The sequence below is a fragment of the Sturnira hondurensis genome, unplaced genomic scaffold, assembly GCF_014824575.4.
Source record: "Sturnira hondurensis isolate 20B ecotype Veracruz unplaced genomic scaffold, ASM1482457v3 Scaffold0004322, whole genome shotgun sequence".
NCBI classification, from domain to species: Eukaryota; Metazoa; Chordata; class Mammalia; order Chiroptera; family Phyllostomidae; genus Sturnira; species Sturnira hondurensis.
In genome coordinates, this window is record NW_028076953.1 from 35,716 (window position 1) to 179,894 (window position 144,179).

At 39.1% G+C, this 144,179-nt stretch overlaps 3 protein-coding genes across 6 annotated transcripts; all 3 read right to left on the bottom strand.

Annotated features, from left to right (window-relative positions):
• Positions 1–19,267: 19,267 nt before the first annotated feature.
• On the bottom strand, positions 19,268–49,618 carry LOC118986509 (guanylate-binding protein 6-like). Its single transcript, XM_037045452.1, has 11 exons — positions 49,300–49,618; positions 39,784–39,979; positions 36,286–36,413; positions 34,998–35,107; positions 34,626–34,822; positions 31,586–31,831; positions 23,272–23,552; positions 22,385–22,597; positions 21,256–21,358; positions 20,720–20,913; positions 19,268–19,759 (listed from the first exon to the last, which is right to left on the bottom strand). Exons 2-11 carry the CDS (start codon positions 39,971–39,973, stop codon positions 19,538–19,540), a joined length of 1,884 nt encoding a protein of 627 aa, XP_036901347.1. The 5' UTR covers positions 39,974–39,979; positions 49,300–49,618; the 3' UTR covers positions 19,268–19,537.
• Positions 49,619–57,574: 7,956 nt separating this feature from the next.
• Positions 57,575–94,759, bottom strand: LOC118986510 (guanylate-binding protein 6-like). 3 transcript variants are annotated; one of them, XM_037045454.1, is made up of 12 exons: positions 94,628–94,757; positions 92,383–92,586; positions 90,833–90,960; positions 88,935–89,044; positions 88,538–88,734; positions 82,393–82,638; positions 81,395–81,675; positions 80,455–80,667; positions 79,397–79,499; positions 78,905–79,098; positions 72,522–72,600; positions 57,575–58,005 (listed from the first exon to the last, which is right to left on the bottom strand). In XM_037045454.1, exons 2-11 carry the CDS (start codon positions 92,570–92,572, stop codon positions 72,565–72,567), a joined length of 1,698 nt encoding a protein of 565 aa, XP_036901349.1. In that variant the 5' UTR covers positions 92,573–92,586; positions 94,628–94,757; the 3' UTR covers positions 57,575–58,005; positions 72,522–72,564. The 3 variants fall into 3 exon arrangements, with proteins under 3 accessions (XP_036901349.1, XP_036901350.1, XP_036901348.1); XM_037045455.1 differs by lacking the exon at positions 72,522–72,600; XM_037045453.1 differs by lacking the exons at positions 57,575–58,005; positions 72,522–72,600 and adding an exon at positions 77,643–77,947 and having other exon boundaries at positions 94,628–94,759.
• Positions 94,760–108,538: 13,779 nt separating this feature from the next.
• On the bottom strand, positions 108,539–129,193 carry LOC118986508 (guanylate-binding protein 6-like). 2 transcript variants are annotated; one of them, XM_037045451.1, is made up of 11 exons: positions 128,921–129,193; positions 123,777–123,980; positions 122,843–122,970; positions 119,565–119,674; positions 119,168–119,364; positions 115,841–116,086; positions 113,945–114,225; positions 113,424–113,636; positions 112,526–112,628; positions 112,031–112,227; positions 108,539–108,794 (listed from the first exon to the last, which is right to left on the bottom strand). In XM_037045451.1, exons 2-11 carry the CDS (start codon positions 123,964–123,966, stop codon positions 108,573–108,575), a joined length of 1,887 nt encoding a protein of 628 aa, XP_036901346.1. In that variant the 5' UTR covers positions 123,967–123,980; positions 128,921–129,193; the 3' UTR covers positions 108,539–108,572. The 2 variants fall into 2 exon arrangements, with proteins under 2 accessions (XP_036901346.1, XP_036901345.1); XM_037045450.1 differs by having other exon boundaries at positions 108,539–108,797; positions 112,034–112,227; positions 128,921–129,189.
• Positions 129,194–144,179: the final 14,986 nt, after the last annotated feature.

A 144,179-nucleotide genomic window follows, 5' to 3' on the forward strand; every position in this document is an offset into this window, starting at 1 on the left:
TTTGCAAATATCGAACTATCCTTGCATCCCTGGGATGAATCCCACTTGGTCATGGTGTATGATCTTTTTAATGTATTGTTGGATGCGGGTTGCCAATATTTTGTTGAGGATTTTTAGCATCTAGGCTCATCAGCGATATTGGCCTGAAGTTTTCTTTCTTTGTTGTGTCTTTATTTGGTTTTGGAATTGAGATGATGCTGGCTTCATAAGAAGAGTTTGGAAGTCTTTCATCATTTTGGGTTTTTTGGAATAGTCTGTGAAAGACAGGAGTTAGTTCTTCCTTAAATGTTTGTAGAATTCTCCTGTGAAACCATCCAGTTCAGGGCTTTTGTGTGACGGGAGTTTTTTGATTACTGCTTCAATTTCATCTGCTGTTATTGGTCTGTGCAGGCCTTCTGTTTCTTCTTCATTGAGTTTTGGAAGATCATATTTTTCTAGAAATTTGTCCATCTCACCTAGGTTTTCAAATTTTTTTGGCATACAATTTTTCATAGTAATTTCTTACAATGCTTTGTATTTCTGTGGTGTCAGCTGTAATCTCTCCTCTTTCATTTCTGATTGTGTTTATTTGATTCCTCTCTCTTTTTTTCTTGATGAGCCTGCATAAAGGCTTGTCAATTTTGTTTATCTTTTCAAAGAACCAGCTCCTGGATTCATTGATCCTTAGAATTGTGCTTTTAGTCTCTATGTCATTTAATTCTGCTCTGATCTTGGTTATTTCTTTCCTTCTACTTGCTCTGGACTGTCTTTTTTGTTGTTCCTCCAGTTCTTGTAGGTGTAGGGTTAGGTTGTTTGAAATGTTTCTATCTTTTTTAGGTAGGCCTGTATTGCTATGAACTTCCCTCTCAGGACTGCCTTTGCTGTGTCCCATAAGTTTTGGGTTGTTGTGAGTTCATTTTCATTTGTTTCCAGAAACTTTTTGATTTCTTCTCTAATTTCATTCAGGACCCATTCATTGTTTAGTAGCATGCTATTCAACCTTCATGATTTTGAGTGTTTTGGGTTTTTCTCCCTGGGCTTGGTTTCTAGTTTCAGTCTCTTGTGGTCCAAAATGCTTGATATGACTTCAATTTTCTTGAGTTTGTTGAGGCTTGTTTTGTATCCTATCATGTGGTCTATGAAAATGTTCCATGTGCCTTTGAAAAGAATATGTATTTAGCTTCTTTGGGATGAAGGGCTCCATATGTATCAGTTAAGTCCAAATTACCTAGGGCTTTTGTTCAATGCTGTAATATCTTTGTTGATATTTTGTTTGGAAGATCTGTTCATTTTTGACAGTGTGTTGTTAAAATCCCCTTCTATAATTGTGTCACTGTCAATATCTTTCTTGAAGTCCTTTAAGATTTTCTTTATGTATTTGGGTGCTCCTATGTTGGGTGCATATATGTTTTACAATGTTTATGTCTTCTTGGTGGATTCTTCCCTTGAGTATTATGAAGTAACCTTCAGGGTCTCTCTTTATGGCTTTTTTTTGGAAGTCTATTTTGTTTGATATGAGTATTGCTATCCTGGCTTGTTTTCCCTGTCCATTTGCTTGGAAAATTTGTTTGCAGTCCTTCACTTTAGTCTGTGTAGGTCTTTTGTCCTGAGGTGTGTCTCTCTGTAGGCAGCATATGTGTGGGTCATGCCTTCTTATCCATTCAGCTCTCCTATGTCTTTTGATTGGAGAATTTAATCCATTTATGTTCAAGGTTATTATTGATAGGTACTTATTCATTGCCATTTTTGAACCCGTGTTCCTCTCTGTCTCTCTCTTTTTTTCCCTTTCCTTAGAGCAGTCTCTTTAGCATCTCTTGCAGAGCTGGTTTGGTGGAGGTGTATTCTTTTAGACTTCTTTTGTCTTGGAAGCTCTTTATTTGGTTTTGTATCTTGATTGAGAACCTTGCTGAGTAAAGTAGCCTTGGTTGCAGGCCTCTGGTCTCATTACTTGGAATATTTCTTGCCATTCTCTTCTCGCTCAGAGCATTTTTATTGAAAAGTCAGCAGCTAACCTTTATTGGGGCTCCTTTGTATGTTACTTCTTTTTTTCTCCCTTGCTGCCTTTAAGATTCTCTCTTTGTCTTGGAATTTTGCCATTTTAATGATGATGTGTCTTGAAGTGGGCCTCTTTGGGTTCCTCTTGATTGGAGCTCTCTGTGTTTCCTGGATTTGTGTGACTTTTTCACTCATCAAATTAGGGAAGTTTTCCCTCATTACTTTATCAAATACATTTTCGATCCCTTGTTTTTCTCCTTCTCCTTCTGGTATTCCCATTATACAGATATTGTTATGTTTCATATTGTCTTGCATTTCTCCATCTTCATTCTTTCTGAGCCTCTTCTTCTTTTATTGCTCTTTTTGGGTGTTTTCTTCTACTTTGTCCTCTAGCTCACTGACCCAATCTTCTGCTTCATCAATCCTGCTTTTGATTCCTTCCACTGTGTTCTTCAGTTCAGAAATTGTATTCTTTATTTCCTCTTGGCCCTTGTTGATAGTTTCTATTTCCTTTTCCATGTTGATATAGTTTGCAGTGAGTTCATTGTAGTTTCCCCGTAGTTTCTTTTAGCTCACTGTGAGCTCATTGCATTTCCTGATAACCATTGCTTTGAACTCAATATCTGATAGTTGACTTGCCTCTATTTCATTTAGCATTCTTTCTGAGGCTTTCTCCTTTCCTTTCACTTGGGCATTGTTTCTTTGTCTTCCCACTGTTTGTGAGAGTCTTCTTGTTTGCCTCAGCTTCTTAAATTGATCTGTTCTGGCTCCATGGGTTTATGGTGGTAGAATACCTGTGGTAGAATACCTGTTAGATTCAGTGGTGCAGTCTGCTTGATCTTTCAAGCTCACTGGTCTTGGGCTGTCATTTAAGTTGGCTCTGTGTTTGTCTTTGTGTTTTGACTGTTGTTGGGTCTTTCTTTGGTGGGTCCTTCCCACCAGCTGGTTAACTGATGGTCCCTCTGTCCACCACCTCTTGTATTTTGTTGTGTTGGTGTGGGCAGGTTGTGTTGAAGCTGGTTCTTCCACGTGTATAAGGTTTTGAGGATTCTCTCTTGCTTTTATTCAGTTTTTTGTTCTGGGTAATTTCTCCACTATTCAGTTGTATTTCCAGGTAGGTCATAGATTGAAGTTAGTGTGGCTTCCACTCCCTCTTTCACCTTCTTCTCCCACTTTCACCTATCTGTCGGTGGTTCCTCAGTTGTTGGGTTTCCTCTTCCAGCAGGTGTACTGGTGTTCACAGCTTCCACCTACTCTTTTTTTGTGATCAGTTGGAGGGAGAAGGCAAAATGGTTTAAGACAACAAGAGAGTATTTTATGAAGTTTACAGTATCAGTCAGTAGAAAAGAGATAGGACATCTTTTGGGTATGTATAGTGTTAACTATGATATTCCACCCACTGGCCACTTTTTAGAAAGGGTGAAAAGAAGACAAGACTCTTGTTGAGGAGGGAAGGATTTTGAGTTGGATCTAGAAAGCAGCGAGGTTGTAGGAGATCAGACTCTGAGGTAAGGTGAGAGTAAAGGATAGTAAATAGGTGTAGTGTGTGAGAGAATAGAGTTAACCACTACAGTGATAGAGTTCAGGAAGCCGTGAAGTGGGCTAAGATCTGGGAGGGGTGTTGTGTAGTATTTATAATTATATGGCACATCTACTATTTACAGTAATAACAGAGCAAAACTATATGACAGAATCTATGTAATCTGGATAACATCAATAGGGAGTATAGGACCTTGAGTAGTGTGCTAATGGAACACAAGTGAAGTGAAGGACAGCGCATTAGCAATACACTATGAAAGAGAGAACAGGGAAAATCTGTTAAACAATGTAATATTACCAGCCAAGCAAAGAAGATGATACAGAAAGAAGAGGAATACAAAAATACTATTAAAATAAAAGATGTCAGAATAACGAAAAAATAATAATACAAATATGCAGTAACTTGTAGTTTCTCTGCTATAGCAAAGTGAAATTTGTCTCACTGTCTCAGCTGTTGGGATGTCCCCTGTTTGGGTCCAACTCTGATCTTTTCACAATTCCAGGTTTTTTGTCTCATTTGTGGGTATTTAAAAAAAAAGTCAGGAGAAGGGAGGAAGAAGAGATAAGTTTGGAAAGAAAAGAAGAAGGAATAAAAGAAGAAAGAAGGAAAGAAAGGAAAAAGGAATTGAAGATAAAAAATAATGATAATTAAAAAATCACTTAAAATGAAAAGCCTCAGTTAGCCTTTGGCCAATGGGCCAAACTGGATTTTCTGGTCTTGCTGGCTGCAGCAGGCTGAGGGGCGATTGGTAAGGCTTTTCTCCCTTCTGGGAGTTTGTACTCAGTCAGCCTGACACTTTCCCCAGAGCTAGCCTGGGGCCTCTCCCCCTGTGCCTTAGGCCTGGGATCCAGGCCTTCCTCAGAGCGCACTTTCCCCAGGGTTACCCCTGTGGGCTGGAGTGCGAGTGTGCACGCACTCCGCCTGGCAGCCTCCATCCCACGTGTTGGGGCGTGCACCCTTCCCAGTGCTATGGGGATGCACAGGGCCTTCTGCGCAACCTTCCACACAACCTTCCACGCAACCTCAGGATCACTGCCTGGCTGGGTGGGGAGGAGGCTGGAGTGATTGCTGCAGGAGAATTCCCCAGTGTCTCTCTTTTCACTTTTTCTTTTTGAGAAATTTCTCCTACTCAAGCCTGCTGCTCCATACAGTGGCCTGGCCTCTTGCACAGCCCAATTCTCCAGCCAGACTGGTGACTACCGGGGTCAGGGCCCATCACTGCATGACTCACAACTCTCCTGAGCATGTCCACAGACTCCGTGGGTGATCACAGGCCCTGTGTGTTTGCTTGCCACTTAGTCCCTATTCCCCTCTCCGCGACTTTAAGCAACCAGGTCTCTCCCCGTGCTGCTCAGACCTTGTTTCCTGGGGAGGGAGCAGTTTCCCTGGCTCTCTTCCTGGGACCCTGTGGCAGACCCAGTGGACTCCAGGCTTGGGGCTGCAGCTGCCCTGGTCCCTGTGCTGGTCCCTGGGACCTTATTGCCCTGAACCACTCTCCTTACTGTCTGGTTTTTCAGTGTCCACTACAATTTTCAGTCTCTTATTTTCATATATGCTGGGGTACTGTTGGCTGTTTGCTCTGTTCCTCTGCAGATCAAGTAGGTTTTTCTCCCGTGTGTGGGAGGAAGTAGAATCCGCTCCCTCCTACCTCGCCATCATCTTCCTTCTCTGAAAATCTAGAAGTCATTTTTTTGTTGCTTAGGTTTGTGATAGAATTACATCTCCTGTTTCAACAGGCGTATCAATTAAATTCTTTAAACACATGCACATTTTCTCTATAAGAGAAAACAGCAAAATAGAGTTGTTATTATTATCAGTAGAACCATGTAAAAACAAGCGAGGAGGCCTCCAGGAAGCTGAGGTAACACACCTCTTGCATGTGAAACTGAACTTTTGAACTGGGCTAAACCAAATTACCTCCTGCTGATACAGTTTTTGGAACTGGCCTAGACCACAGAACTCTCTAACGAAAAATAAAATATTCACCTCGCAATAGACATAAGCAGCTAATTATGTACAGCACAGTATAAGTCTGCTTGTGAGCACCAAACACAGCTCTTTCAAAACAACCTGTGTACTTCCCTTTGGACTTTTCCCTTTTCCTGTGTTCACAAACTCTGTTTCCTTCTCTCCCTCTTTGATTCCTATCCGAATCTTTGTCTCTTGGGTTGCAATTTAAAAAATAAAATAAAATAAAGCTTTTGCTTGCCTTGCAGTTCTTAGTCAAAGTTGATTGACACCACTGTATCAAGAATTTTGGAGTAAGGTGTTAAAATAATAAGCATTATATTTTACCTTTTAATAATGTACTGTCTAGCTGCTCTACTACTTCAAGAAAGAAGAGGTTTGAATTAAAGAATGATAAAAGTTGTGACTTGTGCACAGACGTCCTTGCTGTGGAAACTCTGTGGGAAATGTGCTGTGTGAGGACAGGGGCATGCAGCTTAAGTAGATGTACGTATTCTGAGAGCTCTGGGTCTTTGGTGAAGTTCCCAACCAAGCAGCAGCTGCACATGCCATCAAATTTTCCTTGGCAGTGAGACGCAGGGGCCACCAATGGAAGAAGGAGGTGTCTGCACAGTCTACAAAGGCATCCTCAGGACAGTGAGTTGTCCTTGAATATTTTTCGTGTAGTTTGCTATGAGTTGCTTTTTAAAAAAATTATGTTCATGTTTTGCTACAACAGAAAAGCAACTGACTCCCTAAACTTCAGTTTCAATCTGAATTATATTTTACAAAATTCCAGTTCAAGTAGCTTTGAATTGACCTATGGAATTGTTTGTCTAACTGAAAAACCTTAGATTCGGCCATTTTTAAAGCAATATCCTGAAGGGAATTTGGAGGGAATACAGAAAGAGTTCCAATGCTTCCCTTCTTGTTGTTTCTCAAGAGCAAGGATGTGACTGATTTCTTTTACATCTTTCTAAAACTGTCTGGTCTATGTACGGAGCTGTAGGTGGACCTCTTACCAGGGCTGATGTTATGACTTTCAATCATTACTTTGTCTCCAATATATTCTCTATGCAGTAGGAAGTGATCTTTTAAAAACACACATTAAATCTTGTCATTTTTTCTAGCCAATAAATCTTTAAAGCCTCATTGCGATTACTGTGAAGTTCCGCCTCCTCTGAGACCTGTAAGATAATACACACTTGGGCTCCTGCCTGCCCCCCTCTAATCCTAGGCTGTCACTGCTTCACCACATGGACCTTCATTCAAGATCAAACACACCACGCTGTTCCCCAACCAACAGTTTTGCTCAAACTGTCCTTCTGCCTGGAACTCACTTCCCCCATTTTTTCCTCACTCAACTGCACTCTTATGAAGATTTCATTTTAAATTCTTATTTTCTCAAGGAGGTGTCTGACTGACTAGTCTAGATTAGGGATCCCTTCTATACTTAACTATGTACCCTGTACTTGTCCTTCACAATGCCTAGCAGAAATTGAAACATTATACTTTTCAGTAGGACAGTTTGTTAGTGTCTTACTTCTGGACTAATAATATGTAAGAGCATGGGACCATGGTATTTTGGAACCACAGTATCTCCATTGCCTTTCCCAATCTTGGTACAGTGTCACATGGTCAATGATTGGCATATATTCATAGAATAACTAAGTGCAATCGTGTTTGAAACTGCATGCCCTGTGTCAGATTGCTCCACCTTTGAATCTGGCAGAACAAAATGTGGACAGTCCGTCATTCAGTGCTCAGACAGGTCTTCTTTGTTACTGTTACTGTTGTCATCTTATCATCATCTTATCACCCTGGAGAGAAATTCCTCTCCAACTGTGAACCTTGGAAACCAGACCAATTGCCTGTTTCCAATATACAATGATGGGACAGACATAAGGTCGGCATTCGTATTCCAAGAGAAAGAAATTGGAAGAAATAAAGGAATTTGGGTTCCAAGCAAGCCAGGAACCTAGTACAACAAATTCCATTAGATTCTTAAGTTTTGAGAAGAATCTCTCTGGCTCTATCCTCTGTCATTCTGGCCCCATTGGAGTGGTGGGCCTTTCCTCCAAGACCTGGGCAGCACACCTGTGTCCTCGCTCCGGGTGGAGGCTCTGCCTTCTAGAACCAAGCAGGAGATGTACCTGACACCTGGGCCTGTGTCTTCTGGGTTTGTTGTGGCAGTGACATCCCCACTGGCTTTTACATCTGTGACTTTCCCCTCAAAGACCTTCTCCCTCCCTTAGGTTATACCTCCGTCACTTTTGGTATAGGCTATCATTGTTTCTGCCAGTGTAAATTCTCAAAAAAAAAAAAATGTTGGCTTCCTGGGAGTCCAAGCCATCAGACATGGTCTTCCATGGATCTTTCCCGTATAACTGCATCTGGATTCCTGGCTTTGCCAAGTTGGCTGAGTGGATCTACGAGCCAAATCCCTAATCTCTTTAGCAAATAGTTGTCCAGCCTCACCCTTAGCCCTGTTTACTATCTGGATAGGCTGAGAGTCATCCAAATCAAGTGCTTGTTTCTTTTTCTGTAGCTATTTCTTCTTCATTTTATCTGTCTCCTCTTGCATTTGAATATAAGTAGCAAGGAGAAAACAGGCTATACCTTCAAAGATTTTCTTGGAAATCTCCTCAGTCAAACATCTAAGTTAATTACTTATAAGTCCTAATTCCACAAAACACTAGAATGCCATTTTGCCAATTTCTTTATCACTTTGTAACAGAGCTCACTGTTCTCCCAGTTCCAATAATAAGTTCCTCATTTCACTTGGGACCTCATCAGAAGCAACTTCAACATTCACATTTCTAGCAACATTCTGTTCATGGTTATCTACATATTCTCTAAGATGACAGACAGAAGCTTTCTCTTAGCTCTCATTTTATTCCTGAGCCTTCATAAGAATCACCTTTAGTAGCCATATTTCTAGCAATAGTCTCCTTAAGACAATCTGGAATTTTTCTTTTATTCACCCCAAAACTCTTCTAGTCTACCCCGTTATCCAATTGCAAAACCTCCGCATTTTAAATTATTTGTTACGACTTCCAGTTACCCAAATCTATATTATTCTGCAAAGACTTCCACAATACAGTACCACAAACGAGGTGACTTACATAACAAAAACTTACTGTTTTACAGTCCTGGAAGCTGGAAGTCCAAAAGCCAGGTGTTGGGAGAGTCGGTTTCTCCTGAGGGCTGTGTGGAAAAGGTATGTTGCGGGCCTCTCTTCTTGGCTGTATGGAAGTGGCCAGTTCCTTTCCATGTGTCTCTTCCTGCTCCTCTGCCTCCTCTTTCTTCTTCATTTATTTCTCCCCTGCAGATATGAACTTTATACTTATTCTTGAAATTTATTTTATTTTTGGATATATCAAGATGGATGATCACACTTTTCTCAGTACCTTAACAATATTATTTCATTATGGTCTGACTTCCATTGATACTGCCAAGAAATCAGTTTTCAATTTTTTTTTAATTTGTCCTTTCTCTGTAAAACTTTTAGACATTCACATTTGTATCCTATAATTTGGCTCTGACCTATCCAGGTGTGAATTTACTATATTTTCCACTTTGATTCAATGTGTTTCTTGCATCCACTGATGGGTAATTTTATTATTTCTAGAAAATTTTGGCCATTATACTTTCAAATATGACCTCTGTCCCATTTCTTTGTTTCCTCACCTATATGTACAGATTAGTTACACAGTGAATACTCTTGTTTTATCCTCTCTATTAATGTATCTCTCCTTCCCCCTGCATTATTTTCCCAGCTTTTTATTCCAGGTCATTAAATCTCTCTTCAATTAAGTCTAACCTGATGTGAAATTGGTCTTTTGATTTTTTTACATTACTTATGCTAACTTTTACCATTAGTACTTCTATAGCATTATTTTAAAATACATTATGCCATTTTTGTGGATTACTAATTTCTCCAGATATTTTCAAGCTTATCTTTTGCTTTCTAAAAAATATATTTTATTGATTATACCATTACAGTTGTTCTATTCCCCCCTTCAGTCCCCTCCACCTTGCATACCCCCTCCCCCACCATTCCCCCCTTTAGTTTATGACCACGTGTCTCAAGTTCTTTAGATTCTATATTTGCCCTACTATTCTTGCCCTCCTCCCTATCTATTTTCTACCTACTGTCTATGCTACTTATTTTCTGTACCTTCTCCCCTCTTCTCCTCCTCCCTGTTGCTAACCCTCCATGTGTTCTTCATTTCTATGGTTCCACTCCTGATCTAGCTGTCCTCTTGGCTTGCTTTTGTTTTAGGTGTGATTGTTAATAACTGTGAGTTTGCTGTCCTTTCACTGTTCATATTTGTCATCTTCTTTTTCTTAGATAAGTCCCTTTAACATTTCATATAATAAGGGCCTGGTGATGATGAACTCCTTGAATTTGATCTTATCTGAGAAGCACTTTATCTGCCCTTCCATTCTAAATGAAAGCTTTGCTGGATAGAGCAGTCTTGGATGTAGGTCTTTGGATTTCATGACTTGGAATACTTCTTTCCAGCCCCTTCTTGCCTGTAAGGTCTCTTTTGAGAAATCTGCTGACAGTCTGATGGGAACTCCTTTGTAGGTGACTGTCCCCTTATCTCTTGCTGCTTCCAGGATTCTCTCCTTCATTTTAATCTTGGCTAATGTAATTATGATGTACCTTGGTGTATTCCTTCTTGGGTCCAACTTCTTTGGGACTCTCTGAGCTTCCTGGATTTCCTGGAAGTCTATTTCCTTTGCCAGACTGGGGAAGTTCTCCTTTATTATTTGTTCAAATAAGTTTTCCACTCATGGCTGTTCCTTTCCCCTTCTGGTACCCTATAATTTGGATGTTGGAACGTTTAAAGATGTCCTGGAGGTTCCTAAGCCTCTCCTCATTTTTTTTTGAATTCTTGTAATTTTACTTTTTTCTGTTTGGTCATTTCTTCCTTTCTTCTGGTCCACCCCCTTGATTTGAGTCCCAGTTTCCTTCCCATCACTATTGGTTTCCTGTGCATTTCCCTTCATTTCAATTAGTTTAGCCTTCATATGTTCCTCTAATTTGTGACTAAAATCAACCAGTTCTGTGAGCATCCTGATCACCAGTATTTTGAACTGTGCATCTGAGAGGTTGGCTATTTCTTTTTCACTTAGAGTTATCGACTCCGGGGCTTTGGGTTCTTCTTGAGCCATATTTTGGTCTGTTCATGCCTGTTATGTATGAGGAGCAGAACCTTAGGTGTTCACCAGGGCAGGGCAACTCAGTTGCTGGGTTGTGGCGCTGTATGTGGGGCCGGGGTCAAAGGAAAGCAATGGAGGTTCCCTCTGCTGCCTCCCAGCACCTGGGCCCAGCGCGGGCCGTCCCACTGCACACGAATGTGTGACCATGGCCAGCCCACCGCCCTGCGCCCTCACTGGGTCCACCCGATGCTACCCTGGCTGCCTGGGAGCCTGGGATCCAGGGACCCTTCCTACCCAACCCTGCTCCTCTGCTGGCTCCGCCCCTCTTACCAGTCCAGTTGAATGGTTCATTGTTGTCAGACTTCCATATAGTTCAATTTTCTGTTCTTTGGCTGCGTCTTTGTTCACTAAACCTTTGTTGTATTCAAACTTGATTGTGGGAGAAGGCACAGTGTTTCTACCTACGCCTCCATCTTGGCAGAAGTCCATCTTTTGCTTTTATAAGCCTAGAAAATCCTCCAAATTGCTTCTTATTTCACAACACAGTTGTCTGAGTTTTTCAGTAATTATAGTGTATCAATCAGTGTTTTCCAGAGTTATGTATGTGTTTCTATGTATAGACTACACACACCTCCCCCCAATATAGGAATAAAAAAAAAGAGAGGGGAAAGAAAGACGGAGACAGAGAGAGATTTATTTTAAGGAGTTGGATCAATTGTAGTGCTGGCAATTTCCTGCAGGTTGCAAATTCAGATAAGAGTTTATACTTCACTTTTTACTTCAAAATGTATAAGGCACCACGTAGGAAACCCAGGCAGGACTTCTATATTGCAATTTTGAGGATATTTCTTCCTTAGGAAATCTCAATTTTTGCTTCTGAAGTCTTCAGCTGTTGAATTGAGGCCCATCCATAGTCTGGAAGGCAATCTACTTTACCCGAAGTTCACTGGCTTAAATGTTAATTACATAAAAAAGTTGTTACATCTAGGCTAATATGTGACCATGCAACTAGGTACCAGAGCCTACCTAGGTTGATACAAAATTAATGTCAAGAATGTGATACCTGTGACACCTGTTACATTGCACCTAGTGGGAGTAGTCTCACTGTCTAGAGGACAACAAAAAGTACACCTACCACAGACAGCAGCAGTCCCAGATGTGAACACACTACATGGTCATCAGGTGTCAGAGTCTTAAAGAAAGATACAATTGGCAAGAGAAAAAATCACTTTCAGTAGTGGGCATCAGTCTCCCATGGCCAGCGGGTTCTTGCTCTGCAGCGAACGCAGGCAGACAGTCTCCATACACCCCTCCTGTGCCACAAGTAAAGGACCCCTTTCCCTCTCCTACAGGCACAGAGGTAGTTGTGGGGTTGGCAAGGTTCCATATGACGCATTCTTTAAGCAGAATAAAAAAACACTTATCAAGCCCAAGCAGGGAGAGATATTCCCAAAGAAGGCAACAAGCTCACCATGAGCTGTGAGAGCTCCTTATCTTCAGGTAAAGGAATGTTCCAGGCCAAAAACAGCTCTTATACAGCTGTGCAGGGGTAAAAAGACTGTATGCATTAGAGTGCCTTTACCAGTACTTCAACCCTCAACCTCTGTTCAGCTGCTAAAATAGTAAATAAAGCAGATCAAATGGCAAGTGGTGAGACCACTGGCCATCCCAAATTTGGAGGCAGGGCTGATTCCGATGTGGCCTTCTGGACAGCCCATATGCACACAGTTTGCTCACAGTGTCTGCTTATCATTTTGAGTCAGCACTTCTTCTGGATTACTAAGAGACCCAGACCCAGCAGCATGCAAGATCAGGCCTTCCTGGGGGATGGTACTCAACTAAAAACTTCACATGTCTGGACTAAGACAACTAAAGAGGTTTAAAAGAAGACTCTAGGGGGCCTGTTGGTATACAGCTGATAATCATCCCACCCAAACAGGAATCTTTTTCAGTTCAGTTTCTATGTTCTCTGAGTTGATGTATACACAGCAAAGCTGTAGGCAAAGACACACCTGTTCTGCAAGTGTGTAATTGAGAGCGATTACTTATCTATCACCACCCTGACTACTGAGGTTAGCAGTCCTGTTAGACATGAAGTTGAGGAAAGTCAGAGTCATTGTGTGCTAGCCAGGACATTACAATGGCAGTGTAGAAGGAGAAAAGTGTCAGTCTGTGGTGACAATTCCAGCATTGTTTGAGTTAGCCTCCTCTCACCACAGCCATGCTGATGTGTTTCAGGGTATTCTTTTGCCACCTATGGCACAGGCTTCTGTAGGAATGAGAATTTCCTCCTGCTTTGAGAATCTCCTAAGGCAGCAGATGCTCTTATCCAAAGACCAGGGGTGAAGATTCCCCAGCTATAGACACAGTTCCCTGTCCAAGTTCTGAGGCTACACCTTCCACAGGGACCCACTGACCCTGTTACATGACCCAATATTGTCCACCTGTACTGAGGGGTTAGGAGTTCCAAGTGTGGCTGTTGATATTCTGTTGGCCTTTCCCCACCCATGTTGGATCCCACAGGAAGGAGACATTTGTAGGTAACATTCCCTTGAAGTTTGAATCACGAGGCCCTTTGGGCAGTGCCAGTTGAACCTGGACCACCCCTGAGTATTATGTTCCACTTGAAAAAAAGAAAAGAGTGGTTGAGTGTATTGAGACAGAGATTTTGCAGGCATAGGCTAATCAGGTCGCTATCTGGTCCTCTACACCCTTCAAGCTCATATGTCCCAACATGCACTGCAGCATCTTATCTTTACTCAAGGATACCAACTAGTGACTGGTCCTTCTTGTTGACCTTTTTCATAGTTGTTGTTTGGGTTTTCCATTTTATCATTTTATCACCTCATTTGCCTGAAGATAATAGGATCATGAAAAGCCCATCTTATGCCAGAGAGTATGACTGTTGCTAGGTATATTGTGCAGGGAATGCAGTGCCTTGACTGGATTGGAATCTGCTGGATATTTGAACACATAACAGAGGTGTTTTTCTAAACCCACAATGATGGTCTACATAATTCACCAGAATGGCAGTCACATGTCCAGAATGTGTTCGTGGCCGTTAGGTAGCATGAATCTGTGATTGGCAACTAGTGGCCCAAGGCTGTCAATTTGCCACATTCGTGTGGGGCTAGTGTGTGGTTGATATGACCTAGTGTGTCACACTGTGAAGTCCAGGCTCACTGGCAGCAGTCACACAACTGTGCTGCATCTTTGTCTTCTGTTTCTTCTGGGTATGGTCCTTGTGGTCTTGCCCATCCCTGATCTGGCCCATTACTGGGAAGTCATGGCAGTTTATTGAGTGTGCAATTAGCTCAGCTTGGGAGTTCTGCTGCCACAGTGCCTCTGCCCACACAGGGAACCCTTAATGGTCCCATCATTAATCTGCCAGTCGCTGCACCACATGGCTACTTCATTTTCCCATGAGTCTGTAAATGTACAGCAGCGAGTTGCTGTTGGAATGGCCTGTTTGTCATTACTACATTATAATGTTCACTCCATTGGGCAAAGCATCTTTGTCCAGTCTGAGTTGAAACATGGTCACCTTGGGGTAAATTACTGTGGTCCAGGGGACACCATCAGCTTTGAGTTTAATGCATCCATCCATGATCCAAGCCATACTATCTGCTGAACCCCTCTTTGGACCCTCTTTGGCTAAGGGAGAAGCAGAAGTCCCCCCATAGGTTATCCAGCCCCCTCTACCAAAGCATCTACTTACTTTTATTCCAGTTCTTGTACTCTTCCACTCTAGAATTTCTATTTTGCCCCTTTTAATATTTTTATCTTCTTTTTAATATTTTGACTTTAAATAATTATTTTACTTTCCAATTACAGTTGACCTACAATATTATATTAGTTTCAGGTACACAACCAGTATTTTAATATAACTCAGTAAGTGATAATCCTGATAAATATTATATCCATCTGATGCCATGCATAGTTATTGCAATATTACTGACTATATTCTCTATGCTATACTTTAGGTCCCCATGACTATTCTGTAAGTACAAACTTGTACTTCTTAACCCCTTCACTTTGTCACTTTTCCCAGGTGTGCTCCTGGATATGTGCTGTGTATACCCTCCTGTTGTACTTGAGCCTTGATTGTTCTTGGCATGTCAATGGGTAGAATTTATTCCCAGTCTGCAGGGCTTCGAGGACTGGCTGTGCCCACCGTGGAGCATCAGCTATGCAGAAACCCATTCCACTGAGCAGGACTTATTTCAGCAGGGCTCTGGTGCCTCTCAGTCCACTCTTTGGGTGTGTCACTTGTGGGAATAGTTGAGTGGTGCTTCACCATGGTCTGACGCTGTTCACCAAGTGTGCTGGTTCTGGGGCCTCCTGGCGGGGGGTGGGGGTGCAGGCCAAGGTCAGTCACCCCTGAGTTCTGCCTGGGGCCACCTGGTATGAGTCACAGAGTGATTAGCAGATGACCACCAGAGATAGTTCAGAGTTTATGCTTAAACACCTTGAGCCAGTAAACATCTTTTGTCAATTGATCTGAGTATGGCTTCAGAGGGGACATCCAGCAGGTAGGTGTCTGAGTTGTGACCTTACAATCTTCTCAAGGAACAGGACTGAGCCCTCACTCCGTGGCTCAGTTGTCTTTGAACACTTGTTATGCAGTCTGCTATGAGTTTGCAGCTCTAAAGAATCAGTTCTTATTTTTTTAGGACTCAAAAGCAACATATTTCCAAGAATTGACCTTATTATATGAATAAATCTTTGTTGTTTTCAGGTTCAGTCTGAATAACAATTATGGGAAATACCATTTCATGTGGACTTCAATGGCCTAGGAGATTGTTTTTCTGGCTTCAAAGTCTTTATAGAGGTCATTTCAAAAACTTAATGACTAGTCAAGTTATTAAAAAAGAAACTAGAATGGTAGTTATCTGACCTTGGAGAGAGGAGGAAATGGGGGGGGGCTGTTTAATGGTATAGTGTGTCTGTGTTGCAAGATGAAAAGAGTTTTGAATATCTGTTGTACGATGAGGGTATTCTCAACACTACTGAACTGTAAGCTTGAAAATGTTTAAGATAATAAAAAACAATGACTGGAAGTGTGTGCAGTTTGGAGAGTAAAAAGAGAAACCTTATTTTGGGGAATTACAGTTACAGTAACTTCCTTTGTCATTTTTCAAAAGAAAATATAATATATAGCACTTGGCATCTTAAATCTTTGTACATTCTGGTCAATTCTACTATGTGTATGATGTTTCTACTAAACTCTGTATTACAAATCTTCCCATTAAAAATGATGCTACAGTGGATCTCATTTGTGTGTGTACCTGTGTGTGAAATCATTCACATGCCTGTCCTAAAAGTGAACATACTATATCAAGATAAAAATACATTAAAATGTAAGAAATATGAGGACAATTTTGCAACAGAAATTATGCAATTAACAGTTGCGTATGAAACTTTTTTGTCTCTAACACAATTTGTTAACAAATTTATTGATCCATGTCAATCTGAAGAGTGAAAGATTATATCCGGTAGTTTCAGTTCCATTGTCTAAATATGAGTAAGAATGCATATGTTTTCTTTTCTGTGAATTATCTAATCACATATATGGAGTTTTATATCTTTCATATTACTTATATAAGTTAGCTCTTTTTCTTTGATAGTGGTTGATAATATATATTCAGAGCGCTATTTGTCTTTGACTCCATTTTTGGCAAAAAAAAAAAAGATCCACAAAACTTCTTTCAGTTTTATGCACTTTCATATATATTTTATGTTTTCTGGGTTTTATATCATGTTTAGTAAGGACTTCCAAGATTTTTTTGAGATTTCCAAATTGTGTGATTTTAATCTTTTTTTGAATCTCTAGTCAGTCTGGAGTTTGCATATATATATATATATATATATATATATATATATATATATATATATATATGTGAGATCTAACCTCTGATCTCTGTAGGTGTCTATGAAGTTGTTTTAGATAATTTAGATAATTTATTCAACAGGTCATTATTTTCTACTGACTTGAAATAATACCTTTAAGGAGTTCTGGCCAAGATGGAGGCATAGGTAGAAACCCTTTGCTTCCTCACACAACCAAAAGGAAGATAACAACCAATCTAAAATCAATAAACAATCAGAAGTGCCAGAAAATCAAACTGCATGGAACTAACAACCAAGGAATTAAAGAAAAAGTCAACCAGAATAACCAGACCAGTAAGAACCCGTGGTGATGCGGGGCCAGCTCAGAAAAACTGCGGCTAGGCAGCAGACCGTGCGGGCAGGGCTGGCTGAAGACAAAACTGAGCCTCAGGGCTGACTGTGGACTACAACTGGGGTTGCCATGGTGGGAGAAATTCCCAGTCTCACAGGATAGTTTGTCGGAAAGTGGGCTAGAGCTGAGCAGGTGAGCTGCATTGTTCCCTCTCTGGCCCCTCCCTCACAGGCAGCGCAGCAAGGAGGGTGGCCCTGCCTGGGTGAACACCTAAGGCCCCAGCCCCTTACAACTTATCAGGTGTGCTGAGACTTAGAAATAGGACCTAAATGAAAGAACAGAGCAAAGCTTCAGAAAAAGAGCTAAATGATGAGAAGATAGCCAACCTATCTGATGGAGAATTTAAAGCCTTGGTAATCAAAATCCTTCCAGATCTGATTGAGCTTGGTCGAAAAATGAAAGAACAAATAAAAGATACCCAAAATGAAATAAAGCAAAATATTCAGGGAACCAACAGTGACAGGAAGGAAACCAGGACTCAAAACAATGATTTGGAACAAAAGGAAGAAATAAACATCTAACTGGAACAGAATGAAGAAACAAAAATCTAAAAAAGTTAAGAAGCTGAGGAATCTCTGGGACAACCCGAAACGTTCCAATATCTGAATTATAGGGGCGCCAGAAGGAGAAGAACAACAGCAAGAAATTGAAAACTTATTTGAACAAATAACGAAGGAAAACTTCCCCAATCTGGCAAAGGAAATAGACTTCCAGAAAGTCCAGGAAGCCCAGAGAGTCCCAAAGAAGTTGGACCCAAAGAAAAACACACCAAGGCACATCATCATTAAGTTACCCAAGATTAAAAATAAAGAGAGAATCCTAAAAGCAGCAAGAGGAAAGGAGAGAACTACCTACAAAGGAGTTCCCATAAAGCTATCAGCTGATTTCTCAAAAGAAACCTTGCAGGCAAGAAGGGGCTGGAAAGAAGTATTTGAAGTCATGAAAGGCAAGGACCTACATCCAAAATTACTCTATCCAGCAAAGCTAGCATTTAGAATGGAAGGGCAGATAAAGTGCTTCTCAGATAAGCTCAAGTTAAAGGAATTCATCATCACCAAGCCCCTATTATATGAAATGGTAAAGGGACTTAAGAAAAAGAAGAAGACAAAAAACTATGGACAGTAAAATGACAACAAACTCACAACTATCAACAAATGGAACTAAAAGAAAAGAAAAACAATGAAAACAAAAACTAAGCAAGCAACCAGAACAGGAACAGAATCAGAGAATGGACATCCCATGGAGGGATTTCAGTGGGGAGAGGGAAGGGAGGAATTGGGCAGAGAAGGTACAGGGAAGAAGAAGCATAATTAGTAGGCATTAGAATACATGGGGAGAGGTCAAATATGGTATGGGAAACAGAGAACTCAAAGAACTTATATGTGTAGACATGAACTAAGGTGGCGTAATGCTGGGGGGTTGGGGGTACAGGGCAGAGGGGGGATAAAAAAAGAGAAAATTGGGAAAACTGTAATAGCATAATCAAAGAATACTTTTAAAAATAAATAATACCTTTAAGATAAATAGTTCCTAAAAGTATCTATTTCTGTCTCTAGATGATGTGAACTGTTCTATAGCTCTGTCCATATTGTCGGGACTCAGTGCTGCACTGGTCTAAGTAATGCAGGTGTAGAACAGTTTCTCATGTGGCGTAGACAGGATTCTCTTCTTTACTCTTCTGTATTACCCTGACAATTCTTAAAGCATTTGAAGCATTTTCATTTACAGTTATATAAATGAAAACTTGTACCTATCTTTTTAAATTGAGATATGATCGATATATGGTTTTGTGTTAGTTTCGTGCACACAACACAGTTATTCAATATTTGTTTACATTGTGAAATTATCACCAAAATGCATCTAGTTAACATCTGCCACCCTACATAGTTACAGAATTTTTTTGTAATGAGAATTTTTAAAGATCTACTCGCGTGGCAATGTTCAAGAATGCAATATAGTATTGCTAACTATAGTCACATATGGCAAGTAGTGCTGCACATTACATCCCGATGACATATTTATTTTGCAAATGGAAGTTTGTTTCTGCTGACTCCCTTCACCCATTTCAACCACGTTATCTTGATAACAACATCCTTTTATTTTTTTGTACCTCAGAATATATTCAATTTATAAATGAATTAGGGAAGAATCAACTTGAATATATACTTCTTCTTTTTTGATTTTCGGTAGTGTTCTTGATAAGTTTTTTCAAAAGTAATTGTTGCCTCTACTTCAAATTTGGTCTCTTTCTATCTCCTAAACAAGTGAGTGTCTACCTTTTTCTATAAAGTGCCCCAAACAAAACATTTTAGGTTTGGTGGGGTTTACAGTGATTGTTGCAACTACTTCGCTCTGCTGTTGTAGCACGAAAGCAGCCATAGACAATAAGTAAGTAAATGGGTGTGGTATTGCAATAAAACTTTATTTGTAATAATGTACAGCAGGACAGGATTAGCCTGTAGGCCAAAGTTTGCCAACTTCAATTACAAATAGTTGCTTGTTTTTCTATTTAAATGAATAAAACTAACTCTTACTCTAGCCAATGTATGTCAGGCACTTTTTATTTTTAAAACTCTTGTGAGTGAAACTAAAAAATGTGTACGCCAAAAATAGAGCAGAGCACATATGCACATTCTACAATCTCATTTTATAAAAAGCTAATCCTATTTAAACAGTGAGCCCAGCGCTTTCACACCCATACCAACGAGTTTAGCAGGAACAGATAGGATTGCGGTGGCTTCATCACCAAGTTTGTCCAGGGCCTGTGAAATCCAGGGAGTTTTATCCTTTCTAGTACTCTCAATAAAATCTCTCAGACGATTTATCTCTGCTTCCATCTCATCAGACTTCTTCTTAAATCCTTCCTTAAGCCAAGTTTCTTGCAACTAAAACAAAGGGTGTGGAAAGAGGAAAAGGTAAACTTTAGAAAATCCTCATTTCTCAAGAGTAAAATTACATATGCAAGAATGTCATTACATTTTCTTTATTTTATCCACAAAAGTATTCTCATTAGATCATCAGAGAATAATATTGGAAGCAGACCATATCTTCTAGGTTAGACCTGAACAGTGAGAGGAAGGATGGTGCTCAATGGGACTGAGGCAGGTACAAAGAAAAATGCAATAATACGATCCAACCAAAAGTATAAATTAGGAGGGAGCCCTTAGTTCACTTGCACAAGTTTTCAGACTTAATTAGGATGGCATGGTCTCCCATAGTGTAGAAATAATTGGAGCATATAAGCTGATCAAGGAATCTGATGTAAACACTTCTAGATGGGGAAAAAAAGAGAATCCCCCTAGTGCTATGTGGTAACTTACACAAACTGTCCAGACATGTAGACAACTCAGCAGGTTTATAAGGTGTCAGTTCCCCACATTTCTAAGTCTGGACATATCTGATAGTTTTAGGCCAGTGTGGATCCAAATCCCTGTCTTTGCTGGTAATGGGTTTCCAGATCATTGAGTGTGATCTTGGTGAAGTACCCCTTTGTTGCTTATATTAAAAACACCTGGTTGGAATAGCCACTTGATGATCTCTGTTTAATTAGGTCTCTACGAGATCACACAGGAATCATAGTAACATAGAAACTCAAACTTTGGAGAGGTTATTTATGTTCTCCAAGGACCTGGAGGAGCGAAGGTCATCTTGGACTCTCCAGAGACTCAGTGTGGAGCAAAACTCAAAGGCCTCTTGGAAAGCCAGGATTCAGTAGTTTTGGTGAACTGAATGTAGTAGATAGCAGTAGTGGCTCTCTTTTTAATTTTGCTTTAATTTCATCCTTTCCTTCCTCATTTACCAGGGCAATCGCCATCAGCAACTACTGAAGCTGTGGCCAGACTTACCCTCATTTTGTGTTCCAGTACGTTGGTCTGTTCTCTCAGAGCCTCATCTCTCTCTTGCTCCAGCTTCTTCTTCAGTTGGGCTAAGTTTTCCTCAAGACTCTTCCTCTGGGCCTCCATCTGCTGCTCCTGCTCCTGCAGCATCTGTTTCATCAGCTCCTGCTCCTTCCCAGCGACCTCATTCTTGGCCCGCTCCACTGCCCAGGGAAGGTTTTACAAAGAGAAGAAATTAAAAATCAGGACTGAACTTTACCCTCTTGAGATGAAAGAATAAGTGAAATTTGAAAGAGAAGATGGAGAATCTCAGATTTCATTGGATGGCTACCCAGTCAAGAGCAGGTCTGAGAATGTAATGGAAAAGACCTTGACTGTCTGGCTGACATCCAACCACAACTCTGCTTATGACTTCGAGATTTGGCAGAATGCGCATTCTACAGAAGAAGGGGAAATCTGTTGTTCTGGGCAGACTGTCACATGCTCTGTCAGAGAGCACTGCAGGAACCTACCCATTGCACTAAGAATTGCGTCAGGCCCCATACCTGCTATGTCCTTCTCCCCTTGTGTCAGGGCTCTGTCTGCCTGCAGGATGAATTTCTCTATTGATGCCTGTGACTGCAGGAAGTGTTGGAAGACCTCTGTTGCCTGAGGAATCAAGAAAGAATGAAGAACTCAGAGTACCACTGAGGAGATTTCTTCTGTGAAAACAAGTTCATTCACGCCATTTTACTTTCTGTGTGAAATGCTCCAGGACCCCCTATAGAGACCCCCTAACTGTAGCCAGAGACTCTCCATATCTTCCTCCAGTCCCCCTTCCAGCTCTACTTCTCTCCGTATTCTCTGGGTTCCAACCAGTCAGAATTATGTGCAGTTGCACATACTCATAATCTCTTGGTGCTTTCATGTTTCCATGTTTACTTGGAGCTCTTCCCTTCGGATACCATCTCAACCTACACAACCTGTACAAGGTTGTACAGGTTGAAATTAAACCCCCAGTACTTTGAAATTTAAACTCCCCTCCTCTTCTGGGAGGTTTTATAGACTATATGCCCAATGTGAAATGGAGTCTTGAATATGCTGCTATTCTCCCTAGCCACTCTCTCGAGGGGTAACTTTAAGCAAATTACACAATCTGGTTGTGCCTCCTAATTCACATCTATTATATAAAATGTGGGTAATAAAAGTAAATGTTCCATAACATTTTTTGTAAGATGAAGTTAAAATGTTAAGAGAAAGAATTTAACACTCTGGTGTAGGTAATAACAGTTCAACATGTTAATTGTACTATTATTATCACATTTATTAGTATCACCAGTGCATCCCGGGGTCATAGGTTCATAAGTGTTACCACTCCATGTAATTGTCTATTTGACACTCTCTCTCACTTTAATTAGCTTTGGCTACAAATATTCTGACTTTGTACCATAAATCCTTAACACTTAGTACGCTAAATATCGTGTTGTTAGACAAAGGCATAATTCCTGTTATGTCTCTCACAGATTTCAGAAATTTATACTCATCTTTGGGAGTGGACGTTTCTACTCAGGAAGAAAGAGCAAATAGCGGACCTTAAAAGCTAACAGTCATGCTATACCCATGGTGCTCCGCACTCTGATTTTCAGGAGACCCTCTTGACTTTAATCTGCAGGATCTCCATGCACCCTTATTCACCTTCACTCCTTTTCTGGGAACTTCGCAATAGCGCTGCTCGATCTTTTGTTTTGCTTTCGTGTACTCCGTGTGCCCTCCAGGAACAGAGAAATTTCCTTCTGAAATATTTTCCATTAGGTCCTTCGAAAGCTGATCAACTATATACTGGCAGTATTTCACAGAAGCCTCTTCATTTCTCAGCAAAAAACTCTCCTTCTTATTTTTTATGATTTCCTACAAGAGAAATATAGACAGATGTCACCAGAAGAAAGGAACAGAAAAGATAAAAATTCCAAAGAATTTATTAGCTGGGTACTCTGTGGTCCTCTTAAGAAAAACATTCTGGTAGAGCAGCACAAACAATGTAGCAAGAATCAGGAGATTTATTTCCAACTCTGAAAAGTCTCTGCAAGATTCTGCTAAAGCTTCTTAACCTCTCCAGGCCTCATCTTTATCTGTAACATGTTGAAACTGCATTATATAGTCTTTGTACTTCCTTGTAGCTGGAGCATCCTGTGATTCTATCTTCAATAAACATGATACAAGTAAAAATAATATAAATAATGATCTGTTAAAAGAATCTGTCTAAGGAAATCAAGTGTCTAGAAATAGGAGTGCATATACCTAGAGAGCGACCAGCTCAGAAATGACTTTGAGGAGTTCTGGAATCATGCCACAGTTTGTTAAAGGAGAAATCAACACTGATTTTGCTCAACAGATCAGACAGATCCTGAATAACTTTCCTAAGTTAGAGAAAAAGATAACTATAGTCCTCTAGATTTCTCCCTCAGTGTAGTCCAGACTACTGTACCATGAATAGGAGATGAGCTTTGAGATGAATATATAAAACTGCAGGCATTGTTCCAGAAAAGCAAGAATTAAGAAAGACAAATGCTAAGACAAAATACCATGAGTTTCTTCTGAAATTCCCTCTGGTCATCCCTGAAGGACTTCTCCATGAAGATAGCAATGGCTTCCCTCTCACAGGCCGCGTGCAGGTCCAGCAGCTCCTGGAGCGTGTCTGTGGGGAACGTCACTCGCTGGGCCATCTGCTCGCTGTAGTGGTCGGCTGCCTTCTGCACGGCCGCTGAGTTCTCATGCTCAGCCAGAGTTGTCACCGCATTCTCCAAACAAGGCACTGTTCCACTGTTGATGGCATCCACGTAAGTCACCACCAGAGTTCCCAACCCTGGACAAAGCAGAAAATGGGGATTAATATAAATTTATCACTCAATGAAATCCAAGATTCTGAGATCAAAATTTAAAAACTGCACACACACACACTCATACACACCTACTTAGTCCTACCATCAACTTCATTTTCACATTTAGTCATTATCCTAGTGTTCTGTAGGCCATCACAAAAAATGTTAAGTACCTACCTTCATCCAACATAATCAAAGGTGTCTGAATAATTATTACACATTACACAAGCAAAAGAAAAATAAACTACACAGGTAAAGAGATAAGAAGGACAATTCAGATAATAATTATTCCTAATTTTTAAGCTCTCAGTAGATTTTCAGGTACTCAGAAACGAATATTTATTTTGGACTGGTTCCAACTCCCAAGAAGTCTCTCTGGGAAAAAAAAAAAACACCTGGAGGAGAGAAGATGATGGCCAAGTAGGTAGAATCTGAGCCCACTTGCTCTTGTCCCCAACTCAAAGTTTTGATTGATCTTTTAACAATTAACCTGAACAATCAACAGAATCTTAGCTGATATGAAGTTTTAAAGCCAAGAAGAGTACAAGAGATGCTTTGTATCATCTGGTGAGGAGATGTTGTAAGTTGTAGGGGAAATACCCTGTGCATGTCACCTTACCAGGGGAGAGGCTAGACAGAAAGCAGATTTGGAACTCCTTCCCATTGGAAAGCATGGAGCCCTAGTCCCACACAAGGATGCCCAACACGTATGGGGAGTGACTTGGGAGGATATATGGAATCTGGGAAACCCAGGCTACACACCACAGTGAGCAGCAAGTCCATAATGGGAACACCAACCTGGAGGGTTCCAGATAGGGACTCCTAAAACAATCAGGTTGTTGCACCTGTGTCTGTCAAAGGAACCAGCAGACTGCAGCCAGGCAAGACTGGGAGAGACATTTTGCTTTTTGGAGAGAGGGTATGTGCTGAGAGTCAGGCAGTGAGTGACTCAGTACTGCAATGTGGGTACAGCATAGGAACTTTTTTAAGAGAAGCTGAAACATGCCTGGACAAGGACCCCTCATGCAGCTGCTCTTCTGGAAAAGAGACCAAACTGAAAGTGCAATTTATTTCCACAGAATCCAGCTGGGCAGGAAGTTGTGCAAGAAGGTGTTTGCTAGGCCCCCTCAGCTCCGCTAGCAAGCAGGGTGCTGTGCAGACCACAGAGGTTTGGACTGCATCTCCTGCAAAGGCAAGAATTGAGCACCAGAGATTCTTTGCAGCCAGACAGACTCCACTCACCCCTACACCCACAGAGTAAAAACCTCTGGGAAGGGAAAGCCTTGCCCACCCTCCTCCTGCAGCCCTGCCAGGCTCAGGAGCAACCTGCTCAGTGCATATCTGCAGGAGAAAGAAAGGGAGACATCAAAGGAGGCCTTTCTGAAATTTACAGCCACTACAAGCCAAGCTGGTTCCTGTGGCCCTATTTTACTGAAACCAGCTGTGCAGGGAATGCAGAAATTGGCACAGCAAGGGGTATTCAGGGCCCCACCTAGCCTTGGCCCTTAGACAGAGTTTCCATTAACACCAAGCTAATGGAAAGAGCTGACCCTGTTACAGATTGGCAGTTCACATGAAACAGACAGCTAACTCATCAGAAGCTACACATTATTGAAAATAACCTGGGATAGACCAAGACGTGTGGCACAGGGGCAGTAGAACATACCCCCTGTCTTACCAAAGTCTGAACAGCAGCTCCTGGGGGAGATCCAAGGGTCCCAACCTCCCGATCACATCAGAAAGTCCTCTAAGAAACAGACAGGTCAGCATTGAGGCTAAGACTAATTAATGGCAGGAGCACAGATAGAGGCCAATGGCGGTGATACCTGTGGAGCTTTCAGATGTTGGATGACCCACCCCTCGACCTTGTGCTGATGAAAAGTCAGCAGGGAAGAGCAGCAAGGACCATCCTGGACACAGCCAAACCTGAAGGAGATAGCCACAGACTGTGGATCACTTGCAGCCTCAAGCTGGCTGCCTAGAGCTAGACGGGGACAACATCTGACATTGCCAGAGTCATATCCAGAAGGAAGGTCCACCAGACAAGCACTGGACTCTGCTGAGATCCACCTAGCTCTTTTTCATTGTTTGCATTGTTCTTTCTTTCACAGAACTTTTTAACATTTTTTCTCTTTTTTCCTCAATTTTGTTCCTGTCAGTTCACGGTCTTTCAGTTCAAATCGCATCTTTTACTCTTCCCTTTTTTTACTCAATTTTGCCTTCTTTCTTCCCTCTCTTGTTTTCCAATTCTCATTTTAAAATTTATTTTTCATTTCTTCACCCCTTTTCTTTCATTGCTCTTATTATTTCTCCTCCCTCTAGCCTACAAAATCATTTTTCTTTCCTCTAGTCATCTCATATTATTTTTCTCTTTCTTATAATAATTATATTCTCTTTCCACCTTTACTAATCTTTTCTCACTCATCATTGATATCACTGTTGTAATTGATTTTCTTTCAATTTTGTTCCTATTTGTTCAGTATTTTTAAATTTATTTTGAATCTCATATTTTACTCTTATTTTACTCTGTTTTGCCTTCTTCCTTCCCTTTCTTACTTTCAGTTTAAATTTTATTTTTCCCTTTCTTCACCTTGTTGCTATTCCTTACTCTTGTTGTTTCTCCTTCCTCTACCCTCTCAAAATCACTTTTCTTTTTTCTTTGATCATCTCATATTCTTTTCTTCTGTCTTATAATAGTCTCACTCTTTCCACATTTGCTGATCTTTGCTCATTTGTCATTGATATTTCTGTGGCTGTGGTTTTCCCTCAATTTTGTTCCTAATTTTTCCACAAATTTCAAACCTCATATTCTCGCTTCCCCTTTCTTGCCCCATTTTGCCTTCTTATTTATCTTTCTTATTTACACTTTAGCTTTTATTTTTTCCTTCTTCATCGTATTCTATTCCCTACGCTTATTATATCTCCTCTCTCTACCCTCCCAAAATAATTTTTCTTTCCTTTATCATCTCATATTCTTTTTTAACTTTCTTATAATAAACTTATTCTCTTTCCACCTTTATTATATCTGATCATTTATTGTTGATGTTGCTATTGTTGCAGGGGTGGGGCATTTTTATTGACATGAGTTTTATTTTCTGTGCTGTTTTGTTTTGTTTTGTTCTGTCAGCACCTGTGCAAGAGCATAAGAGATCAAGGAGACTGCACCACTGAGTCCCACAGGTCTCCTACCACAGAAGGCCACCTCACAAAAACAGGAAGTTAAAGCAAATCAACCTGATATGTAGAAAGAAACCAAAAGAGTCACCTAAAATGGGAAGACAAGGAAACAATTCCCAATCAAAAGGAAAGAAGGAATTCCCAGAAAAGGAACTAAATGAAATTGAGCAAGCAATTTATCAGACATAGAGTTCAAAGTCATGGTGATAAGGAGGCTTGAGGAGTTTAGAACTACAAAGAACTTTATGGGATCTACAAGGAACTTAGTGGGGACTATATCAACATGAAAATGCACATAGAAACTATGAATAAGAACCAGGTAGAAGTAAAAAAATCACAATATCTAAAATGAAGAATACACTGCAAAGAATTAAAAGTAAGCCGGACGAGGCAGATATCAAATTAGAGAGGTGGAAGACAAGGTAGAAAAAAACCACCCAGTCAGAAGCACAAAACAAAAAAGACTCAAAAAGAATGAAGATGGTTAAGGGAGCTCGGGGACAGTATGAAACATACCAATATTTTCATCATTGGGATATCAGGAGAAGAAAATAAACAAAAGATAAAAACCCATTTGAAAAACTAATGACATAAAACTTCCTGAACTTAATGAGCAAAAATGACATGCAAGTTCAGGAAGCACATACAGTATCAATCAAGATGAACCCAAAGAGGCCCACTGCAGGACACAACACAATTAAAATGGCGAAATTTAAAGACAGAGAAAAAATCTTAAAGGCAGCAAGGGAGAAAGAGATAGTAACATACAAATAACATACAAGTTCCCATAAGGCTATCAGCTGATTCTCAGCAGAAACACTACAAGCCAGAAGGCACCAGCATTGAATATTGCAAGGACCTGACCAAGACTACTCTATCCAGCAAGGCTGTCATTTAATATGGAAGGTAAAATACAGAGGTACCAGACCCCCCAAAAAGGCTAAAAGAGTATATCTCCCCCAAACCAGCATTGCAGGAGATGCTAGAGGGACTGGCTAGAAGAAAAAAAGATGAGGATCAGGAGAAGAAGGAGGAGGAGGAGGAGAGGAAGAAGAGAAAAAGGTAAGACAAGGAAAAAAAGGAAGGAACACAGGTATAAAGGAAGAAAAATGGCCATGAATACTCTTATCAATAATAACCTTAAATGTAAATGGATTAAATGCTCCAATCAAAGGATACAGGGTAGCTGAATGGATAAGAAAACATGACCCACATATATGCTGTCTACAAGAGACCCACCTCAGAACGAAAGATTCACACAGCTGAAAGTGAAGGTATGAAAAAAATACTCCATGCAAATGGACATGAAAAATAGCTGTTATTTCTTTTAAGCATTTAATAAAATGCTTAGACAAAATAGACTTCAAAACAAAAGCTGCCACAAGAGACAAAAAAGGTCACTACATAATACTTAAGGGAATATTCCAAGAGTATGTAACCCTTATAAACATACATGTACCAAATATAGGAACACCTAAATATATAAAGAAAATCCTGGAGGACTTTAAGAAAGAGATTGATAATAAAATAGCCATTAGAGGCGATTTTAACATCACACGGTCAAAAATAGGTCTTCCAAATAAAAAATCAGAAAGAGTATTGTGGTAATAGATGATACTCTAGATCAAATGAACTTAATTGATATTTACAGAATATTTCACCTCAAAAAAGCAAATATGTATCCTTTTTAAATGCACATGATCATTTTAAACAATAGACCACATGATAGGACCAATCCTAAAATCCTAGCAAAATATTGGTAAACCAGATCCAGTAATACATTAAAAGAAATCATACACCATGATCAAGTGGGATTTACTCCAGGGATGCAACAGTGGTGCAATATTTGCAAATCAACAAACGTGATATATTGCATAAACATAATGGACAAAATCACATAATCATATTGATAGGTGCCAAAAAGCATTTAATAAAATTCATCACCCATTTATGAGACAAACACTCGGCAAAGTGGGAATAGAGGGAGTATACATCAACATAAGAAAGGTATATATTAAAAACCTACCGCCAACATCATACTCAATGAGCAAAAAACAAAACTGTTTCTTTTAAGATCAGGAAAAAAACAAGGTGTCTGCTTTCACCACTGTTATTGAATATAGTACTGAAAGTTCAAACAACAGTGATCAGACGGGAAGAAGAGATAAAAGTCATCCAAATTCAAAAGAACGAAGCAAAATTATTATTATTTGCAGATGACATGATGGTGTATATAGTAAACCCCACAGACTCTATCAAAAATCCATTTGTCCTAGTAAGCGAATTCAGCAAAGTAGTGGGATACAAAGTCAATATTCAGAAATCAATAACATTTTTGTACACCAGCAATGAAATACCAGAAAGAGAAACTAAGGAAAAAAAACGTATTTACTATAGCAATGACAACAACAAAAATAAAATACCTAGGAATAAATTTAATCAAGGAGGTAGAAGACTTGTATTCAGAAAGCTATAGAACACTGACAAAAAGGAACTGAGAAAGATACAAATAAAAGAAAGCATATACACAAATAAAAGGAAGCACATACTAAGTTCATGAGTTAGAAAAATTAATGTCATTAAAATGTCCATACTACCCAAAGCAATCTATAGTTTCAATGCAATTACTACAAAAACAACAATAGCATATTTCACAGATCTAGAATAAATACTCCAAAAATTCATATGGACCCAAAAAAGACCCCAAATAGCTTCAGCAATCTTCAGAAAGAAGAACAAAGTTGGAGGGATCACAATATCTCATATCAAACTATACCTCAAGCCCATTATAATCAAAACAGTCTGGTACTCACATATGAACAGACACATAAATCAATGGAACATAATAGAGAATCCAGAAATAAACCCATGACTCCATGGTCAATTAATATTGACAAAGGGAACATACATTCAATGGAGTAATAATAGTCTTTTTAATAAGTGGTGGTGGGAGAACTAGACTGGTACAAGCAAAAAAAAAAGAAAGGGAGAAAGAAAAGAAAGAAAGAAAGAAAGAAAGACAGGAAGGAAGGAAGAAAGGAAGGAAGGAAGGAAGGAAGGAAGGAAGAAAGAGAGAGAGAGAAAGAGAGAAAGGGAGAGAGAAAGAGAGAAAGGGAGAAAGAAAGAAAGAAAGAAAGAAAGAAAGAAAGAAAGAAAGAAAGAGAAAGAAAGAAGACCACCAACTTGCACCATACACCAGAATAAACTCAAAAAGGATGAAAGAGTTAAATATAAGTCATGATATCATAAAAATCCTAGCAGAAACATGGGAAGTAAAATTTCAGATATCTCACATAACGATATTTTTGCTGATATATCTCCAAGGCAAAGGAAATAAAGAAAAAAAGGATTATATCAAATTTAAAAACTTCTGTATGTCTAAAGAAACCATTATCAAAATGGAAAGAGAACTGACTGTATGGGAGAACGTACTTGCCAATGATACATTGGACATGTACGTTGGACATTGGATACAAAGAACTCTTATGACTCATACCTGGAAGACAAACAATCCAATGAAAAAAATGGACAAAGGACCTTCTCCAAGGAGGACATACAAAGAGTCCATAGACATATGAAAAAAATGCCCAACCAACACCACTATCCATCAGAGAAGTGCAAATTAAAACCACAATAAATACTACTTCACACCTGCCAAAATGGCAATCATTAATAAATCAACAAACAAGTGCCGGTGAGGATATGGAGAGAGGGATACCCTAGTGACTGTTGGTAAGAATGAAGACTGGTGCAGTCACTGTGGAAAACGGTATAGAATTTCTTCAAAAAACTAAAAATGGAACTATCTTGTGACCCAGCAATTCCACTGCTGGGAATATACCCTAAGAATCCTGGAACCCAGGATGACAGCTGGTTGTGGGAGTGTTAGGGAGTGGAGGGATTAAGCAAAAATGAAAAAGGACTCATAGACATGGACTATGTGTGGTTATTTCCAGGGGTAGAGATGTATAAGGGGACTACATGCTAATGGAAAAAATACAATTTAAAAAACTTATGCACCCCTATGTTCATAGCAGCACTATTTACAATAGCCAAGAGTTGCAAACAGCCTAAGTGCCCATCAGTAGATGAGTAGATTTAAAAACTGTGGTACATTTACACAGTGAAATGCTGTGCAGCAGAAAAAAAGAGTAATTCCTCCTACTTTTTGTGATAGCATGGATGGAACTGGAGACTATCCTGCTAAGTGAAATAAGTCCTTCAGTGAAAGACAAATAGCATGTGATCTCACATATAAGAGGAATCTAATGAATAAAATAAACTAATGAGCAAAATAGAACTAGAGACATAGAAGCATGGAACAGACTGACAGTGGTAAGAGGGGAAGAGGGAGGAGGGACTGACTGAAAGAGGGTGAAGAGATTAGTCAAAGAACATATGTGAAGGACCCATGGACATGAACAACAGTGTGGGATTGACTATGGAAGTGGTAGGAAGCATGGGCAGTGGGGCCAAAGGGGCAAATAATTGGAATAACAGCAATAGCATAAATAGTAAAACAAAAAAAGAAAGAAAAAACTTAATATGTAGGACTTCCCCTGCAAATACAATGTACCCATTTTTATATCCAATTAGTGATTTTATTATCAGTAGTGGGGTTCTTAAATGTGGGACTTCAAGACATCAGTGATAATATTTGGGGTTTTGGAAAGGAATTTATAAATCCCATAACAGGAGATAATTACAAAAATACATATTTCCTACAGAGTGTAGAGTATGCATTTTTACATAAAATAAAACTACTTAAGAGCACATTATAATTACATAGTTAGTCCATATTACACCACTCAGAAATAAGGTTTTGAAAAAGGAGACTCACGATTCCCAGTGACCTCAACACCTTCCTTGAGGGTCTTGGTCTTTCCATGAGTGAAAATATAATGACAGAACTTAACCGATTGTTCCCGGAATTTAGGATCCAGTTCGCTTTCCAAAATGGTCTCAATATGGGGTAGGAGCTCTGTTTCTTTCGTTGGCCGGTCAAAGACAAAACACTTCCGTTTTGGAAAAAAGTGCCTGATACACTCCCTGGGTACATTGGAAATTTCAGCTTTGGGATTTAGACCTGGGAAAAATGAAAAACATAGTTATAATCAGCACAGTCTGAGACAAGACAGCTAAAGATTTTTAAGACTGGGGATTTTGAACTATGGAGATTTCTATACTCATAGAACTCCTTTAACGTATTGACACAAATTACAAATTAAACTCATAGAAATGACATATTACTGGAAAGAATTTTTTAACCCTCATCCAAGGACTATGTTTACTGATTTTAGAGAGAGAGGAAATGAAAGGAGAGAGAAAGAAAGAGAAACATCGATGTGAGAGAGAAATATCCATCAGCTGACTCCCATATGCTCCCTGACCAAGGATCCAACTCTCAACCGAGGTATGTGCCCCCTGACCAGGAATCAAACGCACAATCTTTTTGATGTGTGGGAATGATGCTCCAATCAACTGAGCCACCTGGCTAGGGCATTAGGAAATATCTGCCCAAGAAAAAGAAATTTATGGCTGGTATCCACAAAACCAAATGGTGACTGATTTATTAAATATTTATCTAATTAGTGATTTAATGAGTGATGGTCAAATATCAATTTCTGGTCTATTCCAACTCATGTTGGAAATAAACTGTGAGAACAAAATGAAGAGGAGCTATAAAGATCATGGAGTAATGATTAGCATAGGGCATCCTTACTAAAGTGTCCTTAAAAGAAATGTTAAAGAAAATTCTTTAAGCTGAAAATAAAGTGTACAATTAGTAAGAAGAAAACACATGAAAGTGTAACTATTACTGGTAAATGTAACTATAAAGTAAAGGTAGTGGATTAATCACTTATAAAGCAGGTACAAAAGTTAAAAAACAAGCATAATAATTCCTGTAATTATAATAATTAATTAATGAATACCCAAGATTAAAAGATATAAAATGTGATATCAAAAAAAAACATAATGGGGGGACTAAAAATGTTTAGAATGTGTTCAAATGTAAATATTTATGAGCTTAAAATAGACTATTAAATATGCTCTTATATGTCAACCTCATGGTAACCACAAAGCAAAAACTTATAATAGATAACATGAAAGATACTGAGAAATGAATCTAACCATACTACTGAATACAGCCATCAAACCACAAAGAGAGCGAAGAAGAAAAGAAGAAAGAAAGAGAGGAACTCCAAGATAGCCAGAAAACAATAAACAATATTGCAATAAGTACATATCTATCAATAACTACTTTAAATGTAAATAGACTACTTCTTGAATCCAAAGACATAGACTGACTAAATAAGTAAAAATACAAGACCTATCTATATGCTGCCTACAAGAGACTCACTTTAAATGTAAGGATATCACTGACTAAAAGTGAAGGGATGATAAAAGATGTTCCATGAAGCTGGAAACCAAAGGAAATCTGAAGTAGCAATACTTATATCAGACAAAATAGAATTTAAGACACAGAATGTAGTAAGAGACCAAAAAAGGCAGGCATCATGAACAGTCCTAAAGAGAGAAATAGGCAGCAATACAATGAGAGTGAAGGATGTTAATGCCCCACTTATATCAATAGATAGTTCATGGAGAAAATTAATAAACAAACAAGCACCTTCCATGACACATTAGATCAGATGGACCTAACAGGTATATACAGAATACTTTATTCAAAAGCATCAGAATGCATGCTCTCAAGCACACATGATTGTGATCTATTGTAGGTCAGGTCATAAAGCAAGCCTTAAATTTAGAAAGATTGAGTCATATCAAGCATCTCTTCTGACCACAGTGGTAGAAAAAAAATCAACTACAAGAAGAAAACTGAAAATATAACAAGTATGTGGAGATTAAATAACATGCTACTGAACAACCTATGGGTCAATGAAAAAAATCAAAAGAGAAATAAAAAAATACCTTGAGACAAATGAAAATGTAAATACAACATTCCAAAATATGGGATTCCTTAAATGCAGTTCTAAGAAAGAAGTTCATAATAATAAATGTCTGCCACAAGAAACAAGAAAAATCTCAAATAAATAACCTAAAGTTACACCTCAAAAAAATAGAAAAAGATGCAGGCCCATGAACACATGAGTGTGCACCTATATTTAGAGCAATTCCTTTTGGGAGACATCTGAACAGCTCCTGCACAACAAGGAAAAGAGAGCGACCAGGCAGAGAAGAGAAGGGAATTGTATGAGCCTCCCAAAATCTGAAGGAGCTGATCAGTGAGTCATGGAGGGGCCGGTGAACAACATTGCTTATCTTCCCCTTGCACTTGGATAACTGCAGGCACAAGTTCTACCCAGGCTGTATGTCAGTTCTACTCCAATGTACAAAATAATAATAACTAATTAAAATATATGCACTGATAGTAGATCATCAGGTCTATTTAGGGTGTAAATTAACTTTTTGTAGAGGATCCAACTAAGCACGCACTAGAAATGTATATACCTCCTTGCGAAGAGTAAGAACTGAGGGAAATGTATACATCATTGTGATTCTATGCCTAACAATTATATAGTTCATTGTTTTCATCAACACAAAAAAGGAGAAACGTAATAAAGAACAAGTGTCTGGTCCTTGGAACATTTTAGCATCCATTGTATTTGCATGGTAAGGCATAAATTATCTTAAGTGAAATTTAGTTTTGAATAATTTCACTCTACATGAAGCCCCAGTCTTCTTGCGTGAGCTTAATTATAGTCACTGGAACTTAACAACAAATAACAACCTAGGTCCCAGTAACCATGCCTATGGGGCTTGATCAAAAACACAAGCACAAATCCAGAGATGACAGACAGTGTGTAGCACCTCCCACCCTGTACTGGACCATCCACTGCCCAGTCATGCCCTGTTACCTGGAATCAGCTTCAAGGCATTCTCCAGGTACTCATCTTCTGTAATAGGGCAACCATTCAACTTCAGCTCCAGGGTGAAATCCCGTACAGTCCAGATAAAGTCTGGAAAGAAACTCACAAACTCTGTAGAATCTTCTACTCCATCTGGTGTAGGGGAGGACTTTGCCCTGATGAGTTCTGTGAGCTCGGTCACATAACTAGGACCTGGTTAAGGAAAAGGAACTTCCTACCCCTACAATTTCTACATTTTCTTTAAAAACATTATTATACACATTGTTCCTCTGTTCCACCAAAGGCCACTCAATCACATGGAAGGGAAACCCAATTTGGTCTCCACTTCCATCACTTTCTCAAGAAAACTGGGAAGGATACTGCAGTTTCTCCAAGGCATCATTGTTGATGGTGCTCATGCTGTTGTAGACTAAAGCGCTGCTCAGAAGCACGGCCAAGGCAAAGATCCACGAGTCGTTCTTAGAATCACCCTAGCAAACACATTACAAAACACTTTTCAGTCTTCTTTCCAGAAACTCAATCATTATTCATTATTTCACATCATAGTATGTTTGGTATAAAGAAATAACCTTGAAATCAGAACTAAAGGCAGATCTCAGCTTTGATGATTACATTTCTGATGACCTCAGATTTCTCATGGAATTCTAATAATAACCTCCTCAAAGTGTTCTTTTACTCTGAATGGAATCAAATAAGACAACTTTGAGCAATTAGTTATTCATAAGTGACACCAGAAGTCCATGTAACAGAAAGTGAACTACAGAATATCTACTATGCCAGTCAAAACGGAACTCTCAAAATAAACCAATTAAATTAAATACTTATAAACTACTACAAATGTTACATATCTTCTTAGTTACAGAGCAGCAAAGATAAATATGATAATTGTTACACTTGAGATAGCTGTCTCATGGTATTTACAAACATTTGAAAAACAAGTGCAATGAAGATGACAATATAATTAAAAGTCTACATAGCAATATTGAATCTTAGTGAAAACAATTGCCATTATATCAAATAGAAATAATGAATTCGTCAAAGGGGAACAAAATATACTGGGTTTGGAGAAAGAGTATGTGTGTTTAATATGAAACAGCTCTAGAAATTTTGTGCTGGATGTTAAAGGATTTGTAAAATGTTGACTTGAAGAAATGAAAGAAGTATCCAAGTGGAAAGACCTGCAGAAGCAAAATGAAAGTTAGAATGCAATAAGTAGAGTTATCTGGTTTGAGATAAGTAGAGAAAATAAGCTCAAAAGCAAGCGTCTGTGCGGGATGATGAACAACCTTAATAATGGGCAAAAAAAATTTTGTGTTGTTTAAATTATTACAGAAGCCAGCATTTAGTTATAATCTAAACAGTGTATACCTCAGCTCAAGACCCTTGAATTCAGCTTCTCAGTAAAAGTCAATTAAAATAGATACAATTATTCACTTCAGTACTCAGAAATAAAAGATCTTACCTAACAAACTACATTATTTTATCTAACCTAGAAATGAGTTCCAAAGAGACCAAAGCCTACCTCATTCGATATACTTGGATTTCAGCATTTCAGGAATAGATCACAACAGTTAAATTATAAAGGATAATGAAGAGAGAAGAAGAAAAACCAAAATAAAAAGGATCTATTTGTGACTCTGTGCATTACCTTTTCCACATCACCCAGGCCCTCAGTGTCCAGAAGGACCAGAGTGTGGTTAGGCTTGGAGGGGTGGGGCACACACCACATCCAGATGCCCTTGGTTTCAGACTGCACCGTAGAGCCCAGAGGGAAACCTGAAGGTGATGGTAAAAGCAACATTAAGTGACAACATATGGTCCAAGAAGCCCATGGACTCATAGGGTTATAAATGCCTTAAGATATAGCATGGTGTTTTCTCCATTTCAAGGATGTCCAAATTTGTAAATACATCATCTAACTACTCATACTTTTAGTGATCATACTCTTTCACGTAAGTTTGATTTATACAGATCAACAATTCCATTTTCCATTGTAAACAATATCCATTCATATCTCTGTGGGCTATCCACACATTAGATGAGAGAAAGGGCATGCAACAAAAAAGAAAGCTTTGATTTCACTGTTCCACAATCATGACTCCCTGAAAAGGTTAAGCTAGTTGAATGTACTGTAATTACATCAAGCCCCTTAAGTAATCTGAAGAATGAACCAGACAATTTGTCTGATGTTATTTATTAAGTACCCATTGTGTTCTTGGCACTGGGGGTATGTTCAAGTCTCAGGAGATACAGCAGTGGCTAAAATAAACAGAAACACCATATGTTTGGAGTTTTATAGCCAATGAGTGCTAAGGTCCTGCTAATTTATAGCCAATTTATAGGCCAGGCATGTGATATCTGCTCTTTATGGATGAAACTATGGAGAGACAAGAATGAGTAAAAAAAATAAAAATAAAAATAAGGAGAGCATTATGCTAAGTGAAATAAGCCAGGTGGTGAAAGACAAATACTATATGATCTCATCTATAAGTGGAACCCAATCAACAAAACAAGCAAGAAAGCAAAATATAACCAGAGACATTGATATTAAGAACAAACCGACAGTAACCAGAGTGGAGGTGGGAGGGGATAAGGGGAAGAAAAGGGGAACAGTCATCAAGGAACATATATAAAGGACAAATGGACAAAGCCAAAGGGGGGGTAGAATCAAGGTTGGGAAGTGGGGGATGGGTGGTGTGGGGGGAGTTGTGGGGGTAAATGCAGACAACTGTACTTGAACAACAATAAAAAATGTGAAAAAAAGAAAAACAGAAAAAAAACAACCTAACAAAAAAACATAAGGCATCCTTTTATAAGGCCCCATAAATTATTGTGGTTGCATCTCAACTCTTACTTGTTTTAAAGATGCTGTGAACCAAAACTAACTCAAGGGATCTAAGCAACAATTAAAACATTCTCAAACAGAAACATGGTCACATCAAATTCATTCTGATTTTTTTTCTATGTTGAGGGAAAACTGAACTTCTGAGAGCCTTGCATGGAATCAAAATAGAAAAAGTGTTGACATGTGGTTGATGCTGCTTTTATATTCTCATTTTCTGCCCATGAAATTCAAAAAGTTGTCCTCTGTTTTTCTCATGATTTATTTCACATTCACAGTGTCAGATACTCTTTACATTAAGTCACACCCACAGACTTCACAGAATTTGAACATGCTAATCTATAAGATATTCTGCAACACTAAGGTACTGTGCTTCAACTAGCTAAAGCCACATAAAAATAACAGTGAGCTAAAAGATAAACATTCTGATTTATCTTTCTCTTATTCAATTGAAAAAGGATTATTGTTTGCTTACTATGTTCTACATGCTATCCTTGTTGCTGCAAACTTGTCAGCAAAAACTCCAGGTGAGGTTTTTCCTCTACTGATTTTAATTTTAATATAAGAAAAAATCAATAAGTAAATATATAAATATATAAAATACATTCATACTATATTAAATTTAGTGGAGGGACAGCATGAGACAGGATGGTCAGGGAAGACTACTTTGAGAGCTGACATTGTGCAGAGTCTTAAATAAAAGGAACCAGCTTGATAAAGAAGCAACAAGCACTGCAGACAGAGTGAACCACAAGTGCAATGACCTGGAGATAGGAAAGGGCTCCCAATTTGCAAGGGCAAAAATGACACGTATAAAGCTGTGTCATTGACAGCAGTGGAGAAAATATAAAAGATGGGTTTGGAGAAATAGGAGACACTACATCATAGTGGGCCTCTGAGGAGTATGGATTTTATGTAAGAATAATGCAAGTTAAATGAAGGCATTAAAAGTAACTAGGTTAAACTTTACTTAGCTGCTTTGAAGAGAATTATTAGAGAGGGTCAAGGTAGGAACAAGGAGGAGGCTTCAGAAAAAAATTACTTCAAACAAAAGATGAGACTGACTTAGCCTCATAAATAAAAATGGTAAAATAAAAATGGAGATAGACACAGATTTGAGATATATTTAGGAACAGTGACAAAAGGATAGATGTACAAACCAGATGTGGAAGATAAACTAAATGAGGGATATAAAATATTTGGAGACTTAGACTGGAAGGATGGTATAGTACAGGGAAGAAAATGATTGAGAAAGCAGAAAATGTAATTTTGCCTTGTTTTTATTGGTTTCATTTGGGTTTCAAAGTGGGGACTGATCTAAACTTTTTTTGTGAACATGACAACTTTAAGTGGACAACTTCCAAAGAGAAAAAATTTAGGTGGTTATTTGATTAATGGGTCTGAATGTGAGAAGAGAAATAAAAGCAAGAAATATCAATTAGAAAAGTATGAGAGGTGGATGAGACCACATTGAGAGGGTATAAATAGAGAAGAGAAAACATCCCAGGGCCAAGTCCTGGAGGGACCTACGAGTCAGACAGTCCAACTAGTCAGATGAAAAGTTGGAGGCTGGTAAAGAGACTGAAGAGAACTAAACACAGAGGTAGAAAGAAACCCAGACAGTGTGGTGCCTCAGAAGCCAAGGACAGAAAGAAATTCAAGGATCAGAGAAAAGTCATCTATGAGATATGGTGTCAAACAGGGGACCAAGATGAATCCAAAGAAATATTCATTAAGTTATACAAAATGAAGGTCATTGGTAAATATAACAAGAGCATTTAGTGGACTGACTGTTAGGGTTAAATCCAGAGAGGAGCCAATTGAAAAGAAAGATGGGAAAAGCAGAAATGTGAAAGGAAATTAAAACAACATATTTTAGCTTGAAGGGGAGTTAAAAGAAAAAATGAGGTGGTAGTCATAATGAGATATGGAGTCCAGGGAGAAATTTTAAGATGACACAAATTCAAGCATATTGGTTAGTTCATAAGAATACTACAGTATAGAAAGCCAAATTTCATGAGGGAGACATCAACTTCAAGAGCTCAGCTTCTTACAGGTTAGAAAAGATGTACTCTAAGAGTACTGTTATGGGAGATTTTCCTTTTATAGGAAGCAGACACAACAAGAGAAAGAATTTGGAACAGAAAAAAGTCAAGTTGCAGGTTTCCTGGTAAGAATTAGACTTAGAAAATGTGTTTAATAAAAAATGGGCAATCTCCCTTCATATGACTTCCCTAGAGAAACAGTGAGGAAGAGATTCAGCTGGAGTTAAGCAAATATTTTCTGTCACAAGACTTCACTCACCAAGCTTTTCTCTTGCAAGACAGTTCATCAAATAGGACTTTCCTGTACGGTACAGCCCAACGATGGCCACCACCACCACTGGTTGAGAAATCCTGTTAAGAATCTTTAAGGCCTTCTGGTTTACAAACATCTGCTCATTCTTGTTTTCCACCAAACATATGGGAACCAACATGATGGGTCCAGATGCCATGACAACCTACAAACCAAAAACAGTCTCTCTGTAGAAATAAGACCACAAATTTATTCTCTTCCTTACAGTTAACCAAAGCATGTTTTTGTCAGCAGAGAGCCTGTGTGGCCTCCATACTCCCCTATGGCAAAAAATGTAAGATACCTTTAGCAGACCAAAAGAGAAACAGTTTCCTCCACCACAATTTCTGATAATGGTAGTGATGCTATAGCAGCTATTACCAGCCTCCAAAGTTTTACTTCCATAATGAAAATAAAACTCAAGCAGTGTTTTTCATCTACTGAGAATCTACATTGTGCTGAGCTTTGTGACACATGCATTACAAAGCCAACCTCACTGCAATTCATGAGAACCATGCGGTTGGGACTTTCTATAACCACTTTGCAAATGTAGTGGGTGAAGTTCAGAAAGACTGAGGGATAGGCTCAAATGCATGTATGAAGAAGTAGTAGATCCAGGACTTGAAACCAGGGAAGCCTGTGTCACCATGCCATGCTTTGCAATCACTTATCTGGCAGAATAATCTTCCTCGACAACATAGATTACTCCATACACTCCTAGATGAGTAGTGTATGGGAGCTTTCTATTGACTACACTACACGAACAATACATTCTCTAATGTATTAGTGTAATGAGATGGTGTCGGGAGCCAACCAGCACTTGTCCCTTGATACAGTCGGGACAGATGAGATGCATCTGCACAGCAGAGGCAACTGTGGCTGGATTTCCTGTCTATCTCTCTTTGCATGTTTGTTTTGGTAATTAATACGTGGTGGAATTTTTAGACACCTGTGTTTCAGGCCCAATGATCCACATAATTCCAATGAAGTTGTACAAAATGAGTTCTTGGCCAGAGAACAAAGTCCTCCCCTAATGAAGTAGCCCCTGAATGTCTAAAAGTTGGTGAGTAATGGCCCCTCCTCTGCCTTGGACAGGAATATATATCAATTAGAATTAGACAAATAAAAAACAGAAGCTGGTTAGCTATTACAAGTAGAAACAATTACCAAGGAGTCAGAGTCCATAGTACATAAAGAAACATGCTAGACAGAAAGATAGTTAAGTTAGACACTACAAACGCCTTGTAGTGAATTTCCCATAACCACTGTTCAGTCTAGTGTATCCTTTTGACCCATGCCAAATTCTAAATTAACATCTATTCACCAATGAGACATTTAAAACTCTGTACATACAGCTACTTCTGATTATCTGACTGATAGCTCTCCTGGTCAAAATGACTTTTGTGTAACATGACTGAGTCTGTGGAACTTCTTGTACTTTTCCTAGTTACCTCTGTATTGATTTTTCTACTTAACTGATCATGACAGGCACCTGTTTCTTTAATGATATGTAACGATTCCTATAAAAATAAAGCTTAAATTAAACTCAGAGAGTTTGGTCAGACCCACAGAGGCTGGCCATTCTCCAGCATCCAATCAAGTGTCTGACTCTTCATTCGTTGCCTGCGCTATCCATCCCCCGGGGACCCTGAGACCTGCCGAGGCTGGACCCTGGCAAGATGGGTTCCTCTTATTTCTTCAGAGTTAGGCTGTCACTCCATATGCCTCTCAGCAGTCTCCAGACCAGGCTCTTTCTCTGCATGATCAGTTTTTCATCAAGGCCTCCAGCTCACCCAGTAATTTTTAAATGGTATGCTCTCATGTTTTCATTCCTTGATAGCCAGTTCTATCAGTACAGTCTTTAATTTATTTCAGTGCATTGGATGAACATCTATTGTATACCTGAAATTGTGCTTGTTTCCAGGAATAAGATTATTTACAAACTATGGTCCCTGACCACAAAAATCACACTAGAAAGTGTGTCAGTTAGAATTAGGTTTACCTGTGAGAAACAAAAAAAATGGTTTATAAACAATTTAATTATACTACTCTCTTACATAAATCCCAGTATTAGTAGTCCCAGTATTAGTAAGGTAGATTTCTTTTATAAAGGATTGGTTTCCAGAAACATTTACATTGTATGTTCAGTCAACTATAAGAGGCAACGCAAGGTCTAACTACGATGGTGTGCCATCCTGTTTGTAGTAAGACAGACTGGAGAAGAAACTGGCATAGCCCTCTACCTTAAGAATTCATCACTTCTACTTAAAAATGAACTTTAAGTTATCACATTACTATATCCAGCCACAAGGGAAGCTGGAATTATCATGAGTAACCTGAGAAAACATATACACAGCAAATAAACAGGCATTCTCTTGGCATAAAAGAAGGGAAAATAGATACGAGGGAACAACTCCCAGTGTTTACCAGTAACTGTCAAACTAGGAAGACAACAGGTAATACAACACTGATCGCGGCTTACTATCACACTTTTGATTATCTCCAGTAAAGTCTAAGCTCACTCTGTTAGTCCCCATGTTGGACACATATATTGCACTCAGTCAACATTTGTTAAGCTGAAATTATCCTGAGGAAAAGGGTCTAATGTGAGTGACTTGTGTTTGAGAGAAAACCGTGTATAGATGGTAATTGAATCACGTGTTGCGATGATAATTCAGCTTAAGAAGATACAAGAAGAAATGCCTTGTGGAACTCTAAGGGGTGATTATTCTGAGAGGGCATAGAGTTTCAGAGGAGAGGGAGACCAGTAAAAAACCAGAGAGGGGAGAGGTTCACGATGTTAAATAGCCAGATAGTTCACTGCAATTGTCAGCAGAAAGGCCAGGATGATCCTCTGGTGAGCACAGATTTACAAGAGTGATGGACCCAGAGCCGAAGGAAAGAATGATCATGTGGGAATGAGGAAGATTCAAAGAAGGCAGCCTTCTTTCCAAGAAGGCAAGGTAGGAGGAGAAAGTCTGGGTCTCAAGAGATATCAGCTGAAATATTTAGTAGTGAAGCTTCATAGGCTCTGCTACTTAACTCTCCCAAATAATTACCAGAATAAGAATGTAAATAGAATAAAGAATGAATTTATTTAAAAAGAGAACATGCAAATATTATGAAATATCACCAGGGGTAAATCTAAGTGAAAAGTACATGATGTTTCACTATAATATTGAACTTTCTCTACAAGTCAGGATTATTTATTTCAAAATAAAAACTTAATCTAAAATAATTATGTTGTTGAATTTTAGGAGTTCTCTATGTTTTCTGAATATTAATCCCTATTTACATATACAACTTTCAAATATTTCTCTCATTATCTGAGTTGCCTTTTTACTCTATTGATAGTGTCCTCTGATATACAATTTTTTTAATTTTCATGAAGTTCACTTGGTCTATTTTATCTTTTGTTTCCTATGCTTTGATGTCATATTCAAGAAAGCATTGCCAAACCCAATGTAGTGAAACTTCTACTCTATGATTTCTTCTAAGAGTTTCATAGTTTTAGGTCTTATATTTAGGTTTTTTATCAATTTTGAGTTAATTTTGGTATATGACTAGGTAAGGGTCCAACTTCAACTTTGCATGTGGTTATCCAGTTGTCCCCACATTATTTGTTAAAAAGATGGTCCCTTCCCCCATTGAATGGTCTTGGTACCCTTGTTGAAAACCATTTGACAATAAATATGCAAGAGTTTTTTGCATATTTGCATGTTTTTTCCAATGGTCTATATGCCTGTCTTTATGTCAATATCACAAAATTGTTTACTAGAGATTTGTAAGTTCTTCAAGTTTTGATATTAAGAATTATGAGTCTTCCAGCTTTGTTGTTGTTCTTTGAGATCATTTTGAGTATCAGGACCCCTTGAGATTCCACATGAGTTTTAAGAGGGTTTTGCTCTTTCTACAAAAAAAAAAGTCTTTGGGATTGTGATAAGGATTCCATTAAATCTGTAGATAACCTTGGGTAGTACTAACACCTTAACAATATTGTCTTGTCACCCATGAACATGAGATGCCTTCCCTTTTATTTGTCTTTTTAAATTTCTTTCACCAATGTTTTGTAGTTTTCACTGAAAAAGTCTTTCACCTTCTTGGTTAACTTAATTTCTAAGTATTTTATTCTTTTTGATGCTATTGTAAATGAAATTGTTTTCTTAATTTCCTGTTCAGCCTATTCATTGTTAGTATATAGAAATGTAACTGATTTTTGCATGTTGAATACACTCGTATATATCTTGTTACTTTGCTGAATGTTATTATATACATTTAACAATTTGTATGCAAATGTTAAAGTTTTCTACATATAAAATCATATCATCTGTGAACAGAGATAATTTTACTGTTTTCTTTCCGAGTTAGATGACTCTTTTTTTTCTTGCCAAATTGATTTGTCTAAAATTTTCAGTACTGTGTTATACTGAAAATAGTGTAAACAGGCATCCTTGTTTTGTTCCTGATTGTGAAGAAAAAGCTCTTGCTACTTCACAATTATGATGTGTGACTTGGGTTTCTCATATGTGACTTTTATTACGTTGAGATAGTTTCCTTCTAGTCCTAGTTTTTTGAGTATATTTATTACAAAAGGGTGTTGAATTTCATCAATTTTTTCTACATAACTAGAGATGATGATGTGCCTGTTTTCCCTTTCATTCTATCCATTTGGTATACTATATTGATCAATTTTCCTATGTTATAACTCCTTGCAGTTCAAGAATAAACCCTATTTAGTCATGAAGGGTTATGGAGTGTATAATTATAATTCTGTTAATGTGCTGCTAAATTTGGTTTGCTAGCATTTCGTTGAAGGTTTTTGCATAAATATTCATCAGAGACATTAGTCTGATTTTCATTTCTTGTAGTGTCTTTGTGTGGTTTTGGCATTAGCATAATAGTAGCCTCTTAGTATGAGTTAGGAAGGATTTCCTCATCTTCAATTCTTTTTAAATGTTTGAGAATTGGTGTTAGTAGTTCAAATGTGTGGTAGAACTCACCAGTAAAGACATCTGGCTGTTTTATTTCTGTCAGAAAATTGTTTATTACTAACTAAATATCCTTACCAATAGTATGCCAAAAATGATTTTCTTTGTGATTTAGTCTCGATAGATTTTGTCTCTCTAGGAATTTGTCCATTTCATCTAAGTTGTCTAATTTGTTGGTTTGCAATTGTTTATAGTACTCTCTCATATCCTTTTTTTCCTACAAAATTGGTAGTAATTTCATTTCTGAAACTATCCTAAGGAAAAAGTCTATGTGAGCCACTTCCCTTTCTGATTTCACTATTTGTGTTTTCTCTCTTCTTCATAACCAATCTAGCTAAAGGTTTGTCAGTTGGTTGATCACCTTGAATAACCAACCTTTGGCTTCATGGATTTTCTCTACTGCTTTCCTATATTATAGTAGAACTCTTTAATTTCAATTCCAATTTTTGCTTCATATGCTTGGAAGGTCTATTATTAGGTGTGTTAATGCTTACAATTATTATACTTTTTCTATATTATACTTCCTGTAAAATATGCCTTTCTATGTCTTTTGTAACTTTTCCATTTTAAACTCTAGTTTTTCCATGATTTGTATAGCTACCCATGCTCTCATTACTATTTTCATAAAATATCTCTTCCCACAATTTCACTTTCAGACTATTTGTATCTTTAAATTTAAAGTAAATCTCTTCTAGGCAGCATATACTTTTATCATGAATTTTTAGAAATAAACTAAACAACAAAACAAACAAGCAAGCAAAATATAACCAAAGACACTGAAATAGAGAACAGACTGACAATGACCAGAGGGGAGAGGGGAGGGAATTTCAGGGGAAATAGGGGAGGGATTTAGAGGAACATATATAAAGGATACATGGACAACAACTGAGAAGGGTGGAAATGGGAGGGGGGGGAGCATGGGGGGTGGGATGGGATGGGAGTAATAGACAGAAAACTGTACTTGAAAAATAATTAAATTAAAAAAATTGGGAAAAAAAGAAATAAATTCTGCCAGTCTACCATTTGATTGTAGAGTTTAATTCATTTATATTTAGAGTTATTGATAAAGAGGAATTACTTCTACCATTTTGTTATTTTTTCTGTCTTATATTTTTAATCCCTCATTTCCTATATTACTGTCTTCTTTCATGTTAGTTGACTTTTTTGTACTAAAAAAATTTAATTCCCCAATATTCTGTAGCTTTTATTGTTGTGGGTAGCATGGAGATTATATTTAACATCCTAAAATTTTCACACCCTAATTTAAATTTATACCAGTTTAACTTGAAAAACATACAAAAATCCTCTCCTTTATAGCTCTATTTCTACATTTTTAGTTGTTGTTATTAAAAAAGATACCTTTATACATTGTGCATACAAAAACATAACTTAATCATTTTAATCATTAAACTTTTCAATGATATATGAAACAAAATGTGAACTTTCAAATCGTAGCTAAAAAATATCAGCTTTTAGACTAATGTTTTAATGATTTGGTCTGTTAAATATGGTTGAAATCAAAAAGTGGAGTTGACAGCCTATTGTTACAATAATACTAGGTATTATAATTGGCCATGTATTTACCTTTAATGAGATATTCATTCCAATAGCACTGTTTCCATGAAGCAAATTGGCAGAGAAGGGCCTTGAGAAAATCTCAGCTATTCCAAGCTCTAAATATTAATACGAGATTTTTCCTTGGTCACCTTCATGTGCATAGCTCAGGGACCCGAAGGACTAAAGGCAGGTCTGTTGTCTAAGCCACAGACTGACAAAAGGAGAAGTTCTTTAAGCCAAAGCAAGACTTGGGTAACTGTAAATGCTTGGCCCTTTCTCTTCTAAAGTCCATCTATGCCTTGATGACTTCTAAGGCTAACCCACTCAACAGCTCACAGTTTGGTCCTGGTAGAAACTGTATCCACAAATTACGTCTCAGGGACACTGAGGGGAAAGAGACACAAAATGAGGAAATGCTAATATCAAAATCTCCTCCTGGAGGGACATTTCCAATCACCATTCCGACAGTAACAGTGATGATTACCACCTTGCGCTTCTCTATAAAGGTTTTCATATCTAGGTGGCACTTTGTCAGTCTCTAAGTTTTAGTTGTTCTTTCCTACTATATTCCTCCCACAGTAAACATCAGGTAGGCCCTACAATAAAAATATTCATCAATTTTTGGTTTCGTCCTTATAGTGACTTTCTGCAAGGGCCAAAGTGCTCCCAATGCCATGAGCATCTCAGGTTGAATGTCATTGCTATGTCAGGACAGCCACGTCTTAAAATGCAGTATCGTGGGCCTATCCAAAGCAGGGTTGTCATCGTGAGAAGCAAAATCATCACTTCATCCATTGTCCTCTCTTAAGACCTAAGGCAGTGAGGCTTACGATCCTGAGGAATGACTTGGCTCTAGGATGACCTCGGGACACAGCCATAAATTGTTAAGACACAGATTTCATGCATCTCTTCTGTCTTGTGGTCCTAGTTGTTGAGAACACCTACAGAACTAGTGATGAGTATGGCAAGTATTCATCAAAATCTTGGCTTTCAAATTGACAATTCCAGTTTGACATGACAGATCAATGAAATGTAATATCTATAGGACCATTTATAATAGTCAAGGACTGAAGGAATTTTTGGGTTCCAGAGGGGAAATAGCTTTTGATTTTTGTCCTTTTTGAGATGTCATCAAAATCTTCTTGGCCCAAAGTTCACGAAACATCCCACATAGGAAAATTGAGTCACTGGGAGATTGATCTGTTTCAGAATAGAAGTGTACACCAAAATCAAGAAATAGATGTATGCCATAGGCCAATAAAAAGTATATATTAATAAAAGGTCATTGCAGAACAACAAAAAACCAGTTTCTGCACTATCCATGTAATTGTTTGAAAAATGTACTTGTGGAAAGACCCAGAACCAAACTGCCCTCAGTTGGGCCTGCATAACTCCTGGAGATGTCTGTAGTAGGATTTCACTAGGGAGAAGCAAGAACTCCTTATTTTCCAGGAAATGCTGAGTTGCTCCTTTCCAATTTTCAGGACTTACCAAGAAAGAAGCTGCCCAAGGAGTCCAAAGAAAGCTTGGGCCTGAGCAGTGATATACAGCTATTGTGTGTCTTCCAACTTTTAAGGCTGTGACTGAGGATGGGGCTGAGGCTGCAATCTTTAGGCAGTCCGTTTGTGTTTGGGCTCTCTTTTACTGTTTTTCCCTCCAGTAAATAAAGGCAGCCAGAGGTCTCTGAACCAGTCTGCTCTTGCTGCCAAAACGGAGGATAAGAGGTTAATCTAATCCAATGTGGAGTCAAGACTGAATACCAGTGATAAATCCATCCTATGCAAACTCAAATGAGGAACATGGATGAAGAAACTGTCTTCACCTTTCCCCACTGTCGAGCCCCCACCTCCCCAAAAAGGCACGGTAAAAGCCTAATCTCTCATCTCTCCATGCAGCTAGCTGTCTTTTCCTCTCTACTTGCCACTGAACTGGCTATGTGATGTGCTGCAAGGCTGTGATCTCACAGCTATTGTCTAGAACTAAAGCCACAACTGAAGCCTGCAGTGCAGACCATCAGGCTACAGATGCCTTTACCACTCCATTCCTCAGAGACCATGTTGAGTCCAAAGTTGAGGAGTTTAAGCTCAAGATCAAGCTGCAGGCAAAAGAAAGTTGATGATCAGCATTCCTGCCCCAGGCCCCTCAGGTCAGTGTGTCCAAGCACAAGCCCCCAGTTATTTCCCACCCCTGCTTGCTCCCTTTCCTCCTCCCACTTTCCTGTTGCTAGTGTATGGAAAGGAAATGAAGCAAACATCTAAACCTGAAAATAAAGGTAATTTATGTCATTTTCCCCCCCTGTAGAACCCAAACATTCAGAAGCAGTGCAGGGGGTAAAAAGCTTAGTCCTTACAGTTACTCTTAACAGTAGGTTAAAGAGACTGAGAGTGAACTATTTTATACAAATGGAGCTTGTCAGAATTGTTCAAATACTAAACATGGGTTAATACGAAAAGAATTGTTAAATATTATAGTTTATGTTGAGGACTACCTTTTCTCTCTGCTTCTCCAGTATCTAGCAGGGGCCAGTTAGAAAAGGTGTGAAACAAGCAGGGAAGAGAGGGAGGAAGCCACTCCACCCAGCACCTCTGCAAGGGTGTTAGGGTTTAGTGCATCAGCCCCGGAGAGGACTTCAGCACCTCCTCACGCATGATATAAGGGGCAACCCCCTCACCACTGCAGGGCTCGTAGCGCAGCCCTGAGTAGGTAGGTGCCCGAGGTAAAGCAGCGTCTCCCGGAGACACGCTGGGCGCTCTCGAAGCGCAAAGGCAGACGAGGCAGGAGCAAAGTGGCCGAGGGCTTTCCCCCTCTGGCGCCCACCGCCCACCTCCGGCTGCTTCCCTGCCTGACAGTGCCTGCAGACCCCGCACCTCTAGTGTGGGATGTGCTCTTGTTGTTGTTTTACGAACATGTGCATGCGAGACCTGGTCCGGGAGAAACTTACGTGGTGCGGATGCCACCGACAGGGGGCAAGTTCTCCCAGTTGTCCTCGCTCTGTCCTCGCGCGCTTCTCTGGCACCTGGGTCCTCCAGGTACCGACTGACTCTAGCAGCTGAAAATCGAGCCGATGTTACAGCCAAGAGGTTATGAGTGAGGTCAAGGAAAACAAAATCGAAAGGACACGTGTGTTTAGTTCTTTTAACTGTCTTAGGGTTTTCCTGTTTGTTAACGGAGATTAGCGGTCCCAGGGCGGAGGTGAAACCAGGAGGACGACCCCGGTTCTTCCACACCTCCCACAATGAGCACAGAGCCCAGGGTGAATGTGAGTCCCTCACAGCAGGCTGGCAGGTGTAAACGGGGGGCCTTTCGGGGACAGTGTGTTTTGTTTCAATTTTTTGTTTAGACTATTTCATTTCTTTCTCTCATTTTAGGTATTCTTGTTATTAAGTCATTTTTCATTAACAAATTTTGCAGTCCAGAGATAATCGCTATTTTACAGTTTAGTCTTTGACTTGTGTGTGTGTGTGTGTGTGTGTGTGTGTGTGTGTGGTGGCTGGGGATTATAAAGGTCCTGAGTGTGTAAGTTTTGAGTGTTTGCTTGAAATAAAATAATATAAAATTACAAACTCAAAAGTGAATATTTATTCCAAGTGAGCAAAACAAATCACAATCATCGGCCCATTTGTAAAAGCTGTTAGTGCCATAAATATTTCCTCTCAGCTCTCTGGTTTTACCTTCTATTAAGGACTTCCCTACATATGAGCATTAACTCAGAGAAAAATAGATATATAATTTTAAAGCATCCCACCGTATTAAACTACAGACCAAAAACTGTACAATTAAATTAGTCGTTTGCTCCATCAGTTGTCTTCTGCATTGACATACCAGCAGGTGTGTCACTGGCACACTTTGGGCTGGCTTCATTGCCTATCATTCTCTGCCTAGAATATTCCGAGTTGGTTTCAAAGATAATAAAGGGTTAACTCCACTCTCATCAATCAGTTTGGCAAAACTGGCTCTTTCACATGGTAAAAACTGTCACAATAGCTAGATATTAGAGATTCATTTTTATTGCATCATCAAAAATACATTGCTAAAATGAAAACCTTGTTCCAGGAAAACTGTTATATTGACTTCAATATCAGAAAATACATTGAAAAATGAAAAATTGAAATTCTTTTATTTATTTAAATATGTGATATAATATTACCAATCGCATTTTTACTGCAATATTCATCTTTAAAGATGAGTTTATAGTCCAGACTTCCTATTTTCAGAGTTAAAGTGTATTCTTATTGAGTGATATTGTTAGACAATTTTTATAATTTGTCTTTACTTGGTGTTTTTAATTTGGGCAATGCTACCATTTTTCTGCAACACACAGTGGTGCATTTCACTGGTGCAGATAAGACAACTATGAAGCCCATTGCCCTTGCAGATTTGAAGATGAAGAAAGTGAGGTTCTCACCTTTGGACAATCTATACCTTGAAGGTGACAAATATAAAATAAAGCCAAAAGTGATAGATGCTAAAATGATGTTATAGGTAAAGTGCTTGTCTCTACAAAAGCAATAGTTAATTATATTAGGAAAGGTTAGAGATGGCGTCACAGAAAAGGTCCCATTTTTGTTGAGTTTTAAAGAATGACTCACTTTGAACAAAGAGTGATTGGAAGAAAAATATTTTAATGCAAAGTAAGCGAATGAGTAGATATACAGAAGTAGGGACTAGGTGCTAGGAATTAGTCTGATCTAGTGCTGCCAGTATAACGGGTTCATAGAGAATAATGTGGAAAGATTAATTAGAATCTGGATTATGGACTGTGTTGCACAGGCAAGTAGAGATTATAAAGCTTGTTAGTCATTCTCATAGCCATATTTGCATTCCATTTGTCTGATAGCAGGAGTAGAGAGGACTACACTGAGGATATTACAGATCAAGATCTTTTAGCATCTGCTAATAACAGCTTAGAAGGCATATTACAGTCCCACCACTGTAAGTTCCACAGAGTCATTCAGGGATCCAGGTTCCTTCTATTCTGTTATTCTATACCCACTAAGGTAGTATAGACATCTGCAAGGTCAAAGATTGAGTGCTGTCACATCTGATACCCAGATAGTCAGATGGGAAGGAATGATAGGTGGAGAACAGTCTTAAAGTTCAGGCAGCCAAGGAGAGTGGACTGGAATACACATGCATGAACAATGATGATTTCACTGTACTAGTCAGCAGGGGTGGTAGACACCATTGAGTGAGCATGTGTACTGTGTGTCTGTCACATTCAAAATGACAGACTCAGTACAGCAACAAATCTGCACCAAATTTTGCATTAAGCTTGAACATTCCTCTGCAGAAACTATTCAGATGATTCAGAAGGCCACAGCTATGGGCAACTGGTGAGTGGCAGCTTCATTATGACAATGCACCTGCTTGTAGGGGACCAGTTTATTTTGAATCTGGCAAATGTGACTCAGCCTGTATGGAAAACCTATAGGGGTGATGTGGTGGGCAGGAGCCAGACCCTCAAACTGGATTTTCCCATGGAAATCAGGCCTAGAAAATGCATAGACTGTTCTGGCTTGCTCTTGCTGAAACTCCCTCACCCCTGTCTGAAACAGTAGATGTGTATTGTCTATCTTCAAGATAATTTCCAAAGCCCGTGTGAATTTTCCCAAGGACAGAGCTAATCATCTCACCATCTTTCCCTTCTGCATTTGTTATTTTCATTTCCTTAATTGAACCTAAAATGTAGATAATAATATTCTGTGTAATAGATAATACATCCTTCTTTAATGCAAGACCCAAAATAAACAATGAAAGCCTGTCCAGGCAAGGGTCGGGACGCTTTCCTCTTAGAGAGTGGTCCAGACACTCAGAGGTGCTCTCCCCTTGAGAGAGTGGCCATGCTGTCCCCTTTCCCTCCACAGGATTGCTGTAACCTGTGCATTTGTTTTCGTCTTCAGTCACAACAGGCTAGCAGAGTCTGCCACACTGGCTCACACATCACTTCTCGTATGTGGAGTTTTTTGGTGAAACATCAAATCACCCAAGTGACTCAGCCCCCTTATTGCCCAGATTTGGTGCCCTGTGATTTCTAGCTTTTCCCAAAACTAAAATCACCTTTGAAAGGGAAGAGATTTTGGAACATCAGTGAGACTCAGGAAAATACAACAGGGTAGCTGATAGCAAGTGGGAGAACTATGTATGGTTCCAAGGTGCCTACTTTGAAGAGGACTGAGGTATTATTGCCTTAAGTATAACGTTTTTCATTTCTTCTTCAATAAGTGTCTCTATTTTTCATATTGCACGGCTGGATACCTTTTGAACAGACCTCATAGGTAGGTAAATTAGAAGAAATTTTAAATTTTTGACCAGTTTCAGGTCTCAACATTACAGGATGCTCACCCTAAAACCTCTTCAGGTCCTATTTATAAATGGGATAATGTTCTTCCTGGCTTCATATTCTTCTATTAGCATTTCTTGTGTATCAGAGAATTCATAGAACAAAGTTCAGAGGCTGTTAAATTTTAAGGAGTGTGTCTGGGGGAGGGGGCACTGTCTTTTAGAACTACCCCAAAAGGTAAACCCATATCAAAATACGTAATATGTATACCACTGGAATAGCAAAATAGAAGAGGGAATTAAAAGAGATACAAAATTTTCCAAAATGAATAAAAAACAAGCAACCACACATGCAGAAGTTCCAAGAACTCCATATAGAATGAATAACAAACCAAAGCACAACTATCCAACCATAACCAAATTTATTAAACCCACATATTATGAAAAAATCTTAAACATCTAGAGGAAAAAAAGGAAATGTTACCTACAGAAGGCCAAAAAGTGCGATGTCAGAACACTTTTTCCTAGAAACAATGCCAGTTAGAAAAGGAATAACATTTATAAAGCACTGAATGAAAAAGAATGTCAAACCAGAATTCTCTCCTCAGTCATGATGTTTCCAAAAGGAACACAAAATACTTTCTCAAAGTAAAACTGACTGAATTTATTGTAAGCAGATTTTTATTAAAGATCAATAAAGAAGGTTATTCTCTTTCCCATGAAAAATGATGCATGCCTGAAACAATGTGTCGATAAATATAAATAAAACAGAATGCATAAATAAATCTCTATTGGGAATTAGAAGGACTATTTATTATTAGAAAACCTGTAAACAGTAAAACTATAAGAAGATATGAACAATGTTATATAAATAAAAGTTGAGTAATACAAACAAATTCTGTGAGATGTAAATTACCACGGCTGATGCAAGGAAGAAATAAGCACCTACAAACTTCTAACAACTATTATGAAAATAGAATCAGTGAGAAAGAAGTCTTTCTATAAAGAGATCACAGGGTGGAGATGCTTCCATCGTCATTTCTACAGATATTCTAGTAAAAATAATTGCAGTTTTATACACATTCTTTTAGCATATAAAAATATAAGACACACTAACCAAATCATTACTTGCATTGGAGATCCTTTATAGAAAAATGGGACCAAACAGTACACAAAAAATAAAAAAGCTTATATCGCTTATAAACATAAAGGCAAATTTTCTAAATCAAAATTCAGCTGTATAAAGCAAGGCTAAAACATCATGACCTAGTTTGGTCTATCCTGGGAAGTCTACTTTATGTTTAAATAATCACTCACATTGAGTGATACAATTAAAGTGAAGTAAATTATATGATCATCTTAATAGATGCAAATTAAAAGTATGATAAATCTTATCATCCATTTCCCTCAAACCAAAGATAAAAGGAAGCTTCCTTAATCAAATTTGAAAAGATACCTACAAAAATTACAGCAAACATATTTAGAGGTTAAATCATTCTTCCATATCATAGCTAAGAAGACAGAGATACCATCTTTATTACATCTATTCTTCACAGTTTGGTTGTTCTCTACACGGCAGTACGCTAGTCAAATGAGGAAAAAAGTCTAACTAGTGAAAAAGGTAAATTAAACTGCCACTATTTGTAATTATGGTGGTGGTGGTGGTGATGTGTATGATCTGTGTTTTTTCTCACCCAAAGTCATGTGTTATTTACTAATATATTTGCCATTTTACTGTTAATTTTTACATCTATAATTGACTGAGAATTGATTTTTAAATGTCATGGAATATGGGCCCAAAATTTATTTTTGGAGATGAGCACTAATTTTTTCAAACAGATTAATCATTGGGAGTGGGGGGAAATTACTGTGTGTGTGTGTGTAATACTCGTGCACATGTACATAAGATCCCCTTGCAGAGTGTACTAATAGTGGAATTCCTGAGTCATAGGGTGTATACATCTCCAGCCTTTCTATAGATAAGGTCAAAGAGCATTTCAAAGTTGTTGTAACCATTTGCATATCACACACACACACACACACACAAAATGCCAGAACCTTAGATGACAAAATAATTTTTTCAGAACACACACACATGCACACACTCCCTGCCACCACCTTCCTAAAGTCAAAGTTTGACTACATCAAAACTAAGTACATCTTTCAAGAAAAATATCATTAAAAAATAAAGACAGTCACAGAAAGAAAACATTTGCAACTCATCCAAGTTCAACAGTGGAAAATTGAAACAGTGGGGAATTGTAACCCACTCTACCATTTTTTGATATTGTTTCTGTAAATGCTCACTCTGACTAACATGTAGCTTGCAGATAAACAGCATGTTTGTACAAGAATCCTAGGAACTAACTTCAAAAGATACAGACTCTGACCTTCAGGCATCCCAGCCCCAGGAGATTTGCTGACCTTCAACCATGGAGCCAAGATGATGTCACTCCAGGATGATGAAACCACGATGAGGCACACCAGACCATCACTGGCCTGACTGGAGAGGAATGTGCTCATCTGCACGTAGAAAACTTTTCAACTCCCCTCCCACCTTGATCTCCTTGTTCTGTTCCCCTCTCCCTCCTTATAAAAACCCCTGCCTGCACTGAGAGGTGGAGATGGACTTTGAGACATGAGTCCCCCATCTTCCAGGTTGCTAGCACCTGAAAATTAACCACTTTCCTTTACATCAGCACCTGCCTCTAGAGTATTGGCATTAGGCAGCTGGACCTGCATTCAGTTACATAACCAACAAAAAAACCTCCAAAATACATAACAAGGGAAGAAGAAGGGGATAAAGGGGGAAAGGGGGGGAAGGGGCAAGCCAAGGAACATGAGTAGAGGACTCATGGGCACAGACCATGGGGGCGGGGATTGACTGTGGGAGTGAGGGGTACAGAGCAGGGGAGAGTCATGGGGGAAAAGGTGGGACAACTGTAACTGAACAACAATTTTAAAAAATGAAAAAACCTCCTGCAAATCAAGATGAAAAAGACAATAGGAAAAAAAGACAGCTGCAGGGATTTCACAGAGAAACAAAGCAGCAAACAAATATATGAAAAGGTGCTCAAGCACATTGACAGTGAAGAAAATGCAAATTCATGTCCCAATGAGATATCACCACACAGCCTAAGTAGATTTTCAAGAAGTTCGAAGTTCTGATGTGGAGAACACTCATAACTTGTTGGTTAATGTGTAAATTGTTACAGCATGCTTTTTTTCTTCCCCATTGCTCACATACATACATCTGCTTCTGCACTTGGTAGGATACATTCACACCCAAATGTGACTCTAGTCTTTTGGGGGAACAGTTGTGCAGACTTCCGAAGTGTGGCAGGGCAGGCTTTCTCTGTGGAGGTGACATGTAAGCCAAGAACACATGGAAATAGATGGTTGAGCAGGTAGAAGTAGGGAGTGGAGAATGTACTGGACAGAGTTTACACGATATAAAGTTTCTGGTTGCAAATGTGGATTTAGTATTCATTTCTCTTTGAGGGAATTGTATCATAGGATAGATAGATATACAGTTGGAATTGGGACTTTAAGTCCTTTCTTTCTCTAAATTTTAGTCATTGTGAGAATAAACAAAATTTGCTTTTGTATTATGTTGAAGAGAAAGGGAGACCCATAGGACTAAATCCACACATCAAATATCACTGGTGTGAACATAGACGGAGTTCTTCCTCATAAGTCTACATGATTCCTATAGACAGAGTGAGTAAAAAAGGGCATTATTGCTAGAAATTATAATCACTTGAAATCTTTGTTTATTATTATAACTTTTTGTTAAATTTCCACTTTTTATTTCCTCCCCAAAAGAAAGGAATTGTTACTGATACCTTTAACGTTTCAATTTAGAGCCCCCCCTCTCTCTGTCTCTCTCTCTCTCTCTTTAATTCTCAAGAGGAAGTTTAAATATTCTTATTCATTTTGCTTGTGTTTTATACCAGTAAAGGTAACATCTACTGTATATTGCTTTAACAAGGACTCCAAAATATCAAAATATGTTTTAAAATGTGAAAGGGTATTTAATGTTATAGACCAAATTTTCTAGGCTTCTAACGCACATATCTGAACTCCAGACCATGACAGGGAAAAAGAAAGAATGTCAGAATACTTGTCAATGATTTATAGTCCAGACTGCAATATGCTTAATCCATGTGTACTCATATTTCATTGTGAAAATGTAAACACCAGGACACACCTGGCTGCAATGTAGTAAATGAAGACTATAGGTACGTGACCATGTAATAAAAAAAGGCAGAATGAATTTTTTTATGGGGCAGGCAACCAGAGTCTGCTACACATTTTAAAATAGAGCCATAGTATGTTAGGATATTTTGTAGGATATGCTGATCTTAAAGAAATAATGTAGTAAAGTTCATAACAGTATCACTTTAGAGCCAAATGCATGTTTTCAAATTGTATTTCTATATCCTGTGGCTGTGTAACCTTGAGGAATTTACCTAGCTTCCTTCTGACTTATTTTCTCATCTGCAGAGTGGTCATAATCGTACTAATCTTGTAGCTTTTTCATGAGAACTTATAAGTAACATCTTTCCAGTACTGAACAAATAGTGATAAATATTTTTTGCTGTTAGCAAAAGTAAAAATGGCCCTGGCTGATGTAGCTCAGTGGATTGAGTGTGGGCCTGATAACTAAAGGGTTGTTCATTTGATTCCCAGTCAGGGCACAAGCCTGGGTTGCAGGCCAGGCCCCCAGTAGGGGGCGTACAAGAGGCAACCACATACTGATGCTTCTCTCCCTCTCTTTCTACCTCCCTTCTCTGCCTCTAATAATAAATAAATATATATATATATATTTTTAAATGAACTCCAGCTGGAATGGCTGGTCATCTCACTAAGTTTTTTTATCAACTATGTGTGTGCTCACTCTGCCCCTAATTCAATTTAGAAACCAACCTCTGTTCTCATTTTTCAATATTTTATTCAATATGTATAATTACAGAAGAATGCGTTGGTGTATTGGTAAGGCATATTGGGAAGAGAAGGATTACAATCAAAAGGTTTTTCCCAAACTGGTATGTTTGTAAGCAACATGCCTGTTTAATTTGGAATAGCATTCTTTCTTGCCCCTCTAATTTAATGAACTTCCAACCCTGAAAAAAGGTGATTGAGCATTTTCATTAGGAGTAAGTTGTTATTTGACACCAAGTGTTCTCAGCTTTGGGTACTTGGTAAACGTTCCCAGACAGCAAGAGTTTCATTTTAAGGTCCTGCAACATAAAGAGAAGGAAGACAAACCTGATGATACCCAGATGCAGAAGGAGCTCTTGAAACTGAGCTTTAAGCACTTTCAGATCAGGAATATTTTTAGTGAAATTCCTCAGCTGATGCAAATCTGGAGAAAGAGGAAGACATGCTCTTTAAGATCAAGATTTATAGGCTTGGGATTCATAAACGGTAAAAAGAGACAGTCACTACTGTGACACAAACTTGAAAACAACAGAATGAACATTTTGGACATTGCTGGGCCTGGAGATATAGAAAAAAGGAATAAGGAATTGATACTGTGGGTGACTGGAGGGAAGGTCTGCCCTTGCTATGTCTAGGGCCTGGGGAGTAGGAAGGAAATAAGAATTTAGGAGGATTTACTATTATCATGGTATATAATTGGCACATATGGAAGAAAGAAGCTTCCTCTAAGAATGGGATACTGGATACAAGAGTTTTACATCTGTAAACTTAACATAAGACAAAAGTACTATGCCATTCCATGAGAGGCCCTTTCTATTTCATATCTTTTGCCTCATTCCCCCACTAACTGCATGTATCTGTTTAGGCCACATCAATGATAATCTAGGATATAAGCCAGATTCTTGGTTGCTCCTCATCTTGCCCTGACCCCATCAAATGTTCTCCAAGGAACAGATGTGATGCCTTGCAAGCAAAGGCAATTGTGCAGAGTATCTTCACTCCTGCTCCCAAAATGCAGTGTGTGAAATTAAAGCAACAGACTGGCTTCCCTTTAGTGCTGCAACACCTGGTTCGAGGTGGTAAACATGTTACATGTGCACATAGACTGCTATTGATTTCTACTGCTGGAAACGCCTCTTAATACATGTGCCCAAAACTTCAAGGATAGCTTCAAGGATGTTCTAAGCTAAATAGTTGTCATATTTGTAACTCTGCTGGCAAGAGTACTGTTTATATTTGTTCTAGTTAGCATTTTTATACCTCCAATGTCTTCAGAACAAATGTGTTGATAGAAAAGACTTACTAAAAGTAGCAGTCTCAGAAAAAAGCTCACTCTAGGAAGTTTACAGGTCTTTGCATTCCTTGATCCACCTTCCCCTGCATACTCTCTACAGGGTCCAAGGTTCCAGGATGTCCTAGTTCTCTGTGTAGATGACCTTCTTTCCTATAACTTCAGAGGTGTTCTAGCTCAGACTTGAACATAGGAGTTATACCAGTGAATGGCCAGCTACCTAGGAATTATCCTCCCCAAACTGTAGAATAGGGCCAAACTTGAAGAAGGACATAAAGTCTTATAACTGAGGAGAGCTGTTATTTTTAACATTGTGTACACTTTTTCCTCTGATTTTATGCCCAGTACATTTCACCAAAGTTTGGCAGAATTAGCATCCTCTGTTCCTTTCCATCTGTCTCTTTTCCTTCTCCTGTGTTGTCCTCCTCCTCTTCTCTGCTCTCTAGTCATCGCATGCCTCCTGCTTCCTGGGATACTGTGCACAGCCTGTTGGACCAGGCATTTCTGTTTATGCCTAAATTCACTTCATACATTATTTCACTTGTTATCATGGCTTCTCTGTTTCCAAAAAAATAAACTATGTTTGTTATCTACCATTCTGAAGAAGTAGAATCATTAAATATATACAAATTATTTCAGACTAGCAAGACTCTAGAAAAGTTATTTCTTTTTTAGAATCCATTACAAGTGTGAGGATGATTTGGAGTATTTTCAGGGAAACTATTTAGAAACATATATTTAAGTAGAACTTAAGTTGCCCGTGATCTGACCATTTCACTCCTAGGTATATGTCCAGCAGAAATGTGTACACATGAACATAAAAACAATACAGAGCATGACCATAGTAGCAATATGAATAATAACCCCCAAACTGAATATAACCCAAATGTCCATCTAAAATAGCTAAATGAACTGTGGTGTATTGGACAATGGAATATGTAATAGTAATGAAAATAATCAGACTGCACTTAAACCCAACAATATGAGTTCATCTGATGGTCATAATGGCGAGTTAAATAAAGTGTGCACTGTAAAATACATGTTATTTTATTCCATTTACATGAAGTTCACAAACAGGCCACCTTAGTGTGTGAGGAGAAAAGCAATAATATTGGCTATCTTTGAATAGGATGGAGCGGTTATCAGGTAAAGAGGGTACAGGATGGTTTCCAGGATTTGGGAGAGCTCCTTTTTTTTTTAACCAAGATAATAGTTGCAGGGTGCGTTCATTTTGTGTGTTTCACCCACTGTGTAAATTTGACCTTAGAACCTTTCTGTTTCTAGGTTGTGTTTTACTTTAAAAGATGAAATGTTATACTGAGAAGAGGTCACTGAACAATTTAAAATATAATCTAAAGTTCAGATTCTTTTTTAAAATTTATTTATTTAATTGTTGTCAAGTACAGTTTTCTGTCTTTTACTCCCATTCCAGCCCACCCCTCCCAGTGCTTCCCACCTCCCTCCCATTTTCACGCCCCCTTAGTTTTTGTCCACGTGTTCTTTATACTTGTTCCTATAAATCCTTCCCCTTTTCCCCTGAAATTCCCTCCCATTTCCCCTCTGGTCACTGTCAGCCTGTTCTCTACTTGAGTGTCTTTGGTCATATTTTGCTTGCTTGTTTGTTTTGTTGTTTAGCTTCCTGTTAAAGGTGAGATCATATGGTATTTGTCTTTCACCGCCTGGCTTATTTCACTCAGTGTAATGCTTTCCAGTTCCATCCATGCTGTTGCAAAGGGTATGAGCTCCTTCTTTGTTTCTGCTGCATAGAATTCCATTGTGTACATGTACCATAGTTTTTTGATACATTCATTTGCAGATGGGCACCTAGGAAGCAATTTAGGTGCCCACCAGTAAAATTCAGATTCTTACCCCAGCTATCAGTAATGTAGTCTCAGCTGTTTGGGAGCTATGCGCAGCTCTCATAGAGAGAAATCGGGGAACAACTCACTGATTCTGCCTGTCTCTCCTCTTCCCTAACTTTCTGATTACTATTTTGCAAAGGATAAGGTTTAAAGTTCATCCTCACCTTCTTGTGAGTTTAAAATTCTGGTGTCAATTACAGGACAAAATTTGATACTTAACTTTCTATTAATAAAAGGAGAATGAAAGTAAAGCGGAGCAGGGCTACTTTGAAATTGGACTCATGTTAACAAATCAGCTGCTTGTTCTTCTGACCAAAAAAGGCTTTGCTTATGTCAGGAAACACAAGGAGCTCCTGGCACAGCTGATTGTTTTTGTGAATTTTTGTGAACTGGAATTCTTGCCAATGCTCTAAACCTCTTTCCAGATAAGCCAAAGTTACTGTAATTAACTTACTGTAATTATTCTTATTTCATGGGCATAGACTTGGAAATGTCTGTAAGAATAATTTCATTTGTTGGTACATAGAGTGGAAGTCTATTAAAAAAACTTATAAGTCAATAAGGTGTAGATGGAAGAACATGTACACTAAAATTAGTAGTATTTATAGGTCACTACAGTGATTAAGTGTTATTTTCACAGTTTTGTGTGCTTTATGAATTTATTTTCAATGAATGTAAGTAATTTTTCATCTTAGAAGTACGTATGTGTGATAAAATATTTTCCATTTTGATAAAAAATCATTTTTCTGACTATTGCAAATCAATTGGTCATTTATCTCTTAGAGAATTATTTAATAAGCACTAACTACATCCAAACCTCAGTCACCCATTAGGGCCCAATTGGGCATATTTATGTTATTGGTACTGAGGTAGGTCAGATAGGAAAGGAGGCTTGGAATAAACAGTTTTGTCGGCTCCAGTGGGTTGGACAAAATCTAGACATCTAGTAGAATTGCAGAGACAAAAAAAAAAAAAAGATAGAAAGAAAAGAAAAAGAATAAAGGTGTTTTATCCTGGTGAGCAAATTAAGAGGCAAAGTTTCATGAAAATAGGAAGTTGAAACTGGGACAATTATTTTGTCCATGTTATATTTAAATTATGTAGTTTCAACATCTTTTTTTCACTTTATGGTAAATCTTGGAGGTTTTCTCATATTGTCATGCATAATAAATAACAAATCATGGTAGTGGGGTGGGGGGCAGAGCAAGACAGTTCTCACCCTCATCTAAACTCAGCAGTCCCAAGCCTGGTCAGATAAAATTGCCAGGTGTCCAAAATCACCAGAAAAAACTGATAGCACAGGAGAAGGAGAGCCCTTGAAATTCTGTGTGTATTGTTCCCACTACCTGGGAAAGAAAGCCTTTGAAACTGTGTATTAATCCCAATGTCTGGAGAGGGGAGGAGGAGGGGGATCCTAGAAGCTGGCTACATGCATAAAACCCCTAAAATTCCAATAGTCAGGGTTCTCAGACTAGCTGGGTGCCCACTTGCAGCTTTGTGCTCAAGTGTGTTTCATAAATAAACTTGCCATGTAGCTTCCGCTATACCTGTTGTCTTTTGTATGACTTCATCTCTTGCAAGTGGGACAAGAACCAAGGAGAGGGAACTCCCAACTTGGGTTTCCCTGGTAACAATATTAGTAAAAATAGCATTTCCATCTTTGGGTTAGGGAATTTGGAGTATTTCTTTATACACATATCTCATGGTCGACATTACTAATACCTGACAGAGTTGCTTCAACCTTTTGCAATTCCAACAACACTGCAACTAACATCCTAGTACATATGTCATTTCCCTCGAAGACAAATGTGGACTTGCTGGGTCAGAGGTTTAGGTGCATTTGAATTTTTGGCATATAATTGTAACAATTTGCACTGTCGCTTGGAAATAGTAAAGATTCTCCAAACCCTTGCAAACTTACTGTCCCAAGAAATGTCTTACCTTTTTCTAACTTTAGAAGTAAAATAGGTAACCAATAGTTTTAACTCACACATTTCCTTATTATCAGTAAGTGTAAATCAACATCTTTATTTTCATCTACTATTTTTGCCCATTTTTTAATGTGGTCATTGCTCCTTCCCTCACTGATATATAAAAGGCTCCTTATAGCATAAAGAAATTATCTCTCTGTCTGATATAAATAGCCAATGTTTTGTTCAGTTGCCATTTGTCTTTTGGTTTTGCTTACATATTTTGAAACAATTTTACTATTTTGTTAGGTGAACTTATTAAATATTTTATTTTACGTCTTTTTTCATATCACACTTAAAAGTGTCCTCTTTATACAAAATTTTTTTTTAATTCAAGTATCTTATCTAAGTTTTTAGTTCAATTTTTCATGTTTCACCTTGATTTGTAAGAAATTAATTTTGCTAAAGGGTATAAAAGTCTCTAACTCTATAGTTTTTCATAAGACAACCTGTAATCCAAACACTAAAATGTTCCATAATTCTTCACTAATACAAAACAACAAATCCATTATCTTCTAAATTTCCCTATGAAATTGGGTTTTTAACTTTCAGCTCTGTTTTATTGCTGTTTAAATATGTAGGTGTCAGTACCATTGTGCTAATTTTTGAAATATTTTATCACAGATTTAGTGTTGAGTGTTGAATCCACCAACCACGAGAACAAATGTCGGAGACTTTCAGGGTTCCAAAGATGTTACTTTATTGGCCAAGTTTAACCTGCGCAGGGGTGAACTCTCAAAGTGTCCAGCGACACAGTGCCCACAAGGGCTGCAAATGAGAGTCACACCCAGTGCTTACAGCTAAGTCCTTATATAGAGGCAAGCAAGCAAGCGTTGCACAGAAGCAGATGTGGCGGTTAGCTATTGGCTTACAGAGCCTGTGGGCGGGAACAGGGTGGGGTCTGTCTCAACTGAGAGGAAAATTTTGAAACTAAACAGATGGCAATCAACTTACAGGATGTTTGCTAGGGACGCAGGCTCCTTGGGGCTGAGACTATTTTTCTTGTTCCCAACATTGAGTCCCCACCCATATTTCAAAATTTATTTCAAAATTTCACTGGATGTTCTTGCTCTTAGTTTTTACATATCTAGTTTAAAATAAGCATTTGTACTTCCAAAAAGTACTTTTTGCCATATTTATTTGAATTATATTAAATACATTAATTAATTTATAAACTGTGTGGCTATGAACATTGGTGTACATAGGTTCTTTTGAATTGGTAAATGAGTGGATAAAAAAACTGGTACATTTACATGATGGAATACTACACAGCAGAAAGAAAGGAGCTCTGTGACAGCATGGATGGAACTGGAAAGCATTTTGCTAAGTGAAATAAGCCAGGCGATAAAAGACAAACACCATATGATCTCACCTATAAGCAGAACCTGATTAACAAAACAAACAAGCAAGCAAAATATAACCATAGACATTGAAATTAAGAATAAATTAACAGTAACCAGAGGGGAGGTAGGAAGGATAATGGGGAGAAAAGGGGGAAGGGTTCTCAAGGAACATGTATAAAGGACACAAGGCCAAAGCCAAAAGAGGTGGGACTGAGGGTGGGAACTGGAGATGGCTGGGGTGGGGGTGTTACAGAAGAGGGATGGGAGGGCTACACTATTATGGAAAGGACCCCCCACTAGGTTTGCTTGTCCACCGCCAGAGGAAAGATGTCTCCCAATGCCAGAGATTTGTGAAAAGGAAAGGAAATGTTTTTTTAAAGCTATATAGACTTAAAGTAGTGGCCTAATGTCTTCATTAAAATATCAAAGTCCTTTAGGATACCCACAGACACACACAGTCCTTCCTTCTCCCTCTGCCCTAATTTGAAGTACCGTGTCTCAGGAAAAGAAGTAGATTCAGGCTCCCGACACCATCAGCTGTGTCACTGGCCAGGATGAAGCTGCACGATTCTCCTTGGCAAAGCTGTGAGGGGGTTCCCACTCTGCCAAGACTGCATGGTTGTCTCCCAGCCAAGCTGTGGGGGTCCCCATCCTGGACAAAGCCACGTGGTACTCTCCTCTTAATGGCTGCCACATCTCAGTTTAAACCCCTGAGCCAATCTTCCTCTGCAGCCCCATTTTCGACTCCTCCCACAGTCGGCTACACTTGCCAGCACTCTCATATCCTTCCAGGTTTACTGGGCTGCCACAGTGGGTCTGGGCAAGCTGGCTCCATGGAGTGGAGCCAATCATCTCCAAGCTCTCATGCAGGCATTGTAACCAGGGGGAGTTGCCTCTCAGTTTACATCTTGGGTGGAAGTCACTCCCATCCCCCTGGCTCAAAGCATGGCCACAACTATTTAACATATCTATGCAATCAGTTAAAGGTTATAGAGTTGTTAAGTGACCATGTCAGAGGTCAGCTACAAAGCTGTTGCTATGCAAAACAGCTCTCAATGGCCCTACTCCATGTGTCCCTTCCCCCAACTCACACCTGAGGGAGTAAGGGGTAAGGACATCTTACATGTCTTTCTAATATTTCCTGGACACCTTGAGTTCTAGACCCCATTTCAAATCCCTATTTGGGGCCCCCCTCTTGGCTGCACCCTGTGATGGGAGGAGAGGTAGGGAGAAAATGGAGACAACCATACCTGAACAACAATAAAAAAATTAAAAATTTTTAAAAAGGGAAAAACAAAAACAAAAAAAATTAGGATCTTTCAGTGCTGAATAAATGCAAATATAATGTGAACCACAAAATGTTGGAATTTGCCATTCCTCAAATTTTGGCAATTTAAAGAGTTTGATTAACACTGTTCAGCCACTACTGTCCATGTCACTACAGAAAAAGTTATTTTTTAAAAAAAGACATGTACAAAGAAGGGCTCCTGGTACCTAATTGGGCTCAAATTTAAAAAGATAAAGCTTAGCATTCATTTTGACACAGGGGCCTCTCATGCAAACTGCACTTCTTACAGAAGCCTGGGCTGAACTATCTGTTTGTACTGAGTTTCTGCCATCTGAGCCAGCCCTTCCAAAGTTTTTCTGAAATCCTATTTCAACCAATAGGTTTGAGACTTTCCTCATCCAATCAGAGCTTTGCAGAGCTGACCAACTGGAATCGTCCTATTCTGACCAATCAGGATAGTGCCTCTTGACCAATCAAACTGTAAGAATTTGGAGCTTTCGTTTGCATGAGAATGGACAAGTTGGGGATCAGGGATCAGATTCCTGTCTACATAAAGCCTGCTTCCCTCTAGCTGAAAGTGCACTTTGCCTTTCCAGTGGAGAATGGATGCTGTCTCCCTGTCTGAGCTGAAACACTAAAAATGTTGGCAGAGCAGACTTAAACAGACCAACTCAGAGTAGAAGAGTGAAGCATACCACCTCGAAGTGGGGCTCAGGCCAGGACACTGCAAAGCACACCATCATGGGGCAGAACACTGAGAAGCAGAGTAGAGCTAACAGGAGAGGGGTTTGGCCCCAGGGCTGTTCTACAGCAGTGTTCTCCTCCCAGCCATGCTGTATCACAACTGAGCTGTTTTGCACTGAATAATGTTTCCTTCTTCATTGCACCCCACACTGGGAATTCTTGTTGGCATTGAACTGGTGCTGACGACCAGGGGTTGACAGGAGGGTACATCAGTATTTTATTCTTGACCTTTTAAAATACAAATATCCCCTGTCTGAAATACGTAATTATTTAGGCACTAGTAAATATATGTTGTTTTATTAATTAGGTAATTTTTTTTCACTGTGACTTTTCACTTAGCAACTACCAATTGATTAGCTGTTTTTCTCAATATGGGGGAAAAGGAACATTTGAAAAGGAAAACAAGTATGTTAGCCTTGGGAAATAATAGCACTGATTGTAACCTAACATATTTTTTAAAATATTTTTATTTATTTACTTTTAGAGAGAGGGGAAGGGAAGGAGAAAGAATGGGGGAGAAACATCAATGTGTGGTTGCCTCTCATGTGTCCCCTACTGGGGACCTGGCCTGCAACCCAGGTATGTGCCCTGACTGGGAATCAAACCAGCAACCCTTTGCTTCACAGGCCTGTGCTCAATCCACTGAGCTACACCAGCCAGGGCTGTAACCTAACATATTTTTTTCATGGTACAAATTGATCTAAGATCATTTGGTACAACTTCAAGCCTGTTTTCTTAGTGAGCTTAAACTGTAGTCTCTAGAGTGTTTCAGGAGACAATAGCCCATGAAAAGGAATTACCAATTACTTTTCAACAGCAAACAATCACAATTAACATGGACTTCAGCCCAACTCAAATGAAAATTGACATTAAGTGCTGAATCCATCCTTCTGCTGAAACATCCGCCAACCAGGCCATACTCTGATGCCTAGATTTAGTCAATGCATCATTTAGGTACTTACATATTTGGTCCTGCGGTGTTCCTCTATCTTCAATTTCAGTATGAAATCCCACACAGCCCAAACAAAGCCTACAAAGAAATCCATAAACTTAGTGCAGTCTTCTATTTTACCAGGTAAGGGAAGATTGTGCCCTGATTAGCTCTTTTGAGTTTAGCCATATAGATGCAATATTATCTAAGGAAGGAGAATCATCCAACAAAACAATTTCTGGATTTCCCTTGGAAACCAGCTTATAAACATTCCCATTGGCTTTTTATCATCTTATCTCTAGCCAGGATTTTGAATCACAGGACAGAGAAACAGTCGTAGTTACCATTTCTCTTGACTAAGTAAAGCATGATGGTTTAGTTCCTGTAGCTGCTTCAGAGCATGTGGGCTGATAGTGTTCATGCTGTAGTGGGCAACAGTGTGGCTCAGAAGCTCCATCAGTGCAAAGACCATGGAACATTCACACAGACAAACTAGAAAGCATATTGCAGAGAGGGATATAGAAATCTACTCTTCATTCACTCATTTGTTCACTCACTATTTCAGCTGTACTTTTGGGTTGGCCAAAAGTTTTCTTTGGTTTTTCCCATAAGATGGCTCTAGTTGCATTTAGTTGTCTTTAACCTCATTCAAAACAATTCTCTTAGATTGTATTGTGACAGCTATCAAATCACTGTGCATCTGAAGAAACATCAAAATTGGCACATTTTTGAGTATCCATGTAAATATTGACAGTGGAAGAAAATAAGCCTCATTTTCTGCATATTATGCTTTAACTTTTCTAAAAAGGTAAAAATTCAACAGAAACAAAAAAAGATTTGTGCAGTCTATGGAGAAGGTGCTGTGATTGATCAAACATGTCAAAAGTGTTTTGAGAAGTTTCGTGACAGACATTTCTCACTGGACGATGTTCCATGGTTGGGTAGACAAGTTGAAGTTGATAGCGATTGAAGCAAGATAGTCATTGAAAATAATAAATGTTATAACACAGGGGAGATAGCTGACAGACTCAAAATATCCAATCATTAAAGTTGTTGGTGAAAATGAAAATGCCTTTTATTTTACGAAAAAACCATACAGACTTTTTGGACAACCCAATATGCACACATACAGTTAAATAATAGAGCAAAAAATGTAAGTTTTGAACACAATCTTAAGTTTAAACTGAAGTTTTGATATTATATAAACCTCAAGAGTACCCTGAGAGTATTCTTTAGCTATTAAAAAAAGTAAATGTTTCAATGTGTGTATGTGTATTCTTGAATAGCCACATTTATGAATAAAAATATAACATTTGCATTTATCCAATGAAACACATATAGATTGCTTTCATTTTTTTAACATCTCTAGGATCATACTTAGTTTGGGGTAGCACATAATCTGTAGCTCATTCTCCAGTATTTATCTCAGAGCCAGTCTCAAGCTGGGAACCCAGTCTGTAACCCATGAGACATAGTAAAGAATGTAGAACAGTCCAAGAATATGTGGCTGAACCTCCAATCCCTTTTCTAGAAATCCATTCTCAAAGCTCTTGTTTGCTACTTCACAATGGACTCCTTTATTTTGCTTAGGTCATTTATTGGAATAATTCTACTTCTCTAATTCAAACATACTGTCTCAAATTATACAACACCCCCAAAGGAAAAGCAGATCAAGGAGTGATTCCCATTATTTTTTGTGTCATTTGGGTGGTTTCAACAACAAGTTGAGACTGTGCTGAGTCATTGTCCGATGTCTTGCAGCATGACTTTTACAGAAGTGACCTCACCTTCAGGACAGCAATCCAATCAGAGATAGACCTGCATTTATCACCTCTTATAACCTCATTGTCAAGTGGAAAACTATTCAAAAAGCTTATATGAATGTAATAGATTTTCCTGAAAAGGGGGGAACACATCCTTTCCTCTAAGATTTCTTTGCTCACCATAGATTTGATGGGAACCATGAGCTCTTCAATCCACAGCAGCCCAGCGCCTTCTACCTCGCTGACCCCACCCTCCTCTTCCTATTCTAGTCTGTCCTTTAGTCACTACCTTGCTTTTAGGAGAAATTAAACTTCCTATAACAAAGCAACTGAACACTATTTTATTTTTATTGCTGAGGTTTCTACTGACACATCCTATTAGTCTCCCCTCCGTTCTAATAGGCATATTAATGAATTTTTACAAACATACATTTTCTTACCAAGAACTGGGGGTCAAATGTTAAAATAATAAAACTTTCTTTTATCTTTTTGGTAATAGGTTACCCCAATATCTATTCATTTATAAGAAAGAAGGCTGTGTGTGAACAACTTAAGACGTCAACTAGTGCCCAGACACTTTCCTTTTGGAAACTCTGTGGGAAAATGCACTACAGGAAGACAGTGGCACGCAGCTCAAGTCAAATTCCACAGTTTTAGTGACAGCGCTCTGGAATTTTAGTGAGGTTTTTAAACAACAGTTGCACAATTCATGACTTTTTTTGGCCCATGAAATACAAGAGGCCCCAGTGGAAGGTGTCTAAAGAAGGTGTTGCGAAGCACATAAAGGACAGTGGTTTAATTGCCTGAATTATTTTTATGCATTCTGCTATGGATAGATAGTCAAAACCAGGCTCTTGGGTTGCTCCTACAGTAAGGCAGCTAATTTCCTGGAAATGAGTCTGCGATGAAAGTAGCTCTTCACCGCTTTCAGTTTCATCTGAGTTGTGTCCAGGAAAGATGTCATTCCAGTGGCCTTGGATGACATGGAGGTTGTATTTCTGGCTGGAAAACCTTTAGACTAAATTATTTTAAAATCTAGCAAGTGTTCATATTAAACGTTTACAGTGTCATATATATGTCAATTCTATCTTACTAAAGATGAGGGTGGAAATGGCTGTAATGGGGTGAAAACTGAAGAGAATAAGAGGAGAAATATCATAAATAAGGGTTCCAGCACCTCTGAAAGTCGTTTTCTAGAGCAAACATATGGCACTTAGCATTTTACTTATTTATTTATTTTTAGCATTTTAAACCTTTAATGAACAGATTGCTAATTTTAAAAAGCCACTGGTTCTTCCGCCAAGATGGAGGCATAGGTGGAAACACTGTGCCTTCTCCCACAACCAAGTTTGAATACAGTAAAGGTTTGGAGAACAAAGACACAGCCAAAGAACAGAAAATTGAATTATACGGAAGTCCCACAACAACGAACTGTTCAACCGGGAGGGTAAGAGGGGCGGAGCCAGCAGCGGAGCAGGGTCTGGCAGGAAAGATCCCCCGACCTAGGCACGCAGGCAGCCCGGACCCAGTCGGGGTGCGGGGCAGACTGACCGCGGTGGCACATTTGCGCAGTGAGACGGACCACGCAGGCCCCAGAGGGCAAATCCAGTGGTGCTGGGCTAATGGCGGTGGCACACTCGCATGCAGTGAGATGAAACTCGAGGGCCCCGGTGACAGTGGCAGCTGCAGCACCTGTGGGGGCTGCAGCGGGAGCGGCAGACTGGACGCCATTGCTCCTCTTTGACCCCGCCCTCACATACAGTGTCACAACCCAGCAACTGAGTTGCCCTGCTCTGGTGAACACCTAGGGCTCCGATCCTGCTACGGAACAGGTACAAACAGTCCAAAGATGGAGCAAGAAGAACTCAAAGTCCCAGAGCCGATAACTCTAAGTGACCGAGAGATTGCCAGCCTCTCAGATGCACAGTTCAAGACACTGTTTATCAGGATGCTCACAGAACTGGTTGATTTTAGTCACAAATTAGAGGAACATATGAAGGCTAAACTAATTGAAATGAAGAGAGATGCACAGGAAACCAATAGTGATGGAAAGGAAACTGGGACTCAAATCAAGGGGGTGAACCAGAAGGAAGGAAGAAATGACCAAACAGAAAAAAGTGAAGTTACAGAATTCAAAAAAGTGAGGAGAGGCTTAGGAATCTCCAGGACATCTTTAAACGTTCCAACATCCGGATTATAGGGGTACCAGAAGGGGAAAAGAAACAGCCATGAGTGGAAAACTTATTTGAACAAATAATAAAGGAGAACTTCCCCAGTCTGGCAAAGGAAATAGACTTCCAGGAAATCCAAGAAGCTCAGAGAGTCCCAAACAAGTTGGACCCAAGAAGGAATACACCAAGGCACATCATAATTACATTAACCAAGACTAAAATGAAGGAGAGAATCCTAGAAGCAGCAAGAGATAAGGGGACAGTCACCTACAAAGGAGTACCTATCAGACTGTCAGCGGATTTCTCAAAAGAGACCTTACAGGCAAGAAGGAGCTGGAAGGAAGTATTCCATGTCATGAAATCCAAAGGCCTACAGCCAAGATTGCTTTATCCAGCAAAACTTTCATTTAGAATGGAAGGACAGATAAAGTGCTTCTCAGATAAGGGCAAGTTCAAGGAGTTCATCATCACCAAGCCCTTATTATATGAAATACTAAAGGGACTTATCTAAGAAAAAGAAGATAAAAAATATGAACAGTGAAAGGACAGCAAACTCACAGTTATTAAAAACCACACCTAAAACAAAAGCAAACCAAGAGGACAGCTAGATCAGGAGTGGAACCATAGAAATGAAGAACACATGGAGGGTTAGCAACATGGGAGTGGGAAGAGGAGAAGGGGGGAGAAGATACAGAAAATAGGTAGCATAGATGGTGGGTAGAAAATAGATGGGGGAGGGCAAGAATAGTAGGGGAAATATAGAATCTAAAGAACTTGAGACACATGGTTATAAACTAAGCGGGGGAGAATGGTGGGGGAGAGAGTGTGCGAGTGGAGGGGAATGAAGGGGGGAATAGAACAACTGTAATGGTATAATCAATAAAATATATATTAAAAAAATAAATAAATAAAAATAAAAATAAAAAGCCACTGGTTGACCTATTTTGAGGCGAGATGGCACATCTAGGAATAATCAGTTTTGGCTGTCCTAATTCATGTTCACACAGTAGTCACTATGACTTTATTAAAACCAGTCGTCACTCATTTGTCTACCCAAAGTCCTAAAGCCTTTAAAGCTTGTATTCTTCATACTGTGGCTGCAAGATCCTACACAATCTGGCTCCTGCCTGCCCTTCTCATCATGTTATCTCAGCTTCAGCACATGCACCTCCATTCAGATACCAAGCACACTCAGCTCCTCACCAGTCCAGAATGTTGTACACACACTCTCTTTCTGCCTGTCATTCTTGTCCCTATTTTTTCTTAACTGTGTTCACTGAAAATCTATCTTAACTCTTATTTTATTTTCTCAGGGAAGGACTACTGAATGACTAGTCCGAATTCAGTGTTCTTTCTACACTTACTCCTAAGCCCTTTGAATTATTCCTTTACAATGCTTATTAAGCATTCAAATATTAAATTATTAAATTTGTGTAACTTGTTTCAGTGTCTTTGTGAACTAAAAAAAATGACTGAGCATAGAGACCATGGCTGTTGTGCTAACCAGTGAATCTTTAATGCCTTCCCAATGCCTTCCCCAGTGTCCAGACCATGATCAGTGGTTAATACATACTTACCAAGTGATTAAATCCAGTCACATTTAAAAGTACCCATTTGATGTCAGCCACATTTGAGTTTTTCTTTCTGCATTGTAACCTTGTAAAAAATATCAAAATCCATGGACGACATACAAAACATGAGTTGATGAAGGCAAGCTCTTACTAATAGTGTATTTGCCCCTGTGATCATTCTTGTCATCACCATCACCATTATCACGATCATCACCATCACCATCTCTTACATTTGCTTTTAATGGTTCTGTCACTCAAATGAAACCACTGTCCCTAAATGATAAATGTATTATGCAAAATCAAGGAAGTTTAAAGATTTGGCTTAAATTTGCTTTATATTAATATTGAAAGTTTGGATTTTATTCTGAGTTCAATTATTTACTTAATATAATTTTGAATTAATTTTTTAATTGAAAAAATTCAATAAACACACACTTTCTTACTCATTAATAAAGCAAAACAATAACAACAGCAAAAAAAACCCCAAGACTTAAGGAAGTGCAAATGGGTCAGTGGTTTGGATAATATTACTTCTATTTCCTCCAGAAAGAATCAGGCAAGTAAACATGTTTTGAGTTAAGGAAAGCCCTCTTTCTTAGTCATTGTTAAGTGGCCCTTTCTTCCATACTTTTTTCAGCCTCTATGTCAGTTTAGACCCTGGAACACCTACTATGAGGTTGAGATGTAATTAAATAAAGATGGTTTTAATGATTCCAGCTCAATAACACCTCAAAGTGGTGATTTTGCCCTTAGGTGACATTTAACGATGTCAGGAAACATATTTGGTGGTCACAACTGGGTTGGTGAACAGAACAGATGCTACTGACACCCACTGTTTAGAGGCCAGAGCTGCTGTAAAACATCCTACAATGTCCAGGACCATTTCCACAACAAGGACTTTCCCAGCCCAAGACGTCAAGAGTGCTGAAGTTGAGATATGATTTGTGGAACAATGAAAGAGAACAGTCAAAAAACAGTACATGAATATGTGTTATATAAAGTCCAGAAATGGATTAAACTTGGCTTACTGACAGAAGTCAGAGTAGTGGTTAACCTTGAGTAACCAGAAATAAAAACATTACTGGAGTTCAAGTAGTGTTTTATATTTTTATCTGGGTGGGAGTTATAAGGACGTATTTATTTGTAAATAATTAGGTACCCATATGCTAAAGTCTCCAGTAGACTTCGAACTTCAGCTGCAACATTGGCTCTTCCTGGCCTTCGGACCAAAACTGGAACATAACTTCAACCTTCAAACTTCAGCTCTCCTGGGCCTGCTGGTCCACCTTGCCAACTTTGAATTTGATAAACTTGGTAATTATGTGAGCCAAGTCCTTTAAATAAATTTACTTCTACATATATACATATCCTATTAGTTTGGGGTGTTTTTTTTGTTTGGTTTTTAAGAGAATTTTATGAGGTTTTTTTTGTTGGTTTCATTGTTTATTTATTACAGTTGTGCCAGTTTTCTACCTTCGACCCTTCTCCACCTAGCCCGCCTCCTACTCCCCACACTGTAGTCAATTTCCAGGGATCCTTCATATGTTTTTTGACTAATCCCTTCACCTTCTTTCAAACAGTCCCCACCTCCTTCCTCCCCTCTTACCATTGCCAGTCTATTCCATGATCTTATGCCTCTGGTTTCTTTTTGCTCATTAGTTTGTTGTGTCCATTATATCCTCTTATAAGTGAGATCATATGGTATCTGCCTTTCACCAACTGGCCTATTTCACTTAGCATAAGGACCTCCAGTTTTATTCATGCTGTCGTAAAAGATAGGAATTTATTCTTTCTTTCTGCTGTGTAGTATTCCTTTGTGTAGATGTATCACAGTTTTTCAATCCATTCATTTAAGGATGGGCACTTAAGCTGTTTCCAACACTTGGCTATCATAAATTAAGTTTATGATAAATTAATTCCTTTGGAAGCCTTTTTCTTTTAGGTCATCAATTCAGAGTGTCTTTAAAGGATTAAAACAGATATTTCTATAGAAAAGCTGGCTTTTCCTTTACACCCTACCATTTAGTGGCTACATGTGCATTACTGGGTGGTATCTCTCCTAAAAAATGTTCATTTTTCCTCTGAACATGTGAAGTCACAGCTGGATGGAGCAGCTCAAAATCTCCAGTGGTGACGTGTTAACATCCTCACAGAGGCACAGAGACTGTGCCACCCAAGGTCACAAGACAGGGGCCTTTGCTAGAAAAGCTTCTTTGTTCTGCCAGCCTTGAGATTACCTTGGAGACCCTAGTCTAGTGTCTAAAAAACAAACTACTTATTTCCTGCAAACTTTGGAGTGTTGATAGAATTTTAACTGTTAAAAAAAATCATTCATGTGTCAACCTTCTGTTTTTCCAGAAGATGGCTTTTAGTGCATTTTGTAACTAAGCACACTATGAGAAAATATCCATAATATCCAAAATATTCAATGGTTCCTGTCTTCAGATGAGCTTTACTTTTATGTGAAAACAAATACAAGATGCCTGCTAATTGTATCTGGGCCAAAATAACATTTGTAGTCTGAATCCCATGTGCCCCTACTTTGACAGAGACTGAACAGTAATTGAAGTAAATGTAATTTACTAATCGGGTCATAACAATAGAACAGGCTGTATAACAAACTCATAGAAGATTCATGTACTAAAAGTTTCCTTATAAGGACTTTATAGACATCAGCAGCTGTAGCTCCTGATGAACTCCAAAATGACCCTGACCAGAAGAAACTGGGCAAGTGTCAGTGACTCATATCAGAACCAGCAGAAATGCTGCCTGCAGGTCCTGTTCCCAGATATCAGCAGTGAAACTGTGGACAGAACAGTGAAACTACATGACGATGCACACAGGAGGTAACACTGAAACCACCCAAAAGCAGAGGTGAGAAACTGCACCTCACCAAAAAGTGAGTGAAGTTGACCAGAAAGTGAACTATTCCTTAGTTCCTTCTTACCACAGTTCCCATTCATCCTAGCCAGGACGCCTGAGATACTGAGATGGACTTTGACACGAGAGTCTCCCATCTTCCTGGTTGCTGTCACCTGAATAAAACCACTTTACATCAGCACCTGCCTCTTGAGTATCAGCTTTTAAAATAGCGGGCAGCTGGACCTGGATTCAGACATAAGACTGTGATGTCTTTTCCATAACTGGTATCACTGACAACTTGTCAAAAGTCATCAAATTGCTTGAGCATTTCCATTTCCCCAGAACACAGGTCCCTCGGAGGAGGAATGGGAAAATTGTTATCATTACTCCTTGTCCCAGAGTTGCAGGGCCCTTTGCCTTGGAATGCTGGCATACTGATCTCAAACTAACAGCCTCTAGGACTGGGAGAAATAAATGTTTATTGTCCATGTCACTCAATACATGGCAATTTGCCATAGCAGCCTGAGCTAAGATAAACCACGATGCTCATTACTGTCATTGTACGTACTTGGCTCCTGATATTGAAGTGCCAACACCTGGCCTCCATGTGTAAAGGTTTACCATCCCTCGCACTAGCAGGGGTAGCCAGTCCTGCAATGGCACATGTCCCTTCTGGTTCTTGCCTACAGCAAAGAGGCCACCACTGCACTTTTAAGATGGTAGAATCCCTCTCACCAGTGCCTATTCTTATGTTTAGTAGGTTAAGTTTCACACCTTAAAAATGTACTTTAGAGATAGGCAGAAGAGGATAAGGTAGCTGAGACTTCAAAAGGCAACATGAAAGTTTATACCTTAGTTTTGAAACAAATATAAAGGATCAAGACCCAAGGCTAAAACAAAAACAAGATGAGGATTCAAATTTTACGTTTTGTAGTATTCTGATCTTTGAGCCGACTAACGTCATTTCTAGAAACAATGAACGCTTTCATCATCAATAGCCAACTTCACATTCTCTTCTTCTTATCTATATTAGTATTGCATTTAAATTTTTCTTTACTTTAAACTTTATTTAAAATGTTAATACAAGCTTTCTTTATTAAATTCAAAATCTACAGGTTATATTGAAAAGCATGTATGTTTTCCACCCCTGACTGCATCAGTCCTGTCCAGAGAAACCAATGTTACTTGCTTCCAATGAATCATTACAGAAATATTCATGTCTATTTATAAATGTTTGCACACAATAATTACATTTATTTAGATTAAACACATTATACAGGCTGTTTCATGCTTCATTTTTTTCTCTGTGTGATGTATTTTGAGGATTGTTCTATATTGGTACAAATAGAGTACCACCCTCAACTTATTTACTGGCTACATAACATTCCAGTATATTTACATGATACATTTATTAAAACTTTTATTTATTTTAATTTTAGACAGGGGGAAGGGAAGGAGAAAGAGAGGGAGAAAAATATCAGTGTGTGGTTGCCTCTCATGCACCACCCCCCGACTGGGGACCTGGTCTGCAACCCAGGCATGTGCCCTGACTGGGAATCAAACCAGTGACCCTTTGGTCATAGCCCACACTCAATCCACTGAGCTATACCAGCCAGTCATGATAAATCAATACTACCAATTTTTATAGATAAATATTTAAGTAGTTTTAAAAATCTGGTCATTAGAAGCAATACCTCAATGGATTTTATATATACTCCCATATAATTTTGCACTTGTATATTTCTCAAAAGTAAACATGCTATATCAAAATGTACATGCACTTATCCCACCTAAAGTGGGCCAAGCATTGATGTTCTCTAACAGACACTTTTAATGTTTAAAATTTGTCTAAATGGAAAAAGTGCTCCTCCCTGCCCACTCTCTAGATTCCAGGCAGCGAGAACCATCTTTAGTTCTACAAACCCACTGTCTCTGGTGCTTTTTCATATTTGCCTCCCCAGGGTAAAATGTTGTCTCTAGATAATGCTGCTCCTCCCCCCTGTCACGTGCTGGCTGTAACTTTAGCCAAGTCTTTTTTAAAAATTTATTTAATTATTGTTCAAGTACAGTTTTCTGTCTTTTACTCCCAGCCCAGCCCACCCCCTCCCAGTGCTCCCCACCTCCCTCCCATTTCCATCCCCCACCTTAGTTGTTGTCCATGTGTCCGTTATACTTGTTCCTGTCAATCCTTCCCCTTTTCCCCTGAATTCTCTCCCCTCTCCCCTCTGGTCCCTGTCAGCCTGTTCTGCAGCCAAGTCATTTCAATCTGTCTCTGCCTCTCAGTTCAGAGGGGTATATACAAAAAAATAAGCCAGAGCATATATCTACATTTTATAATTTCATCAAATGAAGAACTAGATCTTTTTATATAGTGAGCTTATTTTTGTCACAACATTACCAACAGATTTAGCAAACAATATTTGAATGATCTCCTTGATAATTATATTCAAGGTTTCTGAAATAAAGTGACTGTCATTTTCAGCTTTAATCATATTTCTCAACTGATTTATCTCTGCATTCATCCCTTCAGATTTCTTTTGAAACCGTTCAGTAAGCAGATCTTCTTGTACCTAAAAAAAAGAATGGAAGAGAGAACTTTTTAAATCCCCATTATTTTTTCCAAAAAATACATTTTGCATTAAAGTGTTTGGTCAAATTTTATCTCTTTTGGTCTTAAAATTGTTCTCTCAACTGAATCAAAGAGAATTTTGTAACAAAAAATACCTCTTGCCTCAAACCTGAACATTGAGAGGAAGCATCGTTTACAGCTTCATCAATATTCCTACAACCATTAGGGATTTGCTAGAATGCTAAACCTGACATGAGGACACATGTAGTATGTTCCGGTCAAATGACAGTTGAGAGGTAGTCTTTATCTGCTTGGATTAACTTTTAGTCTCACTTGAGAGGTTATGGTCACTGAAACTGGAGAGGTAATGGGAACTTACACGTTGTTCTAGAAATTTGCTATAATCATGGCCAGAGAGACAATGAGAGAATCCCCCCTTAGCTACAGGATGACCTGGGAGGACCACAGGAGAAAACAATACCGCAAATTTGGAAGCAGCCCCTTCCCTGTGTTTTGAAGTCTGAACCCTTCTGATAGCTTATTGTCATCATAGAATACCTCGGGTCTTTGAGTTGTAGGAGGGTTCCTGATAATCGGCAGTGATCTTGGTAAAGCAAAGCACTTACTGGTCACAATAAACACACTGTTTGGAAGGCCTATTTAAACAGGACTCGTAAGATCATTTCAAAATCTCCAAAAATAACAGCCCAAATCCTATTTGTATTCTCCAAGGGGAATGGAAGGACCATACCCATTCTAAAGTCTCAAGAGTCAAAATATAAAGTAAAATTCATAATGCTCTTAACAAAAATTTAAAAGAAAGGTTTAAAGAATTCAAGATTTTAGTAAATCAGAAGTAGTAAATGTGCCACCTTCCATGATCTTCCACCTTCTCAATCCCACCTGAGGGTCCAGGACAAAGCCCTTTGAGCATTACTGAGGCCAAGGCAGGACTTACTTTCAGTTTATGCTCCAACATCATATTCTGCTCTCTTATCATGTTCTCTCTGTCTCGCTCCAGCTTCTCCTTCAGTTGGGCTATGTTCTCCTCCACACTCTTCTTCTGGGCCTCCATCTGTTGCTCCTCCTCCTGCAGTTTCTGTTTCATCAGCTCCTGCTCCTTCTCAGCAGCCTCCTTCCTGGCCTGCTCCTCTGCCCAGGGAGGTTTGAGAGAGGCAAGAAAATTAGGTGAGGTCTGATCTCTACCCTCCTGAGCTCAGAGACCAAACCAAACCAGAGGAGAGGTAGGAAATCTCTAAAGCAGACCCCCTGACTACACCATCAACAGCACAGCTCAGAATGTCATGGGAAAGGCCTGACTGGCTGATGTTCCCTGAATGTTATCAGATTTTGGAGAATCTGTTCCACAGAGGAAAAGAGCTCCTTGTTTTGGGAAAGTGTTGTTTTCACACCTGTCGAGGACACTGCAGGAACCTGCCTTGCCCCATACCTGCCATGGCCTTCTCCCCATCTGTGAGTGCTTTGTCTGCCTGCAGAATGGATTTCTCTATGGCCATTTGTGACTGAAGAAAGCTCTGGAGGACCTCATTTGCCTAAGGAAACAAGAAGGAGCAAACTTTGATTTCCACTGGGAAGAATAATGCAACAAGAACAAGTAAGTCCATGGACTTTTTCCTTCATAATTAAAACTGTATCGTGGCTCCACACACAGTGTCCAGGCTCCTTGGAGTGACCAGAGGTTCTCCATACCCCCTGCCTCCTCTCTCCCTCCTGTCTCTCTCCCAGTGCTCCTTCCTTCCCACACTCTAGGCTCCAGCCAGTGGAAACCATGGTCAGTTCTACAGACCCACCGTCTCTGGTGCTTTTTATTTATATTTATTTCACCAGGGTAACGTGTCTCCAGGTAACACTGCTTCTCTCCCTCTGCCATTTGCTGGCTGTAACTTTAGACAAGTCATTTTAACCTGTCTCTGCCTCTCAGTTCAGATGTATAAAATGTTCACAAAAAGTATAGAAGTTTCTTCGTTCTACCTGAAGGATTACATTTAAAAGTCTATGGAAAGAACTTAACACTAGGCTTATAATAATAACAGTTCAATATATATTAGTTCTACTATAAGTATCATTATTGCTTTTTAGTATTATTACAAGTTGCCATCACCCATGTAGCCAACTTTCTCGGGTTCATGAGTGTTATAACACTATGCAATTATCTATGGGCTTCCTTTCTTACTTTTGATCAGCTTTAAAGCCAAAGAGTCAGACTTGAAGTTGTAAATCACCAATATTTGGCACATTAAATGTCCAGTTGCTGAATGAAGAGATGAATAATTTCTGTGCTGCCTGTTGCAGAATTCAGAAGTCCACACTCACTTGAGATTTAATATTTCTACTCTACTTAAGAAGAAAGGCAACTAATAGGACTTAAAGACTAAAACAGCTGTAATATCCCCACACTCTCATACTACCCACAACAGGGACTGTGCCCTCAGACTTTCAAGAGACCCTCCTGACTTTGTAGGATCCCCATGGTCCCATATTCCTCACCTTCACTCCTTTCCTGGGCACTTTGCAGTAGTCCCCTTCAATCCTTTCCTTTGCTTCCAAGTAGAGCTTGTGACCCCCAGGAACAGAGAAAGTTCCTGCTGAAATACTTTCCATGAGGGCCACTGAAAGCTGATCAAGGGTAGCCTGGCAGTACTTAACAGATTCCTCTTCATTCTGCAGCATGAAATCATCCTTCTTATCCTTTATGATTTTCTACAAGGGAAGCATAGAGGGATGTCACCAGAAGAAAAGAACAAAGGAGATAAAATTCCAAAGAATCTGGCAGAAAGATATCTGGATGTGGTCTTTGTGATACAAGCTTTTTGTTTCTGAAAGACATGGAATAAATGTGAAACCATAACCCTTGATTTGTTCACAAACATGAAAACTCTCTACAAGACTTGGGGAAGCATCTCAGCCTCTCTGGGTCTCAGGTTCTTTACCTGAAAAGTTATAGTTGCATTATTTAATCTCCATGGTCCCTTGAAGCTGTAGCATTCAATAATTCTATGTTTAATGACACAATGATACAAAAGGAGCAACCGAAGGTGCAAAGGGCCTGGAACGAGGGTCTAATAAGGAAATTTTGGTACCTGGGAATGGAAATTTTGGTACCTAAAAAGTGACCAATTTAGGAATGACTTTTGGGTCATCCCTAGGGTATTCTGGGCAGGCTTGAAATCCATAGAAGTATCCACTTCAGGTGATGTCTATGCTGATTAGGCACCAGGGATCAGAGAGTTTTGTGATAAAGTACATGAGCTTTGGAAGAATTACAGAAGTAATTCTCAGGAGTCATCTGAAACACTATTCCTCATGATAAATCCACACTACTTGACCCATGAGTGAGAGAGGAAAAATTGGGTCATTAAAAGCACTTACAGGCATCATTCTTCAAAGGGAAGGGCCACAAAGGTAAACAAGTACTATAACAAAGTACCACAAGCTTCTTCTGGAACTCCTGCTTTTCATCCTTGAAGGACTTCTCCATGAAGATAGCAATGGCTTCCCTCTCACAGGCCGCGTGCAGGTCCAGCAGCTCCTGGAGTGTGTCTGTGGGGAACCTCACTCGCTGGGCCATCTGCTCGCTGTAGTGGTCGGCTGCCTTCTGCACGGCCGCTGAGTTCTCGATCTGGGCCAGAGTTGTCACCGCATTCTCCAAACAAGGCACTGCTCCACTGTTGATGGTGTCCACATAAGTTACCACCAGAGTCTGTAGCCCTAATAAGCCGGGAAATTTAAGGGGAAAATATCAAGTTATCACTCAACAAATCTACATATATGAGACTATATTTCTGAATAACAAACATATGTACATCGTACTCCTTCTACTAACACCCCTTTCATTTTCCTACTGACTATTCATTTGTATGGTTCTTCCAGACACAGGACTAAAAATAAATAAATATTTACCTTCATCTAACATACAAAAATTTATCTGGAGAACATAATTTTCTATTTAAAAATTAAAAGCAAAATTGTTTACACAGGTAGATAGATAAGGCCAGATAAATGAGATTATATTTATTCCTAATTAAAAACCTCCAGTGGATTTTCAGAGTCGTATATTTATTGTTGGCTGGCTCTACACTCCCCAAATATATTCTATATTCTCCTAAAAAATCATATTTTTATAAAGGACTTCCCTTGATAAAATAGTACATTCTATTTTTATACACAGTTAGTGATTTCTTATCAGTAGAGGATTTTTTCAGAAATATGGAAACCACTGATATTACTGATAATGCTTGTAATTTTGGATAGAAATTTGTTAGTGCTAGAAAGTGTGATAATTATAAAATATATACATATCTTCATAAAAATACCAATGTCTATATGGCTGCAATTCTATGTAGAACCGAACGAAAATACTAGGAAACACATCATAATTTATTAAACATATATATGTTAGACCCCACAGATTGTGAAAAGACTCACATTTCCCAGTGACCATGATTCCCTCTCTGAGGGTTTTGGTTCTTGACTGGGTATAGATGTAAGAGCAGAAATTCTTTGTTTGTTCCTGGAATTTAGGATCCAGTTCATTTTCTGGAACATTCTCAATATTGGCTAGAAGTTCTCTGTCCTTTGTTGGCTGATCAAAGACAAAACACTTCCGTTTCAGAAAGAAATGCCGGATGCACTCTCTGGGAAGATTGGCTATTTGGACTTTGGGATTTCTTCCTGAGGATAGAAAGACCAAAGATTGTAGTAGGAACAGTCCCAGAGCAAGAAACCTGTAACTGTGCTGAAACCTTGTTTTCCTAAGTGCAGCCTTTTGTTTTGATTTTTCCCCCCTTTGACTCAAAATGGCCTCCCCCAGTATCCCAATTCACTCACCTCCCTTTCCCTTGCTAAATTATTAATCCCTCAGGACAATGAGGTTCTGGTCATTATCCAGTAGTATTAGGAACAAAGTCCTGGGTCTACTGAATATAGATACAGAGTTTTCAATCAAACTAAAGACAAAATCTTGACCTCAGTTGTGCTTTAGATCCAGACCTAAGAAAGTGGAATGATCCCACAGAACAAATCCTGGTAAAGTTGGACAGAACAACTCCATGGCCAACATCAGGACCAGATGCAATGATCAATTACATTCTAATCCAGTTAGCACCAAGGAATGAGTAGAGACCACAACCCTAACTCCTTTAGCCACCATGACAATGAATTTTTTCCCTATGTAACCCGTTCACTGGAAGCCATCGGGGAGCCATGTCTTTGAGTATGAAATACCTATGGCTCTGGACATGACACCATCTCCTTAATAAATCTTTACTTTCCTAGTCATAAACCTCTGTTTGTTTCTCATTAGGCTTTGATGCATGCAGGCAGATGAACCCATTCTTCCTGGGAACAAACCGCAAGATGACAGGGGTTTTTGTACCTTCGCCATTTTCTATATTAATAACTCTGTTATCATAAACATACAACACTTCTTTGAATATCATACTTGTACCAATGACACAAATCTGGTAGAAATTTGGGGAGAGAACTAACCCAGGTAAAAAAATTAAAAATATGGCTGATTTCTGCAGCCTTGAACATAATTTGCTATCACACATTTATTGAATAAATGACTAAAGGAATAAAAGGTCAAACATAAAGTTTTGTTCTACTTGATCCCAGGTGGAAATTGAGGTGTGGGACCAAAACAAAGAGCCTCAAACAAGGAGTAATGGAACAATATCAGAAACAACACCTTGATTATTTGAGGAACACTGTTTTGATGCAAAAAATAATGTGTACAGGATTAGCTTTTTTTTAAAGCAAAAACTTCTGAAGTGTAAGTATATCTAAAATGTCATTTTAAGATATCACTGCTAATCTCTAAGCTCTTTAAGTAAAGACTATATTAATTTGAAAGTAACCTTTTGCCCAGCCAGTTTCTCACTGAGTGTTTTGGGGAAGCAAAATGGATATGTGAAGAAAAGAATGAATGAATCAGAACTGATATTTCTTTCAAGTTTTCATCAGATACACATCTGGGTAAATTGTGTATCTGATACACATCAGATACACAATTAAAATACATGATTGTTTTGAAATTATAGCATGGGTAAAAATGTTGAAATCAATAGAAATCTATGATACAGGAAATAAAATGAATGTTTTGATAATTATTAGAAATATTCCGACTTCCGCCAAGATGGAAGCATATGTGGAAACACTGTGCCTTCTCCCACAACCAAGTTTAAATACAACAAAGGTTTGGTGAACAAAGACGCAGCCAAAGAACAGAAAATTGAACTATATGGAAGTCCGACAAAAACGAACCATTCAACCGGACCAGTAAGAGGGGCAGAGCCAGCAGAGGAGCAGGGCCGGGCAGGAAGGATCCCCCGGCCCCAGGCACCCAGGCAGCCGGGGTACCATCAGGTGGACTCAGTTAGGGCACAGGGCAGTGGACTGGCCGTGGTCACACATTTGGGCACAGGTAAACCAGCAGAGGAGTGAGCAGTGAGAAGGACTACACAGGCCCCAGCGGCAAACCCAGCGAGGACGCAAGGCAGCCGGCTGACCACGGTTGCACATTCGAGTGCAGTGGGATGGACCGCATGGGCACCTGCAGCGGGAGGCAGCAGAGGGGACCGACATTGCTTTGACTCCACCCCCACATACAGCGCCACAACCCAGCGACTGAGTGGCCCGCCCTAGTGAACACCTAGAGCTCTGCTCCTCATACATAATAGGCATGAACAGTCCAAAATATGGCTCAAGAAGAACTCAAAGCCCCAGAGCCGATAACTCTAAGCGAAAAAGCAATAGCGAACCTCTCAGATGCACACTTCAAAACACTGGTGATCAGGATGCTCACAGAACTGGTTGATTTTAGTCGCAAATTAGAGGAACAAATGAAGGTTAAACTAATTGAAATGAAGGGAAATGCACAGGAAACCAATAGTGATGGAAAGGAAACTGGGACTCAGATCAAGGGGGTGAACCAGAAGGAAGGAAGAAATGACCAAACAGAAAAAAGTGAAGTTACAGAATTCAAAAAAAATGAGGAGAGGCTTAGGAATCTCCAGGACATCTTTAAACGTTCCAACATCTGGATTATAGGGGTACCAGAAGGGGAAAAGAAATAGCCATGAGTGGAAAACTTATTTGAGCAAATAATAAAGGAGAACTTCCCCAGTCTGGCAAAGGAAATAGACTTCCAGGAAATCCAAGAAGCTCAGAGAGTCCCAAACAAGTTGGACCCAAGAAGGAACACACCAAGGCACATCATGATTACATTAGCCAAGATTAAAATGAAGGAGAGAATCCTCGAAGCAGCAAGAGATAAGGGGACAGTCACCTACAAAGGAGTACCCATCAGATTGTCAGCAGATTTCTCAAAAGAGACCTTACACGCAAGAAGGAGCTGGAAGGAAGTATTCCATGTCATGAAATCCAAAGGCCTACAGCCAAGATTGCTTTATCCAGCAAAACTTTCATTTAGAATGGAAGGACAGATAAAGTGCTTCTCAGATAAGGTCAAGTTCAAGGAGTTCATCATCACCAAGCCCTTATTATATGAAATGCTAAAGGGACTTATATAAGAAAAAGAAGATGAAAAATATGAACAGTGAAAGGACAGCAAACTCACAGTTATTAACAACCACACCTAAAACAAAAGCAAACCAAGAGGACAGCTAGATCAGGAGTGGAACCATAGAAATGAAGAACACATGGAGGGTTAGCAACAGGGGAGTGGGAGGAGGAGAAGGGGGGAGAAGATACAGAAAATAAGTAGCATAGATGGTGGGTAGAAAATAGATGGGGGGAGGGCAAGAATAGTAGGGGAAATATAGAATCTAAAGAACTTGAGACATGTGGTCATAAACTAAAAGGGGGGAATGGTTGGGTAGGGGGTGTGCAGGGTGGAGGGGATTGAAGGAGGGGAATAGAACAAGTGTAATGGTATAACCAATAAAATATATATTTTTAAATATTCCAAATGCATTGATAAAAAACATACATCTTCAGGTTCATTTAAAACATAAAGTCATGTTTGTAGATTACTTAGCTATATGGTCAATAAAAAGATGTATTCCTATTTCAAAAGAAAAAATATCTAATTATTTGAAAGATGGTTTTTGCTGGATAGGCTTTTTGACTTCTTCCATGATTGTATTGTTGACCCATTTATTGCTCTCCTTAGTCAAATATTAATTGACCACATAAATGTGGGTTTATTTCTGGGCTCTCCATCCTGTTCCATTGATCCAAATTTCTGGGGGTTTTTTTACATCAGCACCATGTTGCTTAGATTACTATGGACTTGCAGTATAGTTTGATATCAGATAATGTTCTTCCTCAACATTATTCTTCCTCCATACTGTGAGGCTATTTAAGGTATTTTGAGGATCTGTATAAATTTTTGGAATATTTGTTCTAGTTCTGTGAGGTATGCCATTTGTATTTTGAAAAAGATTGAATTAAACCTATAGATTGCATTGGGTAGTATGGACATTTCAATTATGTTAATTCTTCCTATTTATGAGCAAGGTGTAGGATTCCATTTATTTGTATATTCTTGAATCTTTCTTCAGTGCCTCTATGTCATTTCTATCCACTGTAATCTTTATTTTCTTTATTTAATTTATTGAGGTGAAATTGGTTTGCAAAACCATGTAGGTCCCAGGTGTAAAATCCAATAAAACATCATCTTCCTACTGCATCATGCACACATCACCCCAAGCAAAGTATCTTCCCATCCCCATTGTCCCACTACTCCCTACCTGTCTCTCCCTCTGGCTATCAACACACTGTTGTATGTGTCTATGTGAGGTGTGATCCCACGGTTTCCACTGTGCTGAGAGATATTATCATAAATGAGTGCTAGATTTTATCAATTGCATTTTCCACATTTATTGATATAATCATGTGATTTTTACCCTTCATTTTTATGTAGTATATCACATTTTTTGCAAATATTGTAACAACCTTTCATTCTCAGGATAAATCGCAATTGATCATGTTATATGATATTGTTCATGTATTGCTGGGTCTGGTTTGCTAATATTTTGCTGAGGATTTCTATGTTCATCAGAAATATTGGCCCACAATTCTTTCTTTGTTGTGTATTTATTTGTATTTAGAATTAAAATAATACTGAACTCATGAAAAGCACTTGGAAATCATTTTTTCTCTTGAAATTTTTTATAATAGTTTGAAAAGGATAGCTGCTAGAGGTTTTTTTTGGTTGTTTGTTTGTTTGTTTTGTTTTTTTAATGTTTGGTAGCATTCTCCTGGATAGCCATCTGGTCTGGGTCTTTTGTTTGCTGGGAATATTTTTATTGCTGCTTTGATTTCATTAGTTCTAATTGGTCTATTCAGGTTTTTCAATTTTCCTGATTTGGTTTTGGAAGACTGTATGTTCCTAGGGAGTTTTCCATTTCACCCAGGTTGTCCAATTCATTGGCATATAATTATTTGTAGTATTTTCGTGTAATCATTTATATTCCAGTGGTGTCAACTGTCACTTCTTTCATTTCTAATTTTAATTTTTAGGTCTTCTCTCCTTTTTTCTTGATGAGTCTAGTTAAAAAGATTCATTGATCTTGTTTATCTTTTCAAAGAACCAGCTCTTGGTATTACTGATATTTTTTTGTCTCTATGACATTTATTTCCACTCTAATCTTTATTATTTCCTTCTTTTTACTTACTGTAGGCTTTGTTTGTTGTTCTGCTCTAATCTTTATTATTTCCTTCCTGCTCATCACTTTGGAATCTGTTTGTTGTTCTTGGTATGAGGTTAGATTGTGTACTTGAGATTTCTCTTGCTTCTTAAGGTAGGCTTGTATTGTCATGAATTTCCCTTTTAGGACTGCTTTTCAGTGTCTTATAAATTTCTGGTTATTGAAGAGGGAGGGTGGTGGGGTTGGCTGGGGTAGGGGGTGGTAGGGAGAAAATGCAAATAACTGTAATTGGACAATAATAAAGTAATTAAAAGAATTGGGGGGGTTATTGTATGTTCACTTTTATTTGCCTCAAGGTAACTTTTGATTTCTTCTTTGACTGTATTATTGACCCATTTATTGTTCAGTAACATGTTCTTTAGCTTCAATGTGCATTTGTGTTTTTCAGTTTTCATCTTGTACTTGATTTCTAGTTTTATATCATTGTCGTGGGAGAAAACAACTGATATGATTTCAATCTTCTTAAAGTTACCCAGACCTGTTTTGCTTCCAAAAATGCAATTTACCCTAGAAAATCTATCCATCGATGTCAATTGGGTGTTAAAATCCCCTACTATGACTGACTGTATTACTGTTGATCTCTTATGTCCATCAAAATTTGCTTTATACATTCAGGTGCTACTATGTTGGTATATAAATGTTTACTAAGCTTATATCCTCTTGTTGGGTTGATTTGCTTATCATTATGTAATGTCTTTCTTTATTTTTTATTATATAGGCTCTACTTTATGTCAACTGAAACTCTAGTCCATAGAGCTTTTCAGCTCACCTCCCAGCCACCATTTCTATAGATTTCATGTAGTCTAAAACACAAGGGCAACTCCAGAGATGACAGACAATGTGTAGCACCCCCCTCCTTATACTGCACTGTCTACTGCCTAGTCATGCTCTCTCACCTGGAATCAGCTTCAAGGCATTCTCCAGGTACTCATCTTCTGTGATAGGGTGACCATTTAACTTCAGCTCCAGGGTGAAATCCCGTACAGTCCAGATAAAGTCTGGAAAGAAACTCACAAACTCCATGGAATCGTCTACTCCATCTGGTGTAGGGGAGGACTTTGCCCTGATGAGTTCTGTCAGCTCGGTCACATAACTAGGACCTGGTTAAGGAAAAGGAAATTCCCATCCACAATTCCCACATTTCTCTAAAAGAAAAAATATATGGTAAAACTCTTTGGCTCTGGTTCCTTCTGGTCCACCAAAGGCAACTCAGTGCAAGGGAAGGAGAAGCTGACTGGATCTCCATTCCCCCAGACCCCAGGACCCATGGTGGAGTGGTCCCTGGAAGGATACTGCAGCTGCTCCAAGGCCTGGTGGTTGATGGTGCCCATGCTGTTGTAGACGAACACACTGCTCAGAAGCACGGCCAGGGCAAAGATCCACGAGTCATTCTTAGGGTCACCCTAGGAAGCATATTAGGGCAAGACATTTCAGAGTTTACCATGTAAAAATTCATTCAGACACTAAGTCTATCAGTCTTTCATTTTTATTTCAGCTAATGTACTCACCATGCAAAGAAGTAAGTTTAAAGGCAAGGATAAATACAGATATTAGCTTTGACAAAGTCAATTAAATTTCTTGTCACTGTGATTTTTCACATATAAAAAAATTCTATCTTCACAGGGCTTTCATTTTATCCAATTGAATGGCAAAAATAATTTATAGAAAAACTAGTATGATGTCTGGTGTGCAATTAGGAATTCAATGTTAGATGTTAGCACGTATTCATTCTACATATGTTTGTTCATCACAGGCCGTATAAAATTCACCATAGCTAGCACGACTGAGGATTCAACTTATGTACAATTAAATTCAACAGATGTTTGTAGGAGCTATTGAGTGTTTCCCACTGAGCTTAAGTTTCTAAAGGCAATGTTTAAAATGTTGTTACTTTGAAGACAACTTCTTTAAGGCAGTGACAAACATTACATTGAATACAACAGTGATGAAAATATTTATAAGAGACTTACATCTTAGAAATGCATATAAACAGTGGATCCTATAGCTATAATATTAATTAAAAGTTTAGATATCTATCAAGAAAAAACAGGGCTATAAATATTGGGATAAAAATTGCATATTATAAAGTTTTACTCAGAGTCTTAGTTGAGTGTGAAAGAACTGGTAGCATGTAGACTTGAAGAAATGAAGGTAATCCTGGAAGTAGAAGGACTCACAGAAGCAAAATTAGAAATTGTCAAATACACAGGTCTTTGGAATAAAATTATACTTATTTGATTTGATTGGAGCAAAGGGTAGGTCAAGAAATTAAGGCAGATAGTGAACCTGGTACAGCCAGAGGAATGGCCTTAATGGCCATGATAATTTATTTGTATGGATTATAGCTAGCTGTGTCTCAATAATGATCTAATCACGACATTATTTATCTTATAAACAACCTAAAGCCTAGAGAAACTATATAAACTGGGACATGTACCTAGGAGACTCAATATGAGAGTTTGGGGTGGAAGGCGGGAGGGATAACCACTTATTTAACTTACTTCCCTGACCTCAATTTTTTAAAGTAATCATGTAAGATGAGAAGAAATGGCACTTACAACAAACATAAAACATTTAGATAGCAAGATTATATCATTCTTTGATATGTAGATTTAAAAATAAACACAGAATTTTTAACTCTTCTTTGGAAAGAAATAGAGATCGGTACAAATTTAAGTACTATTCCCAAATAAGGCTCCAAGTAAGGCAGAAAAGAAGAAATCGTTCATATCACCCACTCATAGAAAATTAAAATATTACTTAAAAAACTATTTTTAATGATGTTGTGGAACAAACATGTGTTTTTTTAGAATCACTGCATTCAGAGGTGTCTCAAACCTTTACAGAATGATCTATGAGTACTTAATGAACTTTACCACAGGGTTGTAGACTCTTTGAGGGCACAACCTTTACTTTGGACACTAATATCTGCGGTACTAATCCAGATGCTGGGGAATTATGTGCTCAGAATTGTATATTAAACTGAATAGAACCAGAAATAAAAAAGGCTTACTCACTCTACCATGACAACTTACTGGGAAGAGAGAATCCAATAAACCAAAATTTGCCTTATATATGCAGTTAGATTTCTAGATTTCAGAATAGATTGCAGCTGTGAAATTACAAAGAATCATAAAACATTAAGAAGAATTTCAGATTTTAAATACTTTATCTGTGACTCTCTACCTCACCTTTTCCACATCACCCAGGCCCTCAGTGTCCAGAAGGACCAGAGTGTGGTTAGGCTTGGAGGGGTGGGGCACACACCACATCCAGATGCCCTTGGTTTCAGACTGCACCGTAGAGCCCAGAGGGAAACCTGCAATGGATGCATGAAAAGCAACATAAAATGAAAGGAGAAAATCTAAGAAGCCAAAGGCTACAAAGTCAGACTTGTTGGAATGTAAGTACCCCACAATACAAAATGGTCCATTCCCTACTTCAGAAAAATGCCCTACTGTGTGTGTGTTATTTATTCCCAGTAGAAGGGAGTATAAAGTGTAAGAATAATGTGAAGTAAGGACTCAGTATGGAGGAAAAGAGGCATCACTGAACCACAAATAATGAAGGTAACTAATTGACTATGACAACATTTTGAAAGACTAGTAAAATTCAAAGCCAAATGCAAGTGAATTAAAGAGAAACCTGGGAATAGAATGAGTGGGAAAAAATTAAAATAATACTTTTTGTCAGACAAAGTGATAAAAAAAGTGTGGGGGATTGATAGCCTTAATAGTATATAAATTCTTGAAGAATTTTTGAGATAATAGGTGTTCAAACATCTTTATATGTTGATGAAAATATTTCATAAAGAAAGCAAAATATGTTATGAGAGAGAGAAAGGAGACACGATTGAAAGTACATTACACAGATGATGTTTTATAGAATTGTACACGTGAAACCTATGTAATTTTATTAACCAATGCCATCCCCAATAAATTCAATTTTAAAAATAAAAAAGTACAGTGCTCAAACAAGTAAAAAAATAAAAAAGTAAAAAATTACAAGTAAAAAGGGTAGAATCTACTCATTAGTATGGTAGATTTTACTTAACAGAATAAAGAATATGGTAACAGAATACAATATGGTAATAATTTAGTGGTGAGAATTAGAATTAGAAGATTGTTTTACTGAGAGGAGTTTAGTTACCCATGTAACCAGGGAAGAAAACTAATAAGCTGTGATATAGAGTAAAAAATGTCCCCAAGAACCTGTGCATCCCAATGTTCACAGCTAATTTACAATAGCCAAGTGCTGGAAACAATTTAAGTGCCCATCAGTAAATGAATGGATAAAAAAACTCCAGTACATTTACAGGATGGCATACTACGCAGCAGAGAGAAAGAAGGAGCTCCTGCCCTTTACAACAGCGTGGATGGAACTGGAAGGCATCATGCTAAGTAAAATAAGCCAGGTGGTAAAAGACAAATACCACCTTTAACTGGAACATAATCAACAAAAGAAAAAAGCAAGCAAAGTATAACCAGAGACACTGAAAGTAAGAACAATCTGACAGTAACCAGAGGGGAGGTGGGAGGGAATAATGGGGTGAAAGGTTTTCAGGAACTACTATAAAGGAAACATGGACAAAACCAAGGGGGGGGGGATGGAAGCAAGGAAGGGAGGGGGATTTGTCTAAGGTAAGGGTGGAGCAGTGGGCGGAAAATGCAGACAACTGTAATTGAACAACAATAAAATTTTAAAAGTTTTAAAAAGTCCCCTGCCTGAAGACAGCACTCACCATGGTTCTGTCCTGCAAGACAGTTCATCAAGTAGGATTTGCCTGTGCGATACAGTCCCACAATGGCCACGACCACCACTGGCTGAGAAATCTGGTCAAGAATCTGCAGAGCTTCCTGATTCACTGAGAGCTGCTCATTGATGTTTTCCACCAGACAAATGGGGGCTGTCATGTTGGATCCAGATGCCATGGCAACCTGTCAACCTGGAAGAACATCCCACTTGAAAAAAGATGATACCATGACTCTCCAGGCAGTGTTATACAAAGCATCCATCGCCTTACGCCGTGTGCGTTTTCTGCTTTGTTTCCGTCACAGTAAGCATCAGCTAAGCTCCACAGTGAAAAATTCATCTATTTTTGGTTCTGCCCTTATAGTGACTCTCTGCAAGGGCCAAACTGCTCCCAGTGCCATGAGCATCTCAGATTGAATGTTATTGTTGGCACTGGGCAGCCAATTCTTATAATTCACTTAGAGTGGCCCTACCCAATGTGAGGGTCAACCTCACTGAGAAGCAAGGCTGTCACCTCATGAGAACATCCTCTCACCAAACTTAAGACTTAACCAGCTGCAAAGGGGGGAATGAGGCTGATGCTCGGGGAGGACCTGGCACTACGATGACCTAATTCTGCACCCTCTGTGTACCATTAAAAATATCTGTGTGAACATATTAAGCCAGTCTGCATAATTCCTGGACATGTCTACCATAGAACTTTGTTAGGAAGGAGAAAGTACTACTTAGTTTCCAAGAAGCGCCGTGCTGGTCCTTCCCAATTTTCAGAATACATCAAGAATAAAGCTGAATTGAGAGGTATCCTAATCAAGTTTGGGCCTGAGTAGTGGTTAACAGCCCAGTCCAGAGACAGCATACTTATTTCCCAACTTTAAAGGATGAGACTGGGAGTGGAAATGAGGCCACAATCTTGATGCAGACTTTTTGTGTCTGGTCTTTCTGTCTTTCTTTCTTTGTCCAATAAATAAAGGCAATCCAGAGCTCCCTGAGCCAAGTCTGCTTTTGATTAAAAAATAATGATATTAAAAATTAAAATTTTTTAAATTGTGTAGGTGATGAATCTAATGTAGAGTCACCACTGAGAACCATAAGCCCATCCTAATGTACACCATAATGAGGAATATTAAGCTCATGGATGAAGAAACTGCCTCCACTGCCCCACCCCATTAAAGAGCCAGGAGAGAACCCCAATCTTTGATCTCTCCGTGCACTCATCTTTTCCACTCCACTTGCAGCTGTCCTGGCTGTGTGACATGCTGCAAGGCTGTCACCTCACAGCTACCTCTGCTCCAAATGGAGAAGCTGGGCTTTCCCAGAACTAAAGTCACAACTGAAGCCTGCAGTCCACACTATTAGGCTTCAGATGCCCTTACCACTTCATTCCTCAGAGACCATTTTGAGTCCAAAGTTGAGGAGTTTAAGCTCAAGATCAAGCTGCAGGCAAAAGAAAGTTGATGATCAGCATTCCTGCCCCAGGCCCCTCAGGTCAGTGTGTCCAAGCACAAGTCCCCAGTTATTTTCCGCCCCTGCTTGCTCCCTTTCCTCCTCCCACTTTCCTGTTGCTAGTGTATGGAAGTTAAAACAAACTGAGAAATATTGCACTTACAAAGGAAACAGAAACAACTGAACCTAAAGACAAAAGTAATTGAAGTAATTAGTTTGGTAAGGACCACGCATTTGGAAACTGCAGGATTAAAAAAGGCTTAGACCTTAGAGCTATTTTTTAACAGTTGATTAAAATACTTCCGAATGAATTAATTTCATCTAAATACCACTTTATAGAATCTTTGGAGTATTAAATAAGGTTAATACAATAAAAAGTGTTTTAATGTTTAGATTGTATGTTGAAGACCATTTTTTCTCTCCCTTTCTCCAATGTCCAGCAGGTGCCAGTCATCAAGAGAAGGGACATGGAGGAAGTGACCCTACCCCGCACTTCTGCAAGGGGGCTACAGTTTAGTCCCATAGTCCAAGAAAGGACTTCAGCCCCTTTTGCAGCTGTGGCAGGGCTCTGCGTGCAGCCTGGAGCAGCGCAACCTGCCAACACAGAGACGCTAAGCTTCCCACAGCAAAGGGCTTCCCCATCCCCACCCCGACCTCCGCTCCGCGTGCCCCAACCCCCCAATCCTGCCATCAGCGCGGACCCTGCATCTACAGTGTGGGAAGTGCTCTTGACCACACGTTGTTGTTTAAGAAACACGAGCGTGGAAGACCAAGTTTCAGATCGAACTTACCTGGCGCAGGAGCTACAGGAAGAAAAGTTCTCAACTGTCCTCGCTCTCCCCTCGAGCGCTTCTCCGGCGCCTGGAACCGACTGCTCTTTTTAGCAGCTGAGAACAGAGGCAGATGTTAGAGTCAAGAGCTTATGAGCGAGGCTAAGGAAAACCGAAATCGAAACGCGTGGCTTTAAATGTTAAGGGTTTACTTTTTTTGTTAGCGGACGCTAGAGTTTCCAGTGTGGGAGAGAAACGAGGACCTCTTTCCTCCACAGCCTGCCTCTGAATCCGGAGCTGGTCCCTGCTCCGTCCTTGGCTTGGGTTCCCTGGATGAGCACAGAGCCCAGGTTGAATGCGAGCCCCTAACAGCAGGCCAGCAGATGTCAACAGCCTGTCTCTCAGGGGTACTTTTGGGGGCAATCTCGGTGCTTGTTTAAATTTTCATTTAGAGTATTTCATTTCTTTCTTCATTTTAAGTTCTCTTGTTATTAACATGTCGTTTTCATTAAATAGTGGGTGTATATAACTCCAAATTTTACAGTCCAGTGATAACCACTATTATTTTTATAGCATATTCTTCCACTTATGTTTTTGTGGTGGATCTATGGGGCATACCAAGGGTCTGCAGTTTATATATTTTGAGTGTTTGTTTCAACTATGTAAAATAATATAAAAATACAAATTCAAAAGTGAATATTCCAAATGAACAAAGAAATCATAACAATCAACAAGTTTTGTTAAATCTTTTTTTATGTTTCAATTACAGTCAATATACAATATTATGTTTCAGATGTATACCCTAGTGATTTGACATTATATAACTTCCAAAGTGATCACCATGATAAATCTCATGCCCATCTGACACCATGCATACTCATTAGAATATTACTAACTACATTCCTTATGCTGTTCTTTACATTTTCATGACTGTTCTGTAAGAACAGATTTGTACCTCTTACCCCCTACACCTTTTGTACCTGCAAACACCCCTCCCATCTGGCAACTGTCGAAACGTTCTTTGGACCACAAATATTATCTCTGTTTTCTGCTTTTATCTTCTATTAAGGTTCTTCCCTTCTCGTGTGTATTTCAGTATGATAATTAATTAAGAAATAAAATATGTGTAATTTTAAGGGATTCCACTGTATGTATGAAACTACAGAATAAAAATTATATTCGAATAATCAAATTAGTCTTTTGCTACATCTGTTGCTTTCTGGTTAGAAAGTGTTGAGGGCAAAGGGGAACTAGCCAGAACATAGCTGTAAGGCAGCAAAAGGTGTTTTACTCACTAACACAAAGAGGATCCAGGACACACCCGAAGAGCGGGGTATGTTCCAGGATATGGTGTAAGAGCAACAAGGTTAGTCAGGCAGATAGCCATCTGGACAGTCACTAGGGAGGGAAACTTTGCCCCTGTGCACGAGCTCAACTGACCAATCAGGTAAAGGAGCACGAGCCAGTGCACGAGTTAACTCACCAATAATCAGTAACCCTATTGTGCCCCTGAGCCAACCGCTAACCGCCACATCTGCTTCTGTATCCCGCTTGCTTGCGCGCCTCCATAAAACCCTAAGCCTGTAAGCGTTTGGCGCGACTCTCATTTGCAGCCCTTGCGGGCACCGTGTCTCCGGACACTTTGGAGAGTTCGCCCCTGCACAGGTTAAACTTGGCCAATAAAGTAACATCTTTGGAACCCCGAAAGTCTCTGACATTTGTTCTCGTGGTTGGTGAATGCAACAAAAGAAGTAGGTATTTGTGTTATTGGAACAATTTTGTTTTCATTTTATTGCCTATTTCTCTCTTCTGAAGATATTCTGAGTTGATTTCAAAGACATTAAAAGTGTTAATTTCACTTTCACAAATCAGTTTTTTTTAAACTGGCTCTTTGACAACATGGTAAAAACTACAAATAGCTATGTTTTAGATTTTACTTTCTGCAATACTATAAAAAATACATTACTAAAATGAAAAATTGTTCCCAGAAAGATACTATATTGCATACAAGATCAGAAAATATATTGAAAAATAAAACATTGAAATCACTTTGTTTCCTTTAATACATAAATAATATTACTACCAATCATATTTTTACTAAAATGTTTGTCATTTAATATGATTTTATACCCTAGACTTCCTATTTGCAGAAGTAAAATCTACTCTTACTGTGTGATTTGTTGGAAAATCTTATAAATTATCTTTACTTGTTAATGTTAGAATTGGTCAGTGCTATTGTTTTCTGCAGCACACAGTGGTAATGCAATTACCAAGTAACCCAATTGTGAGGCCCATTACCTTTGCATATTTTAAGATGAACAAAGTAAAGTTCTCACCTTTGAACAATCTATACCTTGAAAAGGGCAAATATTATAAAAATCAAGCAAGAAGTGGAACTTCATATTATTAATCTTAGACTTTTATATTTTATTTTTATTATCACTTAGTTCAAAATATTTTAAATTTCCACTTAATAACTTCTTTGACTCAGGTTTTTATAGATGCTCACTATATAGTTTAGTATATTGGATGCTGTACAGATTTCTTGCTGTTACTGAGTCCTACTCTGTAATTTGTCAGTCTATCAAAATGTATTAAGACTTGTTTTATGGCTGGATGTGGTATCTCTTGAGGAATGTACTATGTGCCTTAAAAGAGAATGTTATAGGAGACTGCTCTGTGTGGCATGGACCCAGACAGGACCCACACCCACGGATAGGTTCTCCCATGGGGAATCAGGCCTGCATTGTACCTAGGCCACTTTGGGACTTACTTTTTACCAAAACTCCCTCACCCTGAATTGAGGCGGGAAACATTTACTGCATATCTTTAAAGTAACTTCCTAAAATCTGTTTTAAGCCTTCCCAAGATGAGTGTAACCACTTCAACTGCTTTTCCCTTTGCATTTGCAAATATCCTTCTTCTGTGATGTGATTAGCAGCATCCTCTTCTTTGTTTTCTGTAAAAGAAGCACCTAAAGTGAACCTCTGCATAGTAAATGAGGACCATCAGGTAATGTGCCCAGAAAGCAATAAAAGCTTGTCAAGGTGAGGGTTGAAGTGCTCTCTCCTTGAGAGAGTGGCCGTGCCATCCCCTTTCCTCCACAGGACTCGGTAGTCCATGTGAATTTGTCGAATCTCGTCTATAATGCAGTGGACACTGCTTGCCGGTGTCTGCATCAGAATGTGTTGGGCACTTCTCTTCTGTAAGTATCAGTGAGACTGATTTGATTAATAGGGTTGTTAAGGTTGTTAATGCCACTAGGAATGTTTTGTCTAGTTATTCTATCAATTATAGAAAGACAGGTGTTAAAATCTCCAACTGCAGTGGTGGATTTGTACACAAATATATAGGAATTTGATTGTACCTATTTTAATTCCCTCAATATATATGTCATAAGTGTTGAAACTCTATTAGCTACATAAACACACATTCATGATTGTTACGTATTACTGATGACTTATATTCAGTATGAAATGTCCCTTTTTTGGAGGAAATCTTTTCTGAGTAAGTCTACTTTAGCTAACATTAATACAGGCACTTTAGCTTTGTTATTACTAGCATTTGTAGCCTGTATCCTTTTCTGCCTATTTACAAGTTTTCTGTGTTATGACAAAGTGTGCTACTTGTGGACCACATGGGGCGGCATCTTGCTCCCTCTCTATCAGTCACAGGCATTTTACTCACTAAATCTCTTGACTATCTAATTCTATAATGCGATTTTTGTGAAGGAATTCTTTAAAAAGTCATGGGTAATAAAATACTGTCACAAATAAAGTGCTTATTCTCTATAAAAACAGTTAATTAGGAGGGGTTAGAGATGGCTTCACAGAGAAGGTGTCATTTCTTTTGTAACTTATAGAATGACTCACTTTTGAGCAAAGAGTGATTGGAAGAAGCGTATTTTAAAACAAAGGAAAGAAATGAACAAATACACAGAAGTAGGGACTAAGTGGGAGGCATCAGTCAGGCCCAATGCAGCCAGCATTATGGGTTCACTGAGAATAATGTAGAAAGATCAACTGGGACCTGGATGATGAACTATGTTGCACAGGCAGGTAGATGCTTTGAACGTTATTGGGCATGATCAGAGCCATTTTTGAAATCCATTTCTCTGATGACAAGAGTAGAAAGTGAATAAATTGAGGACATTAGAGAGCAAGATCATGTAGGAGACTGGTGTTATAGCTTAGAAGGCATACTATAGTCCCACCATTCTAGGTTCACGGCATTCATTCAAGGATTCAGGTTCCTTCCATTCTGTTGTCCCATACCACTAAGCCATTGTACACATCTTCAAGGTCAAAAGTTGAGTGAGTTAGCCACACCTGATATCCAGACAGTAAGTGGAAAAGAGTGACTGACAGAGAGAGAACAGGCTCAAATTTCTCTGATCCAGACCCACAAGTAACATACTCATAATTCTGCTAATATCCCATGTGTACATGGCAACGCTTACCTACCACAGCCACCAGAAAGATGTAATGTCTACCTGAGTTTCATGAGATCATCTTTGAAAATACAACCATATAGTATTTGTAGCTGAAAATTCTGTCATAGGTCTAAAAGTAAAATATCAGAGACAGCTTTTTTTCAAAGACCTTTATTCCAAGTTGGCAATTTCTAGAGCTGAATGTGAGCTGGGCTAAGTATAGTGAGGTACAGTGATTGACTGGTGCAGGGTAGTGCCTGGGCATCAGTCCAAGCCCTAAGAAAGAGCATCTTCCCTCACCAAGTGGATCAAAGTAGCTTGATTCTCTCTCCCCCTTTCTCAGTCTCCCCCTTGTTATTCTTTTTTGTTTTGAGATTGTATTTCAAAAACATGACTATATAGATGAAGAATATGAAACTATTTAGTATTTTTAGCTTTAAATCAATATTTTATTATTATTTCTCTTATTTTACTGTAATTATTGACTTATTTTACTAATATTTTATGTTCACATTTATTATTTTATTACTAGCAAAGAAAAATATATTTGGGGGTCTTTCTCCCAGTTTCCATAGTGAGAAATTGTGGCAAGAAAAAAAATCTTCTAAAAATATATTCAAGTCTAAGTCACAAAAGTGTAACATTGATTAAAAAAGAATTATTATAATGATATTCTATCTCTGGCCAGGTGGCTCAGTTGTTTGGAGTGTCACCCCATAGACAAAAATGTGGCAGGTTTGATCCCTGGTCAGGACACATACCTAGGTTTCGGGTTCAATACTCAGTTGGGGCATGGTCAGAGCCTGGCCAGAGCATGCATGGGGGCAACTGATTGATGTTTTTCTCTCACATTAATGTTTCTCTCTCTCTCTTCTCTCTCCTCTCCCTCTGCCTCTTCCTCTCTCTCTAAAATCAACAAATATATCCCCAGGTAAGGATTTTTTAACAATGATTTTCTAAATTTATGGACATTAATAACGTTTGATGCAACTGAAATGAAGTTTTTCCATGTTTATTAGATTAACTCTAAGAAAGATTTTGTTTTAGAAAATGTGTTTATTTGGCATCAAGCTTTGGAGCCTACTAAAAATTCTCAAACAGGAGTTCTGTTTTAACATCCTTTAAAGAGGTTGGAAGAAGACCACAAAGCTGCAGATACAGTAACCCTTCCAGAGAAGCACACACTTGAAGAAGTTTCAGTTTAAAATTCCTTTGAGTACAATTTTCAACTAGGAAAAATACAGAAAGAAACGAAAGGGACCAAAGATTTTTTTCCCACTCCAAAACAGGACTTTAAGCTTGTTATTAACAAACAAAAGACTCTGAAAATAACTTTGACCCTCCTTCTTACTGCCCTAAAGAAATTTGCGTATAGGACTTCTGGCCAAGATGGAGGCATAGGTAGATAAACTGTGCCTCCTCACACAACTGAAAGAAAGAAAACAACAAATTTAAAAACAAAAAACAACCAGAGCTGCCAGAAAATTGAACTGTATGGAAGTCCGACAACCAAGGAGTTAAGAAGTAAGCACTCATCCAAACCAGTAGGAGAGGCAGAGATGGGCAGCTGGGGTGGAGAGGACTCATGGCAAGGCTAGAGAACCAGGGCAGGCAGCCCCATATTTGCATGTAGATAAACCAGAAGGAACAACTGGGGAGTAAGACAGACTGTGCAACCCACGGTTCCAGGGTGGGGAAATGAAGCCTCACAACATGTGACTGAAAAAATCTGTGAGGGTTGTGGTAGTGGAAGAAGCTCCCAGCCCCACAGGAGTGTTCATTGGACAGATGTAGAGGGTCCTAGAACTTACACAAGCCCACCCACCTGGGAGTCAGCACCAGAAGGGCCAAAGTAGCTTGTGAGTAGTGGAGGAAGTGACTGAAACTTGGCCAAGAGCTGAGCAAGCAGCAATGTTCCCTCTCAGACCCCATCCCCCCATACAGCACTATAACACAGCAACGTGAGTTGCCCTGCCCTGACGAATACCTAAGGCTCCAGTCCTTACCACTTAACAGGTGCACTGAGACAAAAAAAATATGGACAAATGAAAGAACAGATCAAAGCTCCAGAACAAATACAACTAAGCAACAAAGAGATAGCCAACCTATCTGATGCACAGCTCAAAACACTGATAATCAGGATCTCACAGAAATGGCTGAGTATGGTTGCAAAATAGAGGGAAAAGTGAGGGCTATGCAAAGTGAAATAAAGGAAAATATACAGGGAACTAACAGTGATGGGAAGGAAACCAGGACTCAAATCAACAGTTTGGAGCAGAAGGAAGAAATAAACATTCACCCAGAACAGAATGAAGAAACAAGAATTCAAAAAAAATGAGGAGAGGATTAGGACACTCTAGGACAACTTTAAATGTTCCAACATCCAACTCACAGGGGTGCCAGAAGGAAGAGAGGAAGAGTAAGAAATCAAAAACTTGTATGAAAACATAATGAAGGAGAACTTTCTTAATCTGGCAAAGGAAATAGACTTCCAGGAAGCGCAGAGAGTCCCAAAGAAGTTGGACCCAAGGAAGCACACACCAAGGCACATCATAATTCCATTACCCAAGATTAAATAGGAGGAGAGAATCTTAAAAGCAACAAGAGAAAAGGAGACAGTTACCTGCAAAGGAGTTCCCATAAGACTGTCTGCTGATTTCTGCAAAGAAACCTTGCAGTCAAGAAGGGGCTGGAAAGAACCATTTGAAGTCATGAAAGGTGAGGACCTGCATCCAAGATTACCCTACCCAGCAAAGCTATCATTTAGAATAGAAGGGCAGGTCAAACCAGGTAAGGTCAAGTTCAAGGAATTCATCATCACCAAGCCCTTATTATATGAAGTGTTAAAGGGACTTATCTAAGAAAAAGAAGATAAAAGAATCTGAACAGTAAAATGACAACAAACTCACAACTATCAACAATCAAAGCCAAAAAACAAAACCAAAAACAAATTAAGCAAACAATTAGAACAGAAACAGTATTGCAGAAATAGAGGTCACCTGGAGGGCTATCAGCAGGGAGGGGGAGTGGGGAGATAGGAGAAAAAGGTAAAGGGAATAGAAAGCATAAATGGTAGGTACAAAATAGACAGGGGGAGATTAAGGATAGTATAGGAAATGGAGAAGCTTATGTGTACAACCTATGAACGGTTTGCTAGTAAATGAGGGAAGGTCTAGCAACTGGAAAAAATTAAGTAAAAATCTCATTATTTGTAATTTTTTATGGTGGTGGTGGTATTGTGGTGGTGGTGTGTGTCCTGTAACAACTTCTCACTCATATAAAGTCTCTGTAGTCTTTACCAATGTCATTACTATAATATTTATCATATCACCTTTCACTTTGATAAAAACTAACTGAAACTTGAAGAAAACACAGTGAGTCCGAAGGATCTACAGGAAGAGCTAGGGCTGACAGAAGTCTCTACAAGAACTCTATGCTTGTAATAAAGCCCGATGGTTCTAACTTCTCCTTCCTTTGACTTCCTCTTCCCTTGGAAACACCTCTCCGTCTTGGCACACCAGGCAGGGTATGCACGTGGCTCATCATGTCTGCTCACACTGGGCTGTAGCCCTTTTATTTTCCCAAATAAATCATTTTCGAGGTGACGAAACACTTTGTTGATATTAATTTTCAGTTGACACTTGGGGCATTTGTTTGGGATCCAGAAAAGAACAACCCCAAAAGCTCCAGAGCAGGTGCGCAACCAGCTATAAGCACCTCACATAGAGCCGCTCTGGCTCACTGACTGCTCTTAAATTGGGAGCTTAGAGTGAGTGTCTCCTGGAATTTAGCTTCCACTTTTTGCCTTTTCGTGGTTTCCAGGCTCTATTTGGGGATGGTTTAAAGTGTTTGTCAGTTCGCTTTTGTTAAAAGGCCTTGCTTGATCGTTTCATCTGTGTCTCTGAGTCCTCAATTTGGCGCATCAACCTGATTTTTTCAGAAACGTGTTGTCCTTTTCGAACAGAAGTAGCTTTCGCCTAAAGATCGCTTTAGGAACTAGGTTTATTTCTACTGAAATTAGTCAGCTTGAACTAGTATTAGACTGTGCTCTCTCATTGAGCAGAGTGTCACTCGGCCTGTAACTGGACTCTCCAAGGTTGGATTATTTTCCAAAACCTGGTTTTTTGCCTTTGGCTGGGTCCTCTGTGATCAGACTATTGTGGAATGGGACTGGCTGGTGGGACACATATGTTGCTCAAGCTGTTGTAAACAGTCTTGGGCTTTTGCTCTAGAGAAGAGCCTTTGAAAAGTGGAACCTTAGCCATCTAAATATTTTAAGACCAACCCTCCTCCACCAGGGACTTTGGCTGAGTATGTGGTTGAAAGCTCTGGGCAGTTTTAATGAACATGTTTAACTAAAAGAACAGATCTGACTAAAAGTAATTCAGGAAATCAGTGGCCACTCTGGGGACTTTCGAGATTCCCAAATCCAATTTCCTTAAAACTGAATTGGACAAAAATAGTGCTAAAACTGGTAAAAGTGAGTGGGAGACCTGTTTCAGAGGATATTTTGAGATTTCCAAATGAGACCAATGGTCTGAAGTTGCCTCTTTGGGAAACAAAGTCTTAAAGTTAACAGAAGCTACTGAAAATTTTAAAAGGAGAGAAAATGACACCCAAAGCCCAATGTCCTTCCTCTGCAGTGCCTTCTTGCCCTCCCCCCTTTTCAGGATCCATCTTCCAGTCTGCTCAGTCTTCTCTGGAGACTTCCCCTTCAGACTTCTTCTCCAGCTTGCACAGGTGCCTCTTCTTCAACTCCTTTGCCTCCAGCTCCACCTCCAGCAGCATCTTGCCTTCCATTACTGCCTTTCCTCCCTCCCCTTCCCCCTCCAGTGCCATCTCCCCTTAATCCTCTGAATTCATCAGTACTTTTCTATTAAAAATTAAACCCCCTGGGTATCGAACAGACCCCAAGTTTCATATGTCCCTTGGTCTAAAGTTGAGTTACAAGTCATTGTAAAGGAATCCTTTGAGGTAACAGAGGATCCTCTCAAGTTTGCTGAGAATTTTCATGTTATTATTCAGGTCTATCTGCCTGGGGTTCTTATTTATATCAGCTATTTCACGTGTTAGTTGGTAAAGGCCAATGTTGGCACTGGATGAAAATTGCCAGATGAGAGCATCCCAAAAGGGACATAGAAAGGCAAACTTCCAATTTTCAGGAAGAAGCTAGAAAACTTTCTTGAAAGCTATTCCTTGCACTAAGGTTACCTGTGATAAAACCAAGGGGTGAGGGTGGGGATTTGTCAACACCTCTGGGAAATAAAGCACATTGTCATCCCTCAACAGCCTGTTGTCCCTCACCCTCACGCACTGCTACCATCTATCCCAACTGGAAGTAAATCCTGTACCATAACTGACTTATGGAGAGCATTCTTTAGTATTCCAGTGGATGAAGCTGGCCGATACCTGTTTTCCTTCACTTGGGAAGGGAAACAATTTACCAGGACAGGCATACCTGAAAGTTGTTCTTAAAACCCTTCTTATTCCTCACAAATATTGAAGACTTATTTGGATGACACAATTTTTATTAAAGGTTGTACCTTATACAATATGTAGATGATTTAGTTGTTTGATCTTCTCAGGTCTCCTCACAGGAAGACAGCAACCATCTGTTAGAACTTTTGGCCTAAAAGGAATCTAAGGTCTCTAAAGAAAAACTACTTTATCCAAAATCCAAAATCAGGTTTGAGGTTTGGTATCTGATATCGGAACAAGGACTACACTTGGATCCAGACTTGGATAGGCTTCATAGTGTCCTAAGTTTCCAAGATCCAAAACTAAGCACCAACTATGAGATTTCCTTGGGCTAGTAGGCTATTGCCAAAATTAGATCCCAAATCTCTCTCTTATGGCAGAACCTCTGTATGCCTTACTAAAGAATGATAGTCCTGACCCAGTTTGGGGGGAAGAATAAGATAGCATAACCTTGAAAACGTTAAAGGTGAGTTTAATAATGCCCACCTGCTTTGGGGTATCTTAACTATCAGATTCCCTTTTTCCTTTTCATACATGAAAAGGAAGAAAATGGCCTTGGGGTCCTTTGTAGACTGCTAGCATAGTATAGTGGCTCCACAGTACCCCCCTGCCTTAGAGCCATTGCTGCTACTGCCCTCTTGGTTAAGGACACAGACGACGTCATTATGGGATCTACCCCAGCTATCTTTGTACCTCATGCAGTAGAGCTGTCCTGAATTTTCATCACACTCGGCATCTTTCAGTTGGTCACTTTACTTCCCATGAAATCCTTTTGTAAACTGCTTCCTATATAATTCAGATTGTATTAACCTTTAAAAAAGGATTTTATTTTTAGAGAAAGGGAAAGGGAAGGAGAAAGAAAGGAGAGAAACATCAATGTGTGGTTGCCTTTTGCGTGCCCCCTGCTAAGGACCTGGCCTGCAACCCAGATATATGCCCTGGACTGGGAATCGAACCATCAACGCTTTGATTCGCAGGCTGGTACTCAATCCACTGAGCCCCACCAGCCAGGGCCATTGTAATAACCTTAATCCAGCTCCTTTTCTCCCTTCTGAAACTGATAAAAAAAACCTCATGACTGCTTCGCACTGACAAATCACTTCCCGACTCTGTGACAATGTAGAGGAGACTAGATAAAGCTGATTTCTCATGGTTTTCAGATGGTTTATATTTTAAAAACAAAAATGGTAGATACTCTGCAGATTATGCAATTGTAATTCCTTTTGAAATTTTCAGGACAGTGTCTTTGCCTTTGACTACTTCAGCACAGCAGGCTGCATTATATGCCCTCACTTGAACTTGCATTATAGCAAGGAGTAAAACTGTCAGCACCTATACTGACAGCAGATATGCCTCTGGAGTAGGAATGTGACTTTGGAATGTTATGGAAGTGATGTAGTTTTCTTACCTCTAATGAAGATAAAATTAAAGACGATCTGTATGCTCAGGAATTTTCGGATGCTATAGCTTTACCTGATGCTTTAACTATTATTAAGATTTCAGGACATTCTAAACTTGACTCTGTGGAAGCTAAGGAAAATCCCCTGGCTGACATTTCTGCTAGAATTGCTGAATGTAAAGGCATCACCAGCAGTCCAACCTCTGTTATGATCCAAAGAGATATCCCCCCAGGTAATACGTCAGAAAAACTGCGGGAGAAGCCCAACAATTGGCTTCAGGGAAGAAGAAAGAAAGGCTAGGTTGGGAATCCAGCAATTGCTGGTTTAATAAGAAGAGAAAGTTCTGGTTTGCACCAAAGAACAAACCAGTCCTACCAGAAACTCTAAAACTTCCAGTCCTGACTACTGTACATGCACGTGCCCAGCAGAACAACTTCCCCTACTCTTTTGCCCAATAATCCAGGAAGACTGGAAAGCTGGCTTTTTATCCCTACAAGGGAAAGGAAGGAGTGTTAATCCCCTTGGCATGGCAACGCTGCAATCCCCTAGGGAATGTGTGAAGCTGTAACTTTCTAGTAGTTTAAGCTTCTTTTTCTTTGCACCCTTCTTTCATTAATATCTAGATACTTATTCTAACAGCTGCACCTGGGCCAAGATGGCATTTGGTACCTGCATCTCGTGTGCCCCTACTTTACTACAGAGATTGTGATGTCTTTCCTCTATCTGGTATCCGAACTTGCATCCTGATTTCAAAATTTCTCAAATTGTTTGGGCATTCCCATTCCCCAGGACACAGGTACCAAGTAAATGGGCAGAGATCCCCCCTGGGAGAACTGGGAATATTATTATCATTATTTTTTGTCCCAGAGTTCCTGGCTCCTTTGTCTTGGGATCCTGTTCCCTTTTCCAGGAGACGGGTTCAGGATCCCGAATTCCGTCAGACCAAGGCTAGGCATTGTGACATTTTATCATGACTTCCTCTCAGCCTCCTGCTAACATCTTAGATTCTATTTGATTGTTTCCACCCCATCTCTTGTGACCTTACAGACGCCCTGTGTATTCACCATCTTCAGAATCCTTTCTGGTCAGGCCCAGCCAGCGGTGACTCCAACCTGTTATGAAATGAATGTGTGTGCTCTGCAAAAATTTGTTTGATGAAACCCTAATCTTCAATGTGCCAAAGTGATTGTATTTACTTGTGAATCTTGGGAGACAATTAGATAATGAAATTGGGTCCCTCATGAGTCTGATTACTTCCCTCATTATAATGAAAAATAATGAGAGCTCCTCCCACCCTTTCCACCATGTGAAAACACAGGAAGGAAGCAGCCCTCTGTAAAGCAGGAGGAGCGCCCTTACCAAACCCCTCCAGCACTGGCACACTGATCTCAAAATAAAAGCCTCCAGAACTAGAATAAATAGATATTTGTTTTCAAGCCATGCACTATATGATAACTTTTAATAGCAGCCTGAGCTAAGATAAACCACGATGCTCATTACTATTGTATGAACTTGGCTTCTGATATGTAAGTGGCAACACCTGGCCTCCATGCGTAAAGATTTGTCACCCCCCGCACTAGCAGGAGCATCCAGTCCTGCAATGGCACATGTCCCTTCTGGCTCTTGCCTGCAGCAGAGAGGCCACCACAGCACTTTTAGTGATGATGGGATCCCCTCCCCAGTGCATATTCTTATGTCTGGTAATTTGCTTCTAATGCCTTGAAAGTGTAATTCAAAGATAGGAAGTAGAGGCCACTCTGGCTGAGATTTCAAAGAAAGACAAGGAAGTGTATATCTCAGTTCTGAAGCAAATATAAGGGATTCAGAACAGGCCTACATGAAAGCAATATTAGGATGCAAACTTTATACTTTCTATAGTTTGATCTTAATCTGAGACCCTTCATCGTACAGGCTGATGTCATTTCTAGAAGTAATGAGCACTTTCATCATCTAGTAGTCATTTTTTACATTCTTTTTTTGTTATTAGTGTTACACTTTACCTTTTGTTATTTATTTAGGAAATGGTAATGCAAGTTTTCTTTACAGTATTCAAAGGAAAGAGTATAAAAGGAAAAGCATGTGACTTGTTCACCCCTGATTCCATCCAGTTCTCCTGCGTAGGAACTGTATCACCAGCTTCTAAGAAGAGCTCCCAGACATAGTGAGTGTGTACATATGTGTGATTGCACCCAGCGATTACACTCATTTCCAGTAAACACATCATACACACCTGTGTATCTCATTTTTGCCCTTCATGATATATTTTCAAGATTGCTGTATAATTATAAAAATAGAGCTGCACTCTAAATTTATTTACTGGATGCATGGTATTCCAGTATACACACATGCCAAATTTATATTACTAATTTCCATAGATGAATACATAAGTAGTTTCCAACCTTGAGTCACTTAAAGTAATGACGCAATGGATTATTTGTAAGCACATTCATATGAGTTGAAATACGTGTATTTCATACAGTAAACATGTCATATCAAAGTGTATGTGCATTTATTCTATCTAATGTGAGCTAAGCATTGATATCCTCTAGTAGGCACTTTTTATGTTTAAAACTGACACGAATCAAATAAAATAGAACACAGACCAAAAAACAAGCCAGAACATGTATCTACATTCAAAATTTAATTGAAAGGAGAACTATTTCTTCTTAAATAGCGAGCCTATGCCTCTCACAACACTGCCAACAAGTGTAGCAGGAGCCAGCAATATTGAACCGAGTTCAGTGCCAATTCTAGCTATGGCTTGTCCAATCCAGGGAGTATCATTTTGAGTAGCATCGATCATATTTTTCAAATGATTTATCTCTGCATTCATCTCTTCAGATTTCTTTCTAAATCCATCTTTAAGCAGTTCTTCTTGAATCTGAAACAAAAAATTTGAGAGAAGTAAACCTTTTTAAATTTTTATTTTTTCAAGTATTAAATTTAGTATTTAAAAATTTGTTCTTAAATATATAAAATATTTTTCTTTCACTGTTAAAATTGTTATCTTTTACACAACCAAGGAAAATTCTACAATAAGGAATATATTATGTCTTGGGCCTAAACATTGAAAAAGAGCATAGTTCACAGCCTTACAAATATTCACACATCAATAGGGTTTTGCAGTGATGCTAAGCCTGGCCAGAGTACAAATGTAATATGTTCCAGACAAATAATACCAGTTGAGAAGTAGCCTTGATGTGCTGACACTAATTCTCAGTCCCACTTGGAATAACATGGTTACCCAAAATGTAAATATAATCAGAACTTGTACTTCATTCTAGAACTCTATTATAATCATGTCCAGCTAGAAATCAGGAATGCTTCCTTTGCCATAGAGTAACTTGGGTAAACTGTCCATGCCTGGGGAAAATGCAGAAAGTTTAAAAGCTGTCATTTCCCTGTGTTTTGAAGTATGGTCATTTCTGATAGCTTATTATTAGCATAGATATCTACCTTAGGGTCTTTGGGTGGTAGTAGGGTTCTTGATAATTGGCAATGATCGTGGTAAAGCAAACCACTTGCTGGTTATAATAAATACATGTATTTGAAATAGATGTTTATGCCCTGGCTGGTGTGGCTCAGTGGATTGAGTGCTGGCCTGAGAACCAAAGGGTCACCAGTTCAATTCCCAATCACCACACATGCCCAGGTTGTGGGTCAGGTCCCCAGTAGGAGGTACACAAGAAGCAACCACCCATTGCTGTTTCTCTCCCTCTCTTTCTCCTTCCCTTCCCCTCTCTCTAAAAATAAATAAATAAAATCTTTGAAACTGTTTAATCAGGCCATGTAAGATCATTTAAAAATACCCCAAGAACTTCAGGTCAATATGGCAATGTAAATAAACACAACTTGCCTCCTTGCAAAACCACATCAAAATCACAACTAAACTATAGGTAGAACAACCAACTATAGAACAACTATCATTAATAATGGTCAGAAATTGAGCTGAATGGAAGTCCTACAACTATGGAATTTTTTTTAAAAACCCATGTCAAGATGGCAGAAGCAATGGAGGTGCGATATGAACTGGCCCCAAACCTACATGTGGCAGGTAAAAATTTGGAGGGATATCTCAGGAGCAAGGAGTCTTAGCCCCACACGAGGCCCCCCAGCACAGGGTTCCAGTGCCAGGAAGATAATTCTCCATAACTTCTGGCTATAAAGCCAGCAGAGAATGAGGATTTGGGAGACAGAAACTACTGGAATTCCAGGCAGTTCTTCTTAAAGGGTCCACACACAGACTTACTCAAACTCACTACCTCTGAACTCCAGCATGAGGACAGAAGATTGAAAGGCATCAGACAAATATGGAGAGAAACTGGAGGACAGCTTTCTCCAAGACAGAAGTCCTAGCAGAGGTCATTGTTTCTTTTTGAGCCCCCCACCAATACAGGCACAAAGCCAGCAGGCAGGCATCATATCTGATACTCCATCAACAGGGTTCACACTGTTTGCCATACCCTAGTGATTCCATGAGGTTCTACCCCATCAAGCTTTCAGGCCCACTCAAGATGTTTCCAGTGTTTTTTCCATATGAATGTCTTGCCTTGGCCTATGCTTCATATTTTTCTAAATTCTCTCAAACAAGCAACATCTGGCTTCAGCAAGCCACCTACTGCTCACTAAGTTGTCCCAGGCCTGGCACTAGTAGAAGCCAGCCTTGATTTGTAGCTCAGTCTCTCTGGGGGACCTTCAAGTCAGCATCAATGGCAGGCTATTTGCAGATCACTTTATAGCTTATGCTGTGTGACCACAGACAGAACACAGGCACTGGCTGACTTTGGACATGCCAACAGCAATCAATGCCCAACTACAAGAGGACAGTATACACAGCCTACAATGTGGGTGCACCTTGAGTTCCCAGTTTGAGTGATAGCAAAGCTGTGTGACTGGACCATAAAGGACACCTACTACATTAAGCCACAAGCCTGGAAACCAGAGTAGTTCCACCAAATACATAGAAACAAACACAGGAAGAGTACCAAAATGAGTAACAAAGAAACATGGCCCAGTGAAAGAACAAAATAAAACTCCAGAAAAAGAACTAAACAAAACAGAGATAAGCAATCTGCTTGAGGCAGAATTCAATAACACTGGTTATAAGGATGATTGAGTAATTTAGTGAGGACCTCAACAGGATAAAAAAGATCCAGTCAGAAACTAAGTATACACTAATTGAAATAAAGAACAATTTACAAGGAATCAACAGTAGATTGGATGCAGCCAAGAATCAAATCAGCAATTTGGAACATAAGGAAACACAAAACAAGTGATCAGGAAGGCAAAAAGAATCCATAAGAATTAGGACAGTGTAAGGAGCCTCTGGGACAACTTCAAGCATGCCAACATTCACATCATAGGGGTGCCAGAAGGAGAAGAGAAAGAGTAAGAAACTAGAAATCTATTTTAAAAAGTAATTTTTAAAAACTTCCCCAATTTAGTGAAGAAAATAGATACGCAAGTCCAAGAAGCAAAGAGAGTCCCAAACAAGATGGATACAAAAAGACCCACTCCAAGGCACATCATAATTGAAATGCCAGAGTTTAAAGATAAAGAGAGAATCTTAAAACCAGCAACAGAAAAGCAGATAATTATCTACAGGGTATTCCCATAAAACTGTCAGCTGATTTCTCAAAAAAACCTTTACAGGCTAGAAAGGATTGGCAAGAAATATTCAAAAACATAAAAAATAAGCACTTATAACCAAGATTACTCTACCCAACAAAGCTACCATTTAGAATTGAAGGGTAGATAAAGACATTCCCAAACAAGAAAAAAGATAAAGGAGTTTATCACTACCGAACCACTATCACATGAAATGTTGAAGGGAAGAAGAAGAAGAATGAAAATGAAAATACCACAAAACAACACCTAAAACCCTATTTATATTCTCCAATGACTCAGCAAGCCACCTCCTTGTCCTGACACACCAGGGTGTATGAACACAATAGAGACAAAGACATTTTAACAATGACAGAGACCAGGGGAAAGATTCAAGGTTTTAATAAACCATAAGCAGAAAATGTGCTTCCTTCCATGGTCTTGCTGTAATCTTCTCCATCCCACCTGAGTACAATGACCATCGAGCATTACTGAGGCCAAGGCAGGACTTACTTTCAGTTTATGCTCCAACATCATATTCTGCTCTCTTATCATGTTCTCTCTGTCTCGCTCCAGCTTCTCCTTCAGTTGGGCTATGTTCTCCTCCATACTCTTCTTCTGGGCCTCCATCTGTTGCTGCTGCTCCTGCAGTTTCTGTTTCATCAGCTCCTGCTCCTTCTCAGCAGCCTCCTTCCTGGCCCGCTCCTCTGCCCAGGGAGGTTTGAGAGAGGCAAGAAAATTAGGTGAGGTCTGATCTCTACCCTCCTGAGCTCAGAGACCAAACCAAACCAGAGGAGAGGTGGGAAATCTCTAAACCAGTCCCCCTGACTACACCATCAACAGCACAGCTCAGAATGTCATGGGAAAGGCCTGACTGGCTGATGTTCCCTGAATGTTATCAGATTTTGGAGAATCTGTTCCACAGAGGAAAAGAGCTCCTTGTTTTGGGAAAGTGTTGTTTTCACACCTGTCGAGGACACTGCAGGAACCTGCCTTGCCCCATACCTGCCATGGCCTTCTCCCCATCTGTGAGTGCTTTGTCTGCCTGCAGAATGGATTTCTCTATGGCCATTTGTGACTGCAGGAATTTCTGGAGGACCTCGTTCGCCTAGGAAACAAGAAGGACCAAAGAACTTCGATTTCCACTGCGAAAAATAATGCAACAGGTTCTCCATACCCCCTGCCTCCTCTCTCCCTCCTGTCTCTCTCCTAGTGCTCCTTCCTTCCCACACTCTAGGTTCCAGCCAGTGGAAACCATGGTCAGTTCTACAGACCCATGGTTTTTTTTCTCTGGTGCTTTTTTATTTATATTTGTTTCACCAGGGTGAAATATCCCTAGTTAACACTGCTCCTCTCCTCTGCCACTTGCTGCTTGTAACTTTAGGCAAGTCATTTTAACCTGTCTCTGCCTCTCAGTTCAGATGTATAAAATGTTCACAAAATGTGTAGATGTTTCTTCATTCTATCTGAAGAATTACATTTAAAAGATACTACTATAAGTATCATTATTGCTTTTTAGTATTATTACACTATGTAATTAATTATCTATTGGCTCCCTTTCTTACTTTATCTATGGGCTTCCTTTCTTACTTTTATCAGCTTTAAAGCCAAAGAGTCAGACTTGAAGTTGTAAATCACCAATATTTGGCACATTAAATGTCCAGTTGCTGAATGAAGAGATGAATAATTTCTGTGCTGCCTGTTGCAGAATTCAGAAGTCCACACTCATTTGAGATTTAATATTTCTACTCTACTTAAGAAGAAAGGCAACTAATAGGACTTAAAGACTAAAACAGCTGTAATATCCCCACACTCTCATACTACCCACAACAGGGACTGTGCCCTCAGACTTTCAAGAGACCCTCCTGACTTTGTAGGATCCCCATACTCATATATTCCTCACCTTCACTCCTTTCCTGGGCACTTTGCAGTAGTCCCCTTCAATCTTTTCCTTTGCTTCCAAGTAGAGCTTGTGACCCCCAGGAACAGAGAAAGTTCCTGCTGAAATACTTTCCATGAGGGCCACTGAAAGCTGATCAAGGGTAGCCTGGCAGTACTTAACAGATTCCTCTTCATTCTGCAGCATGAAACCATCCTTCTTATCCTTTATGATTTTCTACAAGGGAAGCATAGAGGGATGTCACCAGAAGAAAGGAACAAAGGAGATAAAATTCCAAAGAATCTGGCAGAAGGAAGTCTAGCTCTGGTCCTCATGAGAAAAGCATTCTATTGGAGAGACATAGAATAAAACAGGAATTCCAAGGTTTGATTTACTCACTAGCCTGAAAATTCCATGTGAGGCAGGAAAAAAACTACTTGATCCATGAGTGAGAGAGGAAAAAATGGAGTCATTAAAAGCACTTACAGGCATCATTCTTCAAAGGGAATGGCCAAAAAAGGTAAACAAGTACTATAACAAAGTACCGCAAGCTTCTTCTGGAACTCCTGCTTTTCATCCTTGAAGGACTTCTCCATGAAGATCGCAATGGCTTCCCTCTCACAGGCCGCGTGCAGGTCCAGCAGCTCCTGGAGTGTGTCTGTGGGGAACCTCACTCGCTGGGCCATCTGCTCGCTGTAGTGGTCGGCTGCCTTCTGCACGGCCGCTGAGTTCTCGATCTGGGCCAGAGTTGTCACCGCATTCTCCAAACAAGGCACTGCTCCACTGTTGATGGCATCCACATAAGTCACCACTAGAGTCTGCAGCCCTAATAAGCCCAGAAATTTATCAAGTTATCACTCAACAAGGTCAAGTTTCTGAGACTACATCTCTAAAAGTCTCTCTCTCGTGCACACACACACACACTGTCTCCTTCTACACAGTTACACTATTACAATAGGCAGTTAGTTAGATATTATCAAGAGAGGAGGGAGCAAAGGGAACTAGACATCTGACTAAGCCTGATTAAAAAGGAAAACACAGCTTTACAGTCACCCCACTGAGTGACCAACATTGGAGTAACTGACATCATTTTGCCAAACAAAACAAAAAATCCAAGTAGGCAGGAAAGACAGTTTTTCAGTCCCCCAGGAAAGTCTAACAGAGGAGGCAGAAAAAGGCATACAGGGAATCCCTTTTACTGAGTGCATGCATAGTAGATGCCAAATGACCAAGCAGAAGTATGAGACATGTGCAATAGGAGCCCAAATGGTGAGCATAAAAGCCTAAGGGCGCAGCCTGGGAAATGCCAGAAAAGAGATTTGATAGGAGGAGGGCACAAGCACAAGCCCAGGAAAATTCAAGAAAGAGATTCACATAGTTTGAAAGAAAGCCTGCTCTTTTCCAAACCCAAGAAAATATAGAGAAGCTAACAAAGACTTCAGGCAAGTAACTGCTCTCTGTACTGCCCACCCTCTGTGTCTCTGAGAGTTTACTTTCACTTTCACTTTCATACATCCTACCACTATGGCTTAAAAACTTTTCCTACATGAGGGTCCCTGGAATTCTTTTCCCATGACACCAGAGAAGAACCTATTTCTTCTGGTAACACCATTATCCCACTGCCTCTTAACTCTTATGGCTCCTCATGCCACAAGACTGAAAAAATCCAATGTGTCCCTAGCCAGGAGGTTCACTTGATTGGAGTATTATCCCATGCATCAAATAGTTGCAAGTTCGATTCCCGGGCTGGGTACATACTGGGTTGTGGATTTGATCCCCAGTCATGGCACACATGGGAGACAACTGATTGATGTGTCTCTCTTCTGTCGACGTTCCTCTCTCTCATAAATCAATAAACATATCCTCATCTCAGGATAAAAAAATTTTCAACATCTACCTTCATCTAACATACTAAAGGATATCTGGAAAACATAACATCCCACTAGCAATGTTAGAAGCAAATTGTTTACATAGGTAGATATATGGATCAGAGTAAATGTGATTATATTTATTTCTAATTCTAAAGTTTCCAGTAAATTTTCAGAGATATATGAGATAATATTCATTATTGGACCACTCTAAACTGCCAAAATATCTTTTGTATTCTCCTTGCAAATCATGCTCATTATAAAGAAATTCCTTTGAGGAAACACTATATTCTATTTAATACCCAGTTAGTGGTTTATTACCACAAGAGGATTTTTTCACAAAAAATCCTCTAGTGATATGTATGTTGTAGATGTTACTTATAATGTCTGTCATTTTGAAGAAGAATTAATAAACCCCCCAAAGGGTGATAAATATACGCTTGTTTTCATGGAGTAAAAATATCTGTAAATCCATAAATTTGACATAGAGTCAAACAGAAATCCTGAAGAACACATCATATGATATATATTCAACAAATATTAGACTTCACAGAGTGTGAAAAGGAGACTCACGTTTCCCGGTGACCAGGATTCCCTCTCTTAGGGTTTTGGTTCTTGACTGGATGAGGATATAGGAACAGAAATTGTTTGTTTGTCTCTGAAACTGAGGATCCAGTTGGTGTTTTGCAACATTTTCAATATTGGCTAAGAGCTGTTTGTCACAGGTAGGCCGGTCAAAGACAAAACACTTCCTTTTTGGAAAGAAATGCAGGATGCACTCTCTGGGAAGATTGGATATTTGAGCTTTAGCATTCCTGCCTGAAGACAAAACAAAAAAACAGAAATTATGGTAGAAACAGTCTGAGTGATGACAAGGGACCTAAAGATTATCATGACAGATTTTTGTATCTTTGCCATAGTCTATGTGTATAGCTTCAGTTTACATCTCCTTCAGCACATAGATATCCAATGCTTCTTTAACATCAAGTTTACCAACGATACAGCTCTGGGGAGAAATTCTAGAATATATCAAACATGGTAAAAATATCTATTGCTGCTATCAGACCTAAAATGTTAGAACACTGTGTTGTCTATGTTGATTAATAGATGAATGACTGATGAAAAATAAGTTGAATGTAAATCTGCTCAATTCCATGTGGAAACAGAGCTGTGGGACCAAAATGAAGAGCCACAAGCAAGACAATGAAAAAATAGTAGGAATAACAGCCAGATTATTTAAGGAAAACTGTTTAGATGCCAACAAATAATGTATACACCATTAGTTTTTTTTTAAACCCAAACCTCTGAGGAGTAAATATAACTAAAATGTCATTTGAAGATGTCACCACTAATCTCTCAAGTCTTAAAGGTAGAGAACTGCACTGGTTTGACAGTGCTGCTCTTCTGACTAGCCAATTCCTCACTTTTTGAGAAAGCAAAAGTAGAAACATGAAGAAAAGAATGGATAAATCAGAATTGATATTTCTTTCAAGGTTTCATCATGTACATACATACCCCCCCCCAAATTATTTATTATGTTTGAAATCATAGCATGGATAAATATGTGGGAATTTAAAAAAACCTGTAATATAAATAGAAAAAAATCACTGTAATAATGCCCATATTTCCCACAGAAAACTAGAGATTCAATGCCATCTCCATCAAAATACCAATGGTGTTTGTCACAGCACAAGAATAAGTAATCCAAAAATTTATATAGAACCAAAAAGACCCCAAATAGCCACAGAAATCCTGAAAAAGAAGAACAAAGTTGGAGGTATTATGCTACCTGATATCAAAATATACTACATTCCTGTAGTTATCAAAATAGCATGGTGCTGGAATAAAAACAGACACATAGATCAGTATAACAGAATGGAAAGGCCAGAAGCAAACCAATACTAATTTGATCAATTAGCATATGCCAAAGGAGGCAAAATAACACAATGGGGTAAAGAAAATGTATTCAATAAATTGTGTCGGAAAAATTGGACAAACGCATGTAAAAATGAAACTACACCAACTCATTTCATATACAAGAATAAACTTGAAATAGATTAAAGACTTAACTGTTAAGACTCAAAACCATAAAACCCCTATAAGAAACCGTAGGCAGTAAAATCTCAGGCATTTCTTTTAGCAACATTTTTTCTGATGTATCTCTGCCAGCAATGGAAATAAGAACATAATGAGGCTACATCAAACTAAATTTTTTTTGCACAGCAAAGAAAACCATCAACAAAATAAAAACACACCTATTGAATGAATGAACATATTGGTCAAAATACAACCAATGAGGGATTAATATCCCAAATATATAAAAAAAAAACCCACACAACCCAGCATAAAAACAAACAAAAACAATTAGAAAGTGAGCAGAGAACCAGAATAGATGGTTCTCCAAAGGGAACATACAGACAGCCAAAAGACATATAAAAACATGCTCAACATCACTAATCACCAGGGAAATGAAAATTAAAGCCACAATAAGATATCACTCCACACCTGTCCAGATGGCCCTCATCAACAAAACAACAAATATTTTGTTTGTTGAGGATGTGGAGAAAAGGGAACCATAGCACACTGTTGATGGCAATACAGATTTGTGCAGCCACTACAGAAAACAGCAAGGAGGTTCCTCCAAAAATTAAAAATAGAACTACCTTATGGCACTGCAACTTCACTTCTGGGTATATATCCAAACAAATCTAACACAGTAATTCGAAAGAATATATATATGTACTGCTATGTTCATTGTAGCATTATTTATAATAGCCAAGGCATGGTAATGCCCCAAAATAGACAAGTAGATAAAGACAAGATGGTACATATGAACAATGGAATATTACATAACCATAAGAAAGAGTGAACTCTTACCATTTGTGACAGTGTGGACAACCTAGAGAATATTATGCTCAGAGAAATACATTAAAGAAAGACAAATCTCATATGGTTTAACTTCTATGTGGAATTCAATGAACAAAATAAATAAACAAAATAGAAACAGATTCATAGATACAGAAAACAGACTGATGGCTGACAGAGGAGGGGAGTTTGGGAGGGCTGGGTGAAAAAGATAAAGAGATTAACAAACACAAATTGGTAGTTACTAAATAGTCATGAGGATGTAAAGTACAGCATAAGGAATATAGTTAATATTGTAATAACTGTGTATGATGACAGGTAGGTACTTGAGAAATTAGGAGGATTACTTTGTAAAGTATGTAATATCTAACCATCATGCTATACACTTAAAAACAGTACAAAATAATGTTGACTGTAAAGTTTATTTGAAAAATTAATTTATTTTTAAAAAAGAAAAATGCTAAGATATAGAAATTAAAATGTATTTTCTGATAATTATAAAAATATGAAAAATGCACAGATTAAAAAGACAAAATAAACTTCTTCAGGTTTATTAGAACATAAAATCATTTTTATAGACAATATATAAAAACATTAGAAAGTTATATGCCTATTTTAGAAGAATAATGTCTAATTATGTGAAAGATTCATTTGATAGACTTTTCCATGAAGTTTTGTATATAACTATCTGATCAGTTGTTTTCCTCAAGGGAAAAACAGGAGCTAAAGTAATAAACATAAGTGTCTGGTCTTTAGGCAGTTTTAGCACAACTGTATTCTAGGTTATAATCAGATGTTAAATAAAAAATTATGTAAAGAACAAATTGACTATGAATAATTTTACTACACTTAGGCTTTACTTTTTTTAAGTGAACTTAAGTTCCAGTCCCTAGGGCCTTTCGACCCATCTCCTAGCCACCATTTCTACAGATTTCATGTAGTCTAAAACACAAGGGCAACTCCAGAGATGACAGACAGTGTGTAGCACCTCCCACCCTGTACTGGACCATCCACTGCCCAGTCATGCTCTGTTACCTGGAACCAGCTTCAAGGCATTCTCCAGGTACTCATCTTCTGTAATAGGGCAACCGTTCAACTTCAGCTCCAGGGTGAAATCCCGTACAGTCCAGATAAAGTCTGGAAAGAAACTCACAAACTCCATGGAATCATCTACTCCATCTGGTGTAGGGGAGGACTTTGCCCTGATGAGTTCTGTCAGCTCGGTCACATAACTAGGACCTGGTTAAGGAAAAGGAACTTCCCATCCACAATTCCCACATTTCTCTAAGAGAAAAAATATATGGTAAAACTCTTTGGCTCTGGTTCCTTCTGGTCCACCAAAGGCAACTCAGTGCAAGGGAAGGAGAAGCTGACTGGATCTCCATTCCCCCAGACCCCAGGACCCATGGTGGAGTGGTCCCTGGAAGGATACTGCAGCTGCTCCAGGGCCTGGTGGTTGATGGTGCCCATGCTGTTGTAGACAAACACGCTGCTCAGAAGCACAGCCAGGGCAAAAATCCACAAGTCATTCTTAGGGTCACCCTAGGAAGGACGTTAGGGCCAGACAGCTAGGAGTTTACATGTGGAAATTCACTCAGACACTAATTCTACCAGCCTTTCATTTTTATTCCAGCTAACATACTTACCATGCAAAGAAGTAAGTTTGAAAACAGACATAGATGAAGATATCAGCTTTGACAATTACAACGGCATTTTTTGTGACTGTAATTTTTTTAATAGATAAAAGGATTTTATCATACAGGGCTTCCTTTTTATTCAATGGATGAAATAAAATAGCATAGAAAAACTTAATGCAGTACCTATTGTACAATTAAGTTTAATGAAGGGTGTTAGCACATATTCTTTCCAAATATATTTGTTGGTCATGGGCTATATAAAATATACCATAAGTAACACAACTGGAGAGATTATCAACAAATGTTTATGGGAAACTACTGAATATTTCCACTGCTGTTAAATTTAAAAAGCAGTTTAAAATAAAAATATTATTTCCAGATCACTCTTTCAAAGCTGTGATCCACATCAATAACAATAAATGCAACAAAGATAATATCTGTAAGAAATTACATTTTAATACTGTATATAAGCACTAGAACCTGTAGCTACAATATTAAATTAAAATTTACAAGTCCTTCAGGAAGAACTAAGATCTGAAAATTGGAAACTTGTATATAAACTGAAGCCTTCCTCAGCATCTTGGCTGAAAATTAAAGATGTGGTAGAATGTGAACCTGAAGAAATGAAGGTTAACCGCAGGTAGAAAGACCCTGAGAAGCAAAAGTAGATATGACAGAATACAGGGTTTGTTTTTTTTAATAGAGTTACTTGATTTGGCTGGAACACATGGTAGGCGAGAAGTTAAGGGCGCACAGTGAGTCTACTGCAACCACATGAAGGATTTTAAAGGTTGTGCTTATTTGTTTGTATAACATACAGCAGTGTCTATATAATGACATACTACAGAGTTTTTTCTTTTATAAATAGTGTCTAAATTGGTTCATTAGCAAAGTTAAAAATGTCTAGAAGATGTAATAAGAAATTTTTAGAAGGAAACATCAATTGGTTAGTTTATCTTCCCAAACTTCAATTTAAAAACATAATCAACAAAAGAAGAAAGCAAAAAAATATAACCAGAGATGTTGAAATTAAGAACAATCTAACAATAGCCAGAGAGGAGGGGGGAGGGGACTGTGGGGAGAAGGGTTTTCAGGAACTACTATAAAGGATACATAGACAAAACCAAGAAGGAAGGTGGAAGAAAGGGAAGGAGGGACATTTGGAGGGGGTGGGGGGAGTGGGGGGGAGAAAATGCAGACAACTAATTGAACAAGAATAAAGTAATTTATGAAAAAACAAAAAAAGAAAACACTGATCTGAGGATGCTCAAGGAACTTAGTGAGGACCTGAACAGCATGAAAAAGATCTAGTCAGAAATGAAGTTTACAGTAATTAAAAAAGACTAATTTACAGAGAAGTAATAGTAGAGTGCAAGGAGCTGAAAATCAAATCAATGATCTGGAATATTAGGAAGCAAAAAGAAGCAAGCAGAACAACAAGAAGAGAAAAGAATGAAAAAAAATGACGATATTATAAGCAGCTTCTGGGACAACTTCAAGAATTCCAATATTCACATCATAGAAGCGCCAGAAGGAAAAGAGAAAGAACAAGAAATTGAAAATATTTGCAAAAATGTGAAAGAAAACTCTTAGTTTGGTGAAGGAAATAGACATGCAATTCTAGGAAGCACAGAGAGTCCCAAACAAGATGGATGCAAAGAGGCCCATAGCAAGACACATCATAATTAAAATGCCAAAGTTTAAAAATAAAGAGAGAATCACTGGGCAAGAGAAAAGCAGTGAGTTACCTGTAAGGGAGTTCCCATAAAACTGCCAGCTGATTTCTCAAAAGAAACTTTGCTGGCAAGAAGAGATTGGCAAAAAAAACATTCAAAGTGATGAATAGCAGGCCCTACAGCTAAGATTGCTCCACCCAACAAAGCTACCATTTAGAATCGAAGGGCAGATAAAGAGTTTCCCAGACAAGAAAAAAACTAAAAGAGTTCATCATCACCAAACCACTATTATATTGTTAAAGGGACTTATGTAAGTAAAAGAAAATCAAAACTATGAATAATAAAATGGCAATAAATACATACCCATGAACAACTGAATCTAAGAAACAAAGCAAATAAGAAGAGAAACAGAATCATGGATATTGTCAGGGTTTTAGATGAGAGGAGGTGTAGGGGATGGGTGAAGAGGTGAGAGGATTAAGAAATACAAATAGGTAGTTACAGAATTGTCATGGGGATGTAAAGTCCAGTATAGGAAAGAGAGTAGCCAGAGAACTTATACACATGACCCATGGACATGAACAATGGTGGAGGAATGGCCTGAGGAAGTACAAATGCTAGGTGGAGAGGGGCAAATGGGGAGAAATCGGGACAACTGTAATAATGAAATCGATAAAATATAATTAAATAATAAAAATAAATAAAAAGACATTTTAAAATTATAATAATTACATTGTAATTAATTATAATTATTATAATTACACTTATGACAAACAATAGTTTATTTAGGCAGCAAGAACACTGTTGGATATCTAAAAACAAACACAAAGTTTCTAACTTTTCTTTGGGTAGAAATAGAGAGTTGTAGAAATTTAGGTACTATTTTCAAATAAGTCTCAAATGAAAGCAGAAAAGGAGAAATAATTCACTTTACCAATTAGTGTAAAACTACAATATCAAAACCCTTCTTAAAATGGTGTTGTAGAACAAATGCATGCTTTCATAGAAGCAGTGCCTTCAGGGGTGTCTCAAAGTCTTCCAGAATGCTCTGTGAGTACTTGACGGACTTCACCATAGGACTGCAGACTCTTTGAGGGAAGGACTTTTACTTTGGTCACTAGTATCTACAAGTACTAATCTAGAGATCTGAGAATATGGTGCTCAGTGATTATTCACTACATTGAATCAAGTTATTAACTAAGTGCCAAGAAATAAAAGAAAATTTTACTCAGTGTACCATGACACCTTACCTAGAAGTAAGATTCAAACAAACAAAAATTTGCCTGACATGCAGTTGGATTTTTGAGGATCCACATATGGATGAAGCAGTTAAATTAAAGAGTTCATTAGGAGAATATCCAGATTAAAAACAATTTATCTGCAACTCTCTGCCTTACCTTTTCCACATCACCCAGGCCCTCGGTGTCCAGAAGGACCAGAGTGTGGTTAGGCTTGGAGGGATGGGGCATACACCACATCCAGATGCCCTTGGTTTCAGACTGCACCGTAGAGCCCAGAGGGAAACCTAAATGGAAGGAGAGACCCAACCCACAGTGACAACAGATAATCTAAGCAGCCAAGGGATTGCAAAGTCAAACTTGTTGGCATGTAAGAACTTGAGAATATAGGATGGTGCTTTCTCTGTTTTGTAAGAATGGCCTACTGTGTGTGTCATCTACATCAATGAGAAAATGAATGTTAACTGTGAGAATGATACCCAGCAAGTGCTCAAGATGGAGGCAAGAGGCATCCGTGAACCAGCCATAATGGAGGTTTCTGATAACCAAAATAAAAGCACTTTAAAAAAAGGGCCAAGTCAAAACCAGATAGCACTGGACAAAAGAGGCAGCTAAAGAAAAAAACAACAAAAGGAAATAAAGAAATTGAGATAATATTTTGTCCAGTCAAAGTGATTTTAAAAAATGGTGGCTGGTTGGTGGAAGATAGTGGCCACAGTGGAATGTGCACTCACATAAAATTTTAACATCATGATAGGTACTTGAACATCTTTATATGTTGATGGAAATATTCCATAGAGAAAGCAAAACACGCCATGAAAGAGAAGAGACACAACTGAGAGATTACAGTGCTGGCCCAGGTAGAATAAGGTAGGAATCTGCACATTAGTAGGAGAGATTTTCCTTAACTGAATAAAACAAAGAATAAGGTAACAAAATACAATAAATCTATAATTTCGTGGTGAGAATTAGAATTAGAAGATTGGTTTATTGAGAAGTTTAGTCCTCTCTTTGTGTAATCAGAAAAGAAAACTAATGAACTGTGATACTGAGTAAAAAAAAAGGATGTCCCCTGCCTGAGGACAGCACTCACCATGGTCCTGTCCTGCAAGACAGTTCATCAAGTAGGATTTGCCTGTGCGATACAGTCCCACAATGGCCACGACCACTACTGGCTGAGAAATCTGGTCAAGAATCTGCAGAGCTTCCTGATTCACTGATAGCTGCTCATTGATGTTTTCCACCAGACAAATGGGGGCTCTCATGTTGGATCCAGATGCCATGGCAACCTGCCAACCTGGAAGAACATCCCACTTGAAAAAAGATGATACCATGACTCTCCAGGCAGTGTTATACAAAGCATCCATCGCCTTAGGCCATGTGCGTTTTCTGCTTTGTTTCTGTCACAGTAGGCATCAGCTAAGCCCCACAATGAAAAATTCATCTATTTTTGGTTCTGCCCTTACAGTGACTCTCTGCAAGGGCCAAGCTGCTCCCAGTGCCATGAGCATCTCAGATTGAATGTTATTGTTGGCATTGGGCAGCCAATTCTTATAATGCACTAGAGAGGGCCTAACCAATGTGAGGGTCAACCTCACTGAGAAGCAAGGCCGTCACCTCATGAGAACATCCTCTCACTAAACCTAAGACTTAACCAGCTGCAAAGGGGGCAACGAGGCTGATGCTGAGAGAGGAGCTGGCATTAGAATGACCCCAGAAACATAAGCCATGAATTTTACCCAGAGATTTCATGCATCTTGTCTGTCTCGTGGTCCTAGTTGTTGGGAACAGCTACTGAGCTAGTGATGAGTATGACTAGTATTAATCAAAACCTGATATTTTAAATTGACAATTCTGTTTGACATATGACTGATCAATGAAACATAGTCCCTGTAGAATCATCTATGATATTCGAGAGACTGAGTAGATTTGGGGTTCCAAAAGGGAAATAGCTTTTGATTTTTCTCTTTTGTGAGAAGTCATCGAAATCCTTTTGTCCACAGAGTACAAAAATCATTTCTTTTGAAACAAAATTGAATCGCTGGGAGATCACTTTTGTTTTTCAAAATAGAAATGTGCATCAAAATAAAGAAGATGTATATTTTAAGGGAATAAAATGTATATATTCATGAGATTCAGTTAGCAATAACAAGAGTATCTCTGAATTCTTTACCTTCTATGTAAGTATTCAAAAATATCCATGTTGTCCTGTATGCAGGTGACTTGATACAATATATAGGAAAACTTAAAGAATCCACAAAAAACTATTAACACTAATGAATTAATTCACTGAGTAGCAGAATACAAAATTAATATTCTGAAATCAATTGCATTTTTATATAACAATAACAAGCAATCAGAAAGTGAAATTAAGAAAACAATTGCATTTACAATTGCATCAAAAGAAGTAAAATACCTAGGAAAAATTTTCACCAAAGAAATAAAAGACCTATACTCTGAAAACTATAAAATATTGAGGACAGAAATTGAAGAGGATACAAATAATTTGAAGGACATACAGTGCTCATAGAATGGAAGAAATAATATTGCTAAAATGACCAGATGACCAAAGCAATCTACAGATTCAATGCAATTCTTATCAAAATACCAGTGGTATTTTTCACCTAACTAGATGAAATACTCCTAAAATTTATATGGAACCACAAAAGACTCTGAATTGCCAAAGCCATCTTGAGAAAGAAACACAAAGTTAGAGGTATCATGTTGTTTGATTTAAACTATACTACAAGGAAGTAGTAATCAAATAGTATGGAACTAACATAAAAACAGATACACAGATTATATAAAAAAAACAGAAATAAGCCCACACTTATATGTTTGACTCATCTATGAAAAAAGAGTCAAAATGTACAATGGAATAAACCTTTTTCAATAAGTGATGTTTAGAAAGTGGACAGATACATACAAAAAATGAAGTTAGAACACTATTATACCATATAAAAGATAAACTCAAAATAAATTAAATTCTTAAATATAAGTCCTGAAACCATAAAACTACTAGAAGAACACATAGGAAATAAACTCTTTGAAATTGATCTTAGCAATATTTGGGGAGAACATTTATCCTAAGGTAAAGACAACAAAAGCGTTGAACAAACAAATGGGACTAGATCAAACTAAAAAGTTTTTACAGGACAAAGGAAACCATCAACAGAACAAAAAAGCAACCTACTAAATGGGAGGAGATATTTGCAAATGATATATCTGGTAAGAGGTTGATATCCAAAATATATGAAGAACTCATACAACTCAATATCAAAAAACAAATAATCCAATTAAAAAATGGTCATAGGGCCTGGGTAAACATTTTTCCAGAGAAGCTATTGATATGGCCAACAGATATATGAAATGATGCTCATCATCACTAGTCATCAGGGAAATGCAAATAAAAACCACAATGAGCTATCACCTCACACCTGTCAGAATGGCTATCATCAAAAAGACGATGAAGACTAAATCTTGGCAAGAATGTGGAGGAAAATGAACCCCTGTGCTCTGTTGGTGTGACTGGAAACAGGTGCAGCCACTATGGAAAACAGTACGGAGATTCCTTACAATATTAAAAGTAGAACCACCATGTGACTCGGCAGTCCTACTTCTAGGTATTTATCTAAAGAAGTCAAAAATGCAAATTCAAAAAGATGTATGCACTAACCACTATGCCACACATCTGTAACTAATACAGAATTATAGTGAATGCAAATTTTAATGGAAAAAGAAAGAAACAAAATGATACATTCACTCCTACATTCATTGCAGCATTAATTACAATAGTCTAGATATGGAAGCAATTTAAATGTTCAACAATATACAAATGGATGAAGAAAATGTGGTACATATATACAGTGGAATATTAGCACACTCCATGGCCATAAAAAATGAAATCTTGTCCTGGCTGGTGTGGCTCAGTAGACTGAGTGCCAGACTGTGAACCAAAGACTCACCAGTTCAATTCCCAGTCAGGGCCCAAGCCTGGGTTGCAGGCCAGGTCCCTGTGGGTGGAGGGGGCGTGTAAGAGGCAACCACACATTGATGTTTTTCTCTCTCTCCCTTTCACCCTCCCTTCTCCTCTCTAAAAACAAATAAATAAAATCTTTTAAAAAATGAAATCTTACCATTTGCAACAGCATGAATGTACCTAGAAGGTATTATGCTAAATGAAGTATGTCAGAGAAGACCATATACCATATGAAATCATTATGGTATTAAATGGAATCTAAAAACCAAAATAAATAAACAAACAAAACAAACTCATAGATGCAGAGACAAACTGCTGATTGTCAGATGGGAGGGGCTGGGGGTTGAACAAATAAGGTGAAGGGGGTTAAAAAGTACAAAGTTCCAATTATAAAAATAGTCATAGGGATGCAAAGTGCAGCATATAGTCAATAATATGAGAATAACTCTGTATAGTGCCAGACAGGTACACCAACTAAAAATGACATAATATGTCAACTATAATTTAAAAATACATTTTAAAAAATATCCATGTGAAAAGACCCAGAGCAAACTCTGCTCTCCAGTGGGTCTGTGAACTCCTGAACACAGCTGCTGTAGGATTTTATTAGGGAGAAGAAAGAACTACTCATTTTCCAGGAAGTGCTGAGAAGATGGTATTTCCCAACTTTCAGAACATACTGTGAAAGAATCTGCCCCAGCGGCAAGCTTGAGCCCGAGCAGTAACTTACAGCCAACACCCAGAGTTAACGTGCTTACTTTCCAGCTTGTAAGTGTGAAACTGGAAGTGGGAATGAGGTAAAAATCTTTAGGCAGCCCATTTCATTCTGGCTCTCTTTTTTTCTCTCCATCCAACAAATAAAGGCAATCGGAGCTCTCTTAGTCAAGTCTACTCTTGATTTAATAATAATAATTAATAATAATAATAATGACAATGATAATGGTAAAAAAATATAGGGGGCAAATCTAATGTAATGTGGAGCCAAGGTTGAGAACCAGTGATAAGTCTATCCTATGCAAATTATAATTAAGAACACTGACCTCATGGATGATGGAACTGCCTCCAATACCCCCCCCCCCAAAGAGTCAGAAGACCCTAATTTCTCATCTCTCCGTGCATCTGTCTTTTCCACTCCACTTGCAGCTGTCCTGGCTGTGTGACATGCTGTAAGGCTGTCACCTCACAGCTACCTCTGTTCCAAATGGAGAAGCTGGGCTTTCCCAGAACTAAAGCCACAACTGAAGCCTGAAGCCCAGACCGTCTGGCTACAGACGCCCTTACCACTCCACTCCTCAGAGACCATGTTGAGTCAGAAGTTGAGGGGTTTAAGCTCAAGACCAAGCTGCAGGCAAAAGAAAGTTGACGAGTCAGCATTCCTGCCCCAGGCCCCTCAGGTCAGTGTGTCCAAGCACAAGTCCCCAGTTGTTTTCCGCCCCTGCTTGCTCCCTTTCCTCCTCCCACTTTCCTGTTGCTAGTGTGTGGAAGTTAAAACAAACTGAGAAATATTGTTATTTTTGCAAAGGAAACAGAAACAACTGAACCTAAAAACAAAAGTAATTGAGGTAATTTGTTTAATAGGGACCACACATTTGGAAACTGCAGGATAAAAAAAGGCTTAGATCTTATAGTTATTTTTAACAGTTGAATAAAATACTTCCGAATGAATTAATTTCATCTAAATACCACTTTATAGAACCTTTGGAGTATGAGAAATGGTTAATACAATAAAGAATGTTTTAGTATTTAATTGTACATTGAAGATCATTTTTTCTCTCTGTTTTTCCACTGTCCTAAAGGGAAAATGTCTGAGGTGGGGAGGAGGGAGATGGGGGAAGGGCGTCCAACCAGTACCTCCCTGAGGAGGAGGCCAGGTTCTGTTCCTCAGCCACAGAAAGGACTTCAGCCCCTCCAAGCAGGTGGTGCAGGATGCACTCCTCCTTCACCCATGTAGGGCTCTTTGTGCAACCCTGGGTGGACACCCAAGAAGGAGCAGCACATCCCAGGGACAAAGTGTGCCCGCTGTCGCCTTTCAGCAGCCTGGGATCCAAACTGACACACTGATCTTCCCAGAGCATATAGCCGCGCAGGTTACACCTCCTCCCCCCCCCACCCCCCCACCTGCCAGCTGCTTTCTGGACTGCGGTGCGGAACCTGCACCCTTGAGGCGGGATGTGGGTTGAAGCACGCCTCATTGTTGTTGTTGTTGTTGTTAGTTAATGAACTTATGCACAGAAGATAAGGTCTAAAAGCAAACTTACGTATCTCCGACACTGCAAACAGGGACAAGGTCTCAGCTGTCCTCGCTCTCCCTTCTCAGCTCTCCTGCTTCTGATTCCTCCCGGTACCCGCTGCTCTCTTTGGGCGATGGAAATCTGAGCCAGATACTGCAGGCAAGCAGTTTTGAGTCAGGTAGGGAAGTACAGAACAGAAATCGAAAGGATAAACCCTTTCCTGTAAAGTTAACTGTTGGGTTTTCATCTCCTCCCTCCTTCCACTGACTGGCATGAAAGGGCCAGGGAGGAAGCAAAGTTTCAGAATCCCAGGCAGGTCCCTCTTCCTGATTTGGTTTGCTCTCCTTAACCCTACAAAGAACACAGATTAGCAGGGAAGAAAGCGAGCCCGTAACAGCAGGCTGACAGAGGTCAAGAGCCTGGCTCTCATGGGTACTTTTTGTAAAGCAGTAAGGGTTTTGTTGTAATTGTTTTAATTTTATGCTTAGACTCCCTTTTTATTTCTAGATTTTCTAACTCTTGTTAGTAATTCATCCTTTTTGATTAACGATAACTGTGTGCATAAAACTCTTTTCCAGTCAAGAGATAATCACTATTATTTTGTAGTAAATTCTTCCACTTACTTTCTTTGTGGTGGCTCTGTGGGGGGATAATAGTGGTCCTGAGTTTATATTTTGAGTGTTTGCTTTTAATAAAAAAATATAAAAGTGCAAACTCAAAAGTGAACATTGAATTGAGCGAGGGCCTGCGAACCATACGATCGCGGTTCGATTCCCAGTCAGGGCACATGCCTGGGTTGCAGGCCAGTTCCCAGCAGGGGACTCACAAGAGGCAACCATACATTGATACTTCTCTCCTTCCCTTCCCCTCTAAAGATAAATAAATAAAATCTTTAAAAAAAAGTGAACATTGAACATGAGCAAAAAAATAACCATCAACAAATTTTTAAAAGTTGACAAGTGCCACAAATATTGTCTCTGTTTTCTGGTTTTGTCTTCTAGTGAGTTTCATTCCCACATATTTGAATTTTAGTGTAAATAATAATTAAAAAACAAAACATATGCAATTCTAAGGGATTCCACTGTATTAAACTACTGAACAAAATTATGTAATTAAATTAGATTTTTTTTTTGTAACACCTGTTGTTTCTAGATGGATGTAGGTAGGAGTTGTGTTCTTGGAACAACTTGGGGTTAGTTTCATTGCCTGCCTATTTTTCTCCACCCAGAATATTCTGAATTGGTTTCTAAGACATTAAAGTGTTATTTACACTTTCATTAAAATGTTTGGTTGAAATTGGTTGTTTGACAACATGGTAAAAACAAAGTAGCAACAGCTAGATGTTAGATTCACTTTTATAGCATTATCAAAAATAGATTACAAAAATGAAAAACCTGTTCCAAGAAAGCTATTAAATACATTAAAAATTTAAAGATTGAAATCCATTTATTCCATTTAATATGTTTCATAATACAACCAACCATATTCTGATGGGAGTGTTTGTCTTTTAATATGAGTTTATGTCCTGGACTTCTTATTTTCAGTATTATATTCTATCGTGTGGTATTAGTTGGTCACTCTTTATGACTTCCCTTTATTTGGTATTTTTAATTTGGGCAGTGGTAATATTTTCCAACAAAACATAGTGGTAGCTTTCACTAGTGTATGTAATGTAACTGTGAGGACCACTGCCTTTGTGTATCTAAAGATGAACAGAGGAAGGCTCTCACCTTTGGCAATCTATACCTTGAAGGAAGCAAATACATAATAAAGCAAGAAGTGATGGGTGTTAAAAGTGATTTTTCAAAAAAAGTGCCTGTCTCTACAAAAACAGCAGTTAAGTATTAGGAAGGGTAATAGATGGCTTGACAGAAAAGGTCTCATTCCTGTTAGATGTTTTTTTGTTGTTGTTTTGTTTTGTTTTTTTAAATATATTTTATTGATTATACCATTACAGTTGTTCTATTCCCCCCCTTCATTTCCCTCCACCTGCACACTCCCTCCCCCACCAGTATTAAAAAGGAGTATTAAATGGGAGTATTAAAAGACAAACACTCCCATCAGAATATGGTTGGTAGTATTATGAAACATATTAGTTTATCACACTTTGATTTATAACCACGTGTCTATAACCACGTGTCTCAAGTTCTTTTGATTCTATATTTCCCCCATTATTCTTGCCCTCCCCCTATCTATTTTCTACCTACCATCTATGCTATTTTCTGTGCCTTCTCCCCCTTCTCCTCCTCCCACTCCCCTGTTGCTAACCCTCCATGTGTTCTTCATTTCTATGGTTCCACTCCTGATCTAGCTGTCCTCTTGCTTTGCTTTTGTTTTAGGTGTGGTTGTTAATAATGGTGAGTTTGCTGTCCTTTCACTGTTAACATTTTTCATCTTCTTTTTCTTATATAAGTCCCTTTAACATTTCATATAATAAGGGCTTGGTGATGATGAACTCCTTGAATTTGACCTTATCTGAGAAGCACTTTATCTGCCCTTCCATTCTAAATGAAAGCTCTGCTGGATAAAGCAATCTTGGCTGTAGGCCTTTGGATTTCATGACTTGGAATACTTTCCAGCCCCTTCTTGCCTGTAAGGTCTCTTTTGAGAAATCAGCTGACAGTCTGATGGGTACTCCTTTGTAGGTGACTGTCCCCTTATCCCTTGCTGCTTCTAGGATTCTCTCCTTCATTTAAGTCTTGGCTAATGTAATTATGATGTGCCTTGGTGTGTTCCTTCTTGGGTCCACCTTCTTTGGGACTCTCTGAACTTCCTGGATTTCCTGGAAGTCTATGTCCTTTCCCAGACTGGGGAAGTTCTCCTTTATTATTTGTTCATATAAGTTTTCCACTCGTGGCTGTTTCTTTCCCCCTTCTGGTACCCCTATAGTCCAGATGTTGGAATGTTTAAAGATGTCCTGGAGGTTTCTAAGCCTCTCCTCGTTTTTTTGAATTCTCATTTCTTCATTCCTTTCTGGTTGGATTTTTCATTCTGCCTTCTGGTCCATTCCATTGATTTGAGTCCATTTTCCTTTCCATCACTATTGGTTTCCTGTGTATCTCCCTTCATTTCAATTAGTTTAGCCTTCATATGTTCCTCTAATTTGTGACTATAATCAACCAGTTTTGTGAGCATCCTGATAAACAGTGTTTTGAATTGTGCTTCTGAGAGGCTGGCAATTTCTCAGTCGCTGAAAGTTATCAGCTCTGGGACTTTGAGTTCTTCTTGCGCCATCTTTTGGGCTGTCCGTGCCTGTTCCGTAGCAGGATCAGAGCCCTAAGGTGTTCACTAGAGCAGGGCAACTAAGTCGCTGGGTTGTGATGCTGTATGTGGGGGTGGGGTCAAAGAGGGACTATGGCGTCCCGTCTGCCGCCAGCCGCCACAGCCATCACCGGTGCCACAGCTGCTGCCGTCACCGGGCCCACGCCTTTCATCCCACTGCACGCGAGTGTGCCACTGCCGTCAGCCCTCGCCCCCTGGGGCCTGTGTGGTCCGTCACACTGTGTGCGAATGTGCAACCGCAGTTAGTCTGCCCCGCACCCCAACTGGTTCCGGGCTGCCTGCGCGCCTAGGTCCGGGGATCTGTCCTGCCCAACCCTGCTTGCTGCTGGCTCCACCCCTCTTACCGTCCCTGTTGAATAGTTAGTGGTTGTCGGACTTCCGTATAATTCAATTTTCTGGGTTTTGCCGTGTCTTTGTTCTCCAAACCTTTGTTGTATTCAAACTTGGTTGTGGGAGAAGGCACAGTGTTTCCACCTATGCCTCCATCTTGGTGGAAGTCCCCCCTGTTGGATGTTAAAGAATGACTCACTTCTGTTCCTGACTGGTGTGACTCAGTGGGTTGGGGATAGTCCCACAAACCAAAAGGTCACCAGTTTGATTCCTGGTCAGGATACATGCCTGGGTTGAGGGCCACATCTACAGTTGGAGGCACATACTGATGTTTCTCTCTTTTTCTTCCTCCTTTCCCCTCTCTCTAAAAGATAAATAAAATCTTTTTTAAAAAAAGAATAACTCACTTTTGAACAAGGCAAAAAAAGGAAATGAGCAAATACGCAAAAGTAGGGGCTGGATGCTAGCAATCAACCAAGTCCAATGTAGCCAGTTTAGTGGGCTCACTGAGAGTAAAGCAGAGAGATTGATTGGGACCTGGACCATGGACTATGGACTATGTTGCACAGACAAGTTGAGACTTTGATGTTTACTGGGCATGCTCAGAGCCATTTTGAAGTGTATTTCTCTGATGGCAGGAGTAGAGAATGAAGATGCTGAGAATATTCAAGATCAAGATCATTTAATAGGCTGGTGCTACAGCTTAGAAAGTGTGTTACAGTCCCACCACTCTATCTTTCATTTGGGGATTCAGGTTCCTTCCACTGTGTTGTTCTGTATTCCCTAAGGAATTGTACACATGTGCAAGGTAAAGATTGAATGCTGACACATCTGATATCCCAATGGTAAACAGAAATGGGTAACTGGTAAAAAACAGGCTCCAAGTTTTCTGACCCAGGCCCACAAGTAACATGCATATAATTCTGCCCACATTCCATGTGCACATTGTCACACCTGGGTTCAAGAGCAGCTAGAAAGATTGAATCTGTACCTGGGTAGCTGTGAGATCATCTTTTAAAATGCAATCATCCAATATTTAGAGCTGAAAATTCTGTCATAGCTTTAAAAGTATATGCATGAATATCAGAGACAGCTTTTTTAAAAGACCCTTATTCTAACTTGGCAATTTCTAGAGTTGAACGTAAGCTGGGTTAGCGTTGTGAGCCTGTATTTACTGAGATACAGCAATTGATGCAAGATCAGTGCTGGGCAACAAACCAGCTCAAAGGAAGAAAGTCTTCCCTCATCAACTGTATCAAAAGAATTGGACATCCCCTTCTCTCTCCTTGTTTTTTGCTGTTTTTTATTTTGTTCCTGGAGGCTACAAGACTAAAATATGAGGCTAGAGATAAAGAATATAAGGTTAGATTGTTCTTTTAGCCATTAAGTTAATATCCTATTATTGTTCTTATTTTATTAGTTTATCAAGTTTTATTTTTAAAAGATGTTATTTATTTATATTTAGAGGGGGGAGGGAGAGAAAAGAAAGGGAGGGAAACACTGATGTGAGAAAGAAACAGCAAATAGCTGCCCCTTGCTTGAACTTCAACTGGGGGCCAAACCCGCAACCCAAGCATGTGCTCCAACCAGGAACCGAATGGGCAACCTTTCACTTTGCTGGACAACACTCATAGATTAGGGCTGTTTATCATATTTAATGTCTGTTAAATTATTTTAATTGTTATTATTATATTTATTGTTATTATTATTATTGAAGGAAATACATTTGGAGTTTCTCCAGTCTCCCATGGTAGTAAATTATTGTAACAAAAAGGTATCTTTTAAAAAGACATGGTTCAGTAAAAGTAAATTTACATTTGTTCACATGGAAAAAGACATACAGGTTGTGATTATTACAGTTGCTTCATTGACTCTGCATTTTACATACTCACAACTATAAATCTACTTTTGCTCCACAGTGTGTATTCTATAAGCCTAAGTGTCCATCAGTAGATTGTTGAGGGCAAGGGGAACTAGCCAGAACATAGCTGTAAGGAAGCAAAAGGTGTTTTACTAACTAAGGCAAAGAGGCTCCGGGACACGCCCGAAGAGCAGGGTGTGTTCCAGGATGTGGTGTGAGAGCAAAGGTTAGTCAGGCAGATAGCCATCTGGACAGTCACTAGGGAGGGAAACTTTGCCCCTGTGCACGAGCTCAACTGACCAATCAAGTAAAGGAGCACGAGCCAGTGCACGAGTTAACTCACCAATGATCAGTAACCCTATTGTGCCCCTGAGCCAACCGCTAACCGCCACATCTGCTTCTGTATCCAGCTTGCTTGCGGCGCCTCCATAAAACCCTAAGCCTGTAAGCGTTTGGCGCGACTCTCATTTGCAGCCCTTGCAGGCACCGTGTCTCCGGACACTTTGGAGAGTTCGCCCCTGCGCAGGTTAAACTTGGCCAATAAAGTAACATCTTTGGAACCCCGAAAGTCTCCGACATTTGTTCTCGCGGTTGGTGAATGCAACATAGATGAGTGGATAAACAAGCTGTGGTACCTTTACACAGTGGAATATTACTCAGCTATAAACAAGAAGCAAATCTTACCTTTTGAGACAGCATGGATGAACCTGAAGAATATTATACTAAGTGATATGAGCCAGTTAGAGAAAGACAAGTATTATATGATATCACTTATATGTGGAATGTATTGAACAAAATAATTTAACAAATAAAATGCAAACAGAAGCATAGATACATAAGACAGACTGGCAGCTATCAGAGTGGTGAGGATTGGAGTCTGGGTGAAAAATGGAGATGTTGTCTTTTAGAGCCTCCCCAAAGCATAGCTCACTGAACTCCGTCTAAATTTTCATATACATTTAACTGAAAGAGTAGAAGATGGAAAGAAAAGATATATAATTTTCCAAAATTAGTGAAAGACAAGAAACCACATACCCAGAAGTTTATAGTGCCCCATGTAAAACATATAGCAGACAAAAGCACACCCAAGAACACCATAGCTAAATTTATGAAACCCATATATTGACAAAATTTTGAAGACAGAAAGAGGATAAAAGGAACATTAGTTACAGAAGACTTTTTTCCTAGAAATGATGCAAGTTAAAACAAAGAAGAATAACATATCCAAAGTATAGAATAAATAAGAATGGTGAACCAGAATTCTCTCAATAAAAATGTATCTGAAAGACTATGAACAAAACTTTTTCAAAATGAAGTTGATTGAAATTATTGTAAGAATATTTTATTAAAGTTTGATAAAGAAGGTTGTTCTCACAAAGGAATGAAAATGCCTGAAGTGATAAAAGTGTCAGTAAATTTAAGTAAAATAAGATGTGTAAGTAAATCTATATCATGAACTAAAGGCATCTCTCTATTATTTCAAACAATGTAAGTAGAAAAATGTAAGAACATAGGGTTAGGGATCGGTTTCCAAGATGGCTGAAGGGTAGCTGGAAACTTCATCCACTTGCTCCCAGCCCCACACAGGTCATGCAGCTAAACCACAGAGCAGTCAACTCAAAACTCCAGCTGTGTGTGACAGCATGTGTGAGTGAGCATGTATGTGGGCCAGCGTGTGGGCATGTGTGAAAGAAGGCTCAGCTCTCCTGAAAGAGCTGCTGCCACTGAGGCTTCCCAGCCTGGTGCCTCTGGCCGGGCAGATTTGGGGCAATAGCCATTTTGAGGAATCTAAAATATCCTACCTGGGAAAAAGCTTCAGGAGACCTGTACCTGGGAGCCCAGACTTGTCTCAGTGCTCTCTACCCCTGGCAAGAGCCAGGGTGCAGAGACTGCAGAACTTACTGGGGAGGGAGCTGTTGCCTACCTAACCCAGGGAGCCACAGGAACCATGAAGCGGGCAGAGTCTAACTGAGGAGGCTGGTGGGAGAGGCACCAGAAGCACAGCCATTCAACTGTAGCAGCTCAGGAGCTGGAGTCCCAGGCTGACTCACTGGAGGGAAGTGGTGCAAGCACCCCCTGCCACAGCCCTGTGTTATAATATAGCTGTTGGATCTTCCCTTCCTTCCCCCATCCCATCAGGATGATATGAGACCTGAAAGAAGACAGGATATAATGCATACAGGATATAATCTACCAATTTGGGAGAGAAGGGAAGAGGCATGGGTGTGAGAGAGAAGCATGGATAGGTGGCCTCCTGTACATGCCCCTACTGGGGATTCAATCCACACCTAAAAGCCCTCTCAAGGCAAAGGAGGTCATGGTAGGGGCTGAGCCCCTCCATCAGCCAGACACGGATGGGGGGTGCGGGGAGGGGAGTTCTCCCACCCATAAACAGGCTCTCTGCCTTGGGGAGAGACAAAAACTACTGGAGACAAACTCACCGTTTTTTTTTTCTCCCTTGAAAGGTCAAAGCACAGATTTTGTGTGTGCAGCTACCCACCCCAAAGAGAGGGGGGTGCAGTCTAGAGTGATGTGAGGAGAGTCTGGAGAGGGAGGCACTGGGGAGAGTCTTCCGGGAGCAGCTGTGGGGTTTTCAAGGCCCTGGTATGGCCTGGGCTGCACAACAACCATCTTCCCTGAGAAGAGCTAGACCCTCCCAGGGGAAAGTAAATCACATTACCCCGTGAAATAGCGTTCACCCCACCCTCTGGAATCCCCTCCCCAAAACCTCTGTAACCTGTTTTCTCCACTCACCACACCCTTTTTTTTCTTCTTTCTTCTTCTTTTTTTCTCTGATGTCAGTTTTGTTCTGTCTTGGTGTTCCAGGGTTTTGTGGGGGATTTTTTTTCCTTTTCTACCCTGCTTCTCTCCCATTCTGCATCTTTTTTTAAATAATTTTCTTTTTTTAATTGTTTTTCAAGTGCAATTGTCCCCATTTTCCCTGCTCCACTGTCCCTGCACCACCCATCCCCACCTCCCACTTTCAATCCTACCCCTTTTGGCTTTGTCTGTGTGTTCTTTGTACCCTTGACCCTTGACCCTTCCCTTGACCCTTGTTCCTTGACCTGTTGTTCCTTGACCCTGTGTTCCTTGACCCTTCCCTCCTCTGGGATAATTTTGCCCATGATCCCTCTGGTTACTGTCACTCTGGTTCTTTTTTCAATGTGTCTGTTTATATTTTGTTTGCTTATTTGTTTTTTTAATCAGGTTCCACTTAATTCATATGACTCCACTCCAGGAAGACAAACATCCCAATTAAGAAAAGGCCAAAGGACCTGAACAGACTCTTCTAAAAGGAGGACATACAGAGGGTCCAGAAACATATGAAAGGATGTTCAGCAACATTAACTATCAGAGAGATGCAAATTAAAACCACAATGACAAACCAACACCACTTCACACTGGTGAGAATGGGCATCATAAACAAATCAACAGACAAGTGCTGGTGAGGATGTGGGGAAAAGGGAACCCTAGTTCACTGTTGGTGGGAATGCAGACTGTGGAAGACAGTATGGAGTTTCCTCCGAAAATGTAAAATAGAACTGCCTTTTGGCCCAGCAATTCCACTGCTGGGATTATATCCTAAGAACCCTGAAACACCAATCCAAAAGAACCTATGCACCCCAATGTTTATAGCAGCACAACTCACAATAGCCAAGTATCGGAAGCAACCTGAATACCCATCTGTAAATGAACGGGTCATTCATTTACACTACCCTGGGAAACAGACTGGTACTCCCCCCTCACAGGTGAGCCAAAGAAACACCCTTCTGGCATCTGGCAGGTCCAAAATCTTGGCTCAGGAGCTCTACTAGAGGCCCCACTGTGCCAAGTACAGGAGATAATCCTGGGCAGACTCAGACAGTGGCTCAGGGGAAGGGGAATCAACCCACCATCTTCCCTGAAGTTTGAAAGGCACCTGCCATGGGAGATTCAGGAATCACAGCCCCTCGTTTCCAACAGATGTCCTCGCAGGAACGATCTGGTCTGCGACTAGGCTAATGTTGACAGCAGGTCAGCAGGCAGAGACCTCTCTATTTCAGTCTCTACAAATATTTAAGTAAAAAATAACATGAGTTTTATATGAATACTTCCAGGGTAAAAATGTAGGATATATTACCCAATTCATTACTTGATAACTGAATATCTTTTATATTAAAATATAACCACAAGACATACAATAAATAAAAAAGCTTATATCACTTATGAACACGGAGGTAAAAAATTCTAAATCAAGTATTAAACAAAATTTGGCCATAAAAACAAAGATAAGACATCATACTTTGGTTTATCCTTAGAAGTCTACTTTATTAAGCTTTTAAATAATCACTCACATTAAATGATATGACTTAAGATAAGTAAATAATATGATCATCTTAATAGATATAAAATCAAAGTGTGATAAACCTAAACATCCAGTTTTATATAAGTTTATAAAATTGTATCAAATGGGATAAAGTACAATTACTCTATAAGATTAACCTGTTAAAGAAAATGCATATAGAAATTATAACAAATATATTTAGAGGTTAAATTATACTTTTATAACTAGTAAGAAGACAGGGATGCCATTTTTTATTACTTCTATTCTTCACATTCTGGGGTGGTCTTTCCATTGCTGTGTGCAAGTAAAATGACAGAGAAAAGTCCAAAAATTGGAAAGAATGAAATAAGTCTGTCATTATTTGTAAATCATTGTGGCAGTGATGGTGGTAGTAGTGTGTATATGTGTGCGTGTGTGTGTGTGTGTGTGTTCTCCAAGAATTTTTTCTCACCAAACGTCATTGTCTTATTTGCTTACACTATTTTCTAGACTACTCATCATTTTACCTTTCTCTCTTAAATCTATATTTCACCAATAGTAGATTCTTACGTGATATGAAACATGGATCCAAAGTATATTTTTGGAGGTGAGCACCAATTTTTTCAATACAATTTAATCATAAGAATGATGGTGGGAATAGCCTAACATATATAAATAATGTCATGACTTGGATAAAAAACAACTCATACAGAACACAAAACACACGCAAACCACTACCTCCATAAAGTAAAAACCTGATGTTTGACTACAACAAATCTAACTATACCTTTCATGAAAAACACCTTTAAATGTGCTAAAAAGCAGTCATTGAACAGATATTTCAAGCCACCTAACCAACAAAAAACATATATCTAAAATATAATACAAAAGAGGTCTGGAATATGGCAACAAGGTAGGTGGGAGCTGAACCCTCTTGTTCATGCACCCAACTGGGACACCTAGCCAATCTTCTGAGGAACAAAGTGAACAGCCAACAGAATTCCAGCTGATACAAAGTTTGAAAGCCAAAGGTTGCAGAGGACATTTAAAAACCTATGGTAAGGAGATGTTGGAGGCTGATGGGAGGGTCCCCAGGCCCTGCCCCAGTGACCGTGGCTGCCTGGGCAGTTTTAGAGGTGAGCCAGGTCAGTGATTGTGACTTTGCAGTTCCCTCCCTTCCCAATGTGGTGAGTTCACAGACTTGAGAAACTGGGAGAAACCTGGATTCTTAAAGTTGCTGGGGGCCTGGCTGGGACTGTAGTTGCCAGCTGGGACAGTACCAGAGAAATATAGCCCATGACTGGCTGTGACCCAGATAGACTCTGGGCTGGTCAGAGAGTTGAACTGTGGGGAAAGCCTGCCTCAAACTAGGGTAATACCCTCCAAAAAGGCTTTCAGCCACTATGCAAGGACCTCTCACATGAAGCGGCCAGGCCAGCAAAGAGGAATGGTGGTGGTAGGGGGAGCAATTTGTCCCCTTGCAGGGCACCTCATGGATTGATCAAAGGGGGACAGCCAGGGTTCAGAGAGGTAACAATGCCCAGAGAGATTTAATTCAATAGGGAACATAACTGCCCTGAAGCAACATTGGACGTGTGCAGGCCCAAGCCAACAAAGAGGGCAAAGAAGGGGTGCAATTTGCTCCCACTCAGTGTACCTTGTGGATTAATCAAAGGGCTGCACAAGGAGGTGGGTTAGAGGTACTAGCCTGGCACATACACACAGTGGACAGTGTAGGCTGCACAATGCTCTGAGGGCATGGGACTGAAACTGGGCACCCATGAATACTGTAGCCCAGATGGAGTCCTGCTCCTTGCAGAAGCATAGGAAAGGGAAAAAATACAGAGCCCAGCACTGTTTTGCAGCATCCTGGGAGAACAGCAAAACCAGCTCCACAGGTGTGAAGTCAGCAGGGGGCTTTTTTTCCAAGTGTAAGACAAAAAGAACTTGAATGGTAAGAAGACCAAAGAGAGGTCCAGAAAGAAGTCAGAAGGCTAACACCAACAGCTTGAGACAAATTCCACTTTGCTATCCTTCAGAAGTTGCATTTTATTTTTATTTATTTTTGCCGCAGCCCGCTGTAGCAAGGGTGGTCACGAGGTGAGGCGAGGGACTGAAAGAATGGAGAGGACTAAATGCTCTGCTGGCAAATGGCAACTTTATTCAAGGAATAGCTGTCTTATATACAAACTGCTAACGCCTGAAGTAAGACCGCAAGGAACTAGAAACAATGTTGTTTCTCAGAGTTCGTGTACTCCCTTAAGCTATCAAAAGGGCAAGAAGTTCTCATAACCGTCTTGGAACATGACACCTATGCCAAAATCTTGTTATATCCTTCAAGGCTGGGAACGGGAAGGTTAGGAAAATGTCAAGGTACCCGCCGGCTCCAGGGACCAGAAACTAAGCTCATCCACTATTTTCACAGTGGAGAACTCTGTCCTTGATCCCCTGTGGCCTAGCAGGCCCCCACATATTTTTATTTTTATCTTTCATTTATTATTTATTTTTTTCTCTTTCTGTTTAGCTTTTTGTTTTGTTTTGTTTGTTTGATTTCATTGTTTGGTTTTCTTTACATTTCCTTTCCTAATGCATTTTAATTTTCCTTCTTCCACTTCATTCATGTTCCAATAATGCACTACTCTTGATCTTTTAGTTTTTATTCTTTTTATTTAGGTTATATATTTCTAATCATATTATTGTTATTCCAAATCCCACTCAGCACCCTTCGCTGGTCTTAGTCCATTTTGCCATCTTCCAGAGCTTTGTTACTGTTGTGCTTAACTTTATTCTCTCCCACACTTTGCCAAGTTTCTATCCCTTACTCTCACTATGTCTCACCATCTAACCTCGCGTAAGCACTTTCCTTTCTAAAGTCAGCTCACATTATTTTTCCCTTCTAATAAGAGTCTTATCTCTCTCTCACCTTTTATAAAAAGTGGCTAGTTGGGTGAAGTATCATGGTTATTGCTGTACTTCTCCAAAGGATCTTCTATCTGTTCTCTATCTGTTAGTACTTAAAATCCTATAGAATACTCTCCTGCTATCTTACTCCATCTCACTTTTGTCCTGCCCCTGACGACATACAAGACAAGGTGGGAGTTGTGAGTAGCAGTAAGCCTGCTGGAGGGGGTGAACCAACCAACAAAGGAGCCTCCAACAGGTAAAACCCAACACAAATGGAAGCCCACACAAACAGAGCCCACACAAATGAAAACAGGGGCAACTCTAGAGCATCCTGACAAGAAGAACAAAGAGACCACCCCACTGAGTCCCACAGAATTCCTACCACAGAAGTTCACCCTACAAAGACAGCTGGCAAAGCAGAGGATCAGGAATCTCAGAAACATACAAAAAGAGTCACCTAAAATATGTAGAAAAAGAAAGAAACCACAATCAAAAGAAATGGAAGACTCCCCATTGAAAGAGCTAAATGAAATGGGGGCAAGTAAATGATCAGATATAGAATCAAAATGGTTATAAGGATGCTCAAGGAACTCACAGACCACTAACTACAAGGAACCAAGTGGGAACTACAATAGTATGAAAAAGGAAATAGAAACTGTAAACAAGAATAAGGAATAAATCAAGAATACAATTTATGAAATAAAAAATACACTAACACTAGAAGAAATTACAAGCAGGCTGGATGAAGCAGAGGACCCAATTAGTGAGGTGGAAGACAAAGTAGAAATAAACATCCAGGTAGAGCAGCTACATGAAAACAGACACAAAAAATATAAAGATAGCTTAAGGGAATTGCAATACAACATGAGATGCAATAATATTCAGATCATAGGAATACCAGAAGGAGAAGAAAAGGAGCAAGGGATAGAAACCCTGTGTGAAAAAATAATGATGGAAAACTTCCTGAACCTGGAGAGGGGAAAAGCCAGGCAAGTTCAGGAAGCATTGAGGATCCCAATCAAGATGAACCCAAAGAGGCCCACTCCAAGACACATCATAATTAAAATGCCAAGCTGTAAGGACAAAGAGAGAATCTTAAAAGCAGCAAGATAGAAACAAGAAGTAACATAAAAGGGAACTCCAATAAGGCTAGCAGCTAACTTCTCAACAGACACACTACAAGCCAGAAGGGAATGGTAAGAAATATTCCAAGTAATGAAAAGCAAAGGCCTGCAACCAAGACTACTCTACCCAAAAAAGCTCTCAATTAAAATGGAAGGCAAAAATAAAGAATTTCCCAGACAAAAGTGGAAGGAAAGAATACACCTCCACCAAACCAGCACTGCAAAATATGCTAACAGAATTATGTAAAGAAGAGGAAGAAAAAGAGTAAGAGAGAGAGGAACACAGGTACACAGGGGGGAAATGAATAAGTACCTATCAATAATAAACTTAAATGTTAATGGATAAAATGGTCCAATCAAAAGACATACGTTAGCTGAATGGATAAGAAAACATTACCTACACATATGCTGCCTACAACAGACCCACCTCAGAAAAAAAAAAGATCAAAACAGAATGAAAGTGAAGGGTTGGAAAAAAATATTCCAAGCAAGTGGGAAGGAAAAAAGAGTGGGTGTAGCAATACTTATATTGAACAAAATAGACTTCAAAACAAAGGCCATACAAAGAGACCCAGAAGGACACTTCATAATACTCAAGAGAAGAATCCATCAAGAAGACATAAACATTATAGGCATATATGCACCCAACATAGGAGCACCCAAATATATAAGGAAAATCTTGGAGGACTTCAAGATATAGACAGAAAAACACTTATACTAGGGGATGTTAAAATCCCACTATCAAAAATAGATAGATCTTCCAAACAAAATATCAACAAGGATATTGCAGCATTAAACAATACCCTAGATGAAATGGACTTAACTGATACATATAGAGCCCTTCATCCCCCCAAAGCAAAATACACATTCTTTTCAAATACACATGGAACATTTTCAAAGATAGACCAAATGATGGGCCACAAAACAAGCCTCAACAAACTCAAGAAAATTGAAATCATATCAAGCATTTTCTTGGACCACAAGGGCCTAAAACTAGAAACCAAACTCAAGGAAAAAAATTTAAAACCACTAAAATTCATGGAGATTGAATAACATACTATTAAACAATGAATGGGTCAAGAATGAGATCAAAGAAGAAATTATAAAGTTTCTGGAAACAAGTTAAAATGAACACTCAACAGCCCAAAACTTCTAGGACACCACAAAGGCAGTCCTGAGAAGGAAGTTCATAGCAGCACAGGCCTACCGAAAAAATACAAGTGAAACATTTCAAGTAAACAACCTAACCCTACATTTACAATAACTGAGGAACAATGACAAACAAAGCCCAGAACAAGTAAAAAGAAGGAAATAGCCAAGATCAGAGCAGAAATAAATGACATACAGACTAAAAAAAAAAAAATTCAAATCATCAATAAAGCCAGGAACTGGTTCTTTGAAAAGACAAACAAAATCCACAAGTCTTTAACCAGACTCCTCAAGAAAAAAAAAGAGAAAAGACCCAAATAAATAACATCAGAA

Coding starts and splice junctions, on each gene's coding strand:
- LOC118986509 (XM_037045452.1), bottom strand. CDS start 39,973: ATGGCATCTGGACCCATCATGTTGGTTCCCATATGTTTGGTGGAAAAC. Junction 34,823..34,997: donor GATGCCTTGGAGAAACTGCA/GTATCCTTCCCA, acceptor ACCAGGTCCTAG/TTATGTGACCGAGCTCACAG. Junction 20,914..21,255: donor AGGGGAGAAGGACATAGCAG/GTATGGGGCCTG, acceptor TTCCCTGGGCAG/TGGAGCGGGCCAAGAATGAG.
- LOC118986510 (XM_037045453.1), bottom strand. CDS start 92,572: ATGGCATCTGGATCCAACATGACAGCCCCCATTTGTCTGGTGGAAAAC. Junction 90,961..92,382: donor TCTTGCAGGACAGAACCATG/GTGAGTGCTGTC, acceptor CATCCATTGCAG/GTTTCCCTCTGGGCTCTACG. Junction 79,099..79,396: donor TGGGGAGAAGGCCATGGCAG/GTATGGGGCAAG, acceptor CTCCCTGGGCAG/AGGAGCAGGCCAGGAAGGAG.
- LOC118986508 (XM_037045451.1), bottom strand. CDS start 123,966: ATGGCATCTGGATCCAACATGAGAGCCCCCATTTGTCTGGTGGAAAAC. Junction 119,675..122,842: donor GCCTGGGTGATGTGGAAAAG/GTAAGGCAGAGA, acceptor CGTCCTTCCTAG/GGTGACCCTAAGAATGACTT. Junction 108,795..112,030: donor TGGAGCATAAACTGAAAGTA/AGTCCTGCCTTG, acceptor TTGTTTCAGATT/CAAGAAGAACTGCTTAAAGA.